Genomic DNA, 103,662 nt, shown 5'->3' with positions numbered 1-103,662 from the left:
GAGCCAGAGTTCGATTCCTGGGCGCGACGCGTCTTTTTATTTATTCTTGCAATTTACTGTTGTGGTAAATTCGAGAACTCTGTTGCATGTTTGAGGTTAGAATGTTCTATGCGCGAACCTTCTAAGCCGATTGTTCGAGAAGCCCACGCGTGTACAAAACAAAACGAACGTTCTAGGCCGGATGTTCCAGAAACCAACGCCGGTACAAAAGGCGTTCCGCGTGGCGAGCCGGGATCAGTTTCGCCCCAGCGCTCGATCCTGCGGTTTCGCCGACATCGACGCCCGCGACGCTCTGCTGTTTTCTTAACTCTCTTCCCTTTATTTGCTTTGGGCACAAGTTCGCCCCATTAAACGTTTAGTTTCTTCAGTTATCACCGCCTCATCAATTGTCCTTCGTGATAATATTCAGTAATTACACAAGCCCAAGAAACCTCTTTTTCTTTTTTTTTTTTTTGTCCCAGAAATGTTTTGTTACATGTATCAGCGATATTCTGCTCCTTATAGCTGAGTTGAACTGCGTAAAATAAGCCTTTCATGTCGTCTTTTTAGCCGTATTCTGCTGTTGCGTGCTAATACACCGTCCTGGTAAACCAGATTTGCGCAGATGTATAATTCTGTTTGTCACTAACGTCGATACAAATTACGCAATGCGGAAGTATCTTCGAAAGTAATTGAATTACATTTCTAAGTATTTGTACTCTACTTAAGTGCGCAGATGTATAATTCTGTTTGTCACTAACGTCGATACAAATTACGCAATGCGGAAGTATCTTATAAAGTAATTGAATTACATTTCTAAGTATTTGACTCTCCTCAAGATACTTTGCAGTGAAAGTAACTTGATTAGTATTTTAAAATAATTTTTGAAGCAGGTATTTAGTAACTTAACTTAAATACTTTCAACGAGTAATTTGTCTAACACTGCTTTAAAGGGGCACTGACACCCCAAAGGTCGTATTTATTTTTATTGTCTAAAACGATGCAAGTTGCAGTCATAGACACGCAAAAAAAACCGCATCGCGAAAAAAAATTTTCCCGCGCGCGCGCGCGCCTTTTTATTTTTGGCGTTTGATTTTCCCGCCTCTCGCCTCCTCGCTTCTTTTGATCGGTGACGTCAAAAATCAGGAAATTTAGAAGCTTTGTAGGCGACATCTCTATAACATTTAATTACGGCAATCCTAAAACATGTTTTTTAACGCAATTGCGAACGCACTACGGCCCTTCTTTTTGAAATACCAAAAATCGGGAGTTCGTTGTGGTGCCGTCTCCTGGATTTGTATCCTCCAACGGAAAACAGGCGACACCGCTCAAAACCGGTCCGCCGCAACGCCGGGCGCTCGCTCCTTTCCTCCTCGCTTTGGGTCGCCATGGCAACAGCAGGGAGTGGTGAAAGGAAGTCGACTCTCAGGTCTCCGCGATTTTTGACGTCAAGGCACCGGCGCCGATCGCGCGGGAACTTCGAATTCGGCATTTGGAAATTGTTTTTTTACTTCACGAATACTGAATTCCCAAATCTCAAATTTTGAGGGTAATGTCCCGGCATCGTTTTCAATCGTTTCGGATAATAAAAAAAAATATGATTTTGATCTGTCAGTGCCCCTTTAACCAGAGAGGATACTCGTGGACAACTACATTTCCAAAGAGGGGAAGAGAGCACACGTGCACAACTTCGAACAGCGCTCAAGCGCGCGCTCCCGTACCTTTGATTGCATGCATAGCTGCAGAAAGTTGTCTCCAAGTATAGCACGGTGACACAACATACGGCCGCGCTGTAGCGCAGCTCCCGGCCGCCCAGTAGAGCTTAAGGGGATGGAGAACCGAAATTTGGATCTCAGGAAACAATGCAGGAGCTGTAGGCGGGACCCTACAATCCCTACAACACTACTCGTAAGGCGATATCTCGAATCGACGGCCGTATTCTTGGAGAAAAAAAGGTCGAGACTGAACGAGGCCGACGAGCGCGCGTGACGTCAACATATCTCGTTTCCTCCTCTCTTCGCCTCGCCCCCTCAAGGCGGCGTGGCGGAGAAGACACGAGGCCGTTCCCTCTCCTTCTCGACTCTTCTCGGAGAAACATGACGTAAACATATCTGTCAAATGCGCCCCTCTTTTTTTGAAAAATACGGTCATCCATTCGATATTCGCGACTCCAACTAACTATAGGTGGCGCCACTCATTTTCCAAGATGGCGGGTTTAGTGAGGGTCAGAGATGCGTGCCGCTGTTGAGCCTGTCTAGTGTGCTGGCTTCACTGAGCGACATAAATTATTTCTGGTAATACGAGGAAGCTAATGTTTTATGAGCGCGGGTCACCTCTTTAACCTGAAAACAAGAACGGTGTTTAGCGCGTTAATTACGGAAGGATGCGCGTTTTAATGCTGGATCGAAACCGAAACTTACCTCTATTTTGGATTTCATTTCTCGACAGAGGTCTTAATTTCGGATTCTTGCATGACTCAAGATGTGTCTCACATCGTAATTATTTACTTAGAAAAGTTGTTCGCGGAAACTTTATTTTGTGACATACTGTTCGGTCCAGGCTGATATTCGTAGTTGTTGAAAAAATCAGTGCTGATATCTGTGCGTTTTCGCTGCCTTTTTCTCGCTGAGATAATTGTCAAGGGAAATAATAAAAATTACCCAGCACAAGAATAAGAGAATAATTCCAATTTTTACATTATGTCCACGAAACGCATAAACTAATAAACGCTGCTCTCACTGCAACAACCCAAGACGGAATACGAGTCGGACAGCTGAAGTGTGTGTGTGTTTTTATAGCACCGCGTAACGCGTAGGACTTCATATTACATCCAGCGTTTAGCTGTTTATCTATCTTGATGACTATGTCAGAGTTTTTCATATGCTAAAAAGAAAACGGAATTATACCTTTCTGGAAAGACTATTATGGTTAAATAGAGTATTCTCGTGATCTTGGCGTTAATTAGAGGAATACATTGCCGCGATTTGTATTAATAATAATAATATTAAAATTCACATATTTGAATAAGTAATTCTTTAAGCTCTAACATAATTTGTTGCTTATTATCTAATTTTAAACGCGCGAAGAAATATTACAATGAAAACTGTGCTAATTATCATCACTGGTTCCAATTGCCGCATTTTAATTACAAATAAATAAAAAAATAATCTAAAATCAGTGAAAACATTCTAGCTAATGTGAGAAATCCATGTATAATTACATTAATTGTGGGTAAAGTATATTGTGCTTTCCAGTTCTAAGGAACGCCTACCTGCTTGCACGTCTGCTCACTGCAGCACGTTTCGTTGGCGTTGGAAGCCGGTGAAACAGTTGTGAGTTTTAACATTGCGTATACGAGCGAACTCAAGCCCTGTGTGTTTGCGTTAGCTTTGCGCGTTCCACACTGCGCGTGCGCGGAGCCCGAAATCGCGGTCTTGGATGGCGCATGGCGATGAGGCGCACGCACAACGTGGGGCACGCAACTCTAACGCAAACGCACACCGCTGGCGTTTGCTTCTATGCGCAATACAAAAGCTCTCCAGTAAGGTACAATCCCATACCGGCTGCAGCACTACGGTGGGACAGTGAAGAGTGTTGTTTGCATTCGGAAACGACATTTCGCGAGCCATGACCGCGAGCAGTTCCCCCATGCCCGCTGAGCAGGAGAATCGGGGGACCCTCACTAGCGCGCTTCCCGTTTCCGCCGCTGGAGGGCGAGCGTCGAGCTGGAGACGCGAATATCGTTCAATGAGTGATGTTTTGATGTTTGTAGCATCCCGTTGCACGCTTTCGCCGCCGTGCTTTGTGGAATCCAGATTTCGGTTCAGCATCCCTTTAAAGGGGTATTCACACGAGGGAGAAATCCCGGGGATTTCTCCACGGCGCGCGCATTCCGCGACAAAAATGTCAGGCTTTTGCGATGTGCAAAAGCCCCGCGTTTTTGTCTCGTGCTGAGCGCGCCGTGGAGAAATCCCCGGGATTTCTCCCTCGTGTGAATACCCCTTAAAACTCACTACACTTAACTACACTCAGAGTCGTTCATATTGAGAGAGTTCGCCCAATGGGCCCATCTTGTTGCCCGCTAGAACCAGCGGATTTCGCGAAAATACAAAATGGCGTCATTTCTCTCTCTGCTTTATTCCTGAGAAATCGTATAGAATACCTTTCAGTCAGAGCCACAAAATGGCAGAGGGAAGTAGCCCTCCCTCGGTTGCCAGACTACGCTGCTGTGGTTGCCAGACTGTCAAAATCTCCTTAAGAAGGCCAAACTCTCTCAGATTATAAACAGCTCTGACTACATGACGTGCCAGTGCCGCTTTGGAAACGTGGGTTTTATTATGCCTCACTGGAGAGGCCGTATGACAGTGAGTGGGTATCCAGTCCGGCCGTGGCTTAAAAGCAGGGATGGGCAAAATAGATGCAAATATGTATCGAAATACAAATACAAAATACTTCGTAAAAAATGTATTTAATTACAAATCTAATTACATTTTCAAAAAAGCATTTAAGTACAAGATACCAATACAACCAAATGTATTTGGTCTACTCCAAATACTTTTCCAAATACATTCCTCGAAATTTGCGTCAGCGACTTCAGGGCTCCTGCAACGAATTTCTGGGTATCTCGTTTTAATTTTGCATAGCATACTCGGGAGTTAGTGTGCGAGGCTCTTGTAACGTAATAGAATTATAATCACAAAAAATGTAATCAGCTTGGACGTAATAGGTGAAAAAAGTACAGAGCTTCAAGCAGATTTTTTTTTTTTTTTGTCGATCACATTTTGGTATAGACCAACAAAGAACCGAGACGACCAAGACGCGCAGCACTAGCTAGAGAATTTTTTATTGTTGCAACTCGCACCAGTTACGAAAATCTCGACGACCCGCGTATTTAGAATGTTCTAGGCAAAAATATGGATGGAAAGCATCACAAGTTGTCACAGGCACTTATTTAGCCAGTCTGCCTGTAAACTGCAGTAATGTTTGGAGGTGGGCTAGTCGGTGATGCATTGTAAACATAGAAATAAAACAGCGCAAACGAACACAAGGACAAGTAGAAGAAGGGACACAGACACAGCGCTGACTCACGACTTACTTTCTTTCTCATATTTTTAAAACATATCAACATAAGAAAACAAGAAATGAAAAATAAAAGAAGAATCCAGCATGTAGGACATCCTCTCTGTCATATGCCATCTGAGGAATTTTTTACAGAAACTATACATTATATACCATTACAGAAAAACCAAAAAAGTCGTTCCAGCCACCCAAGCGACTGCTTTTGTACGAATTTTGAGTGACGGGTTAATCTTCCATAATCTTGTAGGGGAACAATAGCGACTTCTGCGACACACAAAAGGCATTCTCGGGAACAGGGGAGTTCCTCCTTTTCCTCTTCTTTCGTCGTGGCAGAAGGCGAAACAACCTCCGTCACTAGCTGTCAAGGTTCCTAGACGAGCATTACAGACGAGGCGTTAGCGAAATCCACCAGGGTCTCTTTGCTAATCGTTTAATTCGTTTTAAAATTCCTTTTCGAGACATTTTTAACAAGATATTGGTATGTTCGATGTGATACTGCTCCTTTGAACACATATAGATAGGGTGACCACCTTCCTGCCGGTGGAATGCGGGACACCCTGAGCGGGGGGGGGGGGGGGGGGGGGGGGGGGTGCGGGGGGTAGTAAGAGGTGGATGGTATTTTAACGACTCAAGAAATAAGTTTTAATTCACCAACGCGCACACCCCGAAATCCTGCTGTCCGAAAGCGTATTATACACCTAAAAAAATTGTACGCGGCAATTAAACTAAGATTAGTTTTACTCACAGTGTTATATCTTTGTTTATTTGTAATGGTAAATATTTTATTAAAAGTATCAAAGTTGAAAACATCAAGGTCGACTCCACCAAACACCAGTGCATCAAGAAGAAATTAAAAAAAAAACAGTAAATATTTTTCGGCTTATTGTTTCCTGTAGATGCTTACTCTTATATTAATATGCTCCTACACAAAAATAAAACCTTGTGTTGTTTTTTTGACCGTTGTGAGTTGCAGGCTTTTTCTGCCTTGTGTGGCCGTCTTCACTAAAAAAAAAAAGACTTTCCACAACAACCCTTTCGTATGATACAGTATGATTTGCAACTAATTACAATAGTTTATTTTTCAGCTTTCGGCGAGCAATTTTCGCTTGCAATATTTTGCCACTGATCTCTATGACAATTGCTGGATCGCGTTTGCCCGCTCCGCGAATGCGGTCACTGGCGGCCATCTTTAGGTAGAGTTATATCACCTCTAGCCAATGTAAGCTGCTGCAGCCGCTATCATCCATCCATGGCAGATAGCGTTTTGGCAGGTGGGTTGGCAGGCTGCGGTCAAAATAGCGTGGGTGATATTGCGTGCTTGATTAAAATTATTTGACGAAACATGTTTTTGAAACCCGGCGTGAACAGTAGTCCGGCTTTTGAGGACCTGGTAAAAGTTTCACGAAATCGCAGCACCGGGAGAAAAGCAGCACAGCACGTATCGAAAGTCGCATCGAAAGCAGCATCGAAAGCAGACGACGGTACGGAGTCTGCTTTTGATCCGAGCTGCACTGCTTTCCCCCGGTGCTGCGCTTTCGTAGAACTTTTGCCGGGTCCTCAAAGATGAGGCTACCGTTCACGCCGGCTTTCAATAATCTGCTTCGTCGAACAACTTCAATCAAGCACGAAATGTCACCCACGGTACAGTGTACTAGATCTACGGCTATTTTTATGGCAGCCTGCCGCCATTGCGCTGTCCGCCATATTACTATGATGGCTAGAGATGATATAACTCTACCTAAAGATGGCCGCCAGTGACCGCATTCCGGTCCATAGGAGGAGCTGGTCAAACGCGATCCAGCAAATAGACATAGAGATCAGTGTATTTTGCCATCAAGCGGAGAGGCACAACGGCGCATGCGCGTCAGTCTCCTGCAAGAACGACGGTTGCTTCCCGCAGTGCTTGGCAGAAAATGACATACCATCGAGATTCCCAGATTTATCAGCGACCTCCGCGGTTCCCCGTTGCCCGTTGTTCAGAAGCGCCATAATTTGCGCAGTGAATGTTACGACAATGTTAAAGGCGGGACATTTTGAAGATTTTGGAATTTCTGGCGGGACGCGGGACACGAGCCCTCAATGCAGGACAGTCCCGCGAGTCGCGGGACGGGTGGTCACCCTACATATAGACCAAAAAATGAGCGCCGAAATTTCGTTGTAGTATCCCTTCAATGTGGGGAACTAAACACCGAGATATTTGTAAGGTAATACTTGTTCCAAAAAGTAGTCGTCAATGAAGTAACAAAGGCTGTCATTAGGTTTACTAGGGACTATGCTTACACTTATTAGTATTTAGTTTCATTAGCCGCGGCTCACACCAGCGAGATGCAGTGTTCATGTCGGATTGAAGTGTAAGCGAATGAAAAATACCTTGAATTTACCGACAGTTATCGGCAGAGAGACAGGTAGACGTAGACACAGTGATAGTTAAATCATTTATATAGATTTTTAAAAAAATAAGGGGTCTAAGACTGACCCCTGAGGAACACCAGAATTAACGGGCACAAATGTTGACATGCAATTATTGACTAAAAGTGCGGACGGTTAGTCGGAAAATATTGAGTCTATGCAAGAACGTTAGGGTAGATGTTGAGTTCACCAAGCTTTAGTAGCGAGAGCTCGTGACACACCTTATTGAACGCTTTGGCAAAATCCAAGAAAATGCATTCTACCTGGGAGCCTATAGGCCAACGATAGGATGAATCTCATGGGTGAAAACTATAGAGCTGAGTTTCACAGGACAATGATTTACGAAATTTGTGTTGTGCTGTGGTGAAGAAATTATTTGTTTCTAAGAAGTTACCGAGGTGGCAATAAATAATCTACTGGAAAAGTTTACATGGGATGCTGGTATAATTTTGGGAGAATATTTATCGACACCCTTTGAAATAGGAAGAACCTTGCCTTCTCTCTAAACAGTAGGTAAAACACATTCTCGGATTGACTGTTTAAAAATATTAGTAATAATATATGGAGGATTACATCTTAGTATTTTTATACTAAATTTTATACTGTTATAAGAATTAGGGAGGAGTACGTCTTAGTATGCACGGACCCATTCCCCGACATCTATCGCTCGACATCGTTTCGCATGCAGTTCTCTCCGGCTTTCGGTAAAAAATAGGCACATTTTGTAGATTGTACGCAAGAATTTTGCATTACTAGCGGAAGCTCGCGTGTCGTCACATTGAGTACGGATTGAACTCGTGCATGAAAGGCTTGTGGCCCGTAGAGTACGATCTACGAAAAAATTCGAATCAAATAAGACATCCATGTCCCTTTGTGCAACGCTGCTGCAGAACGGAACAGAACAATTAATATTTAGCGCTCTCGCTTATTCCGACAAAATTGTATGAAACACGAATACGTCGACCAGAACCGCAGCGTGACAGCAGCACCATGCCCGACAGTCTCGCCGCCATTTCCGCTCCTCTAGTCCGACGTTCGCCCACGAGAGGGCGTGCGGATGGCTGGGATTTGCGAATAGACTGAAGGCCAAAGGTTCAGTAGCGAGTCAGTAAAGAAGATCTGCTGCTTCGATTCGGGGGGTAGCAGCACTTGGAGACGCGATAACTAATACCCACGTCGCAGCAATACACGACGTGGTTTTGAATTGGCTCGTGATTGGACCTGGGGGTCCTTAGCTTTGGTCTTTAGTCAGTAGCAGGATGAGACTAAGTATAGCAGGCCTGAGCTTCCCTGTGGTGTGTATCCCCGGCTGGTACAAGGAACGCGCAAGGGGGAAGGAAAAGCAAACCATTGAGGTTTTTAAACCGCATTGAGGCTATGAGCGGTGCCCCAAACACTCCTTGCGGAAGGGACCAAGCGGTGTTTTAACTTTACTACAGGTAGCGCTGGCGGAGTCCGAAACGACAACTCTACGCCACGGATGCGGACAACGCAGCAGTGAGACAAGGACATGTCTTTAGCATATGATGAAAAAAAAGGGAGTTTTAGTAGATGTTCTGACAATTTTGACAACGATATCCGAATGCAATACGAGCCACGCGCAAAGGCGCGTGGCTCGTATCCGGATCGCAGTTCCGGATCGGCAGCATCCCCCCTGGGCCGACCCTCGCGGAAGGGCCGAGCGTGGATTAGGGCCGAGCGAGCCGGAACTGCCGAGTGCGGGGGCTAGGCCGACCACTGCGAAAGGGCCGGGAGGGGTGTCGAGGCCGAAAGAGGGGGGAAGGCCGGGCACGGCGGCAAGGCTTAGGGAGGCGAAAGGGCCGAGAACGGGGGTGGGGATTAGAGCGATCAGTGCACGCGTGGCTCCTTCGTCGACGCGGGAATTCGTTGGAAAGAAAACCGATAGATGGCGCGCCCTGGTTTCGCTCCTTTCTGTTTGGAGATCTGTTTGGTTTGACGAGTCTGGCGTGGAACACGGTGGAGGAAAAATGTGTTTCTTCCACCGCGGCCTGAAAACCTTTCTTTTTTTAACACACATTTTGAGCGAGCGAGCGAGCGATTGTCACAGCAGAGTGAAGTCTGGAAAAGCGAAACAACGTAATCCCGCTGCATGGGCTCTCGTGCATCCAGATCCTCTTGCAGTGATATGAACTCGTGCTCTAGCTTTCGCTATAATACACGGGGCTCCTAAATTGTCTCAACATCTTTGTCTTTTATGTGCTTGCCCAAAAGGGCACGGGCACAAGCCCTGTTTGCATAGAAGCCTCTTGGCTCCCCTCTAGGCTGACTGGCGCAGTGTCTTCACGCGGCAAGGTCAGGAGCTTCATTTCGTCGCGTACTACTACTTCCGACTTTATGAGCCCTCACAGTGAAAGGCAAGAGTCAGAACCTCAGTTTTTTCTGCACCCCAGCCAACAGAAGAAAAATAAAATTACCATGATCCCAGGGAAATATTCGTGGTGTCTGAGGTGGCCAAAAAAAAAATATATATATATATTCCTACGAGGGAAACTAAGCCTATCGCACATATTACACATTCTGTGCACTCCGAATCATCTGTGCGACCGAAGGAGGTAACTTGCAAAGAAAAAGTCTACTAGCAAACGTTTGGATACAATACAAATGAGGAGAACTACGGAATAGGATTTGCTCCTTTTTGATCCAAAGGCCCGACAGAATTCTAAATTGAAACCCGGATCACACCGCTTACACCTCATACAAAAGACAGTCTGACAGACACGATCGAGTCACCGCGAGAACCGTGTTTCGAATGCCGCGTGCATTGTTTCTTCTTGAACTCATTGCCCTGCAGCATTCGAAGAACGGACCTCGCGGTGACTCGCGTTCGAACCTGTCTGCAGACCGTCCTTCGTAGGATTTATGAGCAGTGTGACCCCAGCTTAACGTTCAGGTATATATTTTATCATGAAAATCCTGAAAGATATTACGTAGTCGGGGGTGGTATGTCATAAAGCAAAAGCGACGTGATTGTCATGGTGGGGAAGAACAATCAGAGATGCTTAAAAGAGATGTAAAAAAATTGCAAGGCGAGTAAAAAAAAAGAATTAAGATTAATTAACCGCGTTTCTATGAGAAAGCAATTGACGTTGCACTGAGTTTCTATTTGTGCACGAGCTCACTGGGTAGCCGGACAAAAGCTCACCGGACAAAAGCTCACCGACAAAAGCTCACCTAATTTTTTTTGGCTAAAGACAGGCTAGGATAAAGTGCGGGCACGATGGACATTGCACCATTTTTAGGAGAACTGGTACCCTTTACCATACAAAGGTGTCGACAGATAAGCCATAACAGGCGAAGCGACGATTTGGGACCAAAATTTAGATCACCGATATTGAGTGGAGCTGATAACATAAAACTTGCCGGAGCACTCTTGCGCCACGCTGAAGGAACTTCGTGGATCGAAGTTTTGAACCCGCTTTTTCAATGTTCTTATGTCACGCTAAACGCGCAAATAAAGGTTATGCAGAATCTACTCATCGACATTGCAAGAACGCAGTGGCATATAATGATCAGTGGTAAGCGTGTTTCACATGCAGCGATTTCGGCCCTAGAGCGGCGCGATTTCTGCCGTCGCGGCGCTCGTGCCGCTCAACCGCTGGTGCTGGCCAAAGCGCCGGGACGGCAGAAATCGCGCCGCTCTAGGGCCAAAACCGCTGCATGTGAAAGACGCTTTAGTCTGGAAATACCTTTAATTAATTACTGGAAGCATGCTTAAATAGGCTGGTTTAGGCGTGTTAGCTTTGCCTCCAGAAGTTGAAGTTGCTCGATCGCTTGTAAACTTTGTTTAATTTTGTCAACGCGCGATTCAGGTGTATTTCTGCAAAGTAAAAAATAAAATAGCGTGGTACAGAAATTATATATGTTTTGCTGTTTCTTTGTGCATATCAAGTCATCTGAACCAAAATGGGTTCATCGGGACCGCCAACTAGGGCCGCCGTTATGTCCACGCGTCTATGCCTCGCCATTCCGTCGTGGCCAAATGCATGGGACTTTCGCTCTAGATTATTATGTTAGACAAGCTTCGTAGCCCAACTACGGATTTATGGAAAACATTTCGTCTCAGATGAGGAACCTCTTTGCGATTGACTAGGGAAAAATATATCCTGAAATGTGATTATAAAAAGACGGCTCTCTGACTACGGCACTACCACTGCCACAATAAGACGCAGAATGCCTCCAACATGGCGTCAAGGCACTGATAGCAGACGACAATGTTGGTTTCGATTTCGAGTCTAACCAGAAGTGAGTTAGGTGCAAAATCTTATACTTAAAGGCGCAAAAGAAATGAGCACAAAGAAGTAGGCGCGCACACTCGGAGCGCTACAAACAACTGAATTTTATTTTGAAAAGAAAGAAGAAAACGAACATATATACACACTTTATTATACCTCACCCCAAATGAACCTGAATTCCTTATTTGATGAAACGAGTGACGACGCACTCATGCAACCGTCATACTCATTTACACTTTCTGCCGCTTTTTTGGATTCCTACTTCCCCGGAATTTGTGTTTTATCCAGCAAAGGATCACACGAACACTTATTACAGTGGACTTCGAAGTTCCATGAAGGAGACCGCTTTACAGAATGTTGATGACCTATGTACGATCGGGTGGTGCACGGAAGCACCCGATGACAAAAGCTCCGTGCGAAATGACCACGACTGACACACCGTCCTTTTGCCCCGCCTTAAAATGGCCAGTTTCATCAGGAGCGAATGACGCGAATCCCCAGATAAGGTGGCCGGGTCCTCACCGTGACGGCGGAGCACTTTGCTTCTAATTAAGCGACAATAAGTGGGCACGCGAGCGTGTGTAACGTAATCATGCCGTCTTTGGAACAATGCTGGTTGAAGCTTGCACAGGGATTCTGCACGTGGGGCTATCATGCTACATACGTACGATCGCCCATATGTCGTTGATATTTTAGACTACCGATGTAGCGCATCCCACATGTTTGTGTGAATGTTTTTTTTTTTTTTTTTGCGCATGTTTTTTTGTCTTTGTTTATTTTTAAGCATAATCTAGTTAGCTTCAATGGTGATCTGAGGGAACTCCAACAAGGCCAACAATTTTCTTAAAATTTATACCGACCCTTTTTTTTCCGTTGGTAACTATTTTATTTTTATTGTCTCTTTTTAATTTTGACAGTAGGCTTCAAGTTGAGTTTCGAGCTTCCTGTCTCTCAGACGCTTTTTGTCCTTTTGCTCTAGAGTTTTCTTTTATATATATATATATATATATATATATAGGCAAAAGTGATGTGCGCAGACACAGCAGCCGTAGGATGAAAAGAGTAAAATTCTAATTTAATGGCGAAAAAAGTCACGCAAGAAAAAAGGGTGAAGTGCCGAAAAAAGTTGTATTAGTTTACGGGAGTAATGAAGACTAGGCGCAAGAACGCTAATTACGCAGGAAAGAAACTTCTAAACAGGACGGAGTAAAAGTCAAAGTTGACACACAAGAACTTACAAAAATAAATTGTTAAATGAAAAATAAAATAAAGAATTGAAAATAAAAAATAAAAAAATGGATAAAAATAGGAAAAGGGCCTGACGTCCGTCGACGTTTCGGCAGTGGCACTGCCTTCTTCAAAAATAAAATAAAGAATTGAAAATAAAAAATAAAAAAATTGATAAAAATAAGAAAAGGGCCTGACGTCCGTCGACGTTTCGGCAGTGGCACTGCCTTCTTCAGGTGAAGAAGGCAGTGCCACTGCCGAAACGTCGACGGACGTCAGGCCCTTTTCTTATTTTTATCCATTTTTTTATTTTTTATTTTCAATTCTTTATTTTATTTTTCATTTAACAATTTATTTTTGTAAGTTCTTGTGTGTCAACTTTGACTTTTACTCCGTCCTGTTTAGAAGTTTCTTTCCTGCGTAATTAGCGTTCTTGCGCCTAGTCTTCATTACTCCCGTAAACTAATACAACTTTTTTCGGCACTTCACCCTTTTTTCTTGCGTGACTTTTTTCGCCATTAAATTAGAATTTTACTCTTTTCATCCTACGGCTGCTGTGTCTGCGCACATCACCTTTGCCCATATATCAACGGAAGCATTTGTCAACATTCGTCACTCTTTATATATATATATATATATATATATATATATATATATATATATATATATATATATATATATATATATATATATATATAAGCAAACTTTACCTCATTCGTTTTATTTGAGCAGAGACAGACGGAAGTATTTGAGAAAGGGGAGAGCACAGGGGAGGGGCGAGCCTAACGGCCTCGGAACGGATTGCTTACAAAGGTCGCTCGGCTAAACTCCATGGCGCACCCTCTCTTTCCCTCAGAAAGGGCGAGAGACGTGATGGGAGAACAGTTACCCTCCCGTTTTCCCCACACAAATCTCCTTTGTGGGCGAAGAGGACTCGGCGTCCTTGAGCGACAAGGAATCCGTTCATTCCTAAGCTGACAGTACAGTGGGAGCTACGAGCCCGCCGGATCCGTCATCACCTACCCCGCTCTCTGCGTGTGGTTACGGGAAGGAGCGTGATCACGTGATTAAAGTTAGACGTGCGATTGGTTCACCGAACACTTTGGCTTCCATTACCCTGTCAGCTCAGGGGTGACGGAGTCCAGCCCGCGAAACACACACAGAAAGTGAGGTCACGTTGACCAAGGCCACACGATAAGGTAGGGGTCGACTGGAGGACGGTGGGGACTAGGGTGCCTTCATAAGCGCACATGAAGGCACCCCAGTGGGGACTGTTCTACTGGTTCGAGGAACTTTCGGCAAAATTCGACGAAGTTCGCCATCGTGAACAGTGTTGTGCAACCGGGAACTGAAAACGGGCAGAAACAGCTCTTTTCTCCAAGAGAAAATAATTGCAAGATCAACGTGCGCGTATCAGGACATCGTGGTGCCAGTTTTTAAGTTGTTTTAGTGCATTTTATTGCTTAGCGGACTGATATTATCGTGCGAAGCGGCTCGGCATCTTCGCCATCCGCGCTACCTCTACTGGAAACGGCAAAAACGGTGTTTTTAGAGCTCCGATCACCAGCAGCGCATTCCGTCTTAACGCCAAGTGCGATCTTGAACATGCGGATTGTCAAAACTTGTGCCACTAAATAAGCTACGCTTCAGAGTAACGGTATCTTAAAACGTCCCATTCGCATTTGAACCGTGCACATTTCGACCCCTTCTCATTTGGTCCTTCTCGTTTGAACCTTCTCATAAGATCCGAATCGTGTTTTTCGCAACTGGACCCCATTCTCATTTCGCACGTTCGCGCTACGACCGAATGACACTAGTTCGGCATGCTTCTAACGTTGTTATGCCTTCGCGGCCTTGTTGATGAGCCTTACCTTAGTTGGGTTCCCAACATACCATCAGATATATGTTATGTGTAGAGGTACGCACTGAAAATCGTACATTGACGCCTGCTTCCCTTCATCTAAGCAACCAAGAAAACAAAGCGATGAACATTTAATTCGGAAACTTTGTTTGAACAGAAATAGCATACATAATAGCAGTGGTTCTCAACCATTGATGTTTCGCAGACGCCTTGTAGAAAGGCGGAGATAATGGAGGACCCCGTTTGGGGTGCGGGGAATAGAAAGGTATAAGTTATCATGGTAATGATTTAATAAATAGATATAACTAACTGCTAATGTAAAGTAGCTAGACTTATCTCATTGACATACACACGAGAGTACTCTCCCGAAATTTGAAACGTTTCTTCTCAATGTGAAGAAAGACAACTAATATTGCCGTGCGTGACTGATGAGACAGGGCTTCGCGGACCCCTAGGATGACTTCGCAGACCCCCTTTTGAGAACCACTGCATTATAGAAGTGGTGGCATTGTCCCAAGTTGAGAGACCTCGAACAACGTGACAGTTCGGAATATGATCTGACTGCGATAAATAGTTGGTCTGTTTTATTGTCAGCTAGTAGCCTTTTAGGACGACCTCGACGCACTGCTAAAATCCTTAGCAGAGAGAGTATGCCTGCAGTGTGGCACACACACACGCACGCACACGCAAAGTATATCAATGTATTAATATTACCCTAAAAAAAACGATTTTGGTATAGAAAGAGTCAAGTGCGACGGGGTCAAACCGATATATTTTTGAGAATGGCTGTTTTGAAAAGGGCTAGGTGAGAAGGGCGGAACGAGAACGGGCCCTAATGAGGAGGGTTGGAATGCGAAAGACAAAACGGGAAAGGGCCAAATACGACGGGTCAAAGCGAGAAGATCTTTTTGAGAATGGTTGTTTTGAGAAGGGCCAAGTGAGAACGTCGAAACGAGAACGGGCTCAAATGATAACCACCCCATTGGCCGTATTGTGGCTTAAAATCATGGTTGGCAGTTATGTGAAGCTTTATCTGAAATCACAGAAAACGCTTTTTTGTCCTCCACAAATGTTTAAACAGTTCGCGACAAAGCAAAGCTGTATTACATCAGCTTCCTTGTCAGCGAACGGAGTGCCGAAACTCTAGACGCAGCTCATTTAGTGGCTCTAGTCCAAACCATGGATATACTCTCGGCAGCCCCTAAACACCTGTGACCTTCCTTTGTAGCGTGCATACATGTCACTACTATACCTTCGACGGACCGAAGACGCAACGAACCGCCCTTCCTTCCATGTGAGTGACAAAGAGAGGACCTCTTGACCATCGGGGACATGTGTTCTTGCTACGCAATGTACGCTTTGTCATGATCCGATGAGTTTGGACTGCGTCGAACTCTGTGACAGGAATATTCGACGAGTCCAGCCTGTAGCCCACAGAGATCGGCCCGACAGGCCTTATACAGCCCTAATTGTAAGTATTTTTTTTTTATTCTAATAGACTGTTAGAGACGTTCTGATTGGTTATTCTTTTATGTTCGAAGTCATTTTTATTTTGTTTTTCCTGTTAAAATATGGGTGTCTTCGTGTCGCAAGATGTTTGCCTCCCAGTATATCTAAAGCTGAATACCACAGAAGCGTTGGTTAACCCTTATTTCCCCAAATTTGGTTTGTTGGCTGGGAGTGGAGTGCCAGTAATTTTCTTTACTCGTCAAGCTTTTTTTACGTGAGTGATTTATTTGAAATTCTTGATTGATTCAAGCGTTATGTTCTGTTCAACTGTAATGTTCCTCTAGTATAACAGACTATTTATTGAACTATTGCAAGAATAGGGCTAAGCAATTTATAGATTAACCTTTCTACTATTTTATTAATTTCTTTAATCACTATCAGTATTTAATACTAGATCGATTGAGCTCTGAGTTAGGACAAGTCGGGCTAACAAAACAACAGTTAACGCCTATGCCGGCTTGCTGGAAACAGCGTCTCAGCTGAGACTAGGGAAAGCACTGCCAAAGCCAGCGCAGAAGCTGAGCGCGACTCACACCTCGTCTCAAGACGCTCGCGCGCCCCACCCTCTGCAGTGCTTTTTTTCAACTATTGTCGGCTGGTACGCTAGCTGATTCCAGCAAGTCGGCCCAGGTGTATTACTTGCTCATCTATTTGTTATATAAGGCAGTAGTGCTATCTCCTAAAATACTCAAGTTTATTGTATACAAAATAACGAAAAATATTCGCTGGAAAAGAAAGTTTTCATTATAGAAAAGTAAACATTAAAAAAGTCGGTAGGCCTTTCTGAGATTTTACGTTAGAGAGCAACTGAATCGATTAATCGAACAGTTGATTAAAGGGCGACGATTAATAAAGCTATATTTTATTTGGATATTCATAATTGACAAAGGTAAGGGAGAACTGACAGCGACTGAAGATGAAAGGTAAATGAATATTTAAAATTACAGTGGTATGAGGTGGCCTAGCGGGAACTGGCACCTGAATCGAGGCCCCCGATTCTGTTTCTTTCAGAACTGTGAGCCCAGAACTCTGCGTGGGATCCCGGCCATCACGTTCTTGCCCGGTTCACAGCTTGCAGGGGTGAATCCTGGCACTCATTTTTGCTTTAATTTTTCTTTAATCGTAATACTTAATAAAATGTATTGACGGTACACTTTGAATTGCATGCTTCTATATTTACCTGGATGCGATAAAAAAAATTCCACAGTGAATGTGGCTTGTTTACTGCAGCTTTCTTTTCAGATGTACATGTAGTGTTCAACTGACCACTATAAATACATCTGAAAAGAAAGCTGTATGTCCGCTAAAATGGCTGCCGAAAATAGTACAACCCGCGCTTGAAATCGGATGCCAAAATTTAAATTCCCAGGGCATAAGGTTGGGAGCTAATATTGGATAAGCCAGTGATTAAGGTTTGATGCCAATATTGGTTGTAGGATTCACAATCAGTAGTGGTCCAATGATGGCTTAGGTGTTGGTGAAATTGTGGCCCAACGTTGGGCTTACATTTTGGTTAAAAGGCGGTCGAACCATGGCATAAATGATGGTCCAATATTAGCCTAAATATTGGTTGAATCGTGGTCCTACATTGGCATTAGTTAATGGTCCAACGTTGGATCGGGTAGCGGTTTTGAGAAAATCAACATTAGGCCAACATTGGAGCCAATGTTTGCCATTTGCGGGCCTATTTGGTCAAACAATGGTGTGCTGCTTGGAAGTTGGGGCGCAGTAATCGTCTAAAAGATAACGCACTATGTTTATTTATTTTTTTTTTTTTTCTGGATGTGATATGTGTTTTGTCGTCCGCTCTCAAGCGCGTTCTCGCTGGACTGAATCATCGGTCTTCCTCGCGCAGATTCCGTCTGCGACGCAGGTGACTTCTACAGTCATTATATACACCAACTCATCTCTGTGACGTCACGGCGCGGTGGTGGCGCGTCGGTCGCACTTCCGGTCTGGGGCTGTGGGCAGAAGTCCCCATGCCAGACGTATATTCCTGCGTTGTTTTGAAAGGAACCAGACAAAAACCTGCCTTCTCGTCAAAACGCCGCGACTGGGGCCGTACCAAAAGTGTCGAGAAAGGTTTGAAGGTCAGTTTTTACGTGCTCGGTTCGTCCGAGAATCTGGATATGTGCCGTGAAAAGAAAAAAGCAGACGCCGTTGGACAACGATTGCTTGGGCGGGAAGCACTTTCGGTTGAATTCACGGACACTTGTGGTCATCAGATTTATTTGTTTTGTTCAAACATGAACGCCAGAAAACTGTCAAGTTGTGCGGACAACCTGTGGACTACGTTCAGTGCGTCTTCAAGCTCAAACGGCCGCCTGATCGTTCGAACTGTCGTCTGCTCTTTCAAACGTTTCTGCTTGTCGTCTGCTCTCTTAGACGACGCCGGCCGTAGATGAAATGTTGGCCCGGTACTTGCTATACGAAGTGCAGGCCTCAAAAGACTGAAGTTTGAAGGTTGGTAAGTAAGCTCGATGTAAACAGTAAATACAAGGAGATGATCATTGTAACGAGTGACCATCACTGACTTCCTATGCCTAATTGACTTAGTCCGATTCTACTTGCGATTTTCAGTATCGACGTCGACTATCTTATCTACGGTACAAGCTTTTGCAGCCCGAGCGGCGTCGCGACTGAAAATTGCGAGCGAAATCTCATCATGCGAATCAGGTTTTATCGTACATACTGCGGCGTCCACACCGAATGAATCGCCACATGTCACATTATTCACGCTAAGTTTCGCGGTGTAACGAGCCTCGGTAATTTCGCTAACACCGCTCAAGTAGTCAGAGATCGCCAGGAAGACGTAGAATCAACAATTCGAACGCGAAAAAGGGCAGGGGGACTCACACCGACGCCGACAACATCGCATTTCAATGGTTTGTTTATGGGCGACGGCGAGCTTTTTGCCCACACCCCCATCGCGCATGCGCGGCGCCGGTGGCGTCCGCTAGGGGCGCTCCGGTTTGTTTGTAAACATGAATTGGTGTATAGAGCTGTGACTCTAGAGTGCAGTGACTTCCAAGCATGCTTTGCCATCCGTGATCCCTCAGTTTTAGCAGACCGTTTTTGCACCTTCGATACGATACTTCAGCGGTGCGATCGACCATGGAGTAGTTATGCCTGGGCGCGTAACGGGCCGGCTAGAACCACGGCTACTGTTCTCGCACCGATTACAAAATTTTTATTCCGGTGTCGTAGCGGGACTCAACAGTTTTAATCATGACTGAAAGTAAACATCTTGCTGTCCTTTAGCTGCGGCAAGTATATTTGAGATTGCTAAAATTCGTGATAGAGAGAAATGAAGAAAAAAAAAAAACACGAGGTGTGCATTCTTGTTTTTTCTATTTATATTCCTAAAAAGGTGACGCAAAATACCCCATGCGTCCATGGCCTAGCGGATAAGAAGGCTGCTACTTTAGCCTACCTATCGAGTGGATTTTTAATTAAAAATATAAAGGAAACCAACCCGTCCTGGGTTTCGAAACCCAGGACGGGTTGGTTTCCCTCATATTTTTCCTTATGAAAGTTTTGCTAATAAACTGTGCGTTAAAAAATAAAATAAAAAAAGAACAGGTTTTCAAACTAAACTTCTCCGACCAAACAGGTCCCCACCGTGCTCCACGCCAGACTCGTCAAACCAAACAAATCTTCAAACAGAAAGGAGCGAAAACAGGGCGCGCCATCTATCGGTCTTCTTTTCAACGAATTCCCGCGACGCCGGAGTAGCCACGCGTGTGCTGATCGCTCTAATCCCCACACCCGTTTTCGGCCCTTTCGCCTCCCTTAGCCTTGCCGCCGTGCCCGGCCTTCCCCCCCTCTTTCGGCCTTGACACCCCTCCCGGCCCTTTCGCAGTCGCCGGCCTAGCCCCCGCACTCGGCAGTTCCGGCTCGCTCGGCCCTAATCCACGCTTGGCCCTCCCGCGAGGGCCGGCCGAACTGGTAGTGACCCGCACGGATCGTTATTAGAACGATCTACTAAAACTCCCGAGTAGTGCGTAGAATCATTAGGCTGCCGGTTAAAACATTAGTGTAAAGAGACATAGATCCTGTTGTGATGTTTATTTTAAGCGGAAGGACGAAGGCCTCCGATCACAGCATTTGAAGTTCTTCACTATCTTTCTAGGGAACAATAGGGAGAAAAGTAAATAGGGAGTTTTCGTAAACCGCTTTCCTCCCTCCGCTAAGCTGTCCGCAACGAAGACACCGCTACTGAGCCCTTCGCGCCGTTCAGTTATTTCCCTACACGCATTCCTCCTTTCTCAATGCCCTCCCCCCCCCCCCCCCCCCCCCCTAATTTCACTTCCTGGGGAGCCCCCTGGCGTCGCTCGCCTTGAATAAAAAAACCTGGATCTCGTAGCGGGTTGCGGAGAGCGTTGCAGGACTCCGGAAACGATCTACGATAACTCCCTAGTGATAGGGCTAGATATACATATTTAGGGGAAGTCCCCATGGTGTACAAGATTTACGCAAGAATGAATGGACTTCCACCTGAGACGGGGCATAAAGCGCGATCCAAACCAACGCTTCTTTTTGCGCCTGTAGGTCGTGCGGCTGGTGGATGGCCAGCTACATCTTGGAGATACGCCAGAATCAAATCCCGAACCGGTCGTATTTTTTTCACAGGCCACCAGTCGCCTAGACGGCACTAGTTACGTTTCATTTCAGGGTAACATCCATCTATTCTTGGGTAATAGGGCCGACGGTTGGCAGTACTTACATTTTGATTAGTCCGGAAAGGAGCATCCGCGTCGTGGTCGTCCTCTTCAGTGACAAATCTCGTGTTATTTGTGAATTCAGAAAGCAGGATAAACTCCGCGTGTTGAATTTATTGGGCTGCGCGAGATGTCGACTTCACAAAATGGTTGTTCTCGGCAGTTTTCTACTAACAAACAACGATGCATTTTCCACAAGGCTGCTGATGCCATCGATATTTTATTTCGTCGCTTGGTTGTGTTCACTTGTGAAGAAAAAAAAATGTTTCAATTTGCATAGTTGTAGCAGGTGTACACCAAACGTATAAATGCAAATCAGAATACTGACACGCTGGTCTTGAAAAAAAAAATGAATCAGTGCCACAATTACAATTCAGGATATATACAACTGAGTAAAAATAAAGGCATTTCAATCGAGTAATAAAATCAAGAAACTATAGTTAACGTACAATACACAAACTAATAAAAAACGACACTTTCTTGACTAGCTGATACTCTAAAAATAAAAGAAACACACTCGAATAAAAGTTCACGCAGCACCATAATTAGCCAAGCCTAAAAAACTTATTTGGTTTAAAAGAAACTTTTTTTTCATATTAAAAACATTATGACCAATTCTTCACGGCAGCATTGTAATGACGATGCACAAGTCAGGGATGTAAACTTATCTGCAGGAACATTATTCGAATGTATCTGCCATGGGAAAATATACACACATATTTTAAAGTTTTCATATTCTCTGCCTCAGAGCTCAGAGCTGAACAGTCCGCCATTGGCAAGACATGACGATCTTCTTTTAATCCTCCGGCTTCTTTTTTATTTTTTTATTTGAATTTATTAAAAAAAAAGTTTAAACCCCCACGTTTGATTTGAGTGTGAGGCCCCGTGGTATGTGGTCAAGCCTGTGGTCAGAGTTCAGGTTGTGTATATACGATCTGAGCTCTATATTTGTGCTTGCCTATCCAGGACTGGCGTCCCGCTGCTCTATTCCAATCAGCTTGCTCACAATCGTCTTGTATTTCTTTGTCCTTTGTTAAAACCTACAAATTACGCAGTAAAAAAAGTCAAACAAAAACCTACACTAAAACGAAGCTGGTTCTGTGCTTATGCGCTTGCTGGTTGTCCGAGCAGGGAGCACCGTCCCTCTGGCGCAATTGCATGCTGGCAAATGATAACGACTAAGCGATAACGATGGAACGTTCCCTCCTCCGGAAAGAAGCATCGAGCGTTTGAAGAAGACCGCGGTGCCCGTCGACTGGGTACCCGCCCACGTCGTCGATGCATGCAGTCCCGAGAACTCGAGAGCCCTCCTCTGCGGGTGGAATCCTTGTTGGCCGCTCAGTCCTTGTTCACCAGGTTCCTGTACAGGCTCTGGACGTAGGTGAAGACGCACTTCCAGTCGGGCTTCTTCATCAGGACCATGTCCTCGACGTCCAGCAGAGGTGCGATGCCGGCTTGCTCGCTGCGGTTGGAAAACGGTGTCCTTGCAGAGAACAGACCAAATAATCTCCTTCGGCGCGCTGCCGTTTTGGCCTCTACCCGAGGACTGTGGAACGTGTTTTGAGCATGTGAAGTAGCCCGCTATTTACTGGGGAATATCACCACGACGAGCATTCTTTAACAATGCGCCATTTTTGTCTGGTTCTTAGGTGCTGAAAAGGTATGTTGACCAGCACAATTCACGCGGGGGAGAAATCCGCGGAGGGACGTGGGTGACGTCGACAGCGGGCGCGATTTCCTCCTCAGCTTCGTCGTTCACTCCGACGAGGTCGTCTGCTTCTTGCGCAGGACTTGCGGTGACGTCAGAACGACGCCGATCTGTGATTGGCTTTGATTGAAAGGATAGTGGGTAGATGTCAATCCTAGACGCCACGAGGTCTACCCACTATTTTTTTCTTTTTTGAATTAGCCAATGAGAGCTCGGCATTCTGACATCATCGCAACCCATGTGCAAGAAGCAGACAAACTTTCGGTCCGCATTTAGCGGTTCCCACAATTGACAGCACCCCATCCGCGCTTAGCGAATTTCACATTTTGTACCAAATAGCTTAACGACAATAAATATGATTGAAAACAAACTGATACGCCGCCAAAACAGGATTGTTTGTGCCGCCCGGACGTCCCCGACATTTTCGACGCCTGACGTTTTTCGTCGCGTGATGCACGCGCCTGAGACAAAATCCCCGAGATTTCTCTCTCGCGTGAATAGTGCTTCACAAACAAGCGTGTCTTTGCTGACGCCAGGTGTGGGCACTTCGCATGCGCAAAAACCAGATCGGCGTTAATTGAGTGAAGCGTGTTCAGCGCCACCGCAGCGACATAGGCGTCAACGTCACACACCTCTGGCGTCACACGCCGCGGCGGTGATGCTCCTGCAAACACGGCACATGCGCAGACGATTCACACGAACCTGGTTTCTGCGCACGTGGGCGAACGGTCACTTGTTTGTAAACAGCGTGTAGGTCCATAGACAATCCCAATAATCACCTTCGCGCCGCCCTCTTTGTCTCCGGGGCTGGGGCTCTGAGAATGTGCGTTAGCCGCCTTCTGCGGAAGAGCGTGCATCCCAGTAGCTCGGCAATTTTTGCCGAAGAGATAAGCGCTCGAAAGGTGTATAAAGTGATAGACCCAACTGATTTTTTTTTCCAAGTAATCAGAAACAACACGCACGACGAAGCAGATTTTACGGAAACAGAAGTTCCGTCTTTCAGTTCATTGTGCTGCTCTGCACCGACGTTCGCTTTCCAAGACCTGCACTGTCACGCAGTCGCCTTATCATATTTGGGGGTTTTACGTGCCAAACAAACGACGGACATCTGGCACGCCCCAGCGGAGGACTGAGCATTAATTTTGACCACCTGGGAACCTTGTGCAACCGAAAGCTCGGTTACACAGCGCCATTTCCGCAATAAGCCTCCGCCAGATTGCGGGCACCTTGGCCGGGATTTGAACACGCCACCTGGGGGATCTGTAGGCCGGCGCTTTGCCTCGAAGCCACCGAGGCGACTGTTCTGCAGTCGCCGCTTCGAAGACTTTCGGTGCTTGTAAGAATCACCAAGTCGCCAGCAGCCTACCGCAATTCGGGATCTTTGTCCCGTTTTGTGGCGAACCATCGTCGAATTTGAGTTACTCAGATCAGAAGCTCCCGCGAATCGTTTTCCTTTTTCACGGTTTAATACGTTGAATATTTGCGAGCTATGATCATTGTTTTTCGAGAGGGTAGACAGAAGGGAGACGCACTTGCACGACACGTGCATTTTGACATTAAAATAATATTTGCTTCGTAAATTAATTTAAATTAGTATATATCTTCAAGATGGAGACCTAGGCGAAGAAAAAGCGATCGTATATATTATTATAAAATCGGTTAGAATATTTTGAAGTAAAACTCGTACAAGCTCAAAAAAATCGTCAAGGAATTGCAGACGTACGTATTTCTATTTAACTCTTTTTTCCTAGGTGTTGCCACGGCCCGGATAAAGTGAAGAGGCGATCGTCCGCGATATTGAAGACTGTGGATATTCGATAACCAAATGCACTAGTCTCCCGTTAATAGGGAGTTTTCGTAGATCGTTTTCGCCGTCCCGCAACGGCTCTCCGCAACCCGCTACGATAGCGGGAACTCTATAGTCAAGGCCATCGGCGCGCAGACGCAGTAGCGGCATCTTCGTTGCGGAGGGCTTAGCGGAGGGGGAAACGCGGTCTGCGAAAACTCCCTAATATGAACGCCTCCGTTCCGCCAAAAAAATCTTACATAGAGCGAGTTGTACGTAATAATCTTCATAACGTATTTACCCAGTTGGTCCCAGAAAATTGTGTCAATACTTGTAGAGCGGTGTACACATATTTACCGGGTTTATATTGTCGTGTATTGTGTGAGTTTTCGCCTCGTATAGCGAACACGACCTATTGAGCCCAGGCAACGGCGGGCAAATGCAACCAGAGACACCGGCAGGGGAGAGCGGAGCGATGGGTCACGTAGAAGCACGGGACGCCTGGAAAGCAGAGACTGGGCCCGGTCACGGTCTCAGGGCAGAAAAAGACGCTTCTCGTAACATCCACCGATTGTAACCTAAACAGTTCAATAAATATATCCTTGCATTATCTCAAATTAACCGGTACATCACACATACTAACGAGACATCGCTGCATCGGTCCTGTACGCTGAACAGTGAACTGGTCTGTCGTGGCAATCACTGTACAAATCGTAAACAAACAAAAAAAGACGTAGTTTGTACTTCGTTTCATCCCAAGTCAGAGCGAAGCCGAAGGCTCGAACACATCCGAATACAGATATCCATACTACAAGTGCAAGTCATGGGGCGTATGCGCTCGATTGGTTTAGCTGGTGATAGGATACGCGAGGAAAGGTGACGAATGCCATAACGTTGCACATTCAAAACTGTTTGATTGATATCCCATCGCGTCGTAGCGTCGACTGCGATTCTGACTTGAGGGCAAAACGAAGTATAGCGAAGCTATCCGCAGCTGTTGTGTTTCTGCACCATGTGACTGCTTTTTGCCGAAAGGTCGTGGAAAACAGAAAGAGTCCCACCCCTCGACCAGGATCCTTTACCATCAGTCCTGCACATAACCATCCCGAGGTAGATTGAAATCGAGACGTTTCGGTTGTCTGGTCCGCCACCTTTTACTGTATTCGAAAATGCGGCATCGGGGGAAAATGGTGCCTTATTCCAAACGGCTACTGTGCCTCGTCAATGCGGACTCTTCCTGCGTTTGCTACAAAAACTCCCAAGTTTCGTACATTTTCTATAATCGTGTCAGTTAATTTATTTTTCATGGAGTGATAAAACACAGGGGCACATATTACAGTAGAGGCAGGAATGGAATCTAAGAAAGTTTATGCCTCGTTATCGGAACACATGAACATAAGTCAGACATGCACTAACATAACGATGAGCAATTTCATTTTGAAGCTCCAAATGGTGCGACATTATATAGCGTTAAACCAACGAGGCGCAGTAATGCGAAGTTCTATTTTATAAACGATTTCAAGAAAGGTGACTGCCCGCCGCCATGTCTTTTTTTTTTTTTTTTATTTAAGCGATTAGTTGTTTGAGTTTCTTATGGCCATTTTTGAGGTATATTTCTGGCCTCTTATTTTTCCCGCTATATTTTGCTGGAAAAATGACTTCACAACACTTGATGTCACGTGAACTATGCACACATTCAGTTTTCCCGCTGAATTTAGCGGGGAAAATGACGCCATATAGCTTGATGTCACGTAACTTACATACAAATTTCGTTTACCAGCTGAAACTAAGCGGGAAAATTGACACATGACCTGCCGTGACCCTCTTATAGTTATGTGGGCTAGCGCACACCAGATCGGAGCACGTCGAGCGAAAACTCACGCTACAGAACCAAGGTATCCTGGGTTCAATCCCCATCCCAGGCCGTTTCGATCTGGATGAGCATCGTAGCGGTCTGCGGTCATGTGTCACTACTGCGTGGTACACGCTAAAGACCCCAGGCTAGCGGATGTACTGCGCTGACTAAATTGCCCATCTACAGCAAGTGACTCGTCGCAATTTTGAAATGGCTGACCGACTACAAGCTATATAAATATTCACACAACCCCTAATTATCTCAATTATGTCTGAAGTTTATCGCTTAATGAGACAACACAGTTGCTTCCACCCGAATTTTCATTTGTCTTTTTATGCGGCTTTTGTGGATGTTAAGAAAACAGAAAGTTCAAACGCGACGGTTACGAAACTGGCGCAGAGACGACGGTGGAGGTTGCTTACTCGGCCGTGCGGAAGGCCAGGTCGAAGTTGTGTCTCCGGTTCTTGGGGTCCAGCTGGTCAAAGTCAAACGCCTCCGGATAGAAGTGGTGAATGAGGGCGCAGAAGGCCATGCCGTCGTTCCAGCTCGTAGAGAAGTTCTGCACGTCCACGTTCTGCGGAGACGACAACGTCGCGTTTCTAAACTAAGCGTAGTTTTATTGTCTTCGTTTTATTTAACCGTCATGCCAGTTGCCTGTACGGCGGCCAAGGCAAGGGCGAACACTTCTTGACTAAGTGCGCAAGTAAACAAGAAAAAAAAAAAACCTTAAGTAGAAACGACAAGAACTCACTACGTCGACTAACTTGAATTCAATACATCCACTGACAGAAATGGCTATCTCCGTGTTTCCGTATCATTTGAATCTCAAAGAATATGAACGTGTAAAAGATTCATATATATGTATCAACGTAAAACAAATCTCAACTACATTCTAATAAAATGGTGAAATGGCGTTAAAAATAAATACACAACAAAAAAAAAGTATTTCACACACGAAACTTCTGTACAAAGCGTGGCCCAAAAAAGTTTATATTTTGTTATTTATTATTATTATTATAATTTTTTGTTAAAATAATCTATGTATTGCTGAACGTTGATTCTCCGTCAAATTGTAGCGCTATTCGTCCGAAATAGATTCTTAAGTTTTAGAACTAACCGTTGTTTCATTCGAAAGTTATAAGTGATTTTCTTAAAATTTCAGTGCAAAAATTGAGTCCATTTTTGCCGGTTTCCGGCAACTCCAGCCGTTCAGCTCCTCACGGATTCGAAAGCCTCCATCGGCCGCCTTTTTTCCAATAAAAATTTAAGAAAATCGCTTAATAGGGTAACGGTTCGTTTTGAAACTTTGGCATCTGGTTCGAACCGCTGGCGCTGGATGGATGGATGTTAAAGACTGTACCCTTCATAACGGGCGGTAGCTTTCGCCACCTAGCCTAGAAATTAAGAACCAAAAGCAAGATTTTCTTACTTCGACAATTTGCTGACCCTCTGCAATTTCGTGACTACCACCAGGCGGTGTGGGGTATCACCACGATAACCTTTGGGTGATCGGGCAAAACTATAAAAACATCACCCCTCGCCTCGCTACATTTGGGTGGAAAATGAGCGTTCGGCGATGCTTAGTTTATTTCTGAGATAAAGAAAACCCCGCATTTGATTTCGGGACACCCTCTACACCCTCTTCTTGTGTCCTTCGTCATTTATAGCGCAGTTTTACCATATTAATATCAACTAAGTAGTCCAACTCAATGCCTTGCACAGTTGCATTTATTGGTTCTGCTCAACAGATCTCCACATATGCGCCCCTTTAAAAATAGACATCTTGAAGTCCAAATTTTATATTAAAAGTATGCATATAAGATAATCCCCTTATACGTCGCCTGAAAACAACTGTTCTACCAAAGAAGGCATTTGAGACGGTGTAACGTCCCATCAGGCTCTTCGACAGCGCTTGACGTCAGGGCAGTGGCCGTTGCCGCCACGCGCAGAGCGAACGTGCTGCAGGGCGAAGTTCGTTGGCTCTTTGCCGCATATTCGTTAATTAAAGCGTCTGCGGCTAATATGTTTACCGCGTTCCAAAAGAAACAAAAGTGGTCCCCCGATTTTCGTTTGATGACGTCATAGACGTGTCATGTTGTCGCCCGTCGCGATCCTGGCGGTGTGCCAGCGGCGGTAGTTGAAGTGGCCAACGCCTGTTCTGCTGCAGCAGGTCGCTCTCTGGTGTGACAGTCCACGGAAGCTGCGGCAGCCAGGAGTTGAGACCTCGCGACGGCAGCGACACTCGCGTTTCCTTGGGCTTTTTGCCGCAACTTTTACGACCAACCAGTGATCGCGGCATCCAACATCATGACACGCCTGACTTCTGCAATGTCATTTATTGCCACTTCGGGTCGATTTTTTGTTCATGGGTGGAAGAGGACGCTAAACACGTACAACAACCAAAGACGCGATCCAAGTACCGTAATACCGGGTGAGAAGGAAGTTGACCGTCGTCTCACGGCCCGACCCTCACCGCAGTAACTCACCGTCTTGCGGGGAGTCACTGAGTAGTAAAGCAGCTTCAAAAGCGCACGCCCCTGGATCTTATTTTGTTTATGATTGGTTCAGCGATGACAGAACACGTATAGAAACATGACGAACACCGTGACGGTGCGTTTTTGACGCTGTCTGGTTGGTCCCATCAGCTCGCAGCGTCGGATTCGTCTTATAATAAAAGAGGTGCTAACATCGGTACCTGCTGCGGGCCTCATGATGGGAGACGACCCGCACGCGTTCCCTCGAACATGCCACGGGTCAGTGCCACTGCCCGGACACAGACATCGCGTTAGGTGCGCTTTTACTGCAACGAACCTTCACCGACGAAGCCCAGTCTCGGTTAGAAACGCTTATTACAAGGAAGAAAAAAAATTCAACAAATTCAACGTTTCATTCACAAATTGTAAACTAAGGAATCGAGTCACGTGAATAGTAACGTCCGAAAAGAATATAGAGCATGAAGCACCACGTAGTGGCTTTGTTCCGTGACTTACGTTACGTTCTGGCTCTGGCTAAAAATACGATTGTACTCAGTCAGAACAAAATATGGCTGTTATTGGTGACCACAGAAATGAAGAAGTGATTATGACAATGACGATAACAAATTTCCAGTATCCAGCGGAAAACACCATCTCCCTGTGGTTTTAAAGAGAAACCGGCCGCGGTATGATCGCACTCACGGCGTATCCCCTGGTCTTGTTCTTGCACCAGGAGAGCAGCATCTCCTTGATGTCACTGGCGCTGCGAGCCACGCCCCCGCTGCCACCACGGAAGCTGGAAAGTTTACGGGACACGAAAAACCATTACGCGTGCTTATTTTGGTATGTGTGCGTGTGTGTTGGCAAATCTTGAAAACATGGCGGGTGGATTTGTCGACGACGGAACTTACTACCAGGGACTTGTTCGGATCTCACATACTCTTGCTCTTGAAATAAATCCTCGTGTGTGTCAAACAAATTCGAGCGCGAGCCTATGCTCATTCGTGTCCTCTATCTAGCCCAGCTTAACCCGTTTCGGGTTTATTCACTTTGCGAGTAATGATCGCCTCCACGCAGAAAACCGTAGGGCAATGACAGAGTGTACGAGAGGATACGAAGATATGTTTAATTTCTGAGAAGGAGTAAAGGTTTCTAACTGATAATAATTAGAAGCTGTGAACATTTGTAGTTTCTGATCAAGTCTGAAAGTAGCTGTAAGGCATTGAAACGGGGCGGAGAATAAAAATTAAGGATTTAAATCGTGATTTAAATCGGACCAGTTTTACTGTGATCATTCAAATCGTCCTGAAAATGCCTTGCCGAGTTGCATTTATTGGTGCTGCTCAACAGAAATCTTTCCCACAAAAATAATACCGAAACTAGTTTTATATGCGGTTTGTTTATCGTTTGATCAGGGTGGAGAATAAAAATCAACCTGACTTAGATCGTGTCACACCAGTTTTACAGTGATGATTTAAATCGAACCTTTGCCTCAGAAATAATAGCAACAATTTTTTTTACACTTTGTCTCTCGTTTGATGCTTTCCGTGGTCATTTGTTTGGTGCCCAAATCAAATAATAATAAAGCAAGAAAGATTGCAGCAGGCTGAACATGAGAAAAAACCAGTGCTTTTCTGAGCAAATTGAGACGTTGGGCTTTCTGTATACCTTCCACTTTTTTCGTCAGTTACGTGATGTAAGAAACAAACACGGTAGAAGTAATGTCATATTGCAAGCAAATTAAAACGCATATATATATATATATATATATATATATATTAAAACCTTTCTACTTCCACAAAAAATAAAGCTGTTTTTGTTTTGTTGTGATAGGATTTACATCAGTACAATGTTGGTAATTAAAGTGTACTTTAAATTTACGGTAATTGTTTCTTCCGCATTTTTTTCTATAATCTGATCTACGGCTGAGATCTAGGTTGAGACAACTAGAGACACCGGGCCCGTTAGGGCTGACTAACTTCCCCTTGTCTAAACATACACAGAACGCTTTTTTTTGTGTGTGTGTGTGTGCATCAAGCTTCCTGATAAACAAATATAAAAGCACGGTCTTGCACGACAGTTGTCTGGTGCATAATAGCTGAACGCGAAAATGGCTGACTAAGCGTGGACAAGAGCACTATTGTGCTCCGCTGTGTGCTTACTTCTGCCATATCGCCTCGCAGATATTTGTCGCAGGCAGATCCACGAGGGTTTGTCACCGTTTTGGATGCGTTCACGCCAAGCGCGTCGGAGAACTGGCGGTGTTTTGAACCGAATGTGCTTTCCGTGAAACCGTCCAATCTACAGCTTGCACTGACATCAACCTGGGCGGTGACATGGCATCAAAGCACGGGGAGCTAAGCAAGCTACGTCGTGGCCTGTCACTTAACGAAACACACTCGTGTGTTTGCTTTTCTTTAAATAATAAAAAAAATGGATTGGGAGGTAAAACGGCCTATGAATGTCATCCTACTTCGAAAAACACTTTCACTGCATATCAAAGAGTTGGTAAAGAGCAGCGTATTTAGCAAAAACAAGCGATTTTCAGCTTGTTTTTTTTTTTTTTTTTTTTGCTTAAAAATAAATCGCTTTCGACTAAATTACTAGTGTGGTTGAAATTGCTTTTTTGAGTCACTAACATAAACGGTAAAATTGCTGCTCATTTACAAAACCAGAAAAAAGCGCGGATGTCGATCGTGTTCTCCTGTGTCATGCAATGCAAGTACAGTCGTCTTCAAAATCTGCGTGAACACGCGAACACCGGCGGATCGCTGCTGCAAGCACCTTCATCACGAATCACAAGGAGATTAAGCACTCGCTCAAAAAGAACGAAAGCACTGCTGCGAGTGTGTATACACTGCCCCCTTTGCATGTCAGTCTGCATACCATCTGGCGAGATGATTCACGCATTTAACAAATAGGATCAGTCAAACTCTGAGGCTTTAGGTGCTAAGCCGACGAAGGGTATCTCACACACCCCAGCGAAGTTTGGACCACCTGGGAACTTTCTGACATGCAACCGAAATCCGGTCACACGACTTCTCCGCGTAGTAAGCTTCTGTCGTATTACGGACATACCATCCGGGATTCGAACCCGCCAACTCGAGAATCGTAGGCCAGCGCTTTGCGTCGGAGCCCCCCAAGGGGTCTAAACATCTATCGAGCTTTCGCGATCAGCTAGGTGGCGACTTTCCGTTCTCTTAATTGGAAGGATGGGTGGATGGATGCTAACGGCTGTACCCTTCATAACGGGGGGTGGCCTGCGCCACCTAGCCCATCAATCTTGCACCATGCATTACACTTTCTTAAACGAGACACTGATTCCGAATTCCTGCTTCTAAAATCCTTACGGATTAAAAAAAAAAAGTGAACAGCTTAACCGGCACAGCGGAAAAGCGACATCTGCGCAGATGGCCTATCGCAGCCAGCATTTCTAACTATTAACAACACGGAACAAAATCACCGCCGGTGCAGTGGGGCAAATCCAAGAACGGAGGTGATACACATTATCGCAACAGCGCGTCCGTTCACTTTGCACGGGCGCTTCCTTTCCTGGGCGTCTGTTTCGGACGACCGGCGTCCAGGACGAACGCGTTGCCTTCCGACGTGCCTTGGCTGCGCGTCGATTCTCGAAGCTCACGAGACTTCGTTATCGAAGGCAGGAAGCTCGCGCATGGAGACTTTGAATGGACAGTACGCTATAACTTTGTATTGCTAGCAAGCAGTGACGCGTATTCGGCGTCTATACGCAAGAACACGCGTGGGTTCTAAAGAGTCCACGAAGGTATATTGCCTCTCGAGCCCAGAGACCGTCGCTGTTCCATCAGAAACTTACTTGGGGGCAGCTGCGGGCCTTCCACGGTTAGCTGAGGAGTCCATCTGCTGGAACTTGGCAAACGCATTCTTCGGCGGCTCTGCACGTGGAAACACGCGAAGACCGGAGGTGACGTCGGAAACGATGAAATGGCGCGGCAACATCGCCAACGGAACGAAACAGAACGCCCTAAAGCCTCGCGATAAGCAAAACATGTGTTTATTTTTTAACGCTTGCGCAATAGCTCTTCCCGTTTTCGATTTCACACTCCTCTCGAGCGGGCAGTCTATTCAAGCCACAGTCCAAACTGAAGGCTGTGCGCCGACAAGTTTTTCTATCGTTCGCGTTGAAAGAGGGAATACAAAACGCATTTGTCATTTCGGGTATCTTTTCTTATCTGTTTCTAAACAAGATTAGAATTATTTATGGGCTGGAGTCGAGTGGTTTTTCTGACGCGCGTTTTGATAAGGAGAATGTTTTGGTAAAGACAATTGCCTGCAATGTCACGTGAGTTCCTTTCTTTTTGAAAACGTTACACAGGATTAGATCTTTTTTTTCAGAAGTTCGCAGTTTTCTAGAGTGTGCGAATTGTTCCCCACCCCAGGTACTAGTCAATTCATTTTCGTGGTACGTAATAAAAAGCTGTGGCGCGGGAATATTCGCTGGCGTCAAACTTTAAGCGGGACCTTTTTTGCTAATAAAATTCGTCTCTGACGCAACGATAAAAACGAGAACAGAAACATCTTTCAAAATTGCCCCTTTTTTACAACTTAAACAAACAGGGTTATTTCGGAAGCGATCACATCTGATTTGCTTCCCACATTGTGAGAACTTACTGGAGTTCCCTGAGTAAAAGGCATCAATTTGTCAAGATTATGAATTGATACTGACTAAACACACATTGTCGGCGATTCCGTCTCCATAAACACACCTTATTTTTAGTGAAAAAGTTGCAATTAAATACTATACTGCAAGTCAGAGATAGACTTTCCAACAATTGACGTTCAGTCCCCAAAATGGTGCCATTAGGCAAAGAAAGACTCCTCCGATGAGAATAAATTAATTTAAATGCAAAAAGCATCGAGGGCCTTTTTTCAACGCGTTTTTAAGGAGGTTCGTTTAATTTGCAGACAAAAGACTGAACAAATAGGACGGAGCACAGAACGCGACATATTTCAGAAAAATGTCGCGTTCTGTGAGGGACGATTGGAGTGTCATTTGACTCCAATGCCGACCTTGCAGCGAACGAAGCTTCGTGGCCATGCGTCGTGTCAAATGCAAAATCATGGGAGTGACAGCCGAGACGTCGCCTCTGACACGGCGTTGTCGAGCGCTTCCGGTGGCCGGATGACTGCCGCGTGCCTGCCACGTGGAAGGAGTATGCACGTCGATACACGTAATGCTGGTGCCGGTAATTTTTTTCTATTTTGTTTTGTTTCGAGTTTTACAAATGTTTATGATCTTTGTCGGATTAACTGCTTTCGTCTATGGGTGCGAATTTTATTCCCATCGCGTGCAGCCAAATCGCAAAAATTTAGTTTCCTGGCACACGTCACTTTTCAATATTACGACAAAATCAATATTTCAAGTTGCGACAAAATCATTGGCAAATGGTTTGTCGCCATTTTTTTTACGCTGAAGCACTTTTCAAAAAATATTAGTTAGGAACGGATTTCCATAGCTTTTTTTCTTGTGAATTTAGTTATCGCACTTAACTTGAACAAAAGTAAACGTAAACCACGTTTTTCCTTTAAATACGTGCAGCGATTGTTGCAGGGCATGCAGGGAGCCTCTCTACCGCCTGTTATCTGTCCAAAGCGTCGCTACGTCATCGTCGGCATCCCCAAGGGTCATCTGACCTCGGCCAAAGACGTCACTTTTGCTAGTTGTTTCTCTCCGCTCTCCCGTGTTTGGCGTGCCGCCACGGGTGGGGCTACGTCGAAATATTAATCGGCGATTTCGACGCTCCTATACTTCGTTCTCTTTTAACCTGAGACTCGAGAAGCTCCGCCTTCAGCGCGAGCTTTCCGCACTTGCTAAGACAAGTGTGAACGCGCAGGCACGCGCAACCCAAGTGCTGCGGAAGCCAGCGAGCTCGCACTGAAGGTGGAGCTTTTGGTCTCAACTCAAGGGTAAACGGACTATGCTAATAAGGTCGAAAGAAAACTTAAGACATACTTTTTTTAAGTGCCGTCATTAAAACATTTGCAGTTTTTTTTTCCTAGCCGTATTTTAATACCCATCATTTTATTTAAATAAGCCAGGAAGCAAGCTTAACGGCGAAACGCGAAGTTTTCACAACGGCTGGTAATCCTGAAATTGAACCGACGACGACAATCGCTGCCGGCTTTGAAACGTGAAGCGAAGGGCGCTCAATGAGCGTCACCTTCCTGTTCCATTGTCGTCCTCTACGTCAGGCTCGCGTGAACACGATACGTGACAGCGTACTCTCGGAGCGAGCTTCTCCCGAGTAAAAATTGTCACGCGCTTCGCTGTGTCACATTATTTGGCTCGTGGGTGCCTTAGCTTTTGCACTTCGTAGAGTACCGCTGAAACAGGGTAAACATCGCTTCGGAAGCACTGGAAGAGGCGAAGGATGCTTATACTTTGTTTGGCCTTAAGTCCGGGCGCAGCCGACGCTACGAGCTAATGCACCAATCAAATAGCGCCAAAAGTGCACGCACATGGTGTTAGTCGTGTTTCTGTACGTATTCTATTATCGCTGAAGCAATCATGTACAAAGAGGGCCCAGTGACTTGCTGTTTTCATGCTGTTTGATTGATTCCATCAGCTCGAAGCTTCTGCTACGTCCGTACTTAAAACAAAGTATAGTAACGCAATGAAATAAATTTGGATTGGAATGATAACTGTCCCCGGGAATATCATGACAGGGGATTGTCCCCCACTCGGGTCAAGCAAATGAATGTACCAAAAACAGAAACACTGGAATGAAACATCCAAATAATGGTGCGTCAGCAGCAGCCTGTCAGTTTACTGAACGTGTAATAATCCTACTTAGGACTCGTATCCTGTCGATGCCAGCGTCTGTAGTGCTAGGCTAACCAAGGGGAGAAGATGCTACTATAACCTCTAGATCTGACTATCCCGTGGATTAGTGCTTGCGGAATCATAATGACTGCATCTAATTTTGTTTTATATGACGAAATTTGTTTTCGAGTACCAGATTGAGGCTACAACCAGACTTTAAAACTATAAGCCGAATCGAATGTAATAACTCCGATGTTTCGGAGTTATTACATGAAGTTAGTATGATCTACCACATTAAATAGCTACATTAAAAGGTTCAATTCAAAATGGAGGGGAGAAAGTAATTCAGTTGAGCCTTAACTGTCCTCCTTCTACCCTTCCAGTTGTTTCACTCGTACCTTGAAGAAATTTAGTAACGAAGTGTATTCACTTGTAGCGATCGTGTTATTCCGTAACCTCCTGTCATCTCCCTCCATTTGCCTTTATTCTATTCTTCAATTTTTGTCTTCACAATCTATCTAAATAGAAGGAGATGTTGCAAATTAAAATAAATACAATAAAAAAGGGGATACATCGGAACAAATTCAATGACCGAACGCAATCTGGGTCATTCACGACCGGCACATTTTGCAAAGGAACGATTTGCCGACAGACGCGAGTCCAGGCTGCAGGGACGCCCTCCTGTCCTTGCAGCGCGAGCCCCTTTCTTCCTTGGCATGCACACAAGACACTCACGCCGCCGTTCTTGCGCCGCGTGCGCTTTGTTTGCGAAGAGCACACAGAGGGTGAGAGAGAAGACGGAAGCGTTAATTGTCCGCGAGGGGGAGCGCGGCGCATTGCAATCGCCAGCCGTCGGGCACCCGTCCAGGGTTTCGGCGGCCCGGTTAGTCACGTCAACCAAACAGACGAAAACGTCCAACGAAAGCACGGGAAGAAGAAGAAGCGGTAGAAGTATGAATTCGCCGTTAATTTGAGTAGGTAAAGGCGGGTCCCTACCTTAAGGCTGGTTGACGTCAAAGTTGCGGAGTCGATGCCATGGGGATGGGTAGCACTCGTCGTCTTGAAGATTACGAGCCTGCGCGAGACATTTCTGACACGCAGACATGAATTTGTTTCTCGAATGACGTCATTTTTTATTGTCATTTGAGAAACAGATGACGTGAAAACTTTATAGCGTTACTATCACCGGCTAAACCAATTACGCATGCAGAAAAAAAAAAAAGAGGACGACCGCGACGCATTCACCGTGCGTCATTGGTTTAGTCTTTGATAGCAAACGCACAAAGGCGACGAGCGTCGTGACGACGCACTTTTTTGGCTGCTTCAATGGCTCCATAAGATTGTAGCGTCGACTGCGTTCGGACTTATTATGAAACGGAATGTGTATATATATATATATATATATATATATATATATATATATATGTGTGTGTAGATGTCAATGGCTATACCCTTTGTAACGGGCGGTAGCTTGCGCCACCTAGCCTAAGTCTAAACACCGTTAGTCTGAAGGCAGTTGATGCTACGAGTCCATGGGGGCCAATCGAACAGTGCCAAGAGCGCGACGTCGCGCCGCTCGTCGTCTTTCTGTGCGTGTGCAACGATGGGCTAAGCCAATCGAGGTCAATGCACGCGCCTTGACCTTGCGCTTTATTTACTCCGTGCGTCTGCGTTTGATGCGTCTTCTAGACGTTTACTTGTGTTTTGACTTTAAGCGAAAGGAAGTATAACACCCAAAATCCGATTAGATATTAAAAAACTCTGCTTTAAACCTAGGAACACCGAGAAAAACCCTAAACGTGTTTTTATTTTAGACGCGTTTTCGTGTTTTTGAATTATGCTTTGATGTTCATAATGAGTGACGCGTATTTGTTTGGCTCTTGCGCGCAAAATGTTCCAGAAACTTCGAAAAAAAAAAAAATAAACAGGCGTACGCGTGCCCAACCAACGCCACTTAGAATAATGAAAACCTGTGAATGCTACCTCTACCTCAACCTAACGTTATTGCGTTTGGATCGCGCCAACTCATCAATGGACCTTTTCCAGATACCGACGGCACCAGGCGGTGGCTGCACGAACTAAAAATCAAGGAAGTGACCTACCTGCGCTACCAATCGATAATGGGAGCTACGCTACCAGTTGCTTCGCTGTCTGAGCTGCGTCGCGTGCCCAACGTGCCCAACGCAACTTTAAAGAGGGAAATCCGTAGCGTCCACCCAAACGTCGTGTTTTTCTTTCCGTCCACTTTCTTTTTTTATGTAACACAATTATATATATGCTGCAATTACGTGTTCTACTCGTCGATTTACAGCCTCATTCCGAATTTCCTCGATTTTTCGTGCCGACTTCCACCGCTTGGCATCGGGCGCTCGCGCGTGCGCAGAACGCTTCTCGGAAAAGGTCCATTGGGCCCGAGTCCCACGCCGAGCCTCCTTCGACGCGTTGATTAGACACAAGTCCCAGCCGAACGCTAACGCGAGACTCGAGTCCAATCAGTGTCTGCCCTCGATCTCACTGTGATAACGTGGAAACACTGGTGGGCAAACTTCGATCATTCTATACTCTGTTTCACCTTATGATGTACCGCAGGAAAGGCTATAAGCGCGAGCTCCTTGGTCTAGGACACATCTCGGCAGCACAAGCTCTCGTGCATTAAGGGCAGCTGCAAACGCTATGAGCTCGCGCTTCTAGCCTTGTCTGCGATACAACCTAAGGGGAAACGGAGTATAGATGGTGTTGGTTCAATCCGCTGGCAGAACATTTCGCGTGTTCTGGCACCAGTTTAGATAAGCAATGACCATCGCAGATACACGCTTAAGATTACAATGCTCACGGCGTGTGCTTTACCCCAGACTTGTGTAGAATTGGGTGATATTCGTCACCGCACTGAATGGTTGTGAGCTGCAATTTGAATATCCGCCGAAAGATTGACTTCGTTCGATTTACCTGCACTTCTGCACCGGTGCAGAAAAGTGAAGGGCAGTCTACTTCCGGTATGTACATTGAGATACGACCGTAAGTACACTGCTCTACGCTTTTCTTCTCTGCTGCATCGGGTGCAGTTAAATTGAACGAAGCTATTGATTGCAAAAAGCAACAAAAGCACCAAAGGGCAGCGTCAATTTTGCACCGATCAAAATAACCTTTATTTTTTTCTACTTTCAACAAAAATAAAATTCGCTCGAGCTCGTATATATTAACAAATCTCCTTTCTATCCTGCCGTTCGATTTATTCGTAAACTCGTCAAACTTAACATCAAAAGGCACGTGTTCCAATCCGTCTCGTCAGCTGTGAACACGCCCGTTCGCCGCACCGCCTTTTTAAACTTTGACGGCTGAGATCGTCCACCGGTCAGGTAACCGCCGTAAGTTTCGTAGTTCTTCTAAACTCCGCACAGTTCTTTCTCCGCACGATTCTGACGGCGGACTAAGCGACGGGCTGGGCACTGGTCGTGGCGGCCACCACGGTTATCGGGCCCCAGCCCGCTGCTGGGGCTTGGCGGACGCGATGCCACCCTTGAAGCCCGTCGTGCAGCTGTACGGGTTCTCGAAGGTCACGTCTTCGGGGACTGTGTATACGCCGACGAGCAGTCGTGGTCGTCGTAGATGGAGAGAGACGGAAAAAGAAAGAGAAAAGGCAAAATGGAAAAGGTTACAAGTTTTGGAATCGACGTTCGCTGCGTGGTGTGCAAGCTTCTCCTCATTAATTGTCGGTCTGCGGGGAAGCACCCTCTACAGAAGAATTGAATACTTCCAATCGAGTGCATACATCGGTTCCCATGTAACTTTAGGCAATAAGATGAAATCAAAGTTTTCTGTAGCGTGAGCTATACTGGCCGAGGTTGAGCAGTTTCGTGTGGCTTTCAAAGAGCCGTGCTGCGCAAGCGCGAGAAGCAGTGACGTCACACGGCGCACAGCTAGCGTGCAGACGCCGCCGCCGCCGCGCGCGCCTCGCCGGTCTGCGCGTGCGCGAAGAGCAGTGACGTAACACGGCGCACAGCTGGCGCGCCGGAGCCGCCGCCGCCGCGCTCTCCGCCGACACCGCGCGCGCGTCGCCGGTCTGCGCATTTTAGAGGAGTGACGTCATAGCCGCGGCAGACGCACTGGCGCCATCGCGTGCCCAGCTGTGCGCCTCCGTTGCGCAGTAGCCAAGTCTGACGCTGCACCGGAGCCGCTTGGTAGCGCGTCTCATTTTGTGCGCATAAGCTCACGCTACGTATATCCTGGCATAGCCAAGCTAAGCCACTGCAATTTTTTTTTTTATTTAAGTCCCGCATCGTCTTTGCAGCATTATTGCGGGATGAGAACAATAATAAACTATTTTCCCTTCATTTCAAGCACACAACATTCTTACACCTAATACGTGCCAATCCCTGGCTGTTCTAACTAAAGTAATTATTGTACAGCTCCATAAGCGCCAACTACGGGGGGGCAGTGGGGCTCGTGCCCCCCCCCGGACGGCTTCACGGGGGGGCAGAGCCCCCCCCGGCCCCGGCCCGGGATTTTTTTTAAAGAGCTTGGCTTGGGTCTGCGCCCATCGACAATGGACTGTTGGCCGTCCTGACTGGCAGCTATTTCACAGGGGCCTGTTTATTCCCGCTTCTTATTTCCCTTCAGGCTTTTAAATGGTGGATCTCGGGACAGTGACAGGTCAGACATTCAGTGGAAAATTCCCCTCAGACGGAGTTAGATGCGCGGAATATGTTGTCTGAATGAACAGCTGAAGTGCCCGCTTCAGCTATGACAGGCTAAAAAAAGTCTTGAAAGCGTCGCGACATCTCTGTCGGTTTTTAGACAACAAAAATGTTTCTGAGAATAGGAAGCATCCCCGACACAGTGAGTCAGTGACTGATTCTGCAGACCTGCTCGCCAAGAAAAAAATTTTAATTTCTTGCGCGTCTACAAATGAATGCCCTTTCGGCCAAGAAAATATTGTACACATTTTTGATTGGTCAGTGAAGGGCTTTACTACCAGTCTTGTCACCGAACAGCGACTCGAATACTCGTCCAGAAAACAACTTTTTGCGGAAAAATTTGTAACCCCAGCTTCGCACAAGGTATAGTGGTATCAAATGGTCTTTGCTACCGTCTGAGAATTATTTTTGGCCCTCTTAAAATTGAAGTCAGTCGTATAATTAAAGCTTCTTGTGCCACCATTACCCCACTCTCCCCTGCTGCATGTGTTAACAAAATAAACAAAACATGACAACAAAATACACACCAGAAGCCAAATAACAGCATCGCAAAACACAACAAAAACAAAGGGACACTGCTTTGAAACAAAAGCCTGTGGGGAAGAGAGCGATTGGGCCTTCGGAGTCTTTACGAAGGCCAACTTTGGGGAAAGAATAATCATCATGCCCGATACGTGTTCCTTTTGTCATTTTTAAAACGTTTGTATGGACAGTGCGACGCTAGGCGGCACAATCCGCTCCCCTTTTCCGTTTTATTCTGAATAGGCTTCACGAACATTCCCAGGGAAGGCATTCATACATATACGCCGCAAACAGTCAGTAGAATAGCAAGTGCTTGATCACTTCCTTTGAGGCAAGGTCACCGGAGCTTATTACCTGTGGAAACTATTTTATATTAACTCCCTGGGTTGAGGCTTATTTGACAAAGAGACGGAAGCAACTGAAGGATCGTGATTGGAGTCCCCGAATAACGAGCGGGGCCAAGCGAAGTTCAATTGAAACTTAAACCGTGAGCCGACACGAACACCGCAAATGGAAACCTAAACTCAGAACCCATTGACATTCTTGAAACGTAAGCCGTTCTCATAGGAAGTCGACTCGCCCAGTTCCGACTCGGCTAAGAACGTGACAGTTCGTTCGGTATCCTGTGTAAAACTACCCCTGCAGAAAAAAAAAAGATTCGCTTTTTTGTACTGGTAGTTTAGTCTTGCAATATGTATGCATAAATGTGGCCAGTAAAACACGTATTCAGAGAAATTTCTACTGGATGCGTCAAACCGCTGAAGTTTCCGCGTCATTCTTTTGCGGAGCGTCTTATTTGGGGACATCAGGTAGTTAGCTGTCACAATGTCCGTGTCCGTTTGTTTATGTCCTTGTCCCTTTTTCTCCAGTCTCGGGTTTACCAAAATGCTCGGTAAAGGCTCCGACTGCTGCAGGTGACCCTTATGGGGAGAACCCACGGAACAAATAAAACAAGGACCTTCTCCTCCTCTTCCCCCCCCCCCCCCCCCGCAGCCTCCCCCCCCTTCTTTTTTTTGAGCCACATTCCGGGTCTGCCCCCCCCGGGAAAATGGAAACTCTACGCCGCTGTACAGCTCTGTACTGATAGCACCAATTGATGGTACCATCGGCTTCACCGATGGTACTATAGATTTTTTAATTCGCTTAAGAGCAAATTTTTAAGTTCCTCTCCGCCAGGCCAATTGGAAAGTGCAACTGGACTTTTTAAACACTGGTGACAAGAAAGTTCCCTGGTAATATTTTTAGTTAATTCCTGAACCATAAAGGGGGGAACATTCTTACGTCTACCAAAGTCGTGTACGTGACAAAAACTAACCGTGAAACAACAAAAGACAATCCAGACACCACGTGAATTAATCGGAAGCTGGCTCCGTGTAATGTTTGTAAGAAACCAAGCTTTTTTTTTTTTGCGAAATTTAATAACATTTTTTGTAATTAGAAACTTGAGGGAAAAATAAGTAGCGATACACTTCTGAGTTTAATATTAAGGTATATTTTAAGAGTTACTTTTTTCGACACTTTTAGCGTAAAAATCAGTAAAACAATTATCAACGTTGATGGCGCTTGCTTGTTTCTCTTTTTGTACTTATGAGCCATGTCCGATTTTCTTACTGTCATAAGACAGAAAAAGAGAGTTGAAAAGGAGAGCAGCGGTATTTAGTTTTAAAATCTACTTTCTCCACACAAACTGGCGCGCTACATCAGCGCTTTCCAAGAGAGATAAAATGCGAAGAGCGTAAAAAAATATTAAGAAAATACGGAAACAAACTAGCGCTGCCCTGACGCGGGTAAATTGGTCATGATCCGAGTCGGCCACACCGCCACTTTGATTCACACCTCCCTAGACGTCAAACTCGTAGCCTTTACCGTGATCAGCTAAATCGGAGTGTGTTTATTTTCTTCACGTTAGTGCGCGTGAAGGGTCAAATCTCACAGTACATACAAATATTCGACCTGAGGGGGAGGGGGGGGGGGGGGGCGGCGGACCGCCCCGGGTGCGGCGTTTAGGGGGGTGCTGCGGCAAGCCACGGGGGGGGGGGGGGGGAGGGGGGGGAGTCGTCGAGGCGAGCTACCGCCCCGAGTGCCGCTGACCCTAGTGGACCCGCGTCAATAAATTTCCCCGTGAGGTTAAAAGAGGTAAGTTTAAATATAACTAGGGTTCGGAGTTTTCGGTTTAAACCGCTAAAAACCGATAAAAGTACGCCAAATTCATTTTCGGAAATTCGGTTTTAACCGAAAAAGGTCAGTTTGTAGGTTCGGCGTTTTCGGGATAAAAGTACGGTGGGGGAGGGGGGAGAGAGAGAGAGGGATGGCTTTGCAAGGTTCGACATTCTGTGAAGCCCTCTTCCAAGGTTCAACATGCAACAAAAGAGGTTTTGGTTTGGCCTTCGCGGGATATGACCCTCTCTCAAACTTCCCTGTGGTTGAAAACATAAATAGAACGGATTTTATTTTATTTCTGCCATTCCGCTGGTCATTGTACGGTCATTACCTCAGACGGTCACGTCGTCAGAATGGGAAGGAAAAAGAAGCGCGCTGAAGATTATGCCCGCCAATTCCGCGATTTTGAGGTGTGTCCAGACAGAAGTTGTAGCGAAGACGACTCTTTGAAAATATCACAGCTACAAGGATCCTCCGATCCGGTGTCCGATTGTGTTTCTTTCAAATTCACCGAAAAAAAACGGTAAACTTTTTTTGGGAATAAATATACACCGAAAAAAACCGAAAATCGAATTTTAAAATAAACACCGAAAAAAGTACGCCGAATTTTGAAAAAAAAAAATTAAAACCGAAAACGCGGAACCCTAAATATAACGAAGACAACCTTTGGTCTACCAGAGACAACCTTAAGTCTAATCATAACAAGCTCTCGTCTTATCGAGACTACGTTTGCTCAAGCTCTGGGTTGTTCATGATATGAAGCTTTATGTTTTCAATTTATTGTTTATTTATCATAAATTCGCACAAGCATTTGCTATGGATTCAGATCAGACTGCATGACAATGTTAGCGCAAGCAAGCGATCGTACATGATTTTTTCTTTTTCTGAGAATCAAAGAGGTGCCATCAAAACCTACTAATGTTGGGCAAAGTGCCCATTATGGGCACCAACCTAAGCGATGCAATTCGATGCCCACCAGCACACTTTTGAAGTGGGAAAAGGGGGGCCGACGTTGTGTTTCAGCTAACAGTGTCGCGCTCTAACATCCTCATAATTTCGTTTAGAGTAGTAGCGTAGTAAAGCTCGAAACCCACCGGCGAGGTTGGTGTACTCCTCCAGGCAGACGGTCTTGGGGCCGGCGCCTTGAGTCTTGGCGACAGTCGCGTAGGCGGCCAAGATGCGGCGCTTGCGCTCTTCGGCCTCCCGCTGCCGGGCGCGGATGCCCCTCTCCATGGCGTCCATCTCAGGCTCCTCGTCGCCCAGGGACATCTGGCGGGGCACCGCGCCCACCGGCGTGCCGGGAGGCGTGGTCGGCACTGGCCCCGCCCACACCATCCGCCGTTAGCGGCACTCCGCTTCGCCACACGCTTTCTCTCTCTCACTCACTCTCGCTAAACAGAAATGACTGTCCGCAACGTGCAAGTTCGGACGTGACAACCCAGAGGCGCGCTGGACACCAAGAGGGGAGGAACAGCGAACACAATCAAGAACGCAGAATGAACCGGCAAGAAGTGTACCTTGAGAGCACGTCATCGGTGACGACATTGACGCGAAAATATCCAGCATCTATAGGATGTCTCTGATAGATTTTTGCGCTGTAAAACGAGCCGGATAAATTGGCTCCTAAACATGAAGAAAGTTCTAACTTTCATTGAGTGTGCAATCGGATGATGCATTTTAACTGGTGAAATATCAAGGCGTCTAAAATCCCTTTCTGTAAAAGTGAGACCAACAAACTTGCCAGGGTCAGCGGCGGAGGTGTTTGACCGAGTTAGCGATGAGTGTAATTTTTTGGCGCAACTTTCCGATGAACGCCGCGAACAGACGAAGTACTTTTTTGTCTACTCACTGCGTCTATCAGCAGACGGCGACGCAAGTTACAGCCATCGCTAGCTGGGTTGTTTGCGAACACATCTGTCAAGTTTCTTGGTCTCGTTTTTTGTAGTAAAGGAGCTACTCCTTGAAATTTCATCATGTAAATTCCACCACCTAAATGCACACTCGATTAAAATTTGAGCTTTCAATCTACAGGCGTAAAGTTTTCCGACTCGTTTTATCGCGCTAAGATTCAAAGCAACACCCTGTATAAGTTTTTTTTTTTTTTTTTTAATGTGGTCAGCTTTTTTATGTGATTGGCAAGTTTGGTTTGAACTTTGATGAAACACAGATTGCCTCGTTCTCAACAAGAGCCAAACGGTACCTTAAGCGTCAAATGTAAACATTTGAGAGCGCTCTCCTCCGAATGTCCAGCGGCCTCGAGGAAACACGGCAGGGTGAGGCACGACGGAAGAGAAAGAGGAGCAGGGCGGAGAGCGCGCGGACAACCATGCGGGAACACTGCATGCGCGCCACGGGAACATGCCACGCTGGGAAGGGCTGGGGCTCTGCGAACGCTACAAGGACCGACGAGGATCTCCCGCCCACCCCATCGAACAATCGGAGCCTCACCTGCAAGTGCCCCTTTCCTACGACATTTCGAAGCACGTAGTGCCTAACTCTCATACCCAATTTGCTATTTTATTATTTTCTCACTCATTGGTACTCGTTTTTTTTTATCGTAAATATTTTGATATATTTTTGTGTGCGTTACCATAATCAATCGCAACTTAGTGCCGAACAGCCCTGTGTCATAATCTACGTTCGTAACTTTGGGATTGGTTTGCAGCGGTGCTTGTCGAGTGGCGCTTCGCATTCATAGACATCTTCGTGAAAACAAAATGTTGGAGACTTGCCCACAACATTAGCTGTGAATGACTACTTCAAACTATTAAATGTTGCTCACTTACATTCCGAATAATGATATGATGTCTGAAATTGGTGTCGTTTTTGTATAGTTTCTGTTTCTGTTGAAAGAAAATATTCAGTACTTTTTTGTGGGCATTGGAGGCATCCGGAGAATTTTCGTACCGGAAAACTACTTTTGTTTATTTTCTCAATTTTCGATTTGTTTGATACATTTTTTCTTAGTTAATTAAGACGCCATTATTTGTAGACTGTTTTGTTCGGTTTGGTGGGACTGCTTATACCTAATTACCTTGCTTTTAAGGCAACCTTTTTAAGAAATGCGGATGTTCTACACCGTATTTCGCCCACGGCACAACTACGGCACACTAGAGACGTTTAGGAGGCCGTCTTCTAGAGCTACGCTCTACTAGCGGGAGCTCATGCCGTCACTTCGAAGCATAGAGTGAGGACGTGCCCGCTAGGCCCGCTCTTCCTTGCGGTCTACTCAAACTCTCTAATATGCCCTATATACCTTTTCCCGTATTAGCCAAACACCAAGGAGCATGCTAAGAGTATGGTTACACGCTCTGCACGTTCTTGCGGCTGCAGCAGGAAGTTTTCTAAAGCTACCACCTAAAACAAATAACACTTTGCGCGTGAGTTCGTCAAAGCATATTGCTTCTAGTAATTTACTTCAAATTTTTTGTATATCTAAGGCGAGTGACGAGTGTGTCTAAGGCGATTTTGTATATCTAAGGCCCACGTTTCAGACTGTGTTAGTTCCAACATTCTTTTTGGTGCTTGGATGGTTTGGCAATAAAGTGGCCGCCATAGCCGATTGCGTCGCCGCTGAGCACGTGTTAACAACGAGCATTCCTAACGCTCCTGCTAAGTGCATTTTACGCTGTCAAGATTCTCGGTTGTGGCAGACAGCGCGAAAAACGGGCACAAATATGTCGTTCATTGAATCCACTTGGACGCCTAGGGCATTGTACAGATAGGCTGTTGTGATGACGTCACTGACACGTAGTGATGACGTCACGATTTTTTACACTGTGCGTTTTGCTCTGCGGATGTCCCTGTGGAACAATTTTCATCTATAAAAACGTATCGTTTACAACGGAGTTCAATGCACCAGCTCTAAAATGTCTTTGCCATATTGCGTTTTCTTTTCTTTTTTTGTTGGTCTTTACAGCTAAAACAAGGTGCCTAAATGTTCGGCGTAGACAATGTCACCATAGTTAGACGGGCTGTTGAAATTATTTTTTTTTATCTTTCACTTCGCTTACAAAACCCCTGCTCGAAAGAGTTGCTTAGTCTCAGTACTGTAAACACATTAGAAACACACATGACAAGGACGCATGACATTACTTTAGGAGAAATTAATGTCAATGGTACGGGAGTCCATTTATTGTGCATTATTCTGCAACATCAATTTTTTTTCTTCAAATTGGGGAAATTTTTGGACCTTTCGAAGATAAGGACTGGTTTAACATCTTGAATGGCCATGATTAGTTGGTTTAATTTGTTTTTTGTTCGTATATATTTCCGAGTATTTTTTATTCGCGATTACTATTTCTTTCAAACGCAAATTTAGTTTTTAAAGCTGCAGTTGAGATGGTCGGCAAGGTGAGCTATAATTGTTGATAAAGGACCCTACCGCTCACGTCTGCACAAATGTGCATTTGCATTTGAGTGTTCGAGTCACCCTATAAGTTTATAATCTGAGAGTTTTAAATGCATTAACTATATAAAAACGCTTACAATTCAAAGCGCGATGAAACGTGACCTTCATTCATTAAAGTGCGAAGAGCATCACAAAATACTCTCACGTCGGGAAAATCGAGTTCAATCGTGTTCTGCACGGCGATGTAGAACTTTTGTGAATCATACCCACGCTTTATGCTTTATTGCTTTATTGCGTTTGCTTTTTTTGTTGCTTTATTTCAAAATTCCACCAGCGGGCGTTTATTATGTCTTAATTTGATGTTGAAATTATTTGGAGTGTTACAATTAGGCCGTCGATTTTTCGGTTTTATTTATAAAAAGAAGCGGCAAATGATTTTTGGTGCTTAGTAATTTTTTTTATATTTGTGTATTTTTTTTATTTGTTTCAGACGGAAGCTAGAAATGGTAATTAGCCGTGGAAGAAATCTAAAAAAAAAAAGAAACTGTTTCAATCGAATGTTTCCACAAAAACAGTCCTAGATGTGACAAACATTTCTAGAATTTTGGTTTTCGTTTTTGTTTTGACAACAACAGCCCTAGATGTAGCAAATATTTTCATAAAGTCGGTTTTTAATAATTAAGCGATTTTGTATTTTTGACATTAACTGTTGTTTATCTGTGTTTTTTTACCCATTTTGTATTTTTTTTTACACCGGCGGAGGCTTTTAAGGTTTTTTGGTGGGTGTTTTTTTTTTTTTTTGTTAATACCAGAGGGTCTACGGCCCAGCTATAATTCTGGTTCACTTATCAAATTATTACATAATTTTGAACGCCGAAGAAATAATTTCATACTCTCAAATGTTGCACTCTTCTCGTGCATGAATTTCCAGTTACCTATGGGAAAAAGTATTGTAAACATTCAGTTTAGACTTTTTTTTTTGCGGTGTATTGTTTGGTAAGCGATATTGCACGAGGTACGGATATATAAAAACACCAACGCAACATATTCATGTAGTATGGGCAGAAACTGTAACATATTGCAAAACAGTCAAACCGAACTTTGAGGCCAACGATAGGAACATATATGGCTCATTACATCGTTTCGTGCATACTGTGCTCTATACTCTCAAAGCTACTGGCGCAAGAGCGCGGCTTTATCTATCGCTTTGCTTGGACGTGCGCATTCACACCAATAGCCTTGACAGCGATGTGCTATCGCGTTCAATATGGGCTGAAATAGTCCTTCGTGCTTCTTTGGTGTATGCTGCCAGTTTTTGGAAAGCTGTGGCTCGAACCGGAAACGGACTGCCAAGTTGAAGTCCCGCGCCTCCGACTATTTGACAATTTGAGAGAAAAATAAGAAATAGAGCTTGTGGGAACCGGAGACGCAGAAGAAAAAAAAAAATAGCCGGATTGGCTGTTTTAGCTCATGTTGATTGTGATAGTACACTGCGAAGGAAACGGAGAGTGGGCCAGCAGCTCTACCTTCATCGACGGGTACTCTACCTTTGAGAAATATACATGCAAGAATAATAAATAGACTTCATTGTAAGCACAGCCACGCAGAACTTGGCTTCTTGAGCGTCGTTCAGTCGAATGAGTCATTAATGGTGATATTCTGAACTGTCGGGAAGCCTAGGTCATCACTCGGCTGCACAATCCGCGCCCACTCCCGCGCGTGTGCGTATGTGCGCGTATGTGTGTGTCTATGTGTGTTTGGTGTTTGTTTGTTTGTTTGTGCGCGCTTATAGATGCTTAGGCGCTTTGGTACGGACGGAATGATCAGGTGCTTTCTTCACGACCGCTGATCGGTTGAGCCAGAAAGCGGCTCTGACTGCGCTGTCAACATAATGACGAGGCGTTCGTCGCAGAAGACCGCGTCGCTCTCGCTCGTTGCACAGCGGACACGTTACCTGGTCTCATGCCTCCTCGCCATCGGACGCTGTGATTTCGAAAGGCCAGAGGCTTGGCGATCGCGCCGTAGGAAAACGATATACTTAAACGACTTTGCCTTAACCTTTATATTATCGGTAGAGATTAAAACAATAACTAGATGGCGCAAGCTGCCGCCCAATTCAAGGGGTTTAGTTATATTCATTCATCCAGTGAAGCTGACTAATCTAAACCTTCCGCAGAACTACAGTGAAGCAGTATCGCGCGATCGCTAAAATGCAATTATGTAGTTCGTTGGTGACGCTCAAGCGTAAAAAGGGCTTCTAAGACAATGTCTTTCGTGTGCCCGCGAGGGGTGTATGTTGTTCGTTTGCACAATGTAACAAGGGCCCTAGGCCAACAGGCGCAGCGGCCGCGGGGTGGATCCCACGCTGTTGACCGAGACGGCGCGGATACGCAGACTGACCTTTGACGATCTTGGGCACTCCACCGGCGGCGCTGAAGGTCGAGCTACCCGTGATGGCGCCAGTGGGCTTGGGGGGCTCGTAACCAGACACTGTGCGGACGGAAAAAAACAAACATGAGTCAATACTTCAATAACTGGTTGGGTCTAAGTTTCGAAGTAGACAGCGGGTCCGCGTTGCAGAGTTGCATTCTTACGGCAGCAAGCACAGATTTCGTCGTGTCGCGTCACGATCGTCACGTTGCGAGCGTCACGTGCCACAGCGGGACTTGGCCAACTGCTAAAAGCGTTTGGGACAACAAATAACGAACATAAAAGACAGGAGCGAGGACGCCGAGACGCTTCCAGAAAACTGTCTGCTGACGACAACTTAAAGAAATGTATACAATAGGAGGAGTGACGCCATTAAAAGACACGGCGGCGTATCCCATGAAGTCCGAGACTGAACCTCAACGCTTGCTGAGCTAATCGTAAAACTCAATTTTGTGCGCGGCGGTTTGATTGATATACATACTTGTATAATCATAATACAGCAGAAATTTGTATTATTATCATTATTGTTACACCATACTTATCAACAGAAATAGTGAAAATATTGTTTCAACTTTGTCCTACCACGCCAAACATTTCGCTAATCGCGCTTTTCTTGCGTCACCAAGCGCATGCCATGACGTCGGTGGTTCGGAGAAACCTCGAGCTTTTCGCGGTCTTTCTTCTTTCCTTATACGAACGAGAACGCACGTTGCGTGTCTGCAAGTGCGCAGGTGAGATAGAGGAAACCACTTGAAGAAGAAAACGATCATTTGAGCATCACGGAATGCTTCCGGGGTCTGCAAAACTGTGAATTCGATACTCCCTCTCATAAGTCGTGCGCAAGTGCCAGAAAAAAAAAAAAAAAAAAAAATCAGTGTAGTTGCGCTTTTGCTCCAACGCTGTATAACGCTGCACGTAGCTTGTTAGCATGTATAGGCAGCAAATATATGCCTTATTTGCAAGATACTGTGGTAAGTAAAGGGAATAAAACATCGAAATATATTCTTAACAAAACACGGGAAAAAAATGCTTCATAGAGCAACCTTCTGACGTTCGTTTAGTCCTTTACGGAATGCATCCCTGGCGTTCAGTGGAAGAATACGCGCTAGTTTTCTCCTCCCCGCACTAGCAGTTGCGGGAGAACTTAGACGCGTTCCAGGCACTATACTCGTATAGTCGAAGCGTGATCAGATCACCAGTCAATGGCCTGATTTTTTTCCTGCAGGCCGCAGTAACAGAGTACTTACGAGTTTCGCACGAACGTAGAAGTATGTATCTTAGTCCTCTAAGTTATTTCATACACAACAAAAACCGACACAACTCGCACACTCACGGCGCGAGGTTGGACTGTCCGGCTTGAGGAAGGGAGGAAGACTTCCGAGTTATTAAGGAGGCCACAGGGGGACACAGACAGCATCAGACACGTCCTCAACTAACATGTTCTGTTCAAGCATGACGTGCTTTTTAAGGGAACCATTAAACTCCAGAAATTAATCCGTCTGTCCGTCCGACCGTCCGTGCATTTTCCCGCTATATTTAGCGGAGAAATTGACGTCACGACTTGACGTCATGTGACCTATACAACCATTCAGTTTCCCCGCTAAATTTAGCGGGGGAACTTGACGTCATGTGTCATTAACATCATCCGATTTCCACGCTAAATTTAGCGGGTATATTGACGTTGTATGACCTAGACACCGATTCATTTTTCCCGCTGAAATTTGCGGAGAAATTGATTTTTTTCGCTATATGTTTCACCTGTTAATTTTCATCCCCATTAGCGAAGGATTTGTTCCGCTAAATTCAGCAGGGAATGTATTTTTATGTTCGTGACTGCCTTTTTATGTTCTTCACTCCCGCAACGACTGTTTAATGTGCTCCAAACAAATTAAAACGGTCGCTCCTAAATATAAAAAAAAAAAAAAAACTCACCTTTTTGTATTTTTTATGTGTTTGAGTTTTTGAGAGGTACGCCATGGGAGGCGTAGCACGTGCACGCACTCACCGTCCGCCTTCTTGAAGGAGTCGAAGTCCACGGTCTTGACGGTTCCGGCGGGCCCGGACTTGGCGGCGGCGTCGTAGGCGGCCAGGATGCGCTTCTTGCGCAGGTCGGCCTCCATCTGCCGCTGCTTGATGGCGTCTTCCACCAGGTCCACCTTGCGCGACGAGTCGTCCTCCGAGCTCTCCATGCCTGGGGCAACGAGGGAAGCAAACTCTGGGGCAACGAGGGACACAGACTCATCTGACTTCGCAATGTGGCGAGCATGTTAGAACATGTCGTTACTGTAGACACAGCAAACGAACTTGTCGCCAACGTTGGCTTTTTGTGTGTTTGTCATTGTCACTTTTCGTGACTCTGAATCTTGAGGAAGCAAAGCAAATTGTTGTGTATATGTTTATACAGCCGGAAGTTAGTCTCCCTCAGTGAGCGCCTGGTGTCTCAGCTGTAGATGAGCAATTTAGCGAGTGCGGTACAACCGCTACCCTGGGGTCTTTAACGTGCACCACGCAGTAGTAATATACGACCACACGCCGCTACGGTGGTCATCCAGATCGAAACGGGCAGGGACGGGGATTGAATTGAGGAAGTGCGGGAATTGTGTATCTTATATGAAGTGCCCCGAAAGCATCGAAGGCTGGTGTTTGATTTCCAATTAGCTCTATTCGCGTGAGCCCACGCGTTCGTAGCCGTGTTGCACACAAGGTCTAGGACTAGACTACTATAAAACCTTCCATAAAAGGTATTCTGGCCACTATGTTACCATTACAAGCGTGTGGCATGTGAACACTGCATGCTAAAGTTGGGAAAGCGCGATATCTGAATTTTTATTTATCTTTATTTATCAAATTAAGGCTAGTTTTGACCGTCAAAGTTTTGCCCCCCCCCCCCCCCTCTGAACAATCTAATAATTAAACATAGCATCTTGGTTTCAAACAGCGCGACAAGACAAGAAAAAAGTAAAAGCGAGACAGACGACAGCGCTGTCGTTTGTCTCGTCTTTATTTTTCCTTGTCCTGTCGCGCTGTTTTAAAACAAGAGGCTCATCGACCAACTAGCCCAAACATAACACTTTGGGGATTAAACATCAGATGCACATCCATCTGATGAGTACAATTAACGCTATAGTGGCAACAGTTAGCATCCGCTTGCTCCACTGTTAGGTAATTCCTGGTTAGCTCAATTCGTAGAGCGCTCCGCCCGTCTTGAGGAGGTCTCAATATCAAACACCAAGAAGAAAGCGTTTTTTTGTTTGTTTTTCGGTGGCATGGTCGCCGACTTTAGGGCGCGGGTTGCCATCCACACCAAACGGAAGTTACTTAATTATGTAAACCTTCTTCACCTTGGAAACGACTGCACAGGCACTTTCCACTAGAATATACAGAGAACCTCATGTGCATGTCTCGATCATTTATTTCATAAGCCTAGAGACGCGCAGAATGTGTTGCGAATAAGCTGGGCGCATGCTGTGTGCGTGTATGAGGTCACGTGACTGTGACGTGACGTGACGTCATGGTGTTACGTGAAAAATGTCACGGTACGAAATCGTGTCACGTGACATCCCGATGTATCTTGACGTCATAATATCACGTGACGTCACGGAATTTGACGTCAATTAACCCCGTGACCTCATGATAGCACGTCATAACATGACGTCACGTGTTCATGTTTTTATTGCGTTGCATTTAAAAGGTGAAAACCCCGCTGTTGCGTGTTCATGCCTAATTACATAACCCCCTGTGTCCAACCTGAAAAAAATATATATATATGTATGTGAATCCTATTTATATTCGAGTTTCCGGAAGCAGAGTGCTGAGCGTGGAAGGGAGCGTACCGTCCCTGAGGATGTTGAGGTCCATGTGCTTGGGCCCTCCGGCGGGCGCCGACTTGGCCATCTTGTCGTACATGGCCAGCGTGCGCTGCTTGTGCTCGGCCGCTTCCTGCTGCCGCTGCTTGATCGAATTCTCGCGCTCCTGCTCGCGGTTCCGCACCAGGGCCTCGCGCTTCGCTGGAACCACACAAAAATACCAACGACTTTCAGACTTTTCTTTTTTATCACGTATTGACAAGTTGTGCGAATCCGACCGGATGATAAGCGTGCGAAGCTGCGAAAAAAAAAACAATATTTATTTCATCGTAGTATTTACTTTACATACAGTAACTTTGAACGTAATAATTGCGGATCCTGGTTTATTATGTTGGAGTTTCTTGCTCCTGATGGCTTTTTGGTCGTTCTTATCTACTAATGGAGCGATCCTATTGGCAGGGGGGAGATACTAAGGTGCTCACCTGCGTTATAATTAAGTTGTTGGTAACTCTAGATGTTTTCTCGTTTCTAACGAACAATTCGGGCAAACGACAAAGTCCAGAGTTAATTTGTCTATGTATACAGCAATGCAGCCAGCACTGGACTATGTACGAAACTGTTACGAAAGCCGCCGGGAGAATTGATCATTAGAAAACGTGTATTCCGACTTAACGTAACTCGGAAATCAACGAAAATACAAACGATTTCCCACCTCTACATGAGGTACATTAAGTGTACACTGACACATTTTTTGTGAGCGTCAGTGCGTAATTCAAATGCCATTTGTATAGGGGGCTAAACATCCGTTTTTTTCCGGTGGCTTCTTTGTTACGTTAAACCTGGAGTAAACTTTTGTTTTACTTTTGATTGTGAACTATGCGTATATAGGGAAAATATCACGCTCGGTGTTGCAGCGTAAGTTATGTAATTACTGCGTGAGCATTTCTAGATTAGGTATACTTTAATAAGGCTGATGCTGGAATGACTAAAGGTAAACTCGTAATCTGCAGAAATGTAGAAACCATGCAGACAATGTGATTTTATTTGAGTCGAGAGCTGCTCCGACCTGAACAGCGAACACCGGGGTCGAGGGTCGTTGACATCTTGCTCGGACAAGCTGGATTGTCTTGACTAGAACTATGAACAAATTGATTCAGTTTTAATGTACCGTCGTACCGTATTTAAAGTCTCGTAGAGAAAAAGACAAGTATACCTACTTTTTGTTTTCAGCATTATGCTTGTTGCTAAAAAATTCAGTGAAAGGACCATAAAACGCGGAAATGCGTGGGCTTCACCTTGAGAAAGCTACTGTATCGATTGTGGGCTCATGTAACGGAAACAGTTGACAATAAATATTCGGTAATGAAAAGGCTATCGATGCACTGTACAGCATCAGAAACCAGTTAAACAAGTCTAATAAGTATAGTACCACTAACGACACCGCAAAACAATGAAAGTGAAAGTAAACTACCCTGACCACACAACCAAAATTCAAAGACGAAAAAAAAAAAAAAAGAAAATCGGGATACACATTTTCATTAATTTGTTTTTTATGTGCGGTCCCTGACTTTCTTAGCTGGCTAAACATGCACGTCTCAAATATAAAAAAAACGTACTTTCTGAGTTAATTTTACTATCGTTTAATTTACAAACAAAACAACTTCAAATTCTACTCAATTTTATATAAAAAGAACATTGCAATATGTGTTAAACTAACGATGATTCCGCTAACGCAACAAAGAAGATTCGAAGGTTAAATAGCGAGTTTTTTCTGCATCAGTTTGGCATTATGGTGAAAAAAAAATATTTCCAGATAAAAAAAAAAAATAAGAAAGAACAGTATCATATTGTCCTTGTTTTTCAATCACGTGTTTGGTGCAGGAATTAACTTCCGCTTGTTTAAACTTCACTTTAAGGTCGGCATTGTAAATTAGGAATCTCCGCAGTTTTGCCTGTCTTTCTCTTTTTTTATTTTCATTTGATTGTTCCGGCCCTAAATGCGCCACCCGTGCTCTGCCGGGGAGAAGGCGGAGTGGATGGAAGAGAGCGCAGGTGAGTCGGACTCTATTCCGGTGCTCACCTCGGTTGACGGCCTTCACTTCCTGCAGCCTGGAGCGGACCACCTTCCTCTCTTCAAAGTCCTCCGTCGCATCCAGCTGGGGGCGAAATAGAAATCCCGAAGGTCTCATCCCGGAGCCATTATGCGCGCGACAAGGTGCCACCAGCTGCAGGACGACATATCTTCTTTTATATACACCGGGTGTTTCAGCGAAGACTGACAAAAAATCCTACAATTAGTCTATTGGACGTGAAAGAATAATTTTCCCGGGACTACATTACTCGGGGTGGTGGACGTCAGAAAATGTGCTATAATTACTAATTAAATCTCTAATTCATTAAAGATTACCGATTAACTTTCTTTAATTAGTGAAAATAGACATGGTTCCAATTAGAAACTTGCTGAGCGCCATCGAAAACCCCTAAATCAGTCATTTTCAGAAGGACTTTGAGCAAGTGGGAAGCGTAGTAGTGTGCTAAAGTCACCACTCGTGCAGCAGGTACGAGACTGGAACTAGATAACAGACGGAAAACTTGCGCGGGCGCCTTATCGCAACCGCTAGCTTTGTACGTGCTCCTCGAGTGGAAACTTTAACGCGCTACTACACTTCCTGCGTGCTCAAAGTATTTCCGCAAATTACTGATTTAGTGATTTTCAATGACGCTCAGCAAGTTTCTGATTGGAACCATATGTATGTTTTTACAAATCAAAAATTTTAATTAGTAATTTTAATTAAATAGCGACCTAATTAGTAAGTACCGCGCATTTTCTAATATCCGCCACTACGAGTAATGCGGTCCCGAGAAAGTTACCTTCTACCTCAATTACACTAAATGTAGGAATTTCTGTCAGTCTTCGCTGAAACGCCCAATATATATATATACACTCCGTTTCACGCTAAGTCCGATCGCAGCCGACGCTACACGATCTGATGGAGCCAGTCAAGAAGCGCCAAAAGTGCAGCGTCACGGCGCTCGACGTCTTATTGCGTTTGCTATCAGCGGCTAGACCAATCACGCACATTGAAGGCGCCGCCTTTGATCTCTATTGTAGTAGGCTGGATCGCGGACCGTGGCCTCGGCAGCTGGGGCCGAGTGTCGCCACCGTTTCCCCCGTTTCTAAGCTGTTGTCGGCACTGAAACTTTTTGACTGCTTTTCGGGAAGCCTTTCAAATACCATGTGTACAAAAATTAAAACTGACAGCCCTCTCAGTTTTTAAAAGTAATTTTCTTTTGTTCGAGAGTGACTCTGCTGGGCGAAGGATGTAGTTCAGCTCAATGAGGCAAGAGTTACCTAGAGTTACCGCGGAGTCGGTACTGGTGTCGTTGAGTTGGGTTTAGCAGACAAGCTCGAGGCCTTTGCTACGCGGAATTCTCTTACTCCCGAAAAGCCGCTGTCGAAATAAAACTTCTTTGTCATTCATCAACTTCTGGGCTTCCTTGAGGGTGGTCTTATTGAAGGCAAGTTCTTTTGCTTACTTCACTACGAGAGCAAGCTTGCCACCTCAGCTGTAGGTGCTCCGGTACGTATGATTCTTTTAATAGGCGTTCGAACGTTTGACAAATACCGATCCGATCTCCAAACACCCGACATAAGGATCGCAGCGCACCATAAAATACTCGCCCCCCAGCACGGCGAGCATGATTCAATATTCTTCCTTCTGTGCGTTTTCTCATAGACTTGCGTGTATTGCCTGAAGCAATGGCCGCCGGTGGCGACACCGACAGGCTCCCCATCCGCGATCCAGCCTACTACAATAAGAGATCAGCGAGATCAGTGATTTTCGCACTTGGGGATTCAACACTTGGTCTTCTTGGATGGACGCTAACGGCTGTACCCTCTATAACGGGCGGTAACTTTCGCCACCTAGCCTAGTTCTTATTGACTAACGCCACTTTCTTGTGTAGCGATACTACGACCAAAAACGAAGCCATATGGTATTTGATACGACGCTTGGCACTCACCACACACTGCATCGTTTCTTAATCGCTCTTAGTGAAACCAACAGACGACATACAGGGTGCCCCCCCCCTCCCTTTTTACCTCTTAAAAAAAAAAGAAGAAAAGTTACGGTGTATTTTTTTACCGAAACAAAAATAAACTGCGCGTTGCCGAACGCTCATTCTCAGCCCAAACGCAGCGCCAGTGATCGGAACCAGATACCAAAGATTCAGAACTAACAGTTATCTCGTTCAAAATTTATAAGCGATTTTCGGAAAATTTTTGCAGCAAAACGGGGCGGCCATTTTCGCCCGTTTTCGGTAAGTGGCGCCTTCAGTTTGTGTATTCGAAAGTTCTGGCGGCCCCATTTTTCCATATTTCATGTTTTAGTAAATCACTCGTAACTTTTCTGTTAACGGGGTGACGGTTGACTCTGGAACTTTGGCGCCTGATTCAGATCACTAGCGCTGCATTCGGGCGAAGAATGAGCGTTCGGCGGTACGTAGTTTATTTTTGCGGCAAAAAAAAAACAAAATGCATTTTTGCGGTAAAAAAAACAAAAAAGAAACACTGCAAATGTGTTCTGGAAAGGCACCCTGTTGAACCCATGTGAGTCCCGCGAGGGAAGGATACCATAAAGTTCCTGGCCTAAAATCCGCACCTATTAATAAAGGCCACGCTCTTCGATTTTTGCTGGAAGACGCTGGAGCCTGCGGTCTTCGTGCTTCTTGAAAAGACACCCACTTAATCGAGAGGGGCACGAATAACATTTGGGCATAAAACAACGAGCTGCGCTGGGGTTCCAAGCGCGTGAACATCACGCTCTGTAGGACTGTAACGTTACGGTGTTTTTGTTTTGTGTGAATCCAAATGTTAACCGAGCCTTTTCATTTCTCTGTTGCCTTCCGGAAACCACCATGACTGGCTTCTTCGTACATTAAGAAGAAGCACATTAGAGCATTTTTTTGTAAACAGGTGTGAGAAATATGTATGCTTAGAATTACGTGTGCGTAATTTAAGAACGAGCTGAAATCGGTAACACAGATAATTATTCTTTATGAATAAAAAAGTTAAGGTAAAACACTAGAGCAAGTCATGTTGACACAAAGTGACATAAAATCTCTTGATTCGAATATTATGTCGCTTCATTTTCGGTTCTTTCCGCTACTCACAATTTCCATGAGCTTGAACTCATCTTCCAAGCTGTCCAGGTTCACCCCGCGTACCACCCGTGCCATTGCGCTGCCTGCGACAAAAAACAAAAATGCGAACTTGAGAAAACACGTAGATCTAGACATGTCCGTGCATATATTTTTTAAACATTTAGTTGAGTTTTTTTAACTTGTAAACTACTAAGCTCATGCTGACGGCGAGCGTTCGCAACACTTGATCATGTCTTCCCCTGTTACACACACGCTCAAGATTTTTTTTTTCTTTTAGAAGTTAAATGAGAGTTTTTTTCTGTGTGCTGCGAACACCCTCAAATATGGCGTATGCGAATTCGCCTACGTGTTGTTACTTTTCCCTTTGCAAGACTGTCGTCCCAGGAACCAAGTAATCACAGGGCCATAAAAATATTTAAGAACACCTTCGTATAGCGTTGAACACTTTGCAGTGACGACCGACGTAAGCACAGGGATCAGGGGCATTACCCTTTCTCCAACACCCTACACGGTTTATTTCCTAAACCCCAGAAAATAATTTGGATTGCACCGTTTCCGTGTCAAAAATGATTGACACCCTTTTTGCTATTGACCCCGCGTGATCTGCGAAACGGAATGCCGCTTGCATCAATTGTCGCTGACTAAGTCCGTTAAAGAAAGTTCAGTGATTGGTGCGTCGCCATACCAGGTGTTGGAAACTGCCCGCGCTTGTGGCAGCTGCTGAACTTCCTGTAGGGGTTCGTCAACCATTGCCTTCAACCCTTCCAACCTCACTCCCATAACATGAAGCGTGCTTCAATACGCACCATAGCGCTCCATGTTAAAGTTGTGCTCCTCGGCGCTTTAAAACCTACCAAGGACCAGCGTAGCTTCGCCTATACTGCCACGTAATGTGCGCACAGCGTTCACAGAAATTATACGGAATGCGTGAGCTGTGTCTTATGACCTTATGGGAATACTATCCTGGCGGCAAGTGAAGAAATTATCCATAACAGGTGAGGCCGCTCGCTCAAAACCGAAATGGCGGCTGGACCAGGAGTAGCACAACAATTTTGCTTTCCGGGTGATTTACCCGTTTTGCCCCTATTCAGTAAAAACATGGTGCCTACGGATCGAGTGATCCAATCACTAAATCTGCAGGGCCACACTGCTCATACACCATACAAGAAACTGTTCAAGCACGAGTCACCCCAATATCCGTGGTTCGAATGCCGTGTGCCAAGTCGCATTATCATGCGGCATTCGAAGCAAGGATCTCGCGGTGACTCGCGTTCGAATCTGTTGGCAGACTGTCTTTTGCATGATGTATAGGCAGTGTGACCCCGACCTAACTGCTTTGGCGGTCACTTGGTGTGTCCACCAAGGTCCAGTCGGGATTTTGACATTGAGCGGGCGGCCTCCCAGGTGGTGTTTTTGTATTGAGCGCTACGTATTTCTTCGGCTGCCGCAAGGATAGCGCTCCCATGAGATCAAGTATACCGATCACGCGTTCTGTGTAATTTTTTTTTCTTTTTTTTTTTGTGAGCACCGTACATTAATGACACCGCGGGTTGAATCGGAACTACCCACGGGAACGTGGCTGTTGACTCCCCCTCATAGCGTTCTACGGACGCTCGGACGTGACGTTTGATTGAAGAGCATTTTCTCCGACTGTCACCCGGGTGGCGCTGACGGTATACCCCGGTTCTTCTTGCCAACGTCAGTGGTGTATAGAACTTCGCTTCGCACACACCGCCCACTTGTCTCTGACGGCAGTGCCAGACAGAGAGACGACGTTTATTCTCACGGGAACAACTCCCTGTGGCATTTTGAAAGAAGAAAATAAAGAACGCGCGTAGCTTTGGCTACATTGCTTCGGAACGTTGTGCCCCCGCGGATATAGAGTCGAACACACCAGCCAGCTTGTCACTGACACGCGGTCGATTGCCGGACGCAACAAAATTGTCATTTCCCTTTCCTCTTTCGACGCATCTGGCCAATGCCACTTAAAAGATGTGGCAATGAGAGAGACGCTTCAAAGCAGCAGACGGGCCCGTTTTGGCGTCGCCGTAAGACGCTCCGAGACGCGCTAGTGGTGATGCTGACGCAAGGTACATGGCGCTAGGTGTGTTCACTAGTGATGACGTCTGGAAAGGGGAAGGGGGGGGGGGGGGGGCTAAAAGTTGTCTTTTAGGTAGTATTGATCTCTGGCCCCTTGGCGGCCTTGTTTTCTCTCCCTCTTTCCCCGTCAAACGCCGTGTAAAAAAAAAAGTAGCAAAAAAATTTCTAAAGGCCAAGTAGAAGAAAAAATAACAGCGAGGCGGGAGCAACGTAACCCCGGTTGTTGCTTAACTTTTCGTGATTTTTTGGGTCTGTTCCCGAAATTCTTAGCAAAGAGGTTTCGGTGTCAAAAGTGACAAAGTCAAACTGTTCGTTGGGGACAAGAAGAATCGATCACCTGAAAGGCAATGAGGTTAAAGCTATTAACGGCGCGTTTCGTTTCTTCATCTTTTTTTTTTTTTTTTTTGTCGCTAGGCGTTAGAAGGTTTTGTTGCGCGTTTTACCTACACTCCCTGTTTTTCTGTCTCGCATCTTTGATTCGGAATGCCATTATCTAAGGTAGCGCAATCTAACGCTGATTTTTTTTTTTTTTACGACACGTGGGCGGAGGAGAGAATGAACGTTTCGGTTATCAGGCATATAATATTTCAAACTTGCGCTGGCGACATATTTATTTCCTGAAAAAGTTTCTAAAGACTCAATGAAAATTGTTTACCCTTAATGACATCAGCGACTTGGCGTCGCTGCTCAAGCAATGCGTGGCTTGCGCGTGAAGTCACCGCACCATTCTGGTGGTCATTTCTACTTGTCCTTGCCGAAAAAAAAAGCAATTCAGTGGTACTAAACGTAGGGCTGAAGCAGGCGTGCGCTCAGCAGCAAGACCACCACAATGGCAGCTCATGGGACGACAATGGAGGCTATGTGTAGCACCGTGCATGCCGTGTTGGTGTAGTCAGGTCGCCATGAACTCGCTATTCATTCAGATGAATGGATGGCGAGCTCGTGGCGAGCCTTGGTTCTTGTCCGGCAAAACGCACCGTCGATTGTGAAAGGCTACGCAGCAAATAGCGTTAGTTCGCTGGGATTCCCCAGAAGCCATCGCTGACCCTGTCAAAGGGTCAGTCTTCATCTCGCCGACGCCTGTTGTTCTCTACGCTAGTATTTGTGAACACAAGTTCGCTCGATTGTTAATTCTCTTGTTACGTTTTATGCTACGTTTTTATCCGATAAAAACACCGTAAAACCGCCGTAGTTTAAGTTACATGTTCCAATGAACGTAGTGTGAAACAACACTAAGAAAGAACTTCCCGTTTTACTTTATTATATATCTGATAGCACAAAAAAAAAAATCCATTAGAAGAACTTGCAATAATTTGCTTTTAGGCATTTCTCGTTATTGTTTATTATGATACAGAAGCTCGGTATATGGCGCGAAGCACGACGAAAGGTCACGACCGCGGACTTGGCTCCAAACCTATAATTCCTACTTCAACGCATAGTACATGTGAATGATAAAAAGAATCATTCTCCTGTAGGAAACTACGAAAAACCCAACTAAATAGTCGACCATGCCCCTGTAGGCCAAGCCGCGTCCACACAGCCAATGCGTCATACAAAAAACACCTGCAGACATATTCGAAGTATGCATACATGTGTATAAAGAAAACATGCTCCGATCATGTTTAAGGCGCGTGCGTAGATAATTCTGTCATCATGTGTGGAGCGAACACCGTGTCCTTTGCATGATCTATGAGTAGTACAACCGTGGCTTTGGGGTCACTGACCTCCATAGCTGCGTGCACTGCAGTAAGCGCTCGCCGACAGCGAGCTACCACCACACTCGCGCCGGCAAACGTATTGCTGGCAACAGAGGGTTAGTTACCATATACCCACACTGCCCAGCAGCGTGATTGAACCTGTTGGACCAACCTCCCTCTCGTTTGTCAACACAAAGGTCACCGCGGGGAGTGCACCAAGGTTCAGGCACCGTCGAGACAACCGCAGTAATTGGGCCGACCGGAAGGCAGGCGTCTACAGCCATACCGCTCCCTATCTACAATGCCCCCCCCCCCCCCCACACACACACACACCAACCCCGAGCCGTCCTCGAAGCGGGGGGGTTCTAAAAGCGGCGTTGGCAACGCTGTTTCCTACCCGTTCTCTTCCCTTCGCTTTTTTCGTGTGCCGGCCCAGCCTGTTGCTGCTCGGCGCCCTCGCTGCCACGTTGGAGGCGAGCCAGTGCTCCAAATAGGGAGTCCCTCGAGAGGGCTAGCTTAGCTACACGCGAGCACTCCCCGCGTTCGCTCGCCCCACTGTACGGTCGGTACGACGGGTTGCGTCGCCTCGCCTGCCTCTCAGTGGTGGAGAACGTCCCGCAGTCTCTGTAGACTCCTGTTTATACACCTTCAGAAGCAAAATGAACAGGGTACTTTTGGCACGGCCAGTGGAATAATTCTGCTTCACTCTTCTTTTATATTAGAGCTGATCTTTTAGTTTTTTGGAAAAAATTCCTGGTTACGCCACTGGGGGGGGGGGGGGGGGGGGGGGGGGGGGGAGTGCGTTTGACAAACTTTTCTGCTTTTGGTTGCTAACTCTCTTCATCTACGGGGCAACGGACAAATAGGTGCGGTATCTCTGGTGGTCCTCCGATTATACCAGCAAGGGGAACGAACTCTTGTTAGTCTATCCAGTGTTGGGTGAGGCATGAAGCTCTTTTTCTTTTTTTTTTTTGTTCTTGTATGTGTGTGTGTGCGCGTGTGCGTGTGTTCGTTTGCGCGTGTGCGTGCGCGCGCGCGCGCGCGCGCGTGTGTGTGTGTGTGTGTGTGTGTGTGCGTGCGTGCGTGTGTGTGTGTGATCTACTACAAGGAGTACACTGTGCGAGCATCGTAGTTTTAAGAGAAGGTACCACAAGAGATCCCTTGCTCCCGTTGGCTGAAAGCTTTGAGGTAAAATTGAATATATTCCACGACATTTCTTTGGTGTCGTGCGAAATGTTACTCGTTCACTGGACAACGCCCAACTAAATTCAGGGTGTCTGCCATTTGTCCCGTCTTTTCCTAGATAAAACTTTGCAGTGCAAACAAGCCACGCTCAGAAGTGCGCGTCATCTAAGAGCTGCTTCTGCGCCAATTATTTGAGGCAGCCATATTTTGGGCACACACTCTGAGCATGCATTGAACACGAGTGTTGCGTTAGGGCGTGTTGTGTACTCGGGTTCAATAACACATGTTGCTTGGCAGGGTTATGCAATGTTAAAGCATGAAATGCTTCTTAACCGAAACCCCAAATCCCAAAATATTGTCCGTCCGTCCGTGCATTTCTCGCTAAATTTAACGGGAAAACTAAACTGATGTTTAGGTCATACGACGTCATGTGATGTCACATGACCTGACGTCACGTGATCTAGGCACAAACTAAGTTTCCCCGCAAAAATCGCTGGGGAAACTGATGTCACTTGAGCCATACGTCACGTGACTTCTACATAAATTCAGTTTCTCCGCTAAATGTGGCGTGGAAATCTCTCACGTAACCTAAACACCTTCTGTTTCCCCATTCAATTTAATGGGGGAAGTGTACGTCACGCTACTTGACAGCAAGTGACACGATCACACAATTTCTCCACTAAATCTAGAAGGAAAACAAGCGTCAATTGACCTATACATTAACTTAGTTTTCCCACTAAATTTATTGGGGAAATAGACGCCACCTGACCCTAACACCCAGTTTACTCTTCTATTTACATGGGAAATAAAGAAAAATAAAGGTTCTTCTTCACTCCCCGAAACGACGGTTTAATTGTGGGTTTATTATTTATTCAATTTCCATCGCGCGTGTCAATCCTGACTTTCCGGATTTAATTGTGAATGTGCTCATTGGCAGTAAACTGGCCAATTTGCGCGTACGTACATTTTGCGCCACTATCACGGGGATGTCTCACAATACACTACGTACGCTATACGAAACAATTGTTTTCCACATCGAGCGCAATTTGTCAATAGCATGAGCATTTCACTCGCTTCTTCACTGTTTCTAACGGACCATCAAGATTTTGCGTCGTGATCGCACAATGAATAAAGACCGATCAACCGAGCTATTGATAACCAGCGCAGAAAAGGCAAGTCGCTGATACGAGCCTTTAACTCTGTAATCTGCACTTTAGAATGCACTGCGCATGGTGGACAGCTTCCGGCACCTTGACCTCACGTCCGGAATTGCTGCGCTCCAGGCTAAGGTAAACGAGAGCATGGTGTCTCTCCTCACTACATATCGCAGTGTTAATTACGAGATAGTCACGTGTCTGATGGGCATGACGGTCATGACACTAACAAAACGAAACTGCAAATATTGCCATTTCAGTCATAAAAATCAGCTCACCATTTTGTTGGCGACGAGAAACGTGCTACGAGATAGTTGTCCTCACTTTATCCAAATTTTCCCATGCATGTACTTTGGGTCTGTATTTTGCGTCAGCGTCATGCAGCGCCTATGGGCAGTTCCGTAACTGAGCTAATTTAGTAACGTTGATACAACGCAGTGCGAGGCCCTCGGTTTCCATAGTAACCCGCAGTAACATCCCGTCGGTAGCAGTCGTAAGCGGCAATAATTTATAAAGCAGTCAGTTGTACTCAAAATACAAATATCTGCAGCCTCGAAGCGGAATTTTTCATCCCTACAACACAGCGCCCGCACGGCAGCAGCCTCTCGGCGTCACAGCACCCAACATGAACGGCGCTCTTTGATCAGGCGTCCTCGCGGTGATTAGACACGAGTGCCAACCCGAATGTCTGCCAAAGCGTTCATTGTACCCGGGATCCAGCAGAGCTGTCAACCAGTCCCCGTGACCAATCCGTGAGCCGCACTCAGTGGCATTACCCCGAGGTGATCGCCCAACGACACCGTCTAGGTCGACAAGAATATAAAAAAGTGGGACTATTTGGCACAGATTCAATGCTAAAATACGCGCGAGAAAGAACGAGGATAGAGTTGTGCACAAACTACGGCCAAGCGTAACTCTTTAAACATCGACTGCCGCGCAGCTTTCTCGAAGCACACGCTGGATGGATGAAGGATGAATCCGGCTGAGCCCTTTAGATCGGGCGGCAGCTTACGCCGCCTAGCCATTTTGTTTTACCATTTAAGCTTAAAATATTTAAATGTGAAATCTATATTCACTCCGCACTGCAAAGAAAGTGAGGCTATAAAGCCCCCTTGCCATCAGTTAATAATAAAATACCTAGTTTTCTCTCGCTTTTTTCCACTTAATCTAAACGCTGCTAGGCAGTTCAGTGCCATCTGGTGAGTGAGATATCCGTCTGATGTATCGTATGCGAATAACGGTTTGTACGTCAACGGCAGTCGTACAAAAGCGGTGGTGTTGTTCGCCGCGTAGAGTTATGATAATGTACACTAGAGGGACTAGAGGTTCAAATGGCGCTAGTGTGCTGTTGCAAATTGAAGCAGACAGCAACCAGTCAAAAATTGACTTCCGGTAATGCATCTCTATGGGAAAAGTGAGTGCATTTTCTCCCTGAGCTCGATCATAAGAGCAAATAGTGAGCTTTAGTATTGCATATACGAGCAAACGCTATTGCTGTGCGTTTGCGTTAGCGTTTCGTGTTCCACACTGCGCGTGCGCGGAGCCCAAACTTCGGCCGAGGATTGGCGCATGGCGACTTCGCGCATGCGCAGCGTGGAGATCACAACGCTAACGCAAACGCACAGCGCTTGCGTTTGTTCGTATACGCAATACTAAAACTCGTTAATATACCGAATAATTCGTACGTACTAGGTAGCTTGGAACATTTCTTATTCAGGCAGACGAAATAATTGGTCAGTTACGGCGTTTTTCGTTCAAAATCATCGCATTAAAAACGGTGCTAAAACGACTTCGAATCTGTATTTCTGTGCACTGTCGGACACTGTTAGCGCGAACACGGCGTCGGCACATACGTGCCAAACGGACGACGGGCACGTGGAAAACCAAGAAAGACAGCAATAACGAAGCGGTAACACTGGCTCAGTAACTCCCTGTGCATTTACGATAAAAATTAGTTGAAGGCCACGTGATATAGTCCGATTTGCGATTAATAAGAAGCGCTTTATTTTTTGTGCTCATGAATATGTGCGAAGATGCTTGTTCTGCTTTCAAAACATCACCCGAACGCTCGAAATCTTTGCACAATAGGGAAAAGTCAGAAAGCAGCGTGCCCGATAAAAACTGCCCGGCATATGAAATAATGACAATTAAAAAGTTTTATAGCCCACATATTTTATTCTTTGCGTTTTGAATGTTTTAACCACTGTAAAAATGCACCACGGGCTCATTTTCATATATGTGACAAGACGTGCATATTAGCAATATATAAGCATCACCGGAATGCTGGCGAACCTTGAAAACGCCCTACATTCCTTTTTATTGTTATTTGGCTTACAATCGTCGCTCGTTTTTACATACCTGCTATGGAACAGAGGTTTGGACCTGAAATATAGCGAAGTTTAACATCGTTCACTGGTAAAGAAAAATGCTCCAATTAAAGCAATTACACTTTTCCAATGTTAATAAAGGTACATACTATTCTGCACGACCCAAATAACACAAGTTCTATATGTTATTTTCCGGCGAAAAGACAAAATGTAGGCGCGTTTTCCCATAGGAATGCACAGGAGCACCGCAAAAGTAGACTGGTTGCTGTCTGCTTCAATTTGCCTCCCGGAAGTCTCATAGACACTAGCGCCAGTTGAACCTCTAGCGTACGCTATATTAACTATATATGGTTCGCCGTACAATTTGGTATCTATTCATTGCAGTCTCGATAGTGACGTACGAAGCGCTGCTATAAGTAAAACTTTCGATGAAATTCACTGCGTTAAAAAGTTCGAAAAGAATGCTGAAAAAAATTGGGTTGTGTTGTGTGTTTATACAGCCTAGAACTTGGACTGCATCAACCGGCGACAAGCCTCCCAGCTGTAGATGAGCAATTTAGCCAGTCCAGTACAACCGCTAGCCTGGGGTCTTTAACGTGCATCACGCAGTAGAGATACACGACCGCTGACTCAGCGGGTTATGAGTTTCCTGGCGCGAGCATTTGTAAGGATTCACAAGACACCCTCAAATGTGTAGCGTGCATAATATTATAAGTTTAATCTTGTTGTCATCAAACAATAAAATAGCGGACCCGCGTCTTGACAGTCGAGGCTCTGTGTTATGCTACGAGTCCTACTAGGGTGCCTCAATGCACCCTAAGTCCTACTAGAGCGACAAACAAAAACAAGCGACATCGGCAACCCTCAAACACATGCAGCATGCTCGCGATGGTACTTTTGGCAGGCTTGCAGTCTTTCAGTGCTCGTGAAGGAAGCACGAGGGATTGCAAGCTTGTCGAAGATACATTCGTGTGCATGATGCAAGTGTTTGAGGCTTGTCGGTGTCGGCTGCTTCTGTTTGTCGCTCTAGTGGGGCTCGGGTATTACACGGATCGGAGCCTGCAGGTCTTCAACCTCTCCCTGATCAGTCCCTAAAAGGCCGACATTGTCATGGACAGATTATGGACAGCTAGATCATGGACATTATCATGGATAGATTACCTTACACTTGGAAGGGGATAGCCGGCGAAGTTGCAAGAAGTTCGGAGATGATCTGTTACAAGCTTGGGCCCGATAAAGGGCAAGAGGGACTGCGCACGTGTGCTGATCTGGGGAGGCTAGTTTATTGTGTTTCCAACTTGTAATAAACTCGAGACCTTTTGACAGATACACCACTGTGCTACCGTAGTGCTATTAGTCAACGCTGGAAATAGCGCTCACCTTGTTGGTGCAGTGCTGACTTTGCGCTGTATAAATGGTGCAGCACTGATACAACTCTGCATCAATGCTGAGTTACGTTCAAGTCAGCACTGCATCAGCGATGTTCCTAGATGCTGCGCTGTTATGTGAAAACCGGCATTCACTTGTAATTTAGCGCTTGTCTGTTCTTCGCATTTTGTTTTCTTGCTCAACTTCGGCGCTTTGATTTTTGTACATATTACTCAATCAGATACTGCCAGCAGTATATAATCAGCAAAATTCGAAGAAAAAAAGACAATTCAAACTCAAGCAGCACAATTTGTCAGCAGTAACTATGATCCATACGCCAGTATGGGGAGGATAAAGCCATGCTGGATTGGGAACCATTGAACATCCAAGGGAAAAACTAAGATAAAACCTCTTTTTTTATCACATTTATTGTAACGAGACTCGAATTGATATGAAAGAGTATATTTTGGATCCAACGTACGTTTCAGCAAGGTGCGATAATTCTAGACGGGTTTTTTAGTATCCCTATTAAATAAACAGTTATTGTAACTCCTTCTTTGTAAAAAGAATCAGAGAGAGGAACTTGCTGCTAGAGGAAGGTAAGCATCTTGGACAACAGAGCATTTTTCTCTCGTTCGTATAAGTAATCGTGCGGATATGTGACCCTTAATTGTGTTATTAGGCGCTGTAGGTATTCTGTAAATAAATCAATAAATAAGAAGACAGCGAGTCACGTGAAGTAAAGACAAAAATAAAATGACGAGCATGTATTTTTCAACATTTTTCAACGACAAACGAGCTTCTAGCCCGCACACCTACGTGTTAGTCTTTTATCACTCTTAGGCCGGTATGCGTGTATGAAGGAAGTAAAGTATTAACCCAATACCGTTCCTTGGCCTTTTTGAGACATTGTAAACCTCAAATGGCAGGTGGGAATCAAGGCAGCAAAGTTAGAAAGAACTCGTGGCTGCTGGTAGACGTTTTGTCGGTGTATAAACAACCCTTCGTGCATCGTTTGTTCAGATCATATACTCTTGCCGATTTGTTTTTATATGGATGGGCGTTTTACCTAAAGATCCTTAATACGGGAAAGTAACTACGTATATCCTTCGAAGAGTGCAGCTTGCTATCTTTGGTACAATTAAGATGACGGTCCAGTGCGAAAGAAGAAACATACAGATAAAAAAATATATATATATTTGCGCAGTGGTCGAAAAGGAGGAGGAGGAGGGAGCGCTTTCGATGCTGTCCGATTGGTCCGATCAGCTGGTGGCGTCGTCTCCGTCTGGACTTTGGGTGAAACGAAGTATAGGATTAGCGCAGAACGAGATTTGGTGGTCCCAATTCTTACAACAGTTATGACAGATTGTGACAACGGCAATACAAATCTCTAATTGAAATGCGAATATTTAGAAAAAAATAATTAGCGGATTCTTGGGTAATGAATTTGGTCATTATGCTTTACACTCGCAACCGGACGATCACTGCGGTCAAATGACACTTATTTTTCTTTTTCTTCAAATCTCCTTTCATTTTTTTTTATTTCTTCATTTTAAAGCTTTAAAACCATTTCTTCATTTCAAATCTTCTTTTCTCGGCGAACTAATTTCGATCGTTGGTGAAACGCCCTGTATGTACAAAGATATTGAGTGGTATACATATCGAGGGTGTAATTAACGCTTAGCTGTTTAATGAACTCTTCCACAAAGCAATAGCCAGTATCTGGTAGCTGTATCCGAGTAAATTATTTTAAAAAAATGCGTAGGAGAGACGTACTTTTAGGAGCAGGTGAGGAAAGAGAACGTTCTGGGCCGCCGTCGGAAGCGTACATGTGCCATGCCCTATCTTCAAATAAAAGGCACAGACGAGTAACGTCTCCATATTTCTCTCAAAATTTAAAACATGAAAGCAGCGTACGTGTGACAAAATCTGTACGTTTACAGTTGTGTAACGCCATGAGCGACAATTCTTAAAAACTGTCGTGTGTGTTTCATTTCTTTTTTTTTTTTTATTCTTAAATTGATTTGTTTGCTGCCACGGGAGAAAAACTTCCCCCGGCCCCACAGAACGCACCCTCCATGACGTTATACGATTCTTTTCGCTCTCCTTTTCATATTTTCTTTCTCGGCCCTTTCATCAGTTTAAGTTAATAAATAAGAAACATACTAGAGAAGTGGGACGAGCACAGAGTCGGAAGTCAACGGGAAAATATATCACCAACATGTCATTTCCATTCAGGCTGGAGCCTTTTCGCAGAAATAAATTATCGACCCCCACCCCCCTCCTCCTTTCACCCCCAAAAAGATTCTGGCTTCGTGCCTGCGCGTCGGATCGGGTATTTTTTATTCCGTGAAAACGCGCGACCCTACGCGCGTTCGAACGCTGGCCAGAAAGGAAGGACGCGACTTTGAACGCTTGAATGAAAACGCGCGTCAGGAACGCGAGAAAAGAACGCACCCTGTGAGTTGGCCTAACAAACGCTTGGTATGCATAATCAGTAAGTCATGTGAGCAGCCTTTCCAACGCTTCAGCGTCACTATAACCTGCGGCAGGAAAGAAAAAAACGTATATGCAAACAGGCGGACTTCATTGTTTAACGTTGCTTGGGTTAGCAAAATTATGTTTATTCTATTTAGGGGAGCAGTTCGCTCATGCCCTAGTTCTACTTGAGAGACAAACCACAGCAACTAACAACACCCAACCTCGAGCACATGCGGCAACCATGAGATAGTATCTTTGGTAGGCTTGCAATCTCTCGATGCTCATGAAGTTAGCGCGAGTGATTACGAGCCTACCAAAAAATATCTCCGCGTTCATGCTGCACGTGCTTTGGTCTTTGTCGGTTGCTGCGTTTGTCTTTCAAGTGGGCTACGGTTTTACTTAATTACTTAGTACTCGGTGACGCCGAGGCATCGGAGATGTTCAGTAGGAATTCTGCCTCAGTCTGGACTCCACTTCTCCAAGATCAACAGCTCACACTTTGCCAAGTTTGAGCAGTCTCGAGTATTTTTATCAGTGCAACTGACGTGTAGAAAGCCCTAACCAAATCCCCCATCACATCCGCCTGGTCCCGAGGGCATCCAGCCTGTTCTACTAAAGGTGAGCACCCAACTCGTCTCGCTTACATGAGTGCGTTTATTCTAGCAAAGTTTGGACACTTAAGAAGTTCAAATCACAAGACAAATGGCGTATTTTACGCCAGTCTACAAGAGAAATAATGTTTCAGGTCACAAGCTCGAATCTTATCGGCCCATCTCCACCACCTCGGTTGTTTGCCGCACGATGGAACGTGTCATGAATTGGGCAACATATAAGCATCCTGACACTCATACCCTGCTTTCGCCAGCTCAGCGTAACCTTCGTCCTGGTAGAAGCTGTGAGGCCATCCTCTCACAGCAGTGCACAAGATCAGCGACAGCCTCGACAATACCATACCACGCGAACCCATGCAGTTTTACTTCACAAAAGCCTTTAACAAAGTCGATCAAGCAAGTGCCGTATGAAAGAAACTTTTGTGTGCTGGTTTTCAAGGCAAGATTCTAGTTTGACTATCATACTTTATCCTCAACTGACAACGATGTGTATACCATAGTGGCACACCCCTTACAACCACGATCTGTTTATTTGGAATACACTTTTCACTGGGTTCATCGATAATCTCGTTCAACGTATAAGCTCAGCTCCTGCGCTATACGCAGACGACCTCACGCTTTATCGACCGATTAAGTTCAGCAAGGCCTTGACAAAATACAGATTTAGACCACTGTAAACAAACTAACCCTTAGTGCTTCTAGATCCAAATCGGTGTACTCCACAACTCAAAGAAAGATGTCATACACACTTCTTGAGTATGAGCGACGAAGTTATGAACCGCAGTGACAGCATCAAGATCCTCGGAGAGATCCTGGACGTCCGATTAACCTTTTCACATCAGCTGCCCTCCATCGCATCACAATCTTGCCATTTGCCAGAATTCACACAAAAGATCAGCAGAGGTCTGGGCTCGTCGTGATGGCGAAACTCTACACTGCTCTTTTCTCCCCATCTTAAGGTACTGCTTGCCGATCCGGTCCCTCTGATCCACATGAACACGTTTCGGGGCAGATCCAGCGGAAAGCTGCCTACGTGGTTAGACGGGGGACCGTAGCCTTCCGGTCCCACGTCTACGCGGCCAAGGGATATCTTGACGTGGCAACTCCTTAGAACAGCAGGATAGACTAATTTCACCATTAGGAGAGATATGGTCACCCTGAGACTTTTAACAACAATGATTAAACCAGGAATATCTCACGATGATTATTTAAGTAGAGTCCCGCGCAAGAACAACCGCACCGGCCAACTGAAGCCCCTGTTCGCAAGAACTGAGCGACATGCAGGCTCGTGCCTTGTACCTCAGTCCAGGTATGGCGGTCCTGGCCCAGAATAATAATCAACATGACTATCAGTGACCAACCCGAGGTTCTGTAACTATGTTGCGAAGCTGCCACACAGCTACGATCAGCTTACATCCAACCTTCGAGTTACATCACTGTCACACGCTAAATTATATTTTTACATGTCACTGTATAAAATCATTATCACACCCAAACATGCATTTATTTTATAAGCTGCATAGCTTTATGTGGCGCCTGCGCTTATGACCGCAAATAAATACCCACCCATCCCCACCTGTCTGCCTTCTGAGTTGTAGCCATTGTGGGACAAAATAAAAAAGATAGCCCACAGAATCCGCCTGTAAAGCATGATCGACGGCAACAGCTCTCTAGCAGGGACTGCAGAAGCGAATATTTTATATTTGAAGGTCGTTGAAACCCGATCGTGTTAGTCCGGCTACCCTGGTGATGTGGAGATTGTTTACGTAAAAACTGGACAACCGGCTTCAACGGAAAACCCTTATTCCAAGTGACACGTTAACCCTCGCTTGCGCTCGCTCTCTTCTTTTTCTTCCTCCGAGTTAAAATAAATAATAATGATTATGTTGTATGTATGTTTATACAGCCGGAAGCTAGGCAGCCTCAATTGGCGTCTGATGTCTCAGCTGTGGATGAGCAATTTAGCCAGTGCAATACAACCGCTGACCTGGAGTCTTTATCGTGTACATCTTGTACCACGCAGTAGTGATACAAAACCGCACGCCGATACGATGCTCATCCAGGTAGGTTCGGTCCCCGGGGATCCTGGGGTTTGAACCCAGGATCCTTGGGATTTGTAGCGCGAGCTTTCGCTCCACGCGCTCCGAGTTGCGAGTATTCTTTATTGCGTATTGCCCTTAAAATATCCCGAGTCACTGTTACGAAACTGGTCAAAATTATCCTTTAAATATAAAAACCTTAGCATTTTGTAATATAAACACAAACCTTTTTTTTTTATGCTGGGGAGATGAATGGATTTTTTCAGCCCCTGAGAAAATTCTTCCAGTAGACCATTTTACTGCTCACAAAACGTAAAAGTCGAGCGCGCTATAAAAACAGTCCAGTGGCACGAGCTTGCGACCTTTTTCAAGCCGGAAAAGTACAGGCCAAAGGCCACAACATCTAGAATAGCTTATTTGGAAATGAAGGAACAGCCGACACCGCGTATTATGTGAGTCCCACGCTAGTCTAACGACGAAATGACGCTGGTTGGGTTGCGACTTTACCGTGAATTTCGTATTGTGCCTGCTCGATATTTTTGGGTCTTCCGATGACGGCCACACTTTCGAAAGCAGTCTGTATTTCCTTGGCCACTCTCATTTTCGCTGAGTTAATCTGTAGGAATATCGAAAGCGAGACAAACCTTCGTAATGACCGGGAAAATATTTTAAGAAAAGGCCACGACATCATTTTCAGATTCAGTCGAATCTTTCCCAGCTCAATGCGGGGCGACGTGCGTGAAGTAGATGCGAGCAGCGTGTGCTATCGTAACCTCCGCTTGCTGTCAACGTGCCAACTGGGCAGTATTCTACGGAGACAGACCCTGATGACGTCGGACGGTTGCTTCATCGGCTCGGGGGATCAGGAGCACTCTGGGATCATGCACTACTTCTGACCCGGCTAAGACTCCATTGGCCCTTATCCAGACGCACCGACAACAATCGATTAAACAACACGACACAGCTTCTTTTTTATCAGCTGTGGTTCGAACAAACGTTTTGAAAGTAACACCGTTACTGGTAACGCGTTAGTTTTGTAGGTAACGAATACGATATTCGTATTTACCTCAAAAGCCGTAAAAAAAAAAAAAAATAAAGTCCGGCTTTTGCGAAACGTTAATAATTACGTTTAAAAACGTTACGTGTCTCCCGATACTGTTTTACGGGATTGTCTTAGAGGGGTACTCCGGCAATTTTCTTAGCTACCCAGACTAATTGCATTTTCGGAACCACCGACCTTTACCCTTTCCGGCATGCTATTTAGCATCAATAGTGACAGATGGGCCAATTGGTACACGACTACTTTTTCCCAAAATGCGCCGCAAGACAAGGACAGTGTAAATGACACAACACGAAGCGCTTCGTGTTGTGTCACTTACTCTGTCCTTGTCTTGCGGCGCATTTTGTGAAAAAATGCTATTTAGTATTGCGAAATCCAGAATAGTTATTGTGAAATCGGCAAGCGAAAATGATGATGAAACCAACATTCAAATTTTCCCGCGCCTTTCGGTGCCGTGACGTCAGACTTGCAGGTCGAGCGGGCAGTCTAGAAATGTACAATGTCGAGCAGTTGTTTCGTGCAGCAGCTGGCCGGGTGCTGGTGCGAGCTTCCAAAGCATTTATTTGACACCATCAAACTGCTTGTAATCAGTTGGGAACAATTCTGCGGTACAAAGAGTGAGTCCTGCCTTCCGCTGGCGTCGCTTTTTTATTGTTTGCCAGCAGAAAACTTCAGTTTGAAAAACACGGTAAGGACCAACATTAAAAAATTCAATAACTTCCCTAAAAACATTATTTGGTCCAATATTTGGGTTACTGTTTCAGCGATGTTTGTTAGTGTGTGGAGCGAATGTTTTCTCATCTACAGCAAGTGACTCGTCGCATCTTTGAAATGGCTGACCAACTACATGCTGTTTACATATCCCCACAACCCCAGTTATTATTGGAGAAAATTTTCAGGCAAATCGGGCATTACAAAGAAAACGCCGGAGTACCCCTTTGGTTTGTACTTTCAGTAAATACTGCTTCGAATTATTGCTTGTAATTCCTATATAAAACACACGTTCGATTTTTTTTTTTTTACGCTGTATTAGTTACAAAAAAAATATGAGAAAAACGAGCAGCGTTCACCTCCTCAACTCGCAGCCAAAGCAAGCGACCGCGTGATCTGTAGCCGATTCCAGAGACTTTTAGGATAAAGGGCCCCGTCGCTTTGGGTGTCCCCAGCAGCTTGAGAATCGCACTCCGAATGCAAAGGCGTTCTGCGCTAGCGCAGTGCGGCACCTCAATCTGCTTGGGCTACGCGGCGACAAAAGAAGTTTCTTGGTTAGTAGCGTTCCGTGCGAGTATACTTGGGTCCCCCTACTGCCAGAAAGCTTGAGTTAAGTGAGAAATATTTTTACCCAGTACCATTGCAGGGCTCCTTTAAGTTTCTTTATATATTATACTCGTTATTTTCATTAAAAATTATATTCCCGTTTTCGCTCGAAAACAGTCGGATTCGCCTTCCTTCGGCTTGGTAGAAACGAAAATATAACACCAAACAAACGAGGCTCTACGCAATAATTTCTTCAAAATTCCTCAATGAGAAAGTATCAACGTGTCCACGTTTGGACTCGAAACAAGCCACAACCTTATTGCCGCATGGAACTTGCAAGTATCCGTAGTGCGTGATCTAGAGCACAGCTCTTAGGCGCCCGTTTCCGGGTTGAGCGGCGTCAGCGTAACCGCGCGCGTTGTTAGATCGTTTTCGCCGTTCCCCAACGCTCCCCCCCAGCCCGCTACGATACCCAGAACTCTACAGCCGAGGCCATCGGCGCGCAGGCGCAGTAGCGACTTCGTAGCGGAGGGCCTAGCGGAGGGGCAAACGCGGTGTACTAAAACTCCTTATTATGTGACGTTTCCCCGCTAAATTTAGCGGAGAAACTGAAGTCACGAACTTCAACACCAATTCAGTTTCCCCACTAAATTTAGCGAGGAAAATGACGTCATGACTTCTTGTCACGTCACACATGAACAAATTCAGCGGCAGGAGGAGAGGAGGAGGAAAGGAGAAGGGGAGAGGAGGAGGAGCGGAGGGGGTACGAAGGAGGAGAAGGAGGAGGGGCATACCCTTCCTATCATCCCAGCAAAACATATAAAATAGCGCAAAAAGGACAAGGACAAGGAGAATACAGGACAGGCGCTATCATCCCATCCTCCTCCTCCTCGAGAACTGCGCTCTGGTTTCGCATTGCAGAGATTTGCAAACGTCTTTTTTTTGTGTGTGTGTATAGAAACCTTTCTAAAAAGTAGGACCATTGCCTCCCCAAAGAATGTTGCCGTCGTGTACCATATAGACCGCCACGCTGTTTGCAAACAAGCCCGCGTCTGCCCACATCAGGTGTGGGCACTCCGCGTGCGCGGAAACCGAATTCGCGTGAAGCCTCTGCGCATGCGCAGTACCTTCGACAGCGCCACCGCAGCTGCGTGACGTCAGGGCCACGTGTTGGTCTATAGGTTGAAACCTTCGCGTTAGAAAAAAAGGCGCACCAAGAAGCACCGAATCTGTGGGGCAAAAAAAAAAAAAGACACTCCCGAATTGGAAGAAAAGAAACGCCGAAAACACAAAACCCTAATTATGCGGTCATAAACTAAGGAAGAGGAGAGGCTGAAAGCGCGCGAGGATATCAAAGCGGCGTGCTCTGATATAGAAGGATTAGAGGAAGGCACACAAAGGCTAGCAGTCTTTGTCCCTACCCACTGCATTCCTCCAATGAGATCGTACAAGAGCGTCATCTGCTCCTCGCTCTATGTCTCGCGTTCGAACGCCGGCGTTCGGTGTTCGAACGCGTTCGAATAGTGAGTAGAGACAAAGTGCAGCTAACCAATTGCGTTTACCCACCAATCCTTCCAATCGTAGCTCTGTATGCTGACGTCCCGGAAGCGCTCTTGTCTCCTCCTCTCCGTCAATTTCTACCCGTATAATCCTCGTTCGTTCCTGTACCCCACGCAGAGTCACCCTTTCATCGTAACCTTGTTTTCTGAAAGATCCATGATGAGTGTCAAAGCGGCCCCTTACATTTTTTTTCCAGACTCAACGTGTATGTGTTACAGCATACTATTTCCTCGTCACTGACTGGTTGTCGGTGACGTTGTCAAACACAATTTATTTCAAATTTACGGTTGAAGCTATTTTTTAGGGGAAAATTTAAATAAATAGACATTTGTCGTACCGGCTTCCGAACACATGTTACCTTTCCCCAAAATAAACTTTCACGTGTGATTTCGAAAACAAAAACACAAAGGGGAGGGGGGGGGGGGGGGGGGGATCGAGTCCCGAGCACCGAGTGAGATTACAGCGTTATTCGATAAGAACTCCAAAGATCATATCCCTGACCAAAATACATATCAGCAAATGTCTGCTCTCCCGCAATGCATTTGCGACAGTCAATAGCCGCAGTGTACGGTGGGCGCTCGGCGAACGACGGGCCTCGTAATATAATTAAACAGCAAAGAACGGTCCGCGCTGGGACACTGAGCAGGGTGAAAAGTCATGCGCAGTGCCACACAGCAGACAGTCTTTTTTTTAGGCCTAAGCATATGTACCAGCCCCGTCATTCGCTGAGCGCCCTCCGAACACTGAGGCGATTGGCTCCCCAGAGTGCTTTGCGGGAGAGCGGACGCTCCAGATTTCTGAGAGGTCGCGTTAGTAACCATATACTGTAAGTTTATTTTATTTATATATTTTGTAAATACGTGTTAAGTTGCATTAAGCAACCAATGGGAATCTCCGTAGTCGAAGCAATTTGACTTCGAAGACTCGTGTGCTCGATAGGCACCGACAACTTAAGGGTTGTGGTTCATTATCTTCTCGCTTTCTGCTCCGTGATTGGTTGTTTGGCGTTCTTATGAGCTAATGCCGCAATCTGATTGGCTGCGGAGTGATAATGATATGCTCGGTACTTGCCCGCGTTTCTTCGGCAGTCGCTGTCTATGTATAGTGTATACGTATAGCGTTAAAAATGTGAACTGAGCTTCTCATTGTGTCCTTTGGCGTCTGGTCTTCAAAATGCAATACTTGTCACTGCTCTTTTATGCATTTAAGCTCTTATTTACAAAATGTTTTTACAGCGGAGCCGTTAAGGGCTAGTTTCCCCAGTTTCGAGTCCGTGGACAAATAAATCTCGTCACAACCCTCTGGGCAGCTATCGCCATCTGTGAGCGACGGCGGCAACTAGACAACCTGCTTGCCGGTTGTCTGGTTGCCTCTGTCGCTCATGGATGTGCGGGGGTCACGTGACTCTCGCGCGGTTACGTGACCCTGGTCAAGTGACCCCCTGAGGTCGCGTGACCCCCCCCCCCCCGAAGGCACGTGACCCCCTGAGGTCACGTGACCCCTCCCCCCTGAGGTCACGTGATCCCCGCTGAGGTCGTGACCACCCCTTGAGGTCACGTGACCCCCACCTGAGGACACGTGCTCCCCTTGAGGTTACGTGACCCCCCTACCCTCGCATGACCTTTGGCCATGCAGATGAGGAGGGAGGAGGGGTATACCCTTCCCTCTTCCTCCTCAAGAGCTGCGCTCTAATTCAGCGTTACAGAAAGTTGTAAACGGCTTTCATTTTTTTTATTAATATTAATATATTATTATTATTATTATTATTATTATTATTATTATTCACCATTATTCATTACACAGTATTATAAAGGTTCATTAAGTTCTGTGTTTGATCAGTAAAATAAAAACAATTTCGTAAGAATGTTGCCTACCTATACATCCCCCTTTCCAATAAACAACCTAGCGAAATTAAGCATAGTAAATATTTTCTATAAAAGTGTGTGTGTGTGTGTGGAGGGGGGGGGGGGGGCAATAATTTCCGGGATCAAGCTACCGCACCATAAATGTCTCCAGACCACCGCTCTAGCAGAATGTAAAATTATGTTCGGCTAACCATTTCCTTTTTTTTCTTTTGTTTTACTGAGCGCATTCTGAGATTATTGTGGTACATCGTGCGATCGTAAGCTGGTGCCGGTATTAACACCAAAAGCCTTTTTTTTCCCGCAGTGTACATATCATTATTGACTTTAAAAAAACGTGCATAGATCCCGCAGTGCCTAGTTGTATGTACAATTGTTTCCTCGTTGCGATGACCAAAACGACGCCGTCCCTGAGTTTCTCTTTTTTCTTTTTTTGAAACCTCAGTTAGGCTGTTGGAAGCAGTCATCTTTCGTCTCAGTTTTCGCAAGGAGCATAAGATTATAATTGCGTAAACAAGCATCCTGGCGGCGTCGCTTTATGTCCTTGGAAGTGCTCCAAAACTTACTCGGTCGCACTCTGGAGTAAAGGTTGTGTACCTTGGCGTTGTTCAAAAAGGTGTTTCCGTTGGGTGTTGCTTTGCTCACGCTGACACGTGATATGACAGGCCGAAGTAAATTAGATCTACACGAATAAGATTTTGGGACACAGCCAAAGCCACTGCTTTACTTGACAAAAAAAAAAAAAAACACATATTTGGGGTTTGTGTTTAGACAGCGGGCCTTGAGGTGCGGCGACACTGGCTTATGCTGTAGATGAAAACTTTAGTCATTTAACGCAGTAGTGATACACGACCGCAAGCCGGCACGATGCTCATTCAGATTGAAACGGGCAGGGGTGAGGATTGAACCCAGGATCCCTGGGTTCTGCAGCGCGAGCTTTCGCTCCACGTACTCTACACCGTAATAGTTTTTTTTTTTTTTTTACGTCCTATGTTTTGTAATAAACTGATCCGACTGTTCTTTTTTTTTTTTTTTTCACTATAAAAGGTGAGTTTGCAACCGCCGCACTGTGGATTCTAGGCGTAAAATGCACTTACTGTAGCAGTTGCGTACAATACTTGCAGCTATCGCAACTCAAATGTAAACCCACCTGTCAAGTCGGCAGAGCGTCCGTTCATAAACCGGCAGAAGTAGGTTCAACAGCGATGGTAGAAGCTAAAAGTCCATGATAAGGTTACATTGATGTAAAGGGTAACACCTCGTTTTGAACACGTCCACATGACGTGTTATAGTCTAGACTAAACACACTCCTACATCGCCCAGTCACCCACATAACCCTCCTTTAAAACTACGGGTTAACGGTGAAGAACTGGCTGGTGCTAAATTAGCTGACGCATTTAACAATTTTTTTTACAAACATGGGGGACGGTGGTGCCTCCCTGATACTTGGAGCGATTATCTTTGTAATCGAAATGATAAAACCATGTTTCTGAAACCAGTCAGTGTACAGGAGGTGATATTAATAATAAAAAACATAAATAACAGCAGTAGTTGTGATATTGATGGATTTAAAATACGACCGGTGAAGCACGTAGCTGATATTATTGCGCCTATGCTTACTGATATTTTTAATTTATGTTTTGTTGATGTAGTTTTTCCAGTGAATATGCAAGTTGCGAGAGTTACGGTTCTTTATAAAGGTGATCGAAACAATTTAGGAAATTATGGGCCAGTTTCTATTCTACCTGTTCTCTCAAAGATATGTGAAAAAATCTTGCATTCACGGCTCTCAGAATTTATCGATAAATGTAACTTGTTAAATTCTCAACAATTTGGTTTTCGCAGAAACAAATCAACGGAATTTGTCTTACTCGAACAAAAAGAATATATTCTTACACAATTTGAAAACAAGGTGATTGTAGGTGGTGTATTTGTGGACTTTTCCAAGGCCTTTGATTTAGTGAGTCACGATATTCTGCTGGGGAAACTTAGTTACTATGGTATTTGTGGATAGGTTTTATTGCTTTTGGAATTCTATTTATCAAACCGAAAACATGTTGTTCAGAGAAACGTGTGTTCTAAGGCTCTATCCGTGACTTGTGGTGTACCACAGGGTAGTATATTAGGGCCACTGCTATTTAATATTTATCTTAATGATATTGTAAAAATTAACCCTAGTGCCAAATTCATTATCTACGTTGATGACACTAGTATTTCCTTTGCCGGCGCTGATATTCATGAATAGGTAGGTGCATGTAATCACAGAATGAAAGCACTGGAGAACTGGTCAAAATCTAATTTCATGCAAATAAAGGAATTAAAAACAAAAACAGTTTTTAGACCAAAAAATAAGCCAAAAAAAGTGCATAGAGATATTTTCCTTAATTCCCGTCCAATAGAAATTGTGGAGTCCTTTAAATGCCTCGGTGTCGTGATAGAATGGATGCTTGGGCGAGTTGGTGAACCATACTTGACGGTGACAGCGCAGGGAAAACCAATCTCACACCAGAAACTCGGGAAGACAAGCACACGCGCTGAACTTACAGCTCTTGTGTATTCGACTGCTTCATTTTTCTCTTCAACGTCTGGGTTGACTTTTCAGAGTGTGATAAGTAGAAGTAGTAGCAGGAAATACAAGGAAAATTCTAAAGACAAGGTAAAAGAACAGTAAAAGAGAAGAAAAACAAAGAAATGAAAGAATGTATAAACGAAAAACTTTTACAAATCGTTCCTCTCCCTCATTGCTATCATTTAGATAGAAATTGGAGCTCTTTGGTTGAAGCGCTATTAGCGGCGAGATGTTTTGGTGGCGCCCTCCTATGGTTCCCCCTTGTGACGTCATTACCTTGCGAACAACAAGTTCGATGGTGTTTGTAAATAGCATGGTGGAAGCCTGAAATCATTGCGCTCTCAAAGGAACACTGCCAACACCGTCGAAATTAAAGTTCCTTCATTCTTCTTATTTCCGTCGATGGTATACCCTTTCCGACGTCATAGTCAGCTTTTGGGCCAATCGTGAAAGGCCGACCACAGCGACGCTTTCGGTCGCGCACGTCGCCAATAGAAGGACTACTTACACACTTGTCCTTCAGCTGTGCTATCCTTTCCGCTTCCATTATTTCTCTTGTCAATGCGTTTCGACTCGCGTTCGACTCGTGTCGTGTTCCCCGCAAATATGTCGTGGGATAGTCATATAAACTATTTAGTAGGCAAAATAGCTCAAATAGCCGGAGTAACAGGTCGTGTTGGATACCTTATTTATACAAGAATCAAGTTACTTCAGTATAATTCACTCTTTTATTCACATTTGCATTACTGTCAACTAGTGGGGGGACAGCCACATTTTCAAACTTGCAACGTGTTTATTTGGTACAAATGAAGTGTCTTCGACATATAATTTACAACGCGCCGTACAGAGCGTCATGTGAAAACTTTTTTTATCGTTCTCACGTGATCCCAGCATACAACCTATATAAATATCGATTGAGTGTACCGTATAAGTTGGAAGCACAGAGGAGTATAAGTCATATACGTAATCTGGCACAACTACAAATAAGAGAATTTAACTATACTACAAGGCATGAAGAGAATTGGGTAGTACCTACAACTCGTTTGAACGACAGAAAAAAATGCCTGCGTTATACACTTCCGTCATTATTAAACGATTATCAGCTTATGCATTTTGATTCATTCGCCTGTAAGTACAGTGAACTCCGTGTGATGTCTGTAACCATGGGAGTATGATTTTTTGTTTTGTATGCCTGTATACCTTTGCGTTTTGGTTGTCATTATCCTTTTTCTTCATGTTCATTCTTCCCACCGTAGCGCTGCTTAGTTGCCATTAATACAGGGACTGTGGGCTCGTCAAGCTGGTAAGTGTAGCTTTTTTCCACAGCCCCTCCATCTGTACTTTTAAAAGGTGGAAATAAACTCCTTTGATTTGATTTGAATATGACAAAGTCTGAAAGGGAAAGCTTTGGTCGCTTTGCGAGAGAAGTTGATGGAACGTTGATTGTACCTAAGGATCTCGGAGGCCATGATGTGACAGACGCCTGTTCTGCTGTAGGTCGCTCTCCAGTGTGGTAGCCCACGGAAACTTCGGCGGTCACGGAACCGGGATTACGACAGCGATTCCCATTTGCACAAGCTTTTTTGCCGGGCCTTCCACTGTCAACCGCCAGTATCGCGACATCCAACAGCATGACACTCCGGCTTTTGTGACGTTGTTTGTTGCCACTTCGGGACCGCTTTCGGTGCAGGGGCAGAATAGGACGCTAAACACACCAGTCAGAGACGCGCTCCAGGCCTGAACCTGAACTCCATATTATCACGGAGCAATTCGACGTGGCCTGAGTTTATAGTCACCTCACCGGGAGCCTAAGAAACGTGGGGCGTGGCTAACCTTGGGTATCTTATCATCGCTCTGCAGCCAATCAGATTACGGCGTTAGCAGATAAGAACACGAAAGTGCGAGCCACGAAACCCGAAGCCAGAACACATGCGGAGAGCAAGTCGTCTGCTTCTTGCGCAGGAGTTGCGGTGACGTCAGAACCACGCCGAGTTCTGATTGGCTTTGATTGGAAGAATAGTGCGGAGACCTCCCTTGACGTCTACCCACTAATTATGTTTAATCAGCCAATTAGAGCTCGGCGTTCTGGCGTCATCGCAACCCCTATGCAAGAAGCAGACGAACTTGCGCTCCACATATGGATGGCATATGATCTCATATTTCTTGTGGTGTAGAGAGAATAATAACAACCATATCATGTGTGAATGTTAAACTTTGTGACGAAAAACCACGTTTCCTTTAACGTTCGTTGCATCGCACAGTCCCTGGCAGTTTACGCCCTCGAAGTTGCATGTCACATATATGCGACAAGCGAATTTGAATGATGTAAAATGCCAGGGTACTGTCGTGTCCCATATATGGGACACGACGGAACTAGAATCACTGGATTTTGGGTAAGTAGCGTCATTACCTCCCGTACCTGCTAGCGGTACACAAACAAATGCCAGCATACAGACGACCCTGGCGATGTATTTGTTGCCATCATGGCAATCGCCATTTTGGTCCTTTCGTATCTTCGAAGCTTCACAAGGGTCGTTCTGAACTAGCCGTGCCAAGATCGCGATGACGTGTCATTGTACTGAAGGCAATCCTCACCAATGCAAGCGTCTTTCGTGCTGTACGTTTAATGGACTTATCAGCCTGGCTTATTTCCACAGATGGGCTAAAGTGATATTGTAAAAAATCGTATTTTATGACAGAAAAATCATTTTTCAGTGCCGCCAAGTAACAACGGCGCATTTGATGGCGGCGCGAAGATGTGCGCTCGTTTCTCCGATGTGCGGATTTCGATAACGTAATCGACTTCAGATGTAGGGAAGTATCGGTACGCAAGAAACGTCTTCATAAAGCAACCCTTCACCGCGGATTTGTATCGGCTCACCGAGAGCTCAAGGAGAAACTGCTCTTTCCATGGACAAGACTGACGGCCCTATGGGGTCCTTGGCGCTACTTTCCCAGGATGTCCAGTGACTTTAGACGGACCAACCTGGGAATCTCTACTATGTTTGCTACTTTTCAGTGAATCGGTGGCAAAATGTGTTCATACACCGCAGCTTGGAGCACGTGGAGCTAAAGCTCGAGTTCCAGAACCCAGAGGTCCCGGGTCCCGGGTCTTGGGTTCCATCCGCCCATTTCGATCTGGATGACTAACCAGTGTATAACCATACACATAACACAACTACTTGGTACGCGTTTTTTATCGGAGTAAATGACTAACATTAGGGCTTCGTACCGGTCCACAGGCCGAATTAAAACGGAATTGCAATTACAATTTGCATAATTATCATCGTGCCCGTGTTTTCCTTTTTCTCTTTTTTATTTAAGCGTAACTTTTCGCTGCCTAGGCAAACACAAAACAATTAGTTGGTAATTTTTTCTTATCAGTAACTAACTGTCGTGTGTGTTTTTGTGCTGCTCCAACTGCTAAGTTGCAGCATAATCACAATTATAATTGTCATCATTATCATCATCATTATGATATCATCACGCTCGCGTGTTTCTTTTCTCCTCCCTTTAACCCCGGAGGGAAGACAGCTATAATAGAGGCTAATCCCCCCACTCAGTCGATCAATCAAAGACTCCTCCGCAGGTGAAAGTGGCGTCCTCGGCCGAGCCAAGCTGACGTGGAAGCTTGACAAGGCAGGAACCTTCTCGAACGCTGTTTGTTTTCTCAACGCCAATTGCTTGCCGTCCGTCTTCCCTCTCCCGCGTCTAGCCTCGGTCGCACCATGCCCGTCTCCCCCTTCCGCTCAGCGCCACGTCGGTGGCTTCGTAACGGTGACGTGCTCCCGTTGTTTGTTGAAGGGCCAGAATACCGAGCACGAAACAGGGCTGGGTGCCGTTCTTAGCATCGGGCCGACTGTTGCGTCACAGCGGCCCACGGTGGCAACGGGGTCGCATCTGGATCTCTCGCAGCCTTGCGTAAGTGTGACAAAGAGCTCGGCCGGTTAGCCTGGCGTCTACAGTACTGACGCGCGTCTGCCAATTGTTGGTGCCACTGCGAGACGATCACGTGGGAACCTCTGTTTTGTTCTTGTTGAAACTTGGAACGCGGCATTCACAAAGAAGGGGAGCGGGCCTCATCACATGCCTCGACCATCCTCGCGAGGAGGATGGTCGAGGCCTGGCCGTCAAGGGACAATGTCGGACAGTTGTGACGTAAATGTCTGTATATAAGCGTTGCTGCTAACCTTATTTATTTGACGAGTAGTCAGCCGATCTTACAAGAGTCCACTCATCTGGTTTCAGATTCGCCATTACCTTAGCGATAAAGTGACGTCATCTCAGGTTCCTCTCCGACTCTCCTAGAAACATTTGCCAGTCAAATTGTGTGCTTATATGAATATCGCAAAAGACGAGTATTTTACGTAACACTCGTTATATATCTTGCTATTGTAAGAGTACCATACCGAAGCCTTACGTATCCTACCAGTTATACGGCTTTTTCGTTACGCTTTGTTATAGTTAGAGTGCGGCGACGTTATATATCTTATCAGCTGTGCTCCCTGCTAAGAATATAACTTTTTACACTGAAATGGGCAACCCTTACAAACAAACAAAAATTCCCCCTGCCTTTTTTTTTTTTTTGTATACGGTTGAACGTGTTTTTAAACTTGTATAGCTATTTCGAATATTGTGGACACATTATACTGTTCTAACAAGGTCGAATGAATATAAGCATTTCAGCTGCCACCGCGCCTCTAGGAATGCTACCTTAGGCATCGTTTTACACGAGATCTAACACATTCAAATGTTACTCATAGCGCATCTCCTGAGTTTCTAAATAAATACTGATGGCAGTGAAAGAAGAGTGATAAAGAAGACGCTTTTTAGTTTTGAGGCTGCGATTTTGAAGCTCACGAATAAATGCAACTGCTCAATCGTGTCAGCTTGCAGACGTGATCAAAATATTGTTTCTCGGTTTGTTAGGTTTTTCTAGCACCAACCGACAACAGACAAGCATGTTTGTCAACAGGCAATGCCCCTGAAAAGCAAAATAGTTATAGGCAAGGCCTAAGTTCTGCATGTTCAGCAAATCTTTCTCATCAGTCAAAGTTCCTGAACGCGTATATTTTAAAGGGGCGATGCAAGGATGTTTGTACTTTCGGTAAATCTGTTAGAATTGTTCCTTGAAACTCATCACTCGTGAGACGTGCGCTTGATCATCTTTTCTTCGCGCAATGACAGTCGCAGAAAATTCGTGAGTAAAACAAGTAGCGTTCGCTCCCTCAAAGCGAGAGAAAGGAAGGCCGGGGAGGAGGAAGCAGACGGAACGCTGAAGAGAGGCAGAGGTTTCCCCCTCCCCTGTCCGGCGTTCCGTCTGCTTCCTCCTCCCAAGCCTTCCTTTCCCTCGCACTACCTTCTTGAGCTGTAATTTACTATAGTACCGTCGAGACCGGTTATAACGAAGTCGGTTATAACGAAAATAGCGGCTACAACGAAGCGATCCCAATTTCCCATTTCTTTTTGCACTTGGTTATAACCGGAATCGGTTATAACGAAATATCGGATATAGCGAAGTGACCTTCGATTCCCGTTGACTTTGTTATAACCGGTCTCGACAGTAGACCTCTTTCAAAAGTCCGCCAGGCAACATTGGCAGTCGCCATTTCTTGGGCACGATGCGCGTAATTGGAACCGAGCCCTCGCCTAACGATGACTCAGCCCTCGTGTTCGGAGTATGTGCCCCCAAACAATAAAATAAGAATCTTGCGTGTTTGTTTATACAGCCGGAACTTAATCAGCACCAATGGGCGCCTGGGCCAGCTTGCTAGACACAGCGTCTCAGCTGAGACTGGGGGAAATAAGGCACTGCCAAAGCCAGCGCACGAGCTGAGTGGGTCTCAAGCCGCGTCCCAAGACGCTCGCGCGCCCCAGCCTTTGCAGTGCTTTCTTTCAGCCAGTCTCAGCTGAGACGTTGTTCTAGCAAGCCGGCCCTGGTGTCTCAGCTGTAGAGGAGAAGAGAAATTTAGCCAGTGCACTACAACCGCTAGCCTGGGGTCTTTACCGTGCACCACGCATTATTGATACAGGACCCCACGTCGGTACGATGCTCGTCCGGATCGAAAAGGGCGGGGGTGGGGATTGAACCCAGGAACCCTCGGTTCTGCAGCGCGAGCTTTCGCCCCACGCGCTCCGAGCTGGTGTGTGCAGAATGTTTTCTGAGCAAAAAGCTAGACCAAAAAGAAAAAGTACTTTGTTTTTTCTTTGTCTGGCTTTGATTATACTCCGTTTCACCTTATGTTGTACCGCAGCGAAGGCTAGAAGCGCGAGCTCATAGCGTTGGCAGCTGCCCTTGGTGCACGAGAGCTTGTGCCGCCGAGGTGTGCCATAGAGCAAGGAGCTCGCGCTTGTAGCCTTTCCTGTGGTACAACACAAGGTGAAACAGAGTATAGAGTGGTCCTATCATAATATTAGCAACAAAAAAAAACGCCAATGTTATTTTAAGGCCTGAATAACAAAAAAAAAAAAAAGTTCAGACGGCTATAGAGGTTGTAACGAAATAGGTTGGTGGCCTAGTTGGTTATTTGAAATAAGCGTTTGTCCTGTCCTGCCCTCCCTTGTCCTTGATCTTTCGCACTAATATTTTTTTTATGACACATGCACGATCTTCGCTTCTAAATGGGTCTTTAGTCCTCAGTCACATGGGTTGTATATCTGGTATGTGGGACGAAAAATTAATTAGACATTTCAACTAGAAATATGGGAGAAAATATAGGTGAGGCAGAACCAGAATCTGTGACAATCGCGCATTTTTCGTGGACACCTTCCAGTGGCGTGGACAGATCAAAACGGTGTTTTAACGCGTACCAGAAGCGACGACATTCAAGATGGCTGCACTTTTGTGGAAATTGTGTTATACACCATTTTCACGAAGGCGCGGTTTCCACTGGTTGCGCAAGGGCGTGGACTCGTTCGTCCTTAGCGAGGGGACGCATGCGAATGAGATGCAAGACGCCCTCCAGCGATGGGCCGTAGCACAGTGGCATAGCCTCCTCTATATACTCACAAAGCCTTTCAGTTCGACGACGGAGCCATAGAGTACCCGGTCGCAGATTTATAGAGCGAGGATGTGGTAGCACAGAGCATCAAAGAGCTACTTCTCGGGGAACCTGGACGTCAGCCCACAGTTTTTGCAGCGGCGAGGACCCGAAACAGACTTCATCGTTCGGGAGAAGTGTGTTTCGGCGTCTCGCCGCAGCGGGGCGCCAGTCACGTGGCTCTCCTCTCATCCGTTGTCTGCCACTCCACCATTTCCATTTCGGCAGCCGCTTCTCGTGGCGATCTGCCAGGCTTTGTCAGTATAAACGAGGTCATCTATGTTTGTGGGCTACCTATATCCACGACAACGTCGCACAAAAAAGTTGACTCCGAGCTCGGGCTCATACCGCCCACAATACTAAAGGGAACCCTTGGGTCGGAGTATAAAAGCAATATTACGCGTAAAGAGCCATGTTTCAGCCTTTTTGCACTTTAATAACAGTTGTAAAACGCTTCGCGCGGAACAGTCGTTGTTCCGAATATAAAGATGGTTGTTCCCCGTAAGTGCCAAGTAGTAAACACCGCACAACCGCGCTGTTTGTTAGCAGCTACTCGCGATTTTATGTCTGAGTGGGTGGTAAATGTTTATCTGGTTTTCTGCGTCCGACCCGCCCGAAAATCCTCGGCGGTCTAGCGATGACCAGTGTCTGTGAAAGACGTTCTGGCGAGTGTGCAATGCCAGGCGGCGGCTCCGAAGACAGGGACGCAGCCGGGCACAAGCGCTGACGAGGGCGTCGGGAGGCGACTCCGAGAATAGAAGAGGTGGCACTGAGAGTGTTTCGGCGGGGCACTATTCGTGTTTCCGGCTTCCGCGCCTGCTCTTTCCCCCTCTCTCTTTTCCCTCTCTTTGCACATCTCAGCCGTCATATGCCCGGCTCTGGTGTCGCAAGCAGTCCTCGATAAATAGCCGCCATTTGCCACCTGTCCTCGACGCCGAGAGATGCGAAACACCGAAGGAATTGGCACAAAGGCTGTGGCCTAATTGATCGCTCCGTAGCCAATAAAACTTCACTATTAGCTGCTAAAACTTCCGAAGAGCGAATCATTAAGCGAAAAGCGGGAACGCGATTCGAGGTTTACGCCCCATGTTTCTTGAGTTGTAAGTAATCTAAGTAGGGTCTCACACAGGGCATCAGAAATAGAGTGACCAGTGCGTCCCGTTTTGGCCGGGACAGTCCCGTTTCCGAGGTTAGTTTCTGCCGTTCCATCATTTCGTCACGATGAAGCCTCATGTCCCCGTTTTCGTGGGGACGTGCTTTTTAAATCAGCACCAAGTGAGAAGCAGAAACCAAAACAAAAATGCTTACTAATTCCGTTTTATAAAAATAAACATACTATGGAAATGTTACCGCCCATGGAGCACTATTTAAAGCACTTTCTGTTGTCCCATCTGACATTTTGTGTGCACATACGTGTGTACCGGGAACTTTTTTTACTGCTATATTTGGCATGCTTCGGTTTTGTAGAGTTGAAAGCTGCGCTTGTGTGTACTCGACTACTCAACCAAAAAACTCCGGAAATGTGTGCGTATTTTTTTTGTGTTTTTTACGGTGAAAATAGCGCAGAATATTTTCGCTTTTTCTTTCTCCCTCTACTTCGCTACTCCCCTCCTCCTTAACAGCCTTTCTTTTTACTTTGAGTTTAATTGTTACCCTAATCAAAAAGGATCTAATTAATTTTTAGTTTTAGTTTTGTACGTGAGATCGTATATAATCAAAATATCTGAAATGACCGTGAAAGTCAGACTCGCTGACCTGCTTAAAAAACGAAGAGCGTGGTTTATCGTGTTCCTCTTTCGTAATTGATCCTTTGGTGTTCTTATCTGCTTATCCGGCAACCTCATTCGGTGCGGAGGGATATGAGGATGGGCGGGTCTCGCAGTATCGACTTACGTGAAGAGGAAGCAAACGGCGATTTCCTTCAATCGAAACTTCGTTCCAAAGGTAATGACGTGGAAATGCTTGTACCATTAAACCAGTTCAATATCTCGGTTTCCCTTCTTTTGTTAGGAATAAAGCATGATCACGTTACTTTTGGATCACGAAAGCGTCGATCAGGAACCTAAATGTTTCTCTTTAACTCGAGAAATTGTACGAATATATACTAAACTGGTACATTAACAAAAAAAAAAAAAAAAACTCGTTTCGTAATTGCGAGTTGTTTTAAAACGTAAAGTATATTTCGTAAAATTTTAACATGGTCGTGACATCGAGGATTGAGCACCTTTTCATAAGATGTCGCTGTAAATTTCGATCGTGAAATACAATACATAGAGCTCTTGTGGATCTCCTAGTCAAGATAACCTAACGCTGGACCGAGACTTCCAACGGTTGTTTCCCCACTTAGACCTTTTGGAACATAAGGCGCCACCTTGCGGCAAGTTTTTAAATAACTTTTTGCGTGATAACCAGAAACGTAGTACTCTTGTGTCTACTTGGTAAAGCTTTTTTAGCGTTGCCGCGATTCGTTGGAATGTAATTACTATTAATGTCAAGGCAGTATGAATAAAATTAAGAAGTTATATTCATGATACCTTTCCATATTTCAAATCGCAGTGAGATAAATAAAATCAGCGTTATTGTATAAGAAAGGTCTCTTTCATCACGGCCACGTGATGAAAAAGGCCGTTTTGGTTATTGTTTATCATAAAAAAGAGGCCCCAAAATTTTACGTTAAAATATTTGCTGCAAATACATTATTCTTCTGTTGTGTATATAACGCAGCAGTTACCTAGAAACTGAATGCAATGTATAAATTGACGTGGTAGTATATAACCATATGGCAAGGTTTGTAAACTTACGGGGAGGCAACGAGTGGAAACAAACCCAGATGTTTGAGACTGTCGGGGAGACCCAAGAAGCTTTCGGAGAGATAGAAGGAAGCCTTGGTGAGCTTCCGTCCTTGAATTCAGATTATTAAAAAAAAGATCAACTTTTTAATGCTTCTGTTTACCTTTGACAAACCATACACCATGAATTAAACAATAATAGTTGCGTCTGGATAAAAAAAAATGATAGGCGAGGCATAAATATTTAATATTGTTTTTGTGCTACTAACTCCTTGAGCTCGTAGCGTGACCCTAAAACGTAAACTGAAGCGAGAGCCCTCAGCTGTGCCCATTGTGCCATAAAAATAATATCTAACTCGCACGATTGAGGATCATTCGTACAGTATGAATAGCAAAGCATGATTGAAAGAAAACTTTAGTGGTGAATCGCAATGGGCATACCGTAGTTGGTTATGCATCCGAGACCCGCGCATACCATATTTGACACCTTCAATCAGCGCGCGAAGTGGACATTAGCTTCATTATTGACGCCAAATTACGAAATATTAGTATTTAGAAATATTCAAATACAAGAATAACAGCTGTGCTCAATGGTTACAGCATTGTCTAGTTCAATATTATCTTTATATATATATATATAGAGAGAGAGAGAGAGAAAAAAAGAGAGAGAGAGAGAGCGAGAGATAAACACATTAAAACGTTTTGTTGTTTATTTACTGCATTGCTTTAATTGGAGTCCTGTTTAAAAAAAATATTATCATCAACAGTTATAGCTAACGTTTTAGCGCGCTTTCCTTTATATTATTTTATAGAGAATCTTTTATGTGCTAGGATCTGGAAAAAAAATTAGGCCATGGATGTTAACAAAGAAGCTCATGTTTAAAGGGCGCTCCTTTGTTCCGAATGGTCGTGGCAAGTATAAATAAAAAAGAGGGGGCAACCCGCGTGAGTCAGCCTTCCTTGGCATTATTAGATAGTGAGGTCTTTAACCCTGTTATCATCTACGGTCACCGACTTATCTCAGCTAAGAGTGCGCTGTGACGAGGCTGAGGGCAGAACGCGCCGATTTAACCTTCTTTTCTTTCGCTCCCGCGATGCTGGTAAGGACACTTGGGATGAATCGGGAAAAACTGTCCTTGAGGTGTGCCTCGAAAAATTGGGTTTGGAGCTTGGCCCATAAGTGACCATAAGGCAATGATCACTTTAGTCACTAACGATTAAATAAAGACAATTGAACAACAAAGTCGTGTACATGTCTTCATTGCAATCATATGCAAATCGTATAGATGTCATACAGTTGTCGTAAAGTTGTCGTAAAAATAGCAGCTTTGCTGGTCCTCCATCTTCACTTGACGTGGAAAGGATGTACAATTTTGTTCGGCACATCTGGTAATGTTAACTAGTTATTCCTAGCTAGTTAGTTAAAGAAGGTTTATTTTCTGTTCTTGTTTTCAGTTTTCTTTTTGGCATTTTATACAGTAAAAAAGTCTGAAGTCACAGTCAGACTACACGATCATGATGGAAAAGACACGATGTTCGCGGCAGACACTATGACAGAATCGATCGCGGACAGGCCCTCAGGCATGCCTCAAGCAAATTTGCTCCATACATTTATGCATGCTTCGAACACGCCTGCAGAACGTTTTTTGTATGAACAATGCGACCGTCATCCAAGGAAGACTTCAGACAGCGTCTGCGAGCTGTCTATTGTATTCCGTGTAACCAGGGTGACCACGGGCTCAAGACGTAGGCGCGAGCTACGCGTTGGGTGAATCTCACGAACTCTCAATAATACAACGCCAACCAACGGTATACTGTTGGCGCAACCTATCATCCTACGATGACCAATTCGCTCGACGGAATCTATGCATAAAATCGGCTTAGCGGGACCATCCTCGGATGACCGACGAATAACACCCGCGTGCTGCGACTGTTTGTAGGGGTTAATGACCGTTTACGTTCATCCAGTGGGGCATAAAGTTTCGGGTCGCGGGAAAACACACAACGCGAGCGAGGGACGCGGGGATGGTATCCAGTCGTCTCCTGGCAGTGTACGGAGCAGAAAGGTTAAACCGGTGTCCCAGAGTTGACTATTTCGCGGAGGATGGTGGACAGGGAGCAAAGGGAAGCTGAGGACGACTGATGTAAGTAGATGGTAGAGTTAACCTATGCGGAACGCAAGCTTGTCCGCTTCTTGCAAGGGAATTGACGTCAAAACGCTGAGCTTTGATTGGCTCCAATTGGAAGGATAGTGGGTAGACATCGATGCTGACTGCTCCTGGGTCTACCCACTATTCTTCCGATCGGAACCGATCGGAGCTCGGCGTTTGGCCGCCGTCGCAACCACTGTGCAAGAAGCAGGTAAACTTGCGGTCCGACAGCTTAAGAAACAGGGGGCGGGGCTAGCCCTTTGCATCTTCCGATAGCTCCGCAGCCAATTAGGTTGCGGCATTAAGCGGTAAGAAAGCCGAAGGACCAATCATGATCCAAGAGGAGGAGTGATGGTCATAAGCCCGCCCTCCTCAATTCCAAACGGTGAGTGGGATTCCCGGCGTGCAGGGATCCGCTTTGAGGACGAGACGGTGACATTTCGAATGAGAAACTTTGGTTCTCGCTCGTAACGTTGAAAAGGTCATTTCTCGAAGAAGTTTAGCGTTTCATTAAAATATGAGCTGTAGCTTAGTAGTGAATAACTGAAACGTCAGCGAATGTTGCGGCAGCTTTGAGTCGTGTCAACATCTCGGTGAGTCGAAGAGTGATATTGATAATAGGGGAGAAATTAAATGATGAAGAAAAAATGGTGGACGTCTGTTCGCGTCAATTTATAAAACGCGAGGTTCACTAGGCTGACACTTTGGTGAAATATATAGCGGAATTTCGGCGAATGTTTTGTTTCCGTCGCGTTTTTGAGTCTCCTATCTCCACGGAGCCTCATCACGCTAGGATGACGTCAACTCGGAAATTGGACCCGAGCCCGACGCCGAGCGTCCTTCGACGCGTTCATTGGACACGAGGTCCAGCCGAGCGCTGCTGCAGCACTCGCGTCCACTCTGCGTCTGCGACCGAAATCACCGTGATGACGTCGAAATTCTAGTGCACGGGCTTTCATCGTTCCAACTGGTATTAGCGCTTCCCGAGAAGACCTTTAGGATCGGCAAACACACTGCCTAGACCACGTTTCGCCGAGAACAAGGTATAATCCAGAACCACTCAATGAACTAAAGGCTCATTGAGACTGCACCGTTTTCTTACGTTTTCAAACGTTACGCATAAATCACAGAAACATCCATGTCTCGAATGTCTCGTTCCAGGCTCTCTCCTTGAACTGCTAGCCACACTTAGTATAAAGTACGTAAGCTCTCGTAACGTAACGTAGCGAAAGAAAACGGTGCCGTGTGAATCAGCCTCAACTAATTGCGTTGCGCTGAATTTCATCTTTTCAGAGCCCGTCGATGCGCAGAGTGCGGGGATTGCATCTTTTGTGCGTTCCAGCGCGCATCCAAAAGCCCGACTTCTCGACAATCAGACGGCAGACCTCGGATTTTAAAAAGAAACTAACAGTCCTTGCCCGGTCACACCCGTATATCGCTCTAACAGCAGGACGGGACGTCCGTTTTGCGCGACCCCAACCAGGAGACTATGAAGGAATAGAACAAGCAAAGAATGATTTCCAGAAATAAACACCCGCATGGGCTCAAGAAAATGGTAAGTGAAGGCGCGGGGTAGTGCCTTTATGTTGTAAAGGCCAAACTTCGAAGTATTGCCGAGCATACCATTGTTCAGAAGCACCACTAAGGCCACGGACAACAATCAGTCATTCCACGCGATGCCTAACGAATGCACTGCTAAGGCCTTGAGTGCTGGACAATTTCTTATAATAACGTAGATACATATAGTGTGCGCTGCCTTCAATTTACGATGTCCAAAGTGTCTTTCTATGATATAACGATGCAGGTAGTCCCAATTTTTTTTTCTTCGCAGATTCCATAGTCGCTTCGTCTGTATAGTGGTGGCGCGATGTCCCCTGTTCCCGAAACCATATAGCCTTTTTTTTTTTTTTTTGTTTCCTTTCAAAATATCGACATCGTACAGCTCGCACTGTCCCTGGAAAGCGTATTATGAAAAACGCCTCAACCAAAACTGGCCTTAAAAAAAAATTATCTAAGCGTTTATTTTTATTTCGTAGAAACTTCAAGCCATAACGGCTTGCAACGTTGTGAGATGAAACGTAAATATACATAGTATATGACAGTATAGACCACGGTATAGACCAAGCTTAGCAAAAAAGATAAGGGTAGAAAATATCACAAAATAAAACGAATAAGGACACAAATACATACCACGCACACACACACACGCATACAGATATAAAAGCGTTGAACGTTTGCTAGTGCCATCTCACTTTACAGCACCCTAAGGTGATCTTGGTGACCATGTGGTCTTAATCATAACTCAAGTGCAGGAAGCCCGGATGAACCCACCACCCATGCGTGACACTTGCTTTCGAGAAGAACCCATACAACAACGTGAGAATGCGTGAGAAAGCTCACCTTCTCTCAGCTGCCTGCAAATACCGACTGAGCGTCGTCCTCCGGAGTCTTTCCCTGAGGGCCGTGGGAGAGCGGGTCGAGCGGAGGAGCTCCTGGCGTCGACTGCGGCGTCCCTCGCGGGCAGGGCCGGGGCTCCATATAGCGGGACCGTGACGTGTTCACCCGGGAAGCCCCTCGGCTCCCGGGCCTCCCCCGAAATAGCCGGTAAAAAGAGAAGCCGAGGAGCGACTCTCCTCCCGGCCTTCGAAATAACCCTTCGGACACGCGGACTGGTTGGTGGCAGGGCGCGCTGCTGCGATTGCGGTGGCCGTGGTGGTCGGGGAGGTGTGCGAAGCGCTGACCGTCCCTGAACCAGCGACGGCGCTGACGTGCGACGTCACCGAGCGTTGATGTTTCGCCCCGGTTCGATCGCCTCACCTGCCGGCCTGTGCCAAATAGGTCGGCTTTCAGCGAGGATCCGCCGCTGCTGGAGAGGGTGGAGGGTTTGAACCTTTCACTCTCTTGGCCGCGTTAAAAAACGGAAAGACTTTTTTTTTTATTATTCCCTCTACGTCGAAAAGAAAGGTCGATGTGCTGGCGCGCATGTCTGTGGAGGGAGGTGAAAAAAAAGAAAGCTCTGGTTGTCTCTGAAATGTGTGTTTCGCTAAATCGAACGCTTTCGCTTTAATCGTCGTTGATAAGTGACAAAATATTGCCGGGAAAAGTTTACCCCTAAAACTTGGTATCATGTTGTTCGGGTCTAACGCGCTTGTGTCCTTAAAATAAACTCGCTTTAGAGGCTACGTACGTGTTCCACCCAAACTTTGTCTATTATTATGCAAAAAGAATAAGAAAAACTAAAGGTCTCGGGCGCTGTAGTTTGAATTCCTAAATTAACGCCCGTATCTTATTAAAACATTCCACGTTCATATTGTTCCCAGCCAACGTAAAATATGCAGTTCGTTTATGTACAAAAGAATTACCAAATGACTAACGTAAATGTCACTAAAATCGTGCAGTAGAGTTAACACGCTCCGAGACAAACGTTGTCCGGCGTTTCCTTCAGAAACCGATTGTTCACGCCAAGATTTCATTGAGCGTATAGACGCTTTCAGGCAACTGTGCATGGGCGCCGCCATAACCAACCTTCAGTTTTGTTCCCTCTGATTCCGTTCCCTCCAGTTCATCATAACCAAAACAGGACACGTTATTGTCATTTTAGGTGTTGCTGTGTCCTTCTGCCCAACATAGGCCTTTGTGGAGGCTCGGCATCTCGGTAACAAAAGAGAAGGTCGGCTATGGCGGCTCAATCTGGCGCGTGTTTAAAGCGTCTATACGACGGCCATGGCTGTGTACATCCACTCGACAATCTTTGCGATGTACTTAGTTTAGACTGAAGGCGATACCCTGTTTGTTTGTTTGGAGGCAACTAGGCAGTTGTGCTGCTTGCATCGCTTCGAGCGCACGCGGGCTGGGATCAAACTCGAGACCGAAACCAGGAGCAAGCCGACTCGATGACTGGAGGAAAATGCACGCAAAACGCTGGCCTGTCACTGGTATTCAATAAGCGCCGAAAGTTCCGGACCACAACATAGCGGTCTCGGATCATCGGTGCAGCTGCTAAGAAGAGCGTTCTTGCAGCCAAAATGCGCCAGTTAAAACATTAAGACTTGCTGGTTACCCAACTTTCAGCCAGGAACAGACGGCTCTTGACCATAGACCAAACCATCGCCCAATAAGCTTGGAGGCATCCCGTGCTCGTTCAGTCATCGCACCTATTTTGCGTGTCGTTTTAGCAATGCGGCCCGAACGGGGGTGGTTGTACGTCGCGACGTTTATGTTCTGTATGCTTCGCCACACTACACTCACGGAAGCCGTGAAGTGTGTTTCCCTTTTGCCCTGTCGAAGCAATCGCCAAATAAAAGCTGCAAAAAAAAATGTTGTGTAATAAGTTTGCGGTGCGTAAATGGTTTGTTTTATTATTAGAATTACGTGAAAGGGACAATGAAATCAATTTTCAACTTCTTCCTCCTTAGCTTTAATCCTCAACACAAAAGTGAAACGAGAAATCACGTGATTCTGACGTGCTTCGGCACCGGAGATGATGACTCCAAGCCTCCATGGTGCTTTCTAAGCACACCTTAAAACTTGTCATTCTGAAGTGATGATAAGTGCCGTCGAGGCACCGTCAGTGGCCACGAACGCGAATCCGAATATTCGTCGACGGGTTGCTTGTTGAAAGAGCACATACGTCCGGGTGACGCAGTGCTCGTGTCTAAGCGTGAGCTGGGTTCGGCTGACGTCCTTGGGCACCGCGGAGGAATCCCAATGAATAGGTGGAGAGCTTTCGAAGGAAAGGAGGCGCGAAATAGTCCGCTATATTTTCACATTTTTGTACCGAAAATCAGGCTTTAGGGTTTCTACGCTCGTGCACTAGTTTTATTTTGGCTCACATAACGCTATTCAATTAGTAAAATCCCAATTTATCCAAGCCGAAAAATCATTTTATGGTCGCTTTAAAGGGTACTCGAACTCAAAGCATACTCGCACGCAACGCCACTGGCCAAGAAACTCCCTTGTTGCGGTGCAATTTCAAGAAGAAAAGCGAGCGTTTTCTTTCGATCTCTCTTTCTCAAAACTTGATGACGTAACTGGGGAATCGCAGCATTCTCCACACTCTAAAAAAAAGTATGTGCGTCTACTTTTACGCACAACATTCGGAGAACCAATCAGCGCAACTTACGGAGGCAGCTCAGCGAATGACGATGCCGAAACTTCTGTTTAGACCAAAAAACGCAGACTGAGTTGTGACATTAAGCAATGCAAGCGTGACGCTTTCATTTCATTTCATTTCATTTATTATACCCTCAGGGCCCGAAGGCATTACAGAGGGGGAGAGCAACAAGAAGGTTAATGCAAATAACATAATACATATTTAGACACACTCGGTAATAAAGTAATTAGTTATTGTACTTTTAAAGGGCTCAGAGTCCGTGATAATGGCGATCGACCGGGGAAGGTGGTTCCACTCCTGGGATGTACGGGGAACGAAAGATGAATAAAACGTGGTTGTGATAGAGTTAGGAATGCCCACCTTATGTTGATGGTCAAGACGGGAGGAAACATAGACAGGCCGAGCAATTATTTTGTCGCGCAGGAAAGAATTATGGTGATATATTTTATGGAATAGGGAAAGACGAGAAATTTTACGACGTAGAGATAAAAGTGGTAATGAGAGAGTTGTTTTCATAGAGGTGACGCTAGCGGTGCGGTGATAGTTTGTGAGGATGAAACGAGCGGATCTGTTCTGAACGGCTTCCAATGTAGATACGAGAGTGACTAGTCCGGGATCCCAGACAGAAGCTGCATATTCTAACTTGGGACGAATTAAAACTTTGTAAAGAGTTAATTTCAGTGAGACAGGTGCTAATGAAAAATTTCGTTTGATGTAACCTAACATGCGGTTAGTGTTAGCTGAAATATGCTGAATATGTGTTTTCCATGAAAGGTTAGAAGCTATATGTACGCCTAAATATTTGTACGAAGATACCGGTTCTAGATGAGCATTATTAAGGAAATAGTTAGGAGAGTCCTGAGACTGGCGAGACACACGCATGACCTTGCATTTGTTAGTGTTAAGCTTCATAGACCACGAGTCAGACCAACGGTAAATAGCATTAATGTCTGATTGGAGTATACAGGTGTCATTATGATTGAGAATCTCACGGTAGAGTACACAGTCGTCAGCGAACAGAGACACGGACGAAGAGACACTAGTGGGTAGGTCGTTAATATAAATTAAGAATAGCAACGGCCCTAAGACTGTCCCTTGCGGAACCCCTGACGCAACTTTGACAAAAGAGGAGTTATTGTTATTCACAGTGACAAATTGAGACCGTTGAGTTAAAAAAGACTGTATCCATGCGAGAACGTTATTGTCTATGTTAAGTTTGGAAAGTTTTAGAAGCAGAAGATTGTGAGAAACTTTGTCAAATGCTTTGGCGAAATCCAGGAAAATGCAGTCCGCCTGGGATCCTCGGTCCAGAATGTGATGTAGGTCATTCGTGAAAGATAGTAGTTGGGTTTCACATGAAAATGATTTTCGAAAACCGTGTTGGGCATTGTTGAAGAAGTTGTTAGATTCTAAGAAGTTGACAAGGTGAGAAAAAATTATATGTTCAAGAAGTTTGCAAGGAATGCTGGTTATTGAGATCGGACGATAATTAAGAGGGGAATATTTATCTCCAGCCTTGTGAATGGGTACCACCTTCCCTACCTTCCAGTCTGATGGGAGAACAGCGTCTTGAATAGACTGTTCAAATAATTTTGTTAAAATAATTGAGGAGTATTGTTTAGTGTTTTGTAAAAACTTGGAATTAATACCGTCCACCCCTGCTGAAGATGACAGTTTGAGTTTATCTATGATATGACCGACACCAACGTAATCAAGAAAAAGAGGATCCATGGGCAAGTAATTGGCACTCTCTAGCGAAGGGAAATCGTGCATGTTATCAGTAGAGAATGAATCTGCAAAAGTACTATTTAATAAATTTAAACACTCATCGCTGGCTATACAATCACCATTTGCGGTTTTTAGTGTGATAGATGACTGCGTCTTTTTGTTTATTGTATTCCAGAATTGTCTAGGATTGTTGATCAACATTGCGGCTAGGCTATGAGTCATGAATTCTAGTTTGGCGTTTTCAATTGCTTTTTTGTACACTTCAGCAGCAGTACGATAACGCAACCAACGGTGCTCGCACGTGGATAATTTTGCGGCGCGAAATAGACGCTTTTTTTTGTTTGATAAGCGTTTTAAGGCTCTGGTGAACCAGGGTGACTGAGAGTTTTCGATAACTCTCCTTAAGGGAATGTACTGATTTGTTAGTTTATTAACTTCGGTCTTGAAAAAGTTCCAGTTTTCTTCTACTGAGCGACTTGAAAAGAGTGATAAATATTCATCGAGGAAAGTTGCAAGGTCAAGATTAATTTTATCAAAGTTAGCTTTGACGTAATCTCGAATTTGCTTTACATTAGTTGATGGTTTTGGTACTGCTGCTTTTACATTAAAATGCAATATGGAATGATCACTAAGCCCTGGAAGATAGGAGATGGGTGAAACGAGTTCAGGATGAGTAGCAAGAACAAGGTCCAATACGTTCGCCGTCAATGGGGTCACTCTGGTCGGTTGAGTAACTAATTGCGTGAAACAAAAATCTAAACAGAGGCCAACAAAATCATTGCATTCAGATGAGGCAGATGAGGGTGTGCCTGTTGGTGGGTTATTACCTGTCCACACAATATCAGGATAATTAAAATCTCCCAACAGAAAAATTGGCAAACTGGGAAAGCGAATGACGACCAGATTTATGGAGTCCTGCAAAGCTTTAATGAAAGATGATGAGCACGAGGGCGGCCTATAGCAAACTCCCATGATCCACTTCATGTGATTAGTGCCAAGACATACCCAAACTATTTCTAAATTGCTAGCTATGTTTAAACAAAAAGAATCAATATGACTTGCAATGGCAACTAAAACGCCCCCACCGCACCTACCTTGCCGATCGTTCCTGTAAATATTGTACCTTTTAGGTCCATAAAAAAGTTCGCAATCACGCACCCTCCCAGTGAGCCAAGTTTCCGTTAAAACAACAAGATCAGCAGCTGTTGAATCAACAATAGAACACAGGTCGTCTCGTTTTTTAATGAAGCTTCTAATATTTGTAAAAAGCACTGATACATCAGAGACAGGTGAAAGAGACACTCTACCCCTCGCGGCCTGTTATTGCGATGTTGATGGCTGAGATGAGTCATTAGCGGGCAGGGAATTCTGTGTGACAGTAACAACCGGCGTAGTAGAGGGACCAACCTCGTACACATTTTCGGTGGTTAGGTCAAAAGCATAGCATGTATTGTTAATGTGAATTCTGTTATGTCGAAGCTTAAAAGTGCCGCCTTTTTCTTTCGCGAAATCGATTAGTTTTTTTCGTGCGATACGTGTCCCAATTGAGTAGTCTTCGCTTACTGTTATGCGTTTTGCTTTCAGGGGGGCCCTTGAGAGAAGAACGTTGTCTTTCAATTTGTAGGACGCGAATTTGACGATGACTGGGCGGCATTTGTTCTGACAGACCGTGCCGATTCTATGGGCCCGAACAATAGCTTCGTCCGATACTTGTAGATTAAGGGACTGTCTAAATATGTTCAGAATTGTTTGTTCTGTCTGTGCCCATGTTTCAGATATTGTGTCGGCCATCCCGAAAAAAACCAAATTATCACGGCGTGAACGATCTTCAGCATCATCTAGGCGTGTTCTTAGTACTAGATTCTCTTTTTGCACTTCTTCCGCCAAGCTTCGCGCTGTGGTTACTTCAAGCTGAAGATTAGGGACTGCAGCAGTTTTATTTTCAACCTCGTTCAGTCTCGTTTTTATTTCCGTTATGGCCCCCTTGATAGATTCTTGACTTTGTTTAACTTCGTTAAGTGTAGCAACTATACCCGATTGAGCCTGATCCATCCTAAGGGAGCGCTCGTTAACGGCTGTCAGCATTGAGTGCATCTCGTTAAACAGTTTAAGTTGGGCCTCATTCATCGGTCCGGGATTAGATTCCACGTCTCCGGAAGTTTTTAGTAGAAGGTACACCACATCAACTGAGTCACAAACAGTTTTTTTAAACACTTGTGAGCACGGAAATAGCAATAACCATATATCGCTTGTTTTTTTAGCGTATAACGAGGGAGGTGGACCAACCTGTACAAGCAAGATGACAAAATGAGTGGTCCGCATGGTTCGGCTGATCCCGTGCTCACTCAAGGGCTGAAGAAGTTCCAAGCTACTTATATGGGCGTTTGTAGGCGGCGCAGATGACAGTGTCGCTGACGATACTAGGTAGATGTCGAGGGAACAAGGAGAGATTGCTTGCAGATTATCCCACAGATAGGTGGCAGCCTGCCGATGTCGAGGCGATCCAGCACGATGATCCGAGGAACCGCTCACGAGAACGGCGGCGTCACGGCTGGGCAGGGACTCAGGCACCGGAAACTGGAGGGCCGAAATCTGTACAAGCAAGATGACAAAATGAGTGGTCCGCATGGTTCGTCTGATCCCGTGCTCACTCCAATTATGCATTGCTTAACAACTCAGACTGCGTTTATGGGTTTAAACATATGTTTCGGCACCGTCATTCGCTGAGCTGCCTCCGTAAGTTGCGCTGATTGGCTCTCCGAGTGTTGTGCGAGAAAGTAGAC

At 45.4% G+C, this 103,662-nt stretch overlaps 1 protein-coding gene across 1 annotated transcript; it reads right to left on the bottom strand.

Moving 5' to 3' along the window:
• Positions 1-21,378: 21,378 nt before the first annotated feature.
• On the bottom strand, positions 21,379-58,917 carry LOC8041342 (smoothelin). The gene is made up of 9 exons (XM_029976481.4): positions 58,799-58,917; positions 55,707-55,782; positions 53,654-53,827; positions 51,826-52,011; positions 49,791-49,880; positions 32,697-32,775; positions 29,564-29,657; positions 26,810-26,961; positions 21,379-22,500 (listed from the first exon to the last, which is right to left on the bottom strand). Exons 1-9 carry the CDS (start codon positions 58,862-58,864, stop codon positions 22,377-22,379), a joined length of 1,041 nt encoding a protein of 346 aa, XP_029832341.1. The 5' UTR covers positions 58,865-58,917; the 3' UTR covers positions 21,379-22,376.
• Between the last annotated feature and the right edge of the window lie 44,745 nt (positions 58,918-103,662).

The sequence above is a fragment of the Ixodes scapularis genome, unplaced genomic scaffold, assembly GCF_016920785.2.
Source record: "Ixodes scapularis isolate PalLabHiFi unplaced genomic scaffold, ASM1692078v2 PGA_scaffold1__304_contigs__length_218370807, whole genome shotgun sequence".
In the NCBI taxonomy this organism is placed as follows: domain Eukaryota; kingdom Metazoa; phylum Arthropoda; class Arachnida; order Ixodida; family Ixodidae; genus Ixodes; species Ixodes scapularis.
The sequence above is the reverse complement of the archived record's forward strand: the minus strand, read 5'-3'. Positions and strand labels throughout refer to the sequence as shown.

Excerpts from the sequence above, each read along its gene's own strand:
- LOC8041342 (XM_029976481.4), bottom strand. The coding sequence starts at position 58,864 with ATGGCACGGGTGGTACGCGGGGTGAACCTGGACAGCTTGGAAGATGAG. Across the intron at positions 53,828-55,706 it reads AGTGAAGGCCGTCAACCGAG|CGAAGCGCGAGGCCCTGGTG; the intron begins GTGAGCACCGGA and ends GTGTGGTTCCAG. Across the intron at positions 49,881-51,825 it reads CTCCTTCAAGAAGGCGGACG|TGTCTGGTTACGAGCCCCCC; the intron begins GTGAGTGCGTGC and ends CCGTCCGCACAG.